The sequence below is a fragment of the Vulpes lagopus genome, chromosome 2 (assembly GCF_018345385.1).
Source record: "Vulpes lagopus strain Blue_001 chromosome 2, ASM1834538v1, whole genome shotgun sequence".
In the NCBI taxonomy this organism is placed as follows: Eukaryota; Metazoa; Chordata; class Mammalia; order Carnivora; family Canidae; genus Vulpes; species Vulpes lagopus.
Window position 1 is genome coordinate 160,813,815 of NC_054825.1, and position 142,582 is coordinate 160,956,396.

Here is a 142,582-nt window from a genome sequence, read left to right on the forward strand (position 1 = left end):
TTTTATTAAAAGATTTTATTTATTTATGTATTCTTGAGAGACACAGAGAGAGGCAGAGACACAGGCAGAGGGAGAAGCAGGTTCCATGCAGGGAGCCCGACGCGGGACTTGATCCTGAGATTCCAGGATCACGCCCTGGGCCAAAGGCAGGCGCTAAACTGCTGAGCCACCTGGGCTGCCCGAAATCCTCATTACTTAATATGACTTTACTGTTGTCTTTTTCAGTTTTGAATAAAATTTATATGCATGCTTTATAACTATTTTAATCAAACTATTTTAAATTTATACAGGAAACTTTATAATGCTTTTACTTTTCAGGTACCTAAAATTCTTCCTGTAAGGCCATGGTCCACTAGGATGTATTTGTCCAGTCACATGCTGGGATGGGATTGAGTTCAGGCCTTAGTTTTTGTCTCTTGAATACCGTTGAGACTGGCAAGAATAAACCCCTCACAACCCAACACTGCTGGTAACAACACCCACTTCGATCTTCCACTTCCAGACAGAACTTTCTCTTGTCTTCAATTTTTGAAAATTTTAATTCCAGTGTAGTTAACATAGAGTGTTTACTAGTTTCGGGTGTACAATGTAGCAATTCAACAATTCAGGCAGAACTTTCTCTTAACTTTAAATATTTGGGGACACCTGGGTGACTCAGCGGTTAAGCGTCTGCCTTCGGCCCAGGCCATGATCACGGGGTTCCAGGATCAAGTCCCGCATCGGGCTCCCTGCATGGAGCCAGCTTCTCCCTCTGCCTATGTCTCTGCCTCTCTCTCTCTCTCATGAATAAATAAAACCTTTTTTAAAAATCACTTTAAATATTTGGAGACTAATACACATAAATGCAAATATCCTCAAAGGGATGCTAGCAAACCACATTCAGCACCCTAAAAGTTTTACACTATTGAAATTGGATTTATCCCTGGGATACAAGAATGTCTCAATTTATGCAAAACAGTAAATGTAATATTCCACATTAAAGGATAAAAACCATATAATCCTCTCAATGCAGAAAAAGCATTTGACAAACTTCAACACCTGTTCATGATAAAAAGTTTGTAACAAATTGAGTATACCTTAACATAATAAAAGGCATATATGAAAAGCACATAGCTAACATCATACTCAATATTGAAAAGCCAAAATATTTTCCTCTAAGATTTTGAACAAGGGTACCCACTCTCTCCACTTTTATTCAACGTAGTACTGGAAGTCCTAGCCAGAGCAATTGGGTAAGAAAAATAATTGAAAGGTATTCAAAATGGAAAGGAAGAAATAATGTCTCTGTTTGCAGATAAACTGTTCTTATATGTAGGAAAGATGACAGGCTGTACCAAAACAAACTGTAAAAACTAATAAATAAATTCAGTAAAGTTTTAGAATACAAAATCAACATATAAAAATCAGTTTTGCATTTCTACACACTATCTGGAAAAGACATTAGTAAAACAATCTTCTTGACAATAGCCACAAAGAGAATAAAATACTTCAGAATAAATTTAACCAAAGAAGTGAAAGATCTAAAGCCTGAAAACTATAAAACATTGATGAAAAAAATCAGAGACACAAATAAATGGTAAGATATCCCATGTTCATTGATTGGAAGAATTAATGATATTAAGATGTCCATTCTACCCAAAGTAATCTACGGATTGAATGCAATCCCTATCAAAATTCCAATGACACCTTTTCACAGAAATAGAAAAAAAAGTCTAAGGTTTATATGGAACCACAAAAGACACTGACTAGCTCAATCTTTTTTTTTTTTTTTTTAGATTTTTTTATTGGGATCCCTGGGTGGCGCAGCGGTTTGGCGCTACCTGCAGCCCGGGGTGTAATCCTGGGGACCCGAGATCGAATCCCACGTCAGGCTCCCGGTGCATGGAGCCTGCTTCTTCCTCTGCCTGTGTCTATGCCTCTCTCTCTCTCTGTGTGTGACTATCATAAAAAAAATTAAAGATTTATTCATTTATTCAGAGAGAGAGAGAGAGAGAGAGAGAGAGGCAGAGGGAGAAGCAGGCTCCATGCACTGGGAGCCTGACGTGGGATTCGATCTGGGGTCCCCAGGATTACACCCCGGGCTGCAGGTAGCGCCAAACCGCTGCGCCACCGGGGCTGCCCTGACTAGCTCAATCTTAAGGAGAACAAAGCTGGAGGCATCAAATGCCCTTTCTTCAAACTACACTACAAAGTTATACTAATGAAACACATACAGTACTGCCATCAAAACAGACACATAGATCAATGGAACAGAAGAGAAAGCCAGGAAATAAACCCACAAATAAAGGCAACTAATTTTTTGGCAAAGGCATCAAGAATATACAATGAGGGAAAGGATAGTCTCTTGAATAAATGGTGTTGGAAAAATGCATAAGACCTGAAACAGTAAAGCTAGAAGAACACAAAAGGAAAGCTCCCTGACATTGACATTAGAAATAATTTTTTTTAAATTAACATCAAAGCACAGGAAACAAAACTAATCAAGTGGGACTATATCAAACTAAAAAGTTTCTTCATAGCCATGGAAACAACACAATGAAAAGGCAAGGAGGTTATGCTGTCTACTTTGTGTGTATATAAAATAGCAAATAACCAAAATGCATGTGTCAATTTTTGTGAGTCTTCTGAAGAGTTGGCATTAAATGATAAAACTTCCCTTCAAAGGTATTTGTATAGGGACACCTGGGTGGCTTAGCGGTTGAGCAGCTGCCTTTGGCTCAGGGCGTGAACCTGGTTGAGCAGCTTTTGGCTCAGGGCGTGATCCCGGAGTCCTGGGATGGAGTCCCGCCCGCATTGGACTTCCTGCATGGAGCCTGCTTCTCCCTCTGCCTATGTCTCTGCCTCTCTCTCTGTCTCTCATGAAGAAATAAAATATTTTTTTAAAAAGTTTGTGTAGTATGCAATTATTCACTCAATATTGACACTGATGGGTAGTCAAGTTCATAATTCTCTCAGTTTTCCCAGGTGTAGTCTAAAAGCAGTTCCTGCACACAGAGGGCAGTCCAGATTGGTAGGTGGTGGTTATAATAAGCAAAGGGAACTTACATACAAGGCTTGTGTTGTATAGCACTAAGATGAATGGATCCCTGCATTGCTTGCCAAATCTTAGAAGTTTATAGAGAGGCCTTACCTGGGCTCAGTCACATAGACTATGCAGGTGTTCCCCACACACCATATCATGATCTCAAGGCTATATCCTCTGAGAGTGAAAAAGGCAAGCGGGACCCACATTCCAAGAACAAGGGAGGAAATAAGGAGCCTCGGAGTGCCTGGAGTCTAGCTCACGGGTCAACTCATGGTCATGTCTTTTTGGTCATGTTTTCCAACAAGTATAGAACAATATATACTAACAATTGAACATGAGAAATAATAGGATTTCCTGTAATAGCAAAGGAAATGACTAAAATAACATTTTATTCTACCTAACTGAAACTTTATGCCTGTTGATTAAAAACTTCTCATTTCTCCCTTCCCCCAACTCCAGATCACCAGTATTCCAGTCTGATTTTATGAATTTGACTATTTTAGATTCCTCATCATCTAATTGGAATCATGAAGTACTTGCCTTTATACTGTGTCTGGATTATCTCACTTAGCATAATGTTCTTAGAGTCTATTGTGTTGTCATGTATTGCAAAATTTCCTTTTTAAAGATTGTATAGGGATGCCTGGGTGGCTCAGTGGTTGGGCGTCTGCCTTTGGCTCAGGGTGTGATCCCAGTTCCGGGATCGAATCCTGAATTGGGCTCCCTGCAAGGAGCCAGCTTCTCCCCTTGTCTGTGTCTCTGCCTCTCTCTGTGTGTCTTTCAAATAAATAAATAAAATCTTTTATAAAAAGATTGAATAATATAATTTGTATATATCATGTTTTCATCATCCATTCATCTGTTGATGAGCATTTGGTTTGTTTCCACATGTTAACTATCATGAACAGGGCTGCAGTGAACATGGAACTGCTAATATCTATTCCAGGTCCTGATTTCATTTCTTTTGGGTATATACCTGGAAATAGTATTACTGGATCAAATGGTAGTTCTATTTTTGGTGTTTTAAAGGAATATCCATGATGTATTCCATAGCAGCTGTACCACTTTGCATTATCACCAAGAGTGTGAAAGGGTTCTAGTTTCTCACATCATTGGCAAGACTTATATTTTGCTTTTCTGATATGGTTGTCCTGTCAGGTGTTTTGATTTGCATTTCACTGATGATTAGTGACCATGAACATTTTCTCATATACCGGTTGGCCATATGTATATCTTGGGAGAAAGGTTTTTGAAGTCATTTGCCCATTTTAAAAGTCAGGTTGATAGGGTTTGCTTTGTTTTGTTTCTAATGGGAGAAAGAGAATACACACAAGCAAGTGGAGAGGGGCAGAAGGAAAAGGAGAGAGAATCTTAAGCAGGCTCCACACGCAGCATGGAGCCTGACTCAGGGCTTGATCTCATGACCCTGAGATCATGACCCCAGCAGACACTGAGAGTTGAATGCTCAACTGACTGAGCCACCCATGCGCCCCTAGTTTTTGCTTTGTTTTTTGTTGTGTGTGTGTCCTTTACTGAGTTGTAGGAGTAAATTATATATTTTATATTTTATATATTTTAGAGATTAAATCTGTAGCAGATATATAGCTTATAAATATTTTTCCCCATTCCTTAGGTTACCTATTCACTCTATAACCACTGATCTTTTTACTATCAGTAGTTTTGGCTTTTCTGGAATGTCCTACAATTGGAATCATCTGCTACATAGCCTTTTCCAGTTGGCTTCTTTCATTTAGTATTATGCACTTGTTTCCTCTGTGTCTTTTCAAAGCATAGCATATTTCTTTTAATCACTGAATAATATTGTTTGTATGAATGTACCAAGATTTGTTTATTCATTCTTCTAGGTAAAGATATCTTGATTGTTTCTAAGTTTTGGGAATTATGCATAAACCTGTTGTACACCCATATAGCAATATTGTGTGGACATAACTTCTCAGCTCATTTGGGCACATGCATGGTTACTGCATTCCATGGTAACAGTATATTTAGTTATGTAAGAAACTTTCCAATTTATTTTAGAAGTGCTATACTATTTTTATTTTCCACAAAATAAGAGTTTTTGTTGCTTAACATCCTTGCCAGTTATTAATATTGTCTTAGTCTTTTTTTTTTAAAGATTTATTTATTTTGGAGAGAGAGAGAGCATAAGTGGGAGAGGCAGAGGGAGTGGGAGAGAGAATTGCAATCAAACTCTGCATTGAGCATAGAGCCCGATGGGGTTTGATCCCAGGACCCTGAGATCACAACCTGAGCTGAAACCAAGAGTCAGGTGCTTAGCCAACTGTGCTACCCAGGTGTCCCTGTCATTATTTTAGATTTTAGCCATTCAAGTAGGTAGTGGTATCTCATTTTTTGAAATCTGTTGTTTTTTATCTAATTTTTCTAATGACATATGTTGTACATTTTTATATTCTCCTAACTTTGTCTTTTGCAGAGAAGATATTTTTTTAAATTCAGCTTCATCTTATCCCATTTTTATTGATAAATTGTGATTTTTGTGTTGTATCTCAAAATTTACCACCAAACATAAGGTCACATAGATTTTCCCCTCTGTTATTTTCTAGGGGTCTTACAATTTTGTATTTTACATTTAGATCTATAATACATTTTGAATGAAATTTTATGAAAAGTGTAAATTCTATATATAGATTCATTTTTTTTTTTACTTGTGGTTTTTCACTTGTAGCACCATACTTTAAAAAGATTGTCCTTTGTCCATTTAATTGCCTTTGCTTCTTTGTCAGAGGTAAGTGGATGATATTTGTGTTGACCTATTTCTGGGCTTTCAGTTTCAATTTCTGTACATCTGTTGGGATGATCCTGTGGTGGGGTTTTAGGGTTTCTTCCTTTTTTTGTCTTTTAAAAAATATTTTATTTATTAATTATTAGAGAGAGAGAGAGTGAGAGTGAGCATGAACAGGTGGAGGGGCAAAGGGAGAGTATATCCAAACAGACTCCCACTGAGCACAGAGCAGGATAGTGGGGCTCAATCCCAGGAACGTGAGGTCATGACCTGAGCTGAAACCAATTTTTTCTTAAGTATTATTTATTCCATTCTCTTGCAATCATATTACCTAAGGTATAAATGGTAATTATATGGCAAGAGAATACAATTTCTTTTAAGGCCTCTGTAGTTTGTTTTTTGTGCAGAAATACATCATATTTTGTACAAATTTTGGAGAACTTACATACTTATTCATTCACGAGAAATACATCTTTGCCTCCTTATCCCTTAATCCCACTCAGCCACTTGCAGTAGAGAGCACATCTAGGTTCACAGCTGCTCTGAAGATCACCTGCTTTGCTGTGGTCTGGCCCAGCACAGTACCAGGGGGCCTTGGTGGGCCACCTACCCCTCAGGCTGTGCTCTCAATGGCAACAGCAATGCCTTGGCCGCCTCCGATACAAACTGATATAGTGGTGTATTTCCTGCCCCAATCCTTAATTCATGAACCAGGTGTGCCATAGTTCTTGTTCCAGATCCTCCCAGAGGATGACCCAAAGCAATGGCTCTGCCATTCATATTGGTTTTACTTGGGTCAAGATCCAAACTCTTCTCAACTGCTAAGTACTGAGGAGCAAAAGCTTCATTCACCTCTACCAAATCCAGTCCTTAAGACTCCATCCTGTTTTCTTCAGTTCCCCCGTTGATAGCAGAGATAGGACCAATACCCATGATAGAGGAACATCCAGACACGAAATAGCCCACAATTCTTGCCAGTGATGTGAAGTTTTGTGTGTGTGTGTGTGTGTGTGTGTGTGTGTGTAACAGCATCTTCACTATCTATGATTAACAGCTCCAGCGCCATCAGATACCCTTGATGCGTTCCCTGCAGTCACAATTTCTTTCTTGAATACCGGGGGAAGTTTATTTAACTGATCCAGGGTTGTTAGAGGCTGAGCATGCTCATATACTGTGTCTTTCCCCTTCTTAGCCTTCACCTCAGTTGGTGCCATCTCATTATTAAAGTAGCCAGCATCATTAGCAGCTTTCCACCCCTACTGGGACTACAAGGCGTACTTGTCACAGTCTTCTCTATCTATGTTTTGTAGCAAGAGTCTCTGCAGCAATTCCCATGGGGAGTTGGATATACTGATCTGTTAATCTTCACCACAAAGCATCTTCCAGCTTGAGATCTGATTCAAACTTGATTCCAAAACATATGTTTCTGACACGGTAGGGAGACTGACTTATATCAGTCTTGTAGTCCTGGGACTAATCCCCTTCCTTATGATGTATTATCCTTCATATGTGTTGAAGAATCAGATTTTCTGATAAATTTAAAAAGGTTTTAAAAAAAGATTATTTATTTATTTATTTATTTATATTTATTTATTTAAAAGAGAGGGAGAGGGAGTGCAAGTGGGAGGAGGGGCAGAAGGAGAGAATTTTCAAGTAGACTCCTTGCTGAGTATGCAGCTGGACAGAGGGCTTGATTTCATGACCCACGAGATCATGACCTGAGCCAAAACCAAGAGTTGTTTGCTCAACTAACAGAGCCACTCAAGTGCCCTAAATTTTCTGGTAATTTGTATGTATTTTATATATATAAGTAAGGGTTAATTGGCTTGTAGGTTTTTTTTTAAAGATTTTATTTTTATTTATTTATGACACACACACAGAGAGAGAGAGAGAGAGAGAGAGAGAGAGAGAGAGAGAGAGAGACGCAGAGACCGCAGGCAGAGGGAGAAGCAGGCTCCATGCAGGGAGCCCGACGCGGGACTTGATCCAGAGTCCCCAGGATCACACCCCGGGCGGAAGGCAGTACCAAACCGCTGGGCCACCGGGGCTGCCCTGGCCTGTAGCTTTTGTGTATTTTCTGTATATCACTTTTTGATCAAAAGAATCTTAACCTCATAGAATGGATGGGGGAATATTCTTTCTATTCTGGAAGATTTTGTGAAAACTAGTGACATTTGTTTTAAACGGTAGGTAGAATTCCTTACTGAAGGCAGCTGGGCTTGGGATTTTCTTCTGGGAAGATGTCCAATTATTATTAGTGTATTTCTCTGTAGATTTTCTTATAAAAAAAAAGGATTTTATTTATTTATTCATGAGAGACAGAGAGAGGCCGAGACACAGGCAGAGGGAGAAGCAGGCGCCACGCAAGGAGCCTTGATGCAGGACTGAATCCTAGGTCTCCAGGATCACGCCCTGGGCTGAAGGCGGCGCTAAACCGCTGAGCCACCAGGACTGCCCTGTAGATTTTCTTCTATCAATTTTAATAATTTGTGTCTTTTAAGGAATTTGTATATTTCATCGAAGTTGTTTAAATTTGGTGGTAAAGTTGCCCGTAATATTTCCTTTTGATACTTAAAAAAAAGGGGGGATTTTATTTAATTATTTGAGAGAGAGAGAGCACAAGCAGAGGGGAGGGGCAGAGGAAGAGGGAGAAGCAGGCTCCCAGCTGAGCAGGGAACCCCACGTGGGGCTCCATCCCAGGACCCTGGGATCATGAGCAGCTGAAGGCAGATGCTTAACTGGCTGAGCCACCCAGGTGCCCCTCCTCATGATACTTTTAATTTCTGTAACGTCAGTAATGATATTTCCTCTTCATTCCCAATTTTCTTAATTTCTCTTATTTTCTTTTTTTAAGCTTTTATTCATTTATTTGAGAGACACAGAGAGAGAGGCAGAGACACAGGCAGAGGGAGAATCAGGCTCCACGCAAGGAGGCCAACGTGGGACTCGATCCTGGGACTCCAGGATCACGCCCTGGGCCGAAGGCAGGTGCTAAACCGCTGAGCCATCCAGGAATCCCCAAGTTATTTATAATAGGAGTTTTGCAAGTCTGTGAAACTGACTTTTAAGAGAGAAGTACACATCTTTGACTATTAGTTTGGCCTTCAGATAAATGAATGTTTAATAGACAAACACAGAACAGTCCTAAATACAGAGAGCAGCTGGCAACCCTATCCCCAATGTGTCCTATGCACCCGCTATTGTGCCTGAAACCCAGTAGGTATACACCACATTATTTAGATCAGTAAATACATACCACAGCACAGTTAGCCTGTTCATTTCACCTTTTAGGCAAGTCTTTCAAAATATTGTCTCTATCCATCCAAGCAGTTACTGGCCACATTGTCAAGTATAAAAAAAGGATCTCATTTTGGAGAAAAAAAACATGAGTGTGGCCCAGATTGAAGCACAGCCACAGGCTTAGCTTCATTCTCTTGCTTTTCAGATTTCATGGTCTGTCAACCTTCACTGAGATCTTAGCCTTAATTTTTTTAATGTACTACATGTATGTTTCCTTAGAAGTATTTCTGCTACACTCTGAATAACTGATCATGTCAGTAATTTCCAATTCACAAATGTTTTTCACAGATAATTTCCACTCCCTGTTATGGCACTGTTGCTAGAATTTTAGTGAAACAATAAACTCCTTCCCAGAAAGGATATGAGATAGGTAGTGGATCCCTAACCTTTGTCTCAAGAACAGGATGCTCCCTTTTTACAGGTGCCCCAACTATGAAAGGAGCACACACCATTCTGGCAGAAGATGGCATGTCTCAGATCACTGTTCTTTTCAGACAGATTTCTAAAAAAGATTTTATTCATTTATTCATGAGAGAAAGAGAGAGAGAGAGAGAGGCAGAGACGCTCCACACAGGGAGCCCGACGTGGGACTCGATCCCGGGTCCTCAGGATCACACCTCGGGCCGGAGGCAGGCGCTAAACCGCTGAGCCACCCAGGGATCCCCAGATTTGAGATTTTTAAAGGAATTGACAAATACCTCAGGTATGTAGTAGTAGCGTTTCAAGAAATACTACTCACTCAGTGGGTTCAAACACAATCACTGTCTGACTCTGAAGGCATGAATGATGTTTTCCTGGGAATCAGCACAGCTTCATCCTGCTTGTTGTTCATCCTACCTACTTCAGTGCCCCATCATATCTTCCCCTCCATGGCTCTGTCTGAAGCATTTCTTTCTTATCCTGTGACAAATATGCTACTCGTTAAAACTAACTCCAGAGATCCAGTCTATATTTGAAAAGTGACAAGGTCGTTGACAGCTATGAGTCAAGGTGGCATCGTGATACGGTGTGTCCCTTTGGATCTGATATCCTTTGGGAACCTATCAAGCTTCGAAGCATATGGAGTAACAGGTCTCTAATCTTTCTGTGACTTCCAGACTGAGCTCCAAGAAATCTGGGTAAGTCCCATTAAAGAACAGGCGAGGCCCCTCACCACCTGTGGAGCCACGGAACTCCATTTCCCAGAGCCCCTGCGGAGGACTGGACTGGTCCTTCACCCGCCACGTAAGGAGGAGGGCCTTCGTCTTCCGGAGACGTTGGTAGCGATAGCGGAAACTACGATACCCATAAGTCTGCGGTGGCGGCGGCGACTGAGCCAATGAAGCCTTGAGAGAAGAATGCTTGCATGGGTGCGCATCGTGTGGGGGCGGGACTTCCGGCGTTCCTTCTCGCCAGTTTGGTGGCTGTCCGGCTCTGGGGTTCAGGGCTTTGTAGGCGCCTGGCGGAGGCGGAGGCGGAGGCGGAGGTGACGAGGCGGAAGAGCGTGAGGAGAGGCGTCGTACCCGCCGCAAAAGCGGCTGCCAGGGCCCTCGTACCCTCCCGGTCGCCCGCCGCTTCTCGTTCCGTCTTCTCACTGGTCGGAGGTGGAGGCCGCGCTGATGAAGCCGGCTCAGGTGGGTTCTGGACCCTCAGACCCTTAGGCCGCTGGCCCCGCCGCCCCGAGCGCCGCAGCCCGGATGGAGGGGCGTCCGCTCAGCTCCCCGCAGCCATGCCCTAGAGGCGGGGATGGGGGAGGTGGGGCCCGGCGTGGGGATCCGGTTCCGCCGGTGCGGGGGGGGGGGGGGGCGGGTGCTCCTGAGTCCGGGCAGGGGGATGAGGGGACTAGTGCCCCCTGTGTATGCGGGAAACAGAGGGCGAGGCGGAGTGTCACCTGCAGCGGCGGCATGGGCAGCCAGGGTCCGCGGGAGGTCGCAGGGAGGCGAGGAGGGGCGGGTCTTGCCTAGAGTCAGAAGTTTAGGGTAGGGGAGAGCTGGACGGGGAATGGCGGGGAGGGGAGACTGCTGAGGAGACACCGCGGGCCTCTCTGGAGGAGTTGTAGTGGAGGCTGGACCCGGGCGCTGGCGGGAGAGGGAGACACGATGAGCTTAGGCGTGGAGTTCGACAGCGGAGCGGACAGTACTTCCTGCTGCATCACATACACATGTGAGCAAAAGTAGGGAGTGAAGGGCCATGTCAAGACTCGAGCATCTGAAAAGATGGAGGTGGGGAAGCGAGCCCAAGGAGCAAGTATTCGGAAATCCTGAGCTTGATTTTGGACGTTTTGTTGCTAAGATAGCTCAGGTGGAGACATGACGTGAGTATATGGACGTAGAGATCTGGAGGGCGGAGAAGGGGGCTGTGTTGTCAGAGTTGTGGAGGGTGGACTGCACCAGAGGTTGGCCTGAGGACCACATCAAAGAGGGAGTCTTCAGATGATTTCTGATGGTAAGGGAGGTGAGGGCTGAGAAATGGCGGGCAGGGTATGGGAACCAGGTGTTGGCATCCCTGATGCTGCTTCAGAAAGGAGCAGATTTGCTGTAAGAGAGATCTTTTGTCTATGTCCTTAGGAAGAGGGGTGTTGTTGGGATGAGGAGCTTCCCTTTGGTGGAACTGGTGTTATGTGCTGGTATTGACTCTCTACTTGGGGACTCAGCTGACCCTCAGGGCCACTCTATGGAACAAGGGAAAAGTCAGCCAGGCTAATGGAGCCTCAGGCTCCATGACAGGGGACTGCTTCCTTACTCCCACCCTGCAGTGCATGAGGTATGAGCGGCTATCCAGTCCGGGGCCTGCAACAAGCTCCCTTTTGAGGGTTCCATAACAGACAGACCCTGTTGCTATATGTGCTAGTAGCTTGTCTGCCTGCTCAACCTTTTCTAGGATCTCGTTCACTTAATGTATAAAAAATTTGTGGTCTTTTTTTTTTTTTTTTTTTTTTTTATGATAGTCACACACAGAGAGAGAGGCAGAGACACAGGCTGAGGGAGAAGCAGGCTCCATGCACCGGGAGCCTGATGTGGGATTCGATCCCGGGTCTCCAGGATCGCGCCCTGGGCCAAAGGCAGGTGCTAAACTGCTGCGCCACCCAGGGATCCCCAAAATTTGTGGTCTTAAATATTAATTAATCAATATCCCTTCTAAAATGTACACAGAGGTAAACAATTAGAAATGAACCTATTCAACAAGTTAAATGTGTGTAAACACTTCATAATTAATTTGACATTAATTTACCTCTTAGTGTTTTTGTTTATATGTAAAGTTTTATGTATGGTATCTTATGAAATCTTAAAGTGGTAAAAATAAAGACCTCAGATTTCAAAATCCCAGCACTTCATTTGCACTGAAAATATACACAAAACTGTCAATCCCATGGAATGAAGCGCTGGGTGACAGCTGATAAGAGGCAGCACTGTTTTCTAGAGGAGCTGAACTTTGTCAGGCTGAGATCACTTTGCTCCAGGGTGGACAGGGTAGGGGTGCTGGTCCAGCTCAGCTCATGGGATCCTTCCATGGTTACCTGTTTCTCATGGTCTCCTTCTGCCCGTAGTATCCCATGGAGGTGGCAGAGATGCTTATGGACCCTGGGCAGGTGAGTGGAGGGTGTCCCACCTTTCAAACATCCCAATTGTCATGCAGGTGGTTTTGGCACCCGATATCTATATCAGGGAGTGGTACTTTCCTGAGACTTCTCTTATCCTTCTCACTCTCTCGAGTCTGAAGACTATGTGCTTTCCCCAGGCCCAGGATCCTACATTTAGATTGTATATGTTTTTAACAACTGATGTTATAAGATGTGGCCCGAAGTCCTGGCCACAGGATTCACAACATTCACATGCTTGTAGGTGAGGCTTGGCTGAAATGTTCAGGAGACTGCTGGTCTCTCATATCTGGTGAGAATGGGGAGCCACCTTGGGGTTAGATAGGAATATGCAGGTATCAGACTTCAAGTGACAGGTTGGGGCTCTGGATCTCTAATCTGAGGTTGGTGGGAAGTAGGGAAGTTTCGAAACAGAAGAGGAAGGTGCTATGACTCAGATTTTAATAGGTTCCCGTTGACTGCAGAGTGAAGGACAGACGGGGTTATCAGTGAAATTCTTGTAGCAGTAAAGGTAAGTGTTGTAGTGGTGGCTACCCAGGAGTGGTGGCTATGGAGGTAGAGGAGTAGTTGGTTTCTGGATGGGTTTTGAACTAGAGCCACTCATACTTTATGATATTGAGACTCAGGGAGAAGAGAGATGGGATGGAGGGAAGAACCGGGGATGCCCCCAGAGTTTTGGCCTTATTCAAGCACCCATCCTTCCTAATAAAAATGGAGGAAGTCAGTGGTATGAGGGATTTGCAGATGGAACATGAAGAGTTAGTTTTTGTCTATGTCACAAATGCCCCAGAGATTCCAAGGAGAGGTATCAAGTAGGCACAAGACAGAGTCCTAGGGTTCCGAGAATAGATTCAAATTGGAGACAGCCACAACATGGTGACTGGGTGTGTGCTAGGATGAAACTATGGAGCAGATTTAGGAGGCAGCATCTCTAGATCATGGTGGCAGTGCCATTAGAGGAGCAGGAATGGGAATGAAGGGCCTGAGTACTGGGGTTTTTTGTTTGTTTGTATTTAAGAGATTTATTTATTTGAGAGAGAGAGCACGCATGTGAGTGGGGAGAGGGGCAGAGGAACATAGAGAATCTCAAGCTGACTCCTGCTGAGCAGAGCCTGTAATGAGGTTGGATCCCACTAGCCATGAGATCATGACCTGAGTTGAAACCAAGAGTTGCATGCTTAAGTGACTGAGTTGCTCAGGTGCCCTGAGTACTCGGTTTCTTAATTGGGCACCTGGGTGATGGTCATGGGCATCACAAGGCTGAGGAAGCCGAGTGTGTGTGTGTGTGTGTGTGTGTGTGTGTGTGTGAGAGAGAGAGAGAGAGAGAGAGAGAGAAAGTCTTCTGAGACTGGAGGGCATATGAGATAGATTTTGAGGGGGAAACTAGTTAGCTTGAAGCATTGCTAGACCTCATGTGTAGTGGGCATGTGGGTGGGGAGGTAAGTGTACCTGGGCTTCAGATGAGAGAGGTAAGTTCTGACTGCTTATGGGACAGTTGGTATGATATAGAAGGGAGAAAGGGCTGAGAGTGTGTGAGGTCCTCACACAGGTAGGTGGCTGGCGGGAGAGAGGGAGCGTCCTACATTGTCAGGCCCACAACCTAGGTGATGTCTTCTGCCCCTCCTTTCCTCATGTTTTATGCTGTGTTCTGGACACAGTGAGCAATGGAAATGAGGAGAAAGTGGGCAGCAGTGCCACTGGCAGCTGGTAACGCTCCCACATTGGGAAGTCAGGGAAGAGGATGAGCAGGGAAGGATGTGTGGAAGGACTGAAGGGCCTCTTGAGAGAGAAGCATATTGATAATTGCACCCACAGGAGGTGGGTGAGTGATGACATGGAGAAACCAATAACACTGAGAAAAGGTTCTTACTCTATTTCTCTAGAGGGTGGGAGCACACCATGTAACACAGGGCCACATGGGGAAGCCCTAGATTTGGTTAGGAGCATATACACCAGCAAGGGGAATCTTTATGTCAGAGCCTTTATTGGACTCTGGGAGAAATGCAGGAAGGGTAGAGTGAAAAGCTTAGTGGTGGCTATTTTATATAATGTTAGTGAACCTGGGGTAGAAGGGATGTGTCTGGTTATCTGTACCTGGCCTGGGTTGATTTAGGAGAGGGAAAGTGTTGACTTGGTGTGTGAGTTAGTAGAGGAAGTGGTTCAGAGTATGGGCACCAGACTGGAAGGGAGAGTTATATAAACAAATTTGGCTGTTAGTTTAGCCCTGTAATTAATGAATGGCAGTTAGATGAATACAGAATCCATAAGACACAGTTAACACAAGAAGCAACTCATGAACCAAATGTTCCAATTTTGGCAGAGCCAGGTGGTCTTTGAAGACGTGGCCATATATTTCTCCCAGGAAGAGTGGGGCCTCCTTGATGAAGCTCAGAGATTTTTGTACCATGCTGTGATGATGGAGAACTTTGCGCTTTTGTCCTCCCTAGGTAAGGCCCTCACACCCATGTCCTAGGTTGGACTCTTGGTTTCTTCCCCCTTTGTCCAAGAGCAGCTCTGTCCTTTCCACAAGACCAAGGGTAATACTTCCTTTCCTGTTTTCCCAGCATATGTGTTACTGATGCCGGGACTGGGCTGTGTGCATTGTGCTGTGTGCACTCTTCCCAAGGAGTCCCATCCCTGCTGCCCTAAATATTTGCAAGATAGGGCTCAGAGTTCAGAAATATTGAAGTTTATCTGAGAGATCCCTCAGACCTGGCTTGTCTCTGGTTGGGTCACTTAGTCAAGATGCTCGGAACCACGGTGCCCCAGGCTTCCCCCCTTCTTCTTGCTGACATTTCTTGGTTCCTGCCTGAGCAGAGCAGGAAGCCTGATGTGGGACTGGATCCCAGGATCATGACCTTAGTTGAAAGCAGATGTTTAACCAATTGAGCCACCCAGGCGCCCCAGGGCCACACTTCATTTCTACCTTTTCTTCTCCATTTTCATGTCTACTCTGAATACTAATCCCTTTTCCGCCACAATCTCACACCCATTGAGCTTCATCCTGTTGTCCTGGTCCCTTTGCAAGGCTCTCCAAGTTTGACCTATACTTAGGATATTGTGAGGCCTGCCTGCATCCTTAAGTAGTTCTTGAGTTGCATTATCACTGTAGTTTGTGGTTAGGGGTTTCTAGGTCTGTTTACAGTTTTCTACACTATGCTCACCAGTCACCAGGAGCAATAGCCCTTTGCATGGGAGTGCCTTGAAAACCCTGCCTCTCCTCCCTACACAGAACCTGCAGTTTTAAATATCTGTGCCCTACCACCCCATCACCATTCATGTTTCAAGTCTCACTCCCAGTATGGTGGTATTAGGAGATGGTGCCTCTGCACTATGGGGGTCATGAGGGCAGAGCTGTCATGAATGGGATTAATGCTCTTATAAAAGAGACCCCACAGAGCCCCTTAGCCCCTTCCATTATGTGAGGACACAGTGAGAAGTCGACATGGCACAGAAGAGGGCCCTCACCCTGTGGCATCTTGCTGGCACCCTGATCTCAGAATTCCGGCCTCCAGGACTGTGAGAAATAAATTTCTGTTGTCTATAAGCTACATGGTCTGTGGTATTTTATTGTGGCAACCCCAGTGAACTAAGACAGTACCTCTTGTTGTTCTTTTTTAAGATTTTATTTACTTATTCATGAGAAACACTGAGAGAGAGGAAGAGACACAGGCAGAGGGAGAAGCAGGCTCCATGCAGGGAGCCCTATGTGGAACTTGATCCTGGGACTCTAGGATCACACCCTGGGTTGAAGGCAGGCACCAAACTGCTGAGCCACCCAGGTGTCCCAGACGGTACCCCTTGTGTCCTTCCCCAGAGTCAGGGCTCTCTCATCATGGAAACTTGCCAGGCTGAGCTCTGCACAGCAGGCCTTCCTCTCACTGTCTCTAGGCCCCCTTGCCCATCAGCAGGCCCATGGCCTCATCCATGGGTGTGTCTGACACAGATTCCTATGAGGCTGCCTCTTCCCCAACAGAGTTAGCATGCACTTTACCAGCATTTCTCTGCTTCCAGGTTGCTGGCATGGAGCCCAGGATGAGGAGGCACCTTCAGAGCAAGGTGTTTCTTCAGGAGCATCACAGGTCAGGACTCCAAAGCTAGGCCCATCCATCCAGGAGGCCCAGCCCTGCGAGGCATGTGGCCCAGGATGGAAAGACCTTTTGCGCTTGGCTGAGCATGATGGACTGTACCCCGATCAAGAGCTATACATTTGTGGGGCAAACCTGCACTGGCACCAGAAGGAGCAGATTGGAGACAAATTTTCTAGAAGGGAAGAGGGGAGCTGTTCCTTTGCAATGAACAACAGTGTTCACAAGGCAGACAGTAGCTTCACATGCAGCAAAGGTGGGAAGGTTTTCCTGGGCAGCACAGGCCTTCTCCAACATCTGGCCTATCACAATGCAGTGAAACCACATGGGGACACTGAGTGTGGGGAGGCCTTTGCAGCTGGACAGAATGACTACAAGTGCGCTCAGTGTGGGAAAGCCTTCAGCCAAAAACAAATACTGCTTGAACACCAGAAAATCCACACTGGAGGAAGACCTTATGAATGCAGCAAATGCGGGATGGGCTTCATTAGAAAGTTTCACCTTGTGCAGCACCAGAAAATTCACACTGGAGAGAGGCCTTTTAAGTGCAATGAATGTGGGAAAGTCTTTAGGTACAATTCCACGCTCATTAGTCACCAGAGAATTCACACTGGATTAAGCCCTTATGAGTGTAACAAATGTGGGGAATTCTTTAAGTATAATGCCAACTTCATGAAACATCAGAGAATCCACACTGGAGAAAGGCCTTATGAATGCAGAGAATGTGGGAAGTTCTTTAGGTACAACTACAGATTGATACGACACAAGAGAGTTCACACTGGAGAAAGGCCTTATAAATGTAGCGAATGTGGGAAATTTTTCAGATACAGCTCCACATTTATTAGACATCAAAGAGTTCACACTGCAGAAAAGCCTTATGAGTGCAGTGAATGTGGAAAATTCTTTAGGTACAATTCCACACTCATTAAACACCAGAGAGTTCACACTGGAGAAAGGCCTTATGAGTGCAGTGAATGTGGGAAATTCTTTAGGTACACCTCTACACTCATTAGACATCAAAGAGTTCACACTGGAGAAAGGCCTTATGAGTGCAGCTTATGTGGAGAATTTTTTAGGTACAAGTCCAAGCTCATTAAACATTGGCAGAATCACACAGGAGAGAGGCCTTATGAATGCAGTGAATGTGGAAAATCCTTTAGGTACCACTGCAGACTCATTAGACATAAGAGAGTTCACACTGGAGAAAGGCCTTATGAGTGCAGTGTATGTGGAAAATTCTTTCGGTATAACTCCAACCTTATTAAACATTGGAGGAATCACACTGGAGAGAGGCCCTATGAGTGCAGTGAATGTGGGAAAGCCTTTAGCCACAAACATATACTTGTTGAGCATCAGAAAATCCACACCGGAGAAAGGCCCTATGAGTGCAGCAAATGTCGGAAGGCCTTCGTTAGAAAGTCCCATCTTGTTCATCACCAGAAAATCCACAATGAAGACAGACCTATGAGTACCATAAATGTGGGGCATTCTTGAGATAAAACTCCAAGCCATTAACCAGAGAATTACACTGGTAAAGAAACTTATGGGTGCAGAGAATATGGCGAAGCCTTTAGGTACCACTCTAAATTCTACACTGGGAAGCACCTTATGAGAAGAGTAAATGTGCAAAATTGTTTTGGCACAGCTTGCCATTCATCAGACATCAAGAGATCACTGGTATAGTCAATATGCAGTCTTAGGTGCAACTCCAGCACCATTACACATCAGAGAATTTGCAATGGAAAAAGACCTTATTTGTGCAACAAATGGCATTTGTTCATCTAAAACTCTAACCTCATTTGGCACCAAAAGTTCATACCACATTAGAGTATTGCAGAGGAGGAAAGACTTCAAATATCTGCTCTTCTTTGTCCCTGGGAAATACTGTAATATAGTTTTTTTTATTTTACATTTATGTTACGGCAAAGTGCATGTAGCACACATTACACTGTCTTTGAATTGTACAGTTTAGTGTTAAAAAATTCACATATTTATGCAACTAATTTCCAGAATTCCTTTCATCTGGCAAAACTGAAACTATACCGATGAAACAGCTCCTTCTAGCCCCTCCCTACCACACCTGGAAACTTTTTATACCCCATCTATGAATTTGACTACTCTGTTTACTATTTGTTAGTGGATTCATACAGTATTTGTCTTTTTGTGACTGGCTTGTTTTGCTTAGCATGATTTCTCCATTTGTCAGCATTTCCTTCTGTTTTGAGAAGGAATCAGTTGACATACCTAAGATACAGGGAAGGGTGATGGTGGAGTCAATACAGCTTTGCCAGATGTTAAATTATTTCTAGAGGAAGAGGAGGTCCAGATTTTATATGGAATCTTTATTTCTTAACAGCTTTATTGATGTATTGATATATATTAAAACTGCATTTATTAAAAGTATAAAATATATTTTTCATATATGTGTCCGCAATGGGAGCATCACCAGAGTCGTGATAATGAATAATTCATAGCCCCTGTAGTTTCCATGTGCCCTTTTTCATATTCTCTCTCCCAGCCCTACCCAACTTGCCATCCCCAAGTGGACACTCCAGTTTGCATTTTCTAGAATTTTCTATAAAGGGAATCCTACAGTTACTCTTGTATGCTGTTTTCACTAAGTGCATATATGTATTTTTAGTATTATCCATGCTGTGTGCATAAAAGCATGGCATCTAACAAGGCTCTGTGTTATGTATTAGAGCTGCAATGTCTATAAACAACAAAGGTGCTAATCACTGAGTGAAAGAGTTGTTTAGAAGGGGAAAGTGAGGGCGCCTGGGTGGGTCAGCAGTTGAATGTCTGCCTTCAGCCCAGGATGTGATCGTGGAGTCCTGGGATCAAGTCCCACATCAGGCTTCCTGCATGGAGCCTGCTTCTCTCTCTGTGTCTCTGCCTCTCTCTCTCTCTTATGAATAAACAAAATATTTAAAAAAGAGATTTAGATAAAGTAAACTTAAGCTCAGTTTCTTGAATTCATTATCAAAAATTTTTGAACCATCTGAACCACAATTCTAAAAAATTCTTGCTTGACTTTTTTCTAGTAGTGTTTTAAAGCTATGTCTTTGTATCATAAAAATTCTTAGGGCTTTTTTTGTGTGTGTAAAATACACAAAGTTTACTATCTTGTTATTTTTAAGTATTCAGTGTGTGATATATTAGAGAACCATTAGGGTGTGTGTATGGGGGTGGGGTGGGGATTTGTGTTTTGCTAATGGCCCAACAAGTTGAAAATCTGCAGAATAGGCCTGTAGGCTGGGGACCAAGGAAGTGTTGCAGTTCAGGCCCAAAGGCAGACTGCTGGGAGGGTTTCTTGCTTGAGATCATCTTTTTGCTGTGTAATCTTCAAACCAGGTGGCTCATTGAGAAAGTTGAAATTTAGAAAGGGCAGAAACAAACATTATATAATAGGAAATGGAAAGAAAACAGTTTGAGAGGGAGACATAGGAAACAATTCTCAATTCCACTCTGTATTTTTCAAATCTCAACATGTGCAAAATATTTAATGAAAAAATTATCTAAATTTATATTTACATTTAAAACTTTATGAATCACTAAATTCTACACCTGAAATCAGTTTTACTGTATATGTTAACTAGAATTTAAATAAATTGAAATTTAAAAACCTTCAAAGCTTCATGACAGCATTAAAGATTTGGGTGATTGAGAAGATATTTAAAATCTCTAAATGAGCCTAGTTTTAGATAATTATAGACATGCACATTTAAATTCTTAGTAAGACACAAGAGACTAGAACAAAACATGAGGAGACAGGGACTTCTGTTTTCTGTTTCAGCCTGTAAGAAGCTGGAAATTGCCATTCCATCCTGACAAAAAGCTGGAAATACTAGAAAATCAACTCTTCTTAGGTCCATAAGAGAAGTGAGTGGCAAGCCAAACGGCTGTTCCTCAAATTAATCCAACAGAGGAACAGAATGAAGGAAACCCAGGAGCTGACCCTCCTTCAGGAGCCCTGGTGCTGTGATAGGAGAACCTAAATCATCACACTTTGGGGGATTTTCCTCACAGTGAACATCAGAGAAAAACACTCATGTGCAGAGAGAGGGACAAAGGAACCAAAGAAAGGACTGCTCTCAGAAGAATCAGCTGGGGATTTTTCAGAGCCTGGAAAATATCCCAATCCCGGCCACTCTAGCCATCTTGTCCCACTTTCATGGGGGGGGGGGGGGATGCATGAAATTCACAGCCTAGAAGCAAAGGCTCACTGAACAACTGAGACCTAATTGTTGTCCTGTAGTATGTTTCCTCTGATAACTTACCACTACTTATGACCACATTGCTAGAGGTCTATTTTCAGTGATTTCTTTTACTACTGCATCATGTCCAAGTATTAATAAAAAATTATAACACATACTAAAAGGCTAAAAACAAATTTTGAAGAAACAGAGCAAGCATCAGAACCAAACACATAAGGCAGGGATGTTGGAATTATCAGGCCAGGAATTTAAAACAACTGTGATTAAGATGATAAAGGCTCTGATAGATAAAAGCAAACAAATACACAAAATACTAAAAGAAACAAAAGAACAAAAAAACAAAACCAAATAGAATATCCAAGGACTATGAAACAACTGAAAAAGTGTAGAAGGTGAATAATGGTAAAACCAGAAAGAAATGAAAGAGAGAAAGGAACAGAAAAAAGGTTTGAAACAATAGTGATTGAGACTTTCTCCCAAATTTATCAAATTTAAATATTCAGCTACTGATCCAGGAATCCCAGAGAACACCGCAGAAAAAATGCTAAAAGAAAAAAAGTACACCTAGGCATATCATTTTCAAACTACAGATAATCAGAGATGAAAATCTGAAAGAAGTCAGAGGAAGGAAACATTTTACCTCTAGAAGAGCAAAGATAACGACATCCAACTTTTCAGAAACCATGCAAGTAAGAAGAGAGGAGTACAATATTTAAATGTTGAGAGAAAAACCCTACCAACCTAGAATTCTATACCCTGTGAAATTATCCTTCAAAAGTGAAGAAGAAATAAAGAATTCTTAGAAAAACAAAAGTGGAGAGAATTTGTTGCTAGTAGACCTGCCTTGTAAGAAATGTAAAAAAAAAAAAAAAAAAAAAAAGTTCTTTAGAGAAAAGGAAAATGATATGGCTCAGAAGCTCAGGTCTACAAAAAAAAAAAAAAGTATCAGAAAAGGAATAAGTGAGGTAAAATAAGAACTTATTGTCTTATTCTTAACTGATCTAGTTTGTCCCAAAAATAAGCATCAACATACTTGAGTATGTATGTGAATATATATATAAGTGATATGAATAACAGCAATGATACAAGAATTGAGACAGAGGAATTAGTATTATTTTGTTATATTAAGGGATGCACACACTACCTGTGAAATGGTAGGGTTATTTGAAAGTGGATTTGGATTAGCTGTAGATATATACTATAATCTCTACAGCAACCACTACACAAAATTAAAAAAAGAAGTTATGTTAAAAAGGAGAGAAAATGGAATCTATAAAATGCACAATTAAAACTACAAAAGGGAGAAAAGGGGTGGAAGACAAAAATAGGAAGTATTAAATACTATCTAAATAAAAATGTTGCTTGCTAGATTGTAACAGTCACTGATTTACCCAGGCCAGAAATACATCCCCCTCCAACTCCCCATTGTGCCCTGTCTAGGGTCTTTTCTTTCTTGTCCCTGTCCTAGCATACTGAAAGTCATAAAGCAGTCTCCAAAACTTCAGTCAACATGTATTTTCCAAGGAACAACATAGAGAGCTGTGAGTGGGTGATGAGTGTTATTGTGTAGTTAAAAAGAAAACCACAGGCCCAAAATGTCAACTCAGGTTGAGTCCCCAAACTAGCACTTAATGTCTAATCTAATTGCAATTTCCACCTGCCCCAGAAATGTAGTCTTAACCAGGCAGGAATTTTCCAGGAATCCGCACCAATGAAGTAATCCGCCACATGGGCCCTCGCCATCCCCTAAAGGAATATGAAGTTGTCTGCATTGCAGGGTGTCACCTGCAGTGGTGACGTGGTCAGCCAGGGTCCGCTCGAGGTTGAAAAGGGGGCAGGGAGGGAGGGGATACGATGCGGTGACTTACAAAAAGTATGTATTTGTTCATTCAGATGGCCAAAATATATTTTTTATATGTATCTGATTTAGTCCATAGTTCCTGGCTCACAGCTTCCAACACCTTCGGAATTTGCTAAGTGTTGACAGTGATAAAGTTGTCTTTTGCTAGCACCTCAGCTGATTGCCGGGAAAACCAACCTTGTGATTAGAGGGTTGGACATTTTAGTTCCTCCTTTCTCATTTCTCCTCAGCTTTGGGGTGGGTGAGATGGGCTGGAGGGCTGAACCAATACCTGATTTAATCTACCAGGTTATGTTATGCAGCTTCCATAAAAATCCTAAAGGATGGAGTTCAGAGAGATTCCAGGTTGGTGAACACTGAGATTTCAGGAGTGTGGTGTACCTGGAGAAGAGCATGGACACTCTGCCCTGTCTTCATACCTGGCCATATGTGTCTCTTCCTGAGTTCTGTCCTTTTGTAATGAACTGGCAATCTAGCAAGAGTTTTGTGAGCTATTCCAGAAGATGAGGTCAACCTGAGAAGATCTTGAGAACCTCTGATTTTTAACCAGTCAGTGAGAAGCACAAGTAACAGCCTGGCTAGCAAATGGCATCTGAAATGGCAGGAGATTGAAGGTGAGGGTACAGTCTTGTAGGACTGAACGCTTAACCTGCGAATCTGATTTATTTTCTGATAGTGTCAGAATTGAATTTATTTCCTGATAGTGTCAGAATTGAAAAGCCATCTTGCTGGCTTTTAAGAATTGCTTGGTGTTGCAGCACCTGGCACTGTCTACTAAGCTTTGGAATCTTGGTTTTGGCTAAGGTCGTGATCTCAGGGTAATGAGATTGAGTCCCGCCTCAGGCTCTGCGCTTAGTACATGGTCTGCTTAAGACTCTCTCCATCTCCTTCCGCTCTCCACCCCCTGCCCAAGTAAATAAATCTTTTTTTTTTTTGCTTGGTATTGTGTGAGGACAGACACAGACACACACATACACACACTTCTTGGAATCCAGCGACCTAATTTAGGGGCATATCCAGATTCGAAATGTTAAGTTGTTGAATAAAGCATGGGATATAGAGGCAAGGAGACCCACGAAAAGGACAGACACTGCAATAGATCTAGGAGAATTTGTGGTAGAGCTAGACCAGAGCAGCACTAGAGGAGAGATGTGATAAGAGCTTGGATAGATCATAGAGTCGATAAGGTTTCCTGCTGCATCCAATGTCTGTGAGTAAAAGGAGGGAGGTAGAAGACCATCTGAAGTTCATTTTTTTAGAAGGGGAGGGGAAGGACAGAGGGAGAGGGCAAGAGAGTATTGGGCAGGCTTCATGCCCAGCATGGCGCTAGACCTGGATTTTGAGCCCCTGATCCTGAGATCATGACCTGAGCCAAAATCAAGAATTGGATACTTAACTGACTGAGCCACTTGAGGCACCCCTAAAGGAGACTCTTAAGATTGTTATTTTAGATGGGCTCTGCAGTGAGGGTTGAGGCTTGAGACCAGAGGGCAGGACACAGGTGTGTGTGTATCCCTGATGCTCCTTCAGAGAGGAGCAGTTCCAGCTTAGGGTGAATTCTGGCATGTGTATGTAGAAAGGAAGGTCCGGGTGAGGTAAGGTGCAGGCCTGGCATGGAGACTGAGGTATGAGTTGCTGTAGGAGTTGGTGTAACTTTTCCACCTTGTAGGCTAAGCAAACCTTTGAGACCACTCCCTGTGGAACAAGGCAAAAGTCAGCTGAGTTAGTGGAGCAGCTGGGTCCCCAACCAGGCCACTGCTGCCTTTCCTCCCATCCACTGTCCAGTCAAGGACTCCCTGGTTGCTGTCTTCAAAGGATTATAGTACAAGGACTAGTAGTGCTCAGTGCCTCCCTTTAACTTAAGAATGTATAAAACAGTTATTAATTTGACACTAATGAAGCAAAATCCCTGCTAATAGGTACACATAGGCAAGCAATTAGAAATGAACCCATTTACTTATTAAATTTATTCAAATACTTAATCATGGTTTATTTAAAAAAATTTTTATTGGAGTTTAATTTGCCAACATATAACACCCAGTGCTCATCCCGCCAAGTGCCCCCCTCAGTGCCCGTCACCCAGTCACCCCAACCCCCCGCCCACCTCCCTTTCGACTACCCCTTGTTCATTTCCCAGAGTTAGGTGTCTCTCATGTTTTGTCACCCTCAGTGATATTTTCAATCATTTTCTCTCCTTTCCCCTTTATTCCCTTTCACTAATTTTTATATTCCCCAAATGAATGAGACCATATAATGTTTGTCCTTTTGCAATTGACTTATTTCACTCAGCATAATACCCTCCAGTTCCATCCACATCGAAGCAAAAGGAGGGTATTTGTCATTTCTAATGGCTGAGTAATATTCCATTGTATACATATACCACATCTTCTTAATCCATTCATCTTTTGATGGACACTGAGGCTCCTTCCACAGTTTGGCTATTGTGGACATTGCTGCTATAAACATTGGGGTGCAGGTGTCATGGCGTTTCACTGCATCTGTATCTTTGGGGTAAATCCCCAGCAGTTCGATTGCTGGGGTGTAGGGCAGTTCTATTTTTAACTCTTTGAGGAACCTCCACACAGTTTTCCACAGTGCCTGCACCAGTTCACATTCCCACCAACAGTGCAAGAGGGCTCCCCTTTCTCCACATCCTCTCCAACATTTGTTGTTTCCTGTCTTGTTAATGTTCACCATTCTTACTAGTGTGAGGTGGTATCTCATTGTTTTGATTTGTATTTCCCTGATGGCCAGTGATGCGGAACATTTTTTCATGTGCTTGTTGGCCATGTCTATGTCTTCCTCTGTGAAATCTCTGTTCATGTCTTTGTCCATTTCATGATTGGATTGTTTGTTTCTTTGCTGTTGAGTTTAATAAGTTCTTTATAGATCTTGGACACTAGCCCTTTATCGGATATGTCATTTGCAAATATCTTCTCCCATTCTGTAGGTTCTGTTAGTTTTGTTGACTGTTTCTTTTGCTGCGCAGAAGCTTTTTATCTTGATGAAGTCCCAATAATTCATTTTTGCTTTTGTTTCCCTTGCCTTCATGGATGTATCTTGCAAGAAGTTGCTGTGGCGAAGTTCAAAAAGGGTGTTGCCTGTATTCTCCTCTAGGATTTTGATGGAATCTTGTCTCACATTTAGATCTTTCATCCATTTTGAGTTTATCTTTATGTATGGTGTAAGAGAATGTATAGTTTCATTCTTCTGCACGTGGCTGTCCAATTTTCCCAGCACCATTTATGGAAGGGACTGTCTTTTTTCCAGTGGATAGTCTTTCCTGCTTTGTCAAATATTAGTTGACCATAGAGTTGAGGGTCCACTTCTGGATTCTCTATTCTGTTACACTGATTTATGTGTCTGTTTTTGTGCCAGTACCACACTGTTTTGATGATCACAGCTTTGTAGTAACAACCTGAAATCTGGTATTGTGATGCCCCCTGCTATGGTTTTCTTTTTTAATATTCCCCTGGCTATTCAGGGTCTTTTCTGATTCCACACAAATCTTAAGACGATTTGTTCCAACTCTGAAGAAACTCCATGGTATTTTGATAGGGATTGCATTAAATGTGTAAATTGCCCTGGGTAGCATTGACATTTTCATAATGTTAATTCTTCCAATCCATGAGCATGGAATATTTCTCCATCTCTTTGTGTCTTTCTCAATTTCTTTCAGAAGGGTTCTGTAGTTTTTAGGGTATAGATTCTTTACCTCTTTTGTTAGGTTTATTCCTAGGTATCTTATGCTTTTGGGTGCAATTATAAATGGGATTGACTCCTTAATTTCTCTTTCTTCATTCTCATTGTTAGTGTATAGAAGTGCCACTGATTTCTGGGCATTGATTTTGTATCCTGCCACACTGCTGAATTGCTGTATGAGTTCTAGCAATCTTCAGGTGGAGTATTTGGGTTTTCTATGTACAGTATCATGTCATCTGCAAAGAGGGAGAGTTTGACTTCTTCTTTGCCAATTTGAATGCATTTTATTTCTTTTTGTTGCCTGATTACTGAGGCTAGGACTTCTAGTACTATGTTGAATAGCAGTGGTGAGAATGGACATCCCTGTGGTGTTCCTGATCTTAGGGGAAAGGCTCCCAGTGTTTCCCCATTGAGAATGATATTTGCTGTGGGCTTTTTGTAGATGGATTTTAAGATGCTGAGGAATGTTCCTTCTCCCTACACTCTGAAGAGTTTTGATCAGGAATGGATGCTGTATTTTGTCAAATGCTTTCTCTGCATCTATTGAGAGGATCACATGGTTCTTGTTTTTTTCTCTTGTTGATATGATCTGTCACATTGATTGCTTTATGAGTGTTGAACCAGCCCTGCATCCCGGGGATAAATCCCACTTGGTCATGGTGAATAATCTTCTGGATGTACTGTTGGATCCTATTGGCTAGTATCTTGTTGAGAATTTTTGCATCCATGTTCATCAGGGATATTGGTCTGTAATTCTCCTTTTTGGTGGGGTCTTTGTCTGGTTTTGGAATTAAGGTGATGCTGGCCTCATAGAACAAGTTTGGAAGTATTCCATCTCTATCTTTCCGAACAGCTTTAGTAGAATAGGTATTGTTTCTTCTTTAAACGTTTTTTTTTATAAATTTTTTTTAAATTTTTATTTATTTATTTATGATAGTCACAGAGAGAGAGGGGGGGGGGCAGAGACACAGGCAGAGGGAGAAGCAGGCTCATGCACCGGGAGCCCGATGTGGGACTTGATCCCGGGTCTCCAGGATCGCGCCCTGGGCCAAAGGCAGGCGCCAAACCGCTGCACCACCCAGGGATCCCTCTTCTTTAAATGTTTGATAGAATTCCCCTGGGAAGCCATCTGGCCCTGAACTTTTGTGTCTTGGGAGGTTTTTGATGACTGCTTCAATTTCCTCCCTGGTTACTAGCCTGTTCAGGTTTTCTGTTTCTTCCTGTCCCAGTTTTGGTAGTTTGTGGTTTTCCAGAAATGCGTCCATTTCTTCTAGATTGCCTAATTTATTGGCATATAGCTGCTCATAGTAAGTTTTTAAAGTCATTTGTATTTCCTTGGTATTGGTGGTGATCTCTCCTTTTTCATTCATGATTTTATTAATTTGAGTCTTTTCTCTTTTTAATAAGGCTGGCTAATAGTTTATCTATCTTATTAATTCTTTCAAAGAACCAACTCCTGGTTTTGTTGATCTGCTCTACAGTTCTTCTGGTCTCTATTTCATTGAGTTCTGCTAGAATATTTATTAACTCTCTTCTTTTGCTGGGTGTAGGATCTATTTGCTGTTCTTTCTCCATCTCCTTTAGGTGCAAGGTTAGCTTTTGTATTTGAGTTCTTTACAGTTTTTTTATGGATGCGTGTATGGCAATATATTTCCCCCTCAGGACTGCTTTTGCTGTATCCCAAAGATTTTGAATGGTTGTACCTTCATTCTCATTAGTTTCCATGCATCTTTTTAATTCTTCTCTAATTTCCTGGTTGACCCTTTCATGTTTTAGCAGGATGGTCTTTAACCTCCACGTGTTTGAGTTTCTTCCAAATTTCTTCTTGTGATTGAGTTCAAGTTTCAAAGCATTATGGTCTGAAAATATGCAGGGGACAATCCCAATCTTTTGGTATCAGTTAAGACCTGATTTGTGACCCAGTATGTGGTCTATTCTGGAGAAAGTTCCATTTGCTCTTAAGAAGAATGTGTATTCAGTTGCGTTTGGATGTAAAGTTCTGTAAATATCTGTGAAATCCATCTGGTCCAATGTATCATTTAAAGCTCTTGTTTCTTTGGAGATGTTGTGCTTAGAAAATCTGTCAATTACAGAAAGTGCTGAGTTCAAGTCTCCCAGTATAAGTGTATTATTATCTAAGTATGTCTTAACTTTGGTTATTAATTGATTGATATACTTGGCAGCTCCCAGATTAGGGGCATAAATATTCATGATTGTTAGGTCCTCTTGTTGGATAGATTCTTTAAGTATGATATAGTGTCCCTCTTCATCTCTTACTACAGTCTTTGGGAAAAACTGTCATTTGTCTGATAAGGGGATGGCTACCCCTGCTTTCTTTTGAGGACCATTTAATGGTAAATGGTTCTCCAACCTTTTATTTTCAGGCTGGAGGTATCCTTAGATCTAAAATGAGTCTGTTATAGACAGAAAATAGATGGGTCTTACTTTTTTATCCAGTCTGAAACTCTTTGCCTTTGATGGGATCATTAAGCCCATTTACGTTCAGAGTTACTATTGAATGATATGAATTTAGTGTCATCATGATACCTATTCAGTCTCTGTTTTTGTGGATTGTTTCCTTGGACTTCCTCTTTCTTTTACAGAATCCCCTTTAATATTTCTTGCAGAGCTGGTTTGGTGGTCACATATTCTTTCAGTTTCTGCCTATCTTGGAAGCTCTTTATCTCTCCTTCCATTCTGAATGAGAGCCTTGCTGTATAAAGCATTCTTGGCTGCATGTTCTTCTCATTTAGGATCCTGAATATATCCTGCCAGCCCTTTCTGGCCTGCTAGGTCTCTGTGGAGAGGTCTGCTGTTAACCTAATACTTCTCTATAAAGGTTAGGGATCTCTTGTTTCTTGCTGCTTTAAGGATCTTCTCTTTATCTTTGGAATTTGCAAGTTTCACTATTAAATGTCAGGGTGTTGAACGGTTTTTATTGATTTTAGGGGGATCTCTATATCTCCTGGATCTGAGTGCCTGTTTCCCTCCCCATGTTAGGGAAGTTCTCAAGTATGATTTGTTCAAATACAGTTTCTGGACCTCTGTCCCTTTCGGCGCCCTCTGAAACCCCAATTAAATGTAGATTTTTCCTTCTGAGGCTGTTATTTATTTCCCTTAATCTTTCCTCATCATCTTTTAATTGTCTTTCTCTTTTTTCCTCCTCTTCCTTCCTTGCCATCAACTTGTCTTCTATGTCACTCATTCTTTCTTCTACCTCATTAACCCTCATCATTAGGTCTTCCAGTTTTGATTGCATCTCATTTAATTGATTTTTAATTTCGGCCTGAGTAGATCTAACATCTGCAGTCATGAAGTCTCCTGAATCCTTTATGCTTTTTTCCAGAGCCACCAGTAGCTTTATAATTGTGCTTCTGAATTGGCTTTCTGACATCTAACTGTAATCCAAATTCTGTAACTGTGGGAGAGAGTACTGTTTCTGATTTTTCCTTTTGTGGTGAGTTTTTCCTTTTAGTCATTTTGCTCAGTACAGAGTGGCTAAAAACAAGTTGTACCGGAAAAAGGAAGGAAAAACGGGGGAAAACAAACAAAAAACAAGGAGGGGTATTTTATATACTCTGATTTTATATACTGTAAGTCCCTTGACTTCCCCTGGAGCTTTCCAGTGCTGCTTGGTTAAGAACTTGCTCTTCCCCTGTCCTTCCACCTGGTCTTCTGGGGGAGGGGTCTGCTGTGCTGATCCTCAGGTGTGTGCACCTGGGGGCGATGCCCCACCCCCTTCCAGGTGCACGGTTCAGTGGGATCTGTTTATCCTGTGAGGCCCCTGCTCTCTGGCAGCCCTGCTCAGTGCCAGGCACAAGGTGACACCAGGAGGAACAACAATAGTGGCTGTGGCCAGCTCTCCAGCCCTGGAGTCAGCTCCTGCAGTAACTACTGCAGTCTCCCAGTCCGCAGGGGCCTGGATGCTCCAGGGGTGGGAGGCGCTGATCTACACAGCTTGGGGCCACGGGGCAGCAAGAGTGTCCTTGCTGTCCTGTGTCCTCCCGGCCTCCGCCTGTCCCAAGGGGAGTGCCAGATCCTGGGCTATGTCCCCTGGGGCCTTGGGCTCTGGGACCTGTGCCGCTGGAATCGCACTCCTAGGGCCCCGCATCCCCCTCTGTGTGGAGCCGCCACCTGAGCTGCTCCCGAGGCCCTCCCCTAAATTTTTTTAAAGAAGATTTTATTTATTTATTCATGAGAGACAAACACAGAGAGAGGCAGAGTCAACATAGACAGAAGGAGAAGCAGGCTCCATGCAGGAAGCCCAAGTCGGGACTCAATCCTGGGACTTCGGGACCATGCCCTGAGTCAAAGGCAGCCGCTTAACTGCTGGGCCACCTGGGCATCCCCTTTAATCACTGGTTTATTATTTTTATTTTTTAAAGATTTTATTTTTTTCATTCAAGAGAGACACACACTGAGAGAGGCAGAGACACAGGCAGAGGGAGAAGCAGGCTCCACGCAGGGAGCCCTATATGGGGCTCGATCCTGCATGCCCTGGGCCAAAGCCGGTGCTAAAGTGCTGAGCCACTGGGGCTGCCCTAACCATTGGTTTAAATGTTAACTTACCTTTGAGTATTGTCTTATGATGTAAGTTTTGTGTATCACATCCTCTTAAAATCTTAAAATGTGGGAAAAATACATAATCAAAAATTTAAAGCCCAACCACTTCACTTGCACTGAGAACTTAGACAAAACCATTGGTGCTGTGGACAGTGATAGTGGCTACATAGTGTGTACTGCATATGTGTGGTATTGATATCAGCCCTACAAGGTGCAAAACAGTCTTATTCACATCTTATGGAATAAGGGCACTGATGCTTAGGAAGGTTCAGTCTTTTCCAGAGTCACACAGCTAGTCAGAGGCAGCACTGAGGCCTGAGGAGCTCAGTTTGGACCATGGTGGGGGTTCAGCTGATAAGATCCTACCCTGGTTACCCAGTTCTCCTGGACTCCCTCCTTCCAGAGGGTCCCATTGTGGTGACAAATGCTTCTGGACCCTGCACCAATGAGATGAGAGTGTCCCAGGCTCTCACCCACCTTAACTTCCACCCCAGTGGTTCAAGTGATCCAATATAGGGAATGGTGATGTTCCAAGAATCTTCATCTGTTCTCTCTCTTTCAGGGCTGACAGTCCTGTGGTTCCACAAAGTCCAGGGTCCTGAACTCAATCTGGGTTCTGCAGGTCAGTTCCATTGCTGACAACCAACCAGGTAAGATGTATTGTGCATCCTGGGAACAGATCCAGTGTTCAAATGCCTGCAGTTGAGACTTAGCTGGCATTGTTTAGGAAGCTTCCCGACTGTTTATATCTGTTGGGATAGGGGGTGAGGTGGCAACTGGTGGGGTGAGAGGTCAGGACACACAGGGATCAGGCCTAGCATGACAGCCTTGGGTTCTAGGCCTCTAATCTGAGGACAGTGGGACCTAGGGAAAGTTTGGAGCTAAGGAGGTAGTGATATGATCAAAACTTTAACAGATTACCATGGCTACAGAGTGGAGGATAGACTGGTGTTTATAGATAGACACTCCAGCAGGTGACTGCTGCTTAGTGGCCAGACAGGAAGGAGGGGGGTTGCTTTCTGGGTGCATTCTGCACAGAGTTGCCACAGAGTGAGGATGCTGGGAGATGACATGGAAAGGTGGAATCAGGGATGGGCCCATGGTTTTTGGCTTTGTTTGGAAGAATGAATATTCTATCAAGTAGGATGTCAAGTCTGTGGTAGAAGGGATTTTCGGAGGAAATGTGAAGAATCAGGCCGCCTAGCCCCCTCCATGTGGAGCCTCTGCCCGAGCGCATTCTGAGCAGTTCCCAGGGCCGCGCAGCCCCCTGCGCGGAGCCCCTGCCTGAGCTGCTTCCGAGCTGGAGCTGCGCCCGGGGCGGCACAGCTAGCTCCCTGCGGAGCCGCTGCCTGAGCCGCCTCCAAGCTGCTCCCGGGCCCCGCCGGATGCCGCAGCCCTTTAGGGAGCTCGGCCGCGGTGTGTGGCGCGCTCTCCCTGGCTCACTGGTGCTCTGTTAGTGTCCCAGGGAGGCTGAGGGCATCCTCACCCCTCCTGGGATCCTGCTCCAACTCCCGGGAAGATTGGTGAAACCCCTGCTTCTCCAGGATGGGGCTTTCCTGTCCTGGGGACACTCGCTGTGGCCTTAGCCCGGGTCCTCGCGGGGGCCCCCCCCACTTGAATGCCTTTTGTTTCTTTCTTTCTTCCCCCGTCCCGTCTTCCTACCGTGATAGAAGCGTGAACTCTTCTCACTGTAGCATTCCAGCTGTTCTCTCTTTAAATCTCAGGCTGAATTTGTAGGTTTTCAGGATGATTTGAAAGTTATTTAGGTAATTTGGTGGGGACAGGTGACTTGGGAACCCTACTCTTCCGCCATCTTGCCCCCTCCTACTCTGTTTTCCGTTTAAAATTGTTTCTAGGCAATGGTTTCAGGAGGGTCAATGAGAAAGCCATCTGACATTGGCCACCTGAGCTGCATGGTGATTGGCCACCTGAACCAGGCCACCCCGAGAGAGTGCTTGTTTGGCCAGGGCATGGCGGTGACGTCACAGAAAGGCATTCTGATGCACCTGGGCTGATATGAAAGCATGACAACCGCGCAGGTCCCCGTGATGACAGAGATGGCACTTTCAGCCACAGATCTCCCTGCTCTCCCTCAGGTTGTCTGCCCTGTTTTCTGCCCATGCCCATGGCAAGCCCCTGGACCACCCTCCTGCCCCAGTCCTCTCGCCAAGACTTTGGGCTCCACCTGCATGTTTGCACATCCATTCATCCCCCTCTGGGGTCCTGAGAGTCCACGAACCCACAGCAGGCGACTCCTGCTCCCATTTCCCACTGAGAGGTTGGCCTGGCTGCTCACGGACATATTCTCATGTGGACTGTGGGAGCAGGACACCGGTAATGGGTACCATGGATACTCAGACAGAGGGGAAATGCCTCCACACCTCTGGGGTCAACCCGGGGCTCAACACAGGAAAGCTGTGAGTCCCCTTCCTGAGGGAACCCAGGGCACTCACTGCTTCTCTGGAGCTCTCCAACCCAGCTCAGTACAGGGCACATGAATGCCCTAAACCTCCACTCCACCCCCATGTGTACAGTGTCTGCAGTGCCTCCAGGCACCAGGCAGAGAAGGCATTGTATGAAACAAGTAAGTCCTGGGAGAAGGAGTCACCACATCACTGGACACAGTGGGGGCCATTGGAACACGGGCCCTCAGGCCACGAGCTGCCTGGCCCAGCTCAGTAGTGGACAAATGGATGCTCCAGATCCCTGGCTGACCAGGCGCCCATACACCACAAACCCTCGAACACAGCAGGACATGGAGAAATTCACTCCCCAGAACAGAGCACCTACCAGGATCCCTCAGACTGGGAACCCTCTTAACCCTCATGCCCCCGGGCATGTGAGTCACCCAGACACTGGATCCCTATCAAAATACCATGGACTTTCTTCAGAGAGTTGGAACTAATTATTTTAAGATTTGTGTGGGGATCCCTGGGTGGCGCAGCGGTTTGGCGCCTGCCTTTGGCCCAGGGCGTGATCCTGGAGACCCGGATCGAATCCCACGTCGGGCTCCCGGTGCATGGAGCCTGCTTCTCCCTCTGCCTGTGTCTCTGCCTCTCTCTCTCTCTCTGTGTGACTATCATAAATAAATAAAAATTAAAATAAGATTTGTGTGGAATCAGAAAAGACCCCGAATAGCCAGGGGAATATTGAAAAAGAAAACCATAGCTGGGGGCATCACAATGCCAGATTTCCTGTGAAGTTTTTGCAAATTTAAAATGTGGGATGTCAGTGTGGCGTAGGTCATTCTGGGTGGGTGTTGGCAACTCCCTTTCCCTGTCTTTCCCCTAGGACTGTCCTTTTCCTGGCCCAGACAGTTGCTCACAGTGAGCAATAGGAGGGCCCCAGGCACCTGATAGGGTAGACATTACTTCTGCAACATCAAGAGAGGCTCAAAAGAATGTGGCTCTCCCATGGAGCATCTCTTCTGCATCTACCATTGTGTGATGGAGACAGTGGACAGTAGCCACATCTCATTTCTACCTTTTTTTCCTCACTAATATTTCTACTCTGACTTTCGGCTCTCATCTTTTCCCTTTCATTGCTTCCTTGGAAGGCTGCACATATCCTTAAGTAGTCTCTGAATACCAGCTACTGTGTTGGAATCACACACTCCTCTGTCTGTACCCAGTCTTGTATCAGTGCTCACCAGTTACCAGCAGCTATGGCCTTGTTGAAAGTCATTGGCAGGGGAGGGGTTTGGGAGCCCACCTCTCATTCCTGCACTTCCCCCTCTCTTGGGTCCTTCCCTAGAACCCCAGGGCTCTCTCATCATGGGAGCTTGCGAGGCTGAGCTCTGCACAGCAGGCCTTCCTCTCACTGTCTCCAGGCCCCGCTGCCCATCAGCAGGCCCATGGCCTCATCCATGGGTGTGTCTGACACACATTCCTGATGGGGCTGTCTCTTCCCCCATAGAGTTAGTATGCACTTTACCAGCATTTCTTTGCTTCCAGGTTGCTGGCATGGAGCCCAGGATGAGGAGGCACCTTCAGAGCAAGGTGTTTCTGCAGGAGCGTCACTAGTCAGGACCCCAAAGCCAGGCCCATCCATCCTGGAGGCCCAGCCCGTGAGATGTGTGGCCTGCTCTTAAAAGACCTTTTGTGCTTGGCTGAGCATAATGGAACACACTCTGAGCAAGGCCTGTGCACTCGTGGGGCAAACCTGCAGCAGCATCAAAAGAAGCAGGCTAGAGATAACTTTCCATAAAGTATGAAGGGAGCCCTTTGTTTGGACCTTGTACCTTATATGGCAGATAAGACCTTGGCATGGAGGGAGAGTAGAGAGGACTTCACAGCCTTACTACCCTGCTAGCCACTCACAGTGGGTTGAAGCCACACAGGAACACCAAGTAGAGAGGTCTTTGAAAGTGGACAGAATGATTGTAAGTAGACTTGGTATGGGAAAGCCTTCAGCCTCAAGATATACATGTAGGGTACCAGAAAGTCTACCCTGGGGAATGGCCTTAGGAGTGTGGTGAAAATGGGATGTTTTTAGGTACAACTCTAACCTCAGTAAACATTTTAGCAATCACTGTGAAGAAGGGTTTTGAAGTGTAGCCAGTGTGGTAAAATCCACACTTACTAGTCACCAGGAAGTTCATACTGTAGAAAGAGTGCAGTGAATGCAGGAAGTCTTTTACATATAACTCCAGTCTCCTTAAACAGTAGTGAGTTCACGCTGGTGAATGGCCTTCTTTGTGCAGTGAATGTGGGAAGGCATTCATCAGTAAGTCCCACCTCCTTCAGCATCAGAAAATGTGGAAACTTCTTCCTTTTTTTTTTTTTTTTTTTGAGACTTCTTTACAGGAAAATTTGGTCTTACTGAACGCCAGAGAATACACCAGGCCAAGGTTTTATAAGGTTTTATGAATTCAGCATATAGCAAGGCCTTTGCTACTAAGTCTTGCATCATTGGTCACCAGAAAATGCACACTGGAGGACACTTTACAAGTACAGCTGATGTGGGGAAGTGTTTCAGTGCAAACCAATCTCATTAAGCATCAGAGAATTCACACTGGGTAAAGGCATTGGGAGTGCAGGGAATGTGGGAAATTCTTGAGCCAAGACTCCCATCTCATTCAGAACCAGAGAAAGAACTTGAACTTGTGAGTAGAGCAAATGGGGAAAGATTTCTGCCAAAAGTATGTTTTAAATTAGCACTGGGGATAAAAAAGCTAATACATAGTTTTATGTATTATGTATTTTATGATGTGTAATTTACCACATCATGTGAAATTTACCATCTTGTTTTTAGGGGGTACAGTTCAGGAATGTTAAGTATGGTCACCTTGTACCATGGATATCCATAACTCTTTTCATCTTGTTAAACCTAATTCCATTACCTAACTAGCCATTTTTGCCTTCCCTGGCCTTTGCACATCATTTTCTTTATTTTCTCTATCCATTCATCTGCCCATGGACCATGAGTTGCTTCTACCTCTTTTGGCTATTTTGAATAATGCTACTATGGACATGAGTATACCAATATTTCTTTTAACACCTTACTTTCCAAAAAAGATTTCTTCAGTACCTTGCTTTCCAATTATTTTTGCATATATACTCAAAAAGAATTGCTGAATCATATGGCAATATGGTCAGTTTTTTGAGGAACTGTTTTTCATAATGTTTGCACCATTTTACAGCCTTCATCCTTTTCTGTTTTTCAGTGTTCAGAAGCCTCCTTTCCCCATGTGGTAAGTCACTCGCTCTTTTCAGATGGGGCTTAGAATCTTAGAATAGAATGGATGGAGTAGGGAATGGAATACATGGAGAAAGGGCTGGACATAATCCCCAGGAAGATTTTACTTATATGAGAGTGAGCACCACTTGAGGTGGGGCAAAAGGAGAGGGTCAAGCAGACTCCCCCAGATCAGGGAGCCAGAGGCAGGCCAATCCCAGGATCCTGAGATCATGACCTGAGCCAAAGTCAGATGCTTCACCAACTGAGCCACCCAGGCGCCTCTCTACCTTTTTTCTAACAGAAAAACTACAGAATCAATTGATTCCGCTCTAACAAGTACTTGAAAAGCATTAAGAATATTTTAGGTCTCAGCTGTGGGTGGATGCACTTTGTGTCTGAGAGACCGTTTGTAGTTTTGGGGAACGTCTGAAAACGTGTCTGTTTTGTGATCAGCACAGGCTACAGGCTATGTTCCACGGAAATCTGGGTGACCCCCTTCCAAGAAGCCAGAGCCCCGCCCCGCTCCGCCCTCAAAACCTGCGGAGATCCTGATCCAGCCCCTTTCTTGGTGTGGCTAGAAAACACCCGGGGGTCAGGAAGAATGGAGACCTGTAGGGGTTCCGTAGCTCCGTCAGAACTACATTACCCGGAAGGCAGTGCGCCGAGCGTACCCTCCACTGGACCAATGAGGGCTCGATGAAAGGCACTTCCGCCCGATGGACAGCGTCGGGGCGAGCTTTCCGGCGTGGGCCTCCAGCGACATCTTGTAAACTTGGTCCTGTCTCCGGTCGGGATCCTTGGCGCGCCTGAGGTGAGGGCTCAGGATGCGCTGCGCCGGCTCCGCTGAGATTCGGCGTAGCTGTCGCCGGGACTGAAGGCTACGCTGCCACGGTGTCCCTCCCCCCCGCACCCGGCCACAGCTGCCGTGGCGATTCCCATTCAGGTAAGCGCTGCGTTTCTCTGGGCCAGCACCCAACTCTTCATTCTGCATTAGAATTTCGTGTTTTTGTCCTCAGGAGGGTCCTATTTACTTTGATCTTCCAAATTTTGAAATAAGACTTGCCTGAAGAGACTTGCACAGAATGTACGTGTGCAATTGAATAACCAACTGTAAAATTAGTACCTGTAATTATTGCTGTTAACCTTAGAAATAAAACGGGCAGTTTTTTTTTACCACCCAAAATGGGTTTATTTGGGTTTAACTCGGGAATACAAGAGTATTGCATCCAGGCAAGTCTGGAAAGGGCTGCTCTGAACAAAGCTCATTGGGCAAAGTGGGCGTCGTGAGTATAGTGGCTTCTCTTTGGCTGGGCTGTTGGCAGGGATAGTCAAGTAGTAGCTCCTGGGAGAGTCCACCTCTTTTCCTGTGAGTCCGCACAAGAAAACAGCATTTGTAGGGTTGAGAGCTTCTCCTGCCGACCTGATCTCTCCGTTCTAATTATGTTCACACTGGCCAAGTGAGGAAATGAGTTATAAATAAGACCGAGAAGCCAGCTGTGCAAGTCTTTCCACAATTATCCCAGTCTCCGAAGTTAGACTGTTGTCTGTTTCAAGTAAGCATATTTTATTGTCTTGACAGTTTGAGCAAATATGTGGGAAATACTCAGCATCATAGTATTAATAGTTTCCATGTGACTTCAAACACTATGAAAGGACTGACATCACAATCACATCACAATAGTATATTGTGACTAACTTTTTACATCTATCCATTTTTCTGTGCCATATTCTATGGTATGGATACTTGGAAAACATGTCTTTGTTTTTGCCCATGGTTTTCTGCATTTATAAAAACATTGCTACTATATCCACATTTTCTAGGATATACAAGCACACAGTTGTCTAGCATATATATATATATTAAATACGGATTTCCACAGTCAGAGGTTTAAATTTACTTTATAATGCCAAATTGGCTTTCCAAAATGTTACCAATCTATATACCAGTAGCAGCTTACAATATTTACGAATTTCTACAGTCTTATTAGTTCTAGGCAGTGTCAGGCTTGTGAGGTCAGCCTTACTGAGTTTTGCTTTTAATGGTTACCATTACATTTGCCTTCTTAGAAAGTGCTTGCCGGAATTCTTGTTTACATACAGAAGATTTCAGTTTATTAAATGTTAACATTTTAAATTTATTTTAACAATTATGGAGGATTCAAGAATTTGTGTAATTTTTACTCAACTGTTTAGCTTGCCATTTCAGTTATTATGACAACAGGAGCCCTTTATTGTAGTGGGATTCTTTACTATGATGCTTCGGTTTAAAAAATCTATTCTATTCATTCATACGAGATGTAATTTTTGTCTTCCCAGCTAAGCATGTCCAGCTGAAATTACTTTTTTGTGTGCATTTGAAGTGGAGGTCTAAATTTGTTTTGCTACACAGCAGTTTTATAAGCTGCTGTTTTAATGCTCTGTACTGCCACTGAAGCATCAAGGCCCATGAGTGTCCTATTTTATGAGCTCTGGTCTTTTCAACCTAATTTCTGTGCGTATAGTTTTCTTACCAGAACAGCCTTATAATGTTATCACCTCTTTAGGAACAATTACTCTTGCATGCTAAAGTGATGTTTAATGTTTATTTTTACTTATGTAGCCTTGTCACTTTAAAAGAAGCTTCTCAAATTCTAAAATATTTGGGACACACAGGTATTTTAACAAAAAGAAAAAGATTTATTTAGGGGATCCCTGGGTGGCTCAGCGGTTTAGTGCCTGTCTTCGGACCTGGGGTGTGATCCTGGAGTCCCGGGATCGAGTCCCACATCAGGCTCCCTGCATGGAGCCTGCTTCTCCCTCTGTCCCTGTGTCTCTGCCTCTCTCTCTCTCATGACTAAATAATGACTAAATAAATAAATCTTTAAATCTTTTTTTTTAAAGATTTATTTATTTTAAGAGAGCACGAAGCTGGGGGAGGGGCAGAGGGAGTATGAGAATCCCAGGCATCTTGGGGAGGGGGGCGCTCCATCTCACAACCCTGAGATCACAACTTGAGCTGAAACCAAGAGTTGGATTTAGTGGACTGATCCATCCAGGTGCCCCCTGGCATCCTTAAGTAACATGCATAATAACATCAAGCTTTTTAGCTTTGGTTGCTCTGAATCTTTTAGTACTGTTGGGTTTGGGTTTTCTGGCTCCAGTTTATGAACTCTAGATGTGTGTTCTCTTCTCCACAGTCTTTTGTTTGTTCGTTTTGTTTGGTACTCTTTCTTACGAATTCTGTCAAGATTTGTTATTTCTTTCTCATTTAATCTTACCCTTTATGTCTATTTGGCTGCATTTTTCTGTGAGATTCTTCTTCTCTAATGATGTAGTTTTCCTAAATTGTTTAGATTTATTAAAATTATTGTAGTTAAACTGTTTTCCCTTTCTGATCTTTATGTCATGTTACAAATTTTATCTGTAAACACTGTAAAGTGTTTATCTGATAAACACTTAATGTTATCGTAAATTTTTATACTCTACACCCACAAGATTTTTGCTTTTTAAGTGATTATCATCCTTTATCATCTTCCTCTGGTACTACTGCTAGAGGAAATGATGATAGGATATTTTGCTAAAATAGGCAAAATTCAATAATTTTAAGGATAAAATGGAGACTGGAACAAAGGTTAGGTCCTAGCTTGTTTCTTTTCCTGTAAGTTGAGAAATGCAATTACTCTGAACTGCAGGAGGCCAAAGCACCTTTCCTGGAGCTCCAGCAACAACCTCTTTATCAGACATTCATTTGGAATGGATAATCAAGTAAATAGTAGTTTGGTTTAGTTCTCTACCACAGGAGAGAATATATTCGCAATATTTTTCTGAACATTTATTGAAAAAATTGAAAAAGAAGTATAAGGAGTCATGTACCTGGCCAGCCATTAGGGCCAACTACAAAGTAGAGAAAGAGAAGAATGTATTTTTGGCACAGGAAGAATCAGAATAATAAGGAATAAAATGGAAGGGTCAGAGGCCCACCCAGACATAAACTTGGACATAATTTATCTCTTTTTCTGGTTACTCATTAACCTGAGGGATGTTACTCAAACACAACACAACCTTAACAGGCTCTGTACTCCTAGAAAGACTTTCCTGAGGATGCGTGCATGCTTTTGGCATAACTCCATAACACCTTATACTTTCCTTTATAAGTGCTTTCTTAATCCCTTTCAGCTTCCTTTACCTAAAATTATTAAATGTTTCACTTTTTTGTCTGTATTCCTGATGGGAATTAAACTAACATGGCCCTGCTCTTCCTGCAGGTTCTGCTTTCAGCAGAAGCACTTATGGACCCTGCACTGGTGAGTGTCAGGTGTCCTGGAACTTTTCCTGTACTCTTCCTGCCCTTGGTGTTTAGAGACTCTAAATAACCCCTTAAGCCCAGGTCAGAGGTTGTATGGAGAGAGATTCTCACTTTGGGCCAGCAACAGGGCAAGCTGTGAAAGATTGTCTTAGGGATCAGTATGTACCAAGCCTTGGGCTTGGAGGCAAGACTGAGATGCGAGTGTTAAGGGGAGTGTTCTAGGTCTCATAGGTCTTTGTTAGGTCTGCTGAGAACAGAAGTCAAGGAGAGCAGAGTCAGGGTTCTGCTCTGATAGTGATGGTAGCGGCCACCCAATTTGGGAGCAGAGGAGAAATCCAAATCTGGCTAAGGTCTTCAGAAGCCACCCCTGATGATAGAATACACCAGAGACTGGGAGAGAGGGAGACAAGGGGGTCATCACTGCGGCTAGTACTGTGGTCTAGATTGGTATTCATTGTAGCTGGGCCAAAGTGGTAGATGAGGTAGGAGAAATATTTGGCTTCTGGATTTGTGTTTAATGTAGGGCTGACCTCAAAGATGACTCCATGGCTTTTGTAGGGATATGTTTGGGTGAGACTATCAAGAAATTAGGTTTGGACTATGTTGAGTCTCATATGTTTCAGAGACTCCCAAGGATGGGTGGCAAATGGATAGCTGGTCATCCAGCTCCCAAGACATCCACACTGTGTATGGTGTGTATCCTGAGATAGGACTCTGGATCTGATAGAGGAGGAGGCATGTTCAGATCATAGTGGCATTGCCATTGGAGGAAAATGGAGGAGAGCTGCAGAGGATAGATGGCACAAAGATGGACAAGCCAGAATAGTCAGAATTAGCAGGAATGTAGCATGAGGTATGGGGAGAGGAAACTCCGACAGGTTGCCAGATTTTCATGGGAGTAATCGTGAGACCACAGCAATAATAGAGGTGAGTTGGTGAAATCACACTGGTCCTTACTCACTCTTCTGTGCACTCACCCAACCAGGCTTTTGTGGTGGTTCTGTCAGGAGGTCATCAGATTAGCTTACATAAAGTGTGTTATTGGGACATAGGTTGTACCTGGTGAACTGGCAAAAAGACATAATGTGCAATATAGAAGTGGAATGTGACCAAGGGTATTTAGATCTGCATGTGGTCTAAGCCAAGAACAAGGTCAGGTGGAGAAGCCCCTTCTGTGCAGGGCTGGAGGCCATTGGAAGTTGGGATCTATTGCACTTGAAGCATTTCCTAGATTCCACACACAGACAAAAGTCAGTATCATGGGCCAAGTAGTGATGGGGATCAGATGTATGCTGTATGATGGAGGTATGATCCAATGAGTAGAAATTTAAGAGAATGCTAGGCCCAACATGGTTGTCTGGGAGGCATGATTCTTGGGACTCTGAGATGTCTTGAGAAAAGGGTTGGGGATCCTGCATCTCAGGCCCAGAGCTCAGAAGGCATCTGTCTGAGCACTTGCCTCTTTGTTGATACTGCTTAAGTTGGAAAGCAAAGGAAGATGATGAGCAGAGAAGTGAGTGAATGTGGGCTGGGGTTCAGCGTAGTTTACAGGGTCCTGCAGAAGAGGCTGCTTATGGACACAACTGTCCTCATCATCACAGGGCTCTTTGACCTTTGAGGATGTGGCTGTGTACTTTTCCCAGGAGGAATGGAGGCTTCTTGATGAGGCTCAGAGACACCTGTACCGTGATGTGATGCTAGAGGTCTTTGCACTTTTTGCATCATTGGGTAAGGTCCCCTCACACCAGCCCCAGTTCCCTGGGCTGTTCTGTCTTTCCTCCTCTTTCTGGGTGCCAAGGCTGGGGCATATATACTACAGCTCTTTTCACAAATAGCTCCAATACTCCCCGTTCTGAAGCTCTTTCAGTAAAGGTTCCATGCTACTTTTGTTTCCTGAGGTTGTTTTGGGGTTGGTTGCCTTGGTGCTGCCCTCTTAGCTGGCCTGTCTTTCCCTTAAAGGCTTGCATCTTCTAAATCCCATGTTGTCCAGTTGGAGCTAGAACACTGCATACATGACAAAGTCGATATGACCCCCCAATGGGGGAAGATGTGATGTATAGCTGGGAATCCTGTCAGGAACATGACGTGGCCTGGGCTCTACACTGTTTGATGCCAAGGTCAGAGGCTCCTCCTCTTTCTTGATACTTTGCCCACTTGTTACTTTTCCATTCAGAAGAGACCTGAGAGTATATATCCCTCCCCTGTCTTCTGTCCTTCTTTGGGGCCTCCACCAATTATCGCTCCTTCTGCTATGCTCTCCAATATTGGCCTACACTAAATGTGTCCATGCCCTTAAAATAATACTTGAACACTGGTAGCCAAAGCCCTGGCAAGAACACATTTCGTAAGAAGTGAGTTGTGGACTCAGCCTCTCCTCCCCATGTCACACTCCATCCATGTGACTTTTGCCTGCTGAGTCCTCCCTGTTCTGTGACCCAGCCTTCTCCTTCAAACTACCCCATTCCGCCAAGCTCCTTTTGTCCCAATCCCCTGGCATTCTTGGGATTTCAGACACACATTTGTGGTCTTCTTCTACCAAAACTCCTGACTCTTCTCTGCTTTCAGGTTGTGGGCAGAGAACAGAGGATGAGGAGGCACTTTCTGGGCAGAATATTTCTGTAGGAGAGTCACAGATAAATTCTACCCAGGAGACATGTGGCCTGGATTCAGAAGGTGACTTACATCCAGCTGAGAGCCTGGAAGCAAACCCTGGCCAGAAACTGTGCAGGACACAGGGGAAGCTTCACCAGCACCAGAAGCAGGACAATGGAGAGAAATCTTTCAGAAGGAACGTGAAGAGCTGCATAGCCCACATGTCGATGAAGCCCTTCCCTGATGGCTCAGGCCTTCTCCAGCACCAGCTCATTCATAGTCAGGGGACACTACCTAAGAACACCAGCTGTGCAGAGCCCTTTCACAACGGACAAAAACACTATAAGTGCAGCGAATGTGGGAAAGCCTTCTGCCGAAAATACAGACTTGCTCAGCATCAGAGAGTCCACACTGGAGAGAGGCCTTATGAGTGCAGTGAGTGTGGGAAAACCTTCAGCTACAAACATATACTTGTTCAGCACCGGAGAGTCCACACTGGAGAAAGGCCTTATGAGTGCAATGAATGTGGTAAAGCCTTCAGTAACAAACCCACACTTGTTCGGCACCAGCGAATTCACACTGGAGAAAGGCCTTATGAATGTAGTGATTGTGGGAAGTTCTTTAGCCAAAGTTCCAGCCTTAGTGAACATCAGAGAATTCACACAGGGGCACGGCCTTATAAATGTAGTGAGTGTGGAAAATTCTTCACCTCCAACTCAAACCTAATTAAACACCGGAGAGTGCACACAGGAACAAGGCCTTATGAGTGCAGTGAATGTGGGAAATTCTTTAATCAAAGTCCTAGCCTCATCAAACACCAGAGAATTCACACAGGTGAAAAGCCTTATGAATGTAGTGAATGTGGGAAACTCTTTAGCCAAAGCTCCACCCTCATCAAGCACCAGAGAGTTCACACTGGAGTGAGGCCTTACAAGTGCAATGAATGTGGGAAACTCTTTAGCCAAAGCTTTGGCCTCACTCAACACCAGAGAGTTCACACTGGAGAAAAACCCTATGAGTGCAGTGAATGTGGAGAATTCTTTAGCCAGAGCACACAACTTACCCAGCACCGGAAAGTTCATGCCACACAAAACCCTCCTGAGTGCAGTCACTGTGGCAAAGCCTTCAGCCAAAGATCTGCTCTGATTGACCACCAGAAACTTCACAGCCCAGCCAGACCTTACAAGTGCACTGAATGTGGGAAAGCCTTTAGCCGTAGGTCTAACCTCATTCGACACCAGAAAGTTCACCCTGGAGAAAGGACTTAGAATGATATGGAGATAGCAGAGAACCAGCTGGGTGTTTAAAACTAACACTACTGCATATCTGAACATGTAGGGAGCTATGTTATATTTTCTAACCTTTCCAGGGCTCTTGCCACATTTGTCACTGCAAGTTTTTTTGTGGGTGTCTCAACTTTGTATGCCACAGTGGGAATATAGTATCATGGCACAGAATAGACAGTTTTGCCGTAATTTACATTGTGGCCCAAGGTTTCCTAGAATGGATTACAGGGCAGTCCTTTTTGTGTGACCAATTCTGTAATCCAGATGTCAGCATTTTCTGTGGGTCTGGAAGTCTCCCTGAGAGGACAGTTGTTAAGAATCATGTATTTTTTTGGATTAGCTTTTCTTTTTTCACATTGGAGGTCACATAATGGACCTCAAAAAAGAGCCATGTTTGGTAGGCCAGTATCTCTGATTCCAGGCAGGAACCATATTCAAGTACAAAAACACTGGGTGAAATAAAGAGTGTGGAAAACCAGCGAACTGGAGGGGCTGTGATGCCTACACAAACATTTCCAGTCATCACAGCTGGCTTACAGTAAGGTCGTTGCAGAAATTCCGGAGCCCTTTATAGCTAACTGTTCCTGTGACCAGGGCTCCTTCGCTCTACAGTTAAAGGTGGGGGGAGAGGGAGTTACAAACAGAATTAGAAGTTCAGACCTATGAAGGCAGCAGGCATATGACTTTTATGAGCAGTGGAGATTTGGCTCACAGTTGACCTGTACTCCAGTGGCATTGCTTGTCAAGCTAGTGCAGCAGAGCTCCCCCTCATGATAGGGGTGGAGCTATAGTACCTAGGGTTGTCAAATTCCTACTTTCCAAAAAGGTTCAGATTTTTATGTGAAAAAATGTATTTTGTAAGGTCACTTAAAATTGGTACGCATTTAAAAAAGTGCAGCAGCTAGTACTGGTCAATTTTAACATACATGTGCTGACATGAAACCATCAGACTTAACCATAAAGTGTGTTAATCTTCTGACCTCTCTGTCTGGACTCCCAGGCAATTACTATTAATATGGTTACTAGTCTTAAGTTGGCTCTTAAAAGGGAACCGAAGTAACAGACCATAACTAATAGTGACAATCGGTATTGAATAGTGGGACCTTTTTTTTTTAACTGCTGAAATGATACACAGTTATTTTGGTTACCCACCCACCTAACAAATGGTTTTTCTGGTTTGTGTCCTGGGGCTATCACAGGTACCCTGTTGTGAACACACAAACTCTCTGAAAATGTGTGTTTAATACACCTAGCAGTGCAGTGCCCGAGTCTTTAAGGTGCTAATGGTTGCTCCAGTTCTTCTGTTGTTCTCGCCAATTGAAATATGGTCAATTGAAATATTTGTTGAAATATTGAAATTGAATATTTGTTGAATAATTGAAATATTTGTTCAAGTCTTTTTGGTGTTAGTGGTTTTAAAAGGTGTGCTTAAAAGGTGTGTAGTGGTATCTTACCATGAATGAATTGTGCATCTCCCCTAACAATTCAGTTTGCTTCCTGTACCTCGTCCTCACATAAATATTTGCCAATTCCAGTTGTTTTGAGTGCTGCTAAAGAAATAAAAAAGGAATCCAATAACTATTCCAGTTGTTTGTGCTGTTAACAGTATGATGGGCCACATACACTTTAAACTTTAGTTCCTGGTGCTAAAAATGAGGAATAATCCAACCATTGTTTTTATCTTAACTAATTTCCAGCATTTGCAGCTGTGAGTATGAAAGTTGCCAACCAAAATGTGCCTTGAGAAGAAAGGACAGTAAATGGTCTATTTTCAGCCAGCTACTGCTACACAAACATAGGGAATAATAAAATGCACTCAATGATGTGAAGGGACGACTTTTAAAAATATTACCCTTTAAGTTCTCCTGACCCCTCCACCTTCCAAAGGAAGGTTTAAGCACTTAACTTGGCCTTAGTCCTGGGAGCTAACCCCTGAGCCTTTGGGAACATTTTACCTGCAGATAAACAAATACCTTTGCTAAACTACTTGGGGTCTTGGGCCACCCATACCCAATAGTGTGTGCTCATTAATATGATTTATGGATAGTGGGGAGCTTAAGGCCTGTCAGCTTGACCTCTGGAGCAGCTGAGGAGACTAAAGCCAAGCCCAGAGGGACTCCTTGCCCACAAGACAACTCCCACACACACAGAGAAAAAACCCAGAGAGATTTTTTTTTTTTTGTGCTGGCCAAACTTCATGGGTATTGTCACTATGGTTTCCTGATTGTGTGAGAGAGACCAGGGAGATCTCTTCCAGCTTCTGCCCTTCTTTCCCTATGCTGAATAGTCCTTATCCAAACAGTTTATCCAGACAGTTTTCTAGTGAATCACTGAACCTGAGGAGTGATCTTGGGTATTCTAGAACAAAATTTATCTGTGTCTTAAAATAGAAGTTTTCCACTAAAATTTAAATAGAAACTGCCCCTGAAATGCGGGTAAGTTTTGGCACATACACTTCTGAAATGAACATTTTCTGTTTTAAAAATCCTTGAGACCTATAGCCTAATTTTCCATTCATAGGTGATTTTCATGTTCTACGTGCAAAATGGAAAGGAATGATTCTGAAACTCCTCCCTTTTTCATCCTTTTTACCTACCATTATTTCTTCTATCTCACATGCACCCAATTTATGTAGTAACATCCTTGAATTCTTTAAAAATGAAGTACATTTTTTTTTCAAAATGCATTTCTCATGTAATTTGACACCAAAAACAAGTATAAACTTTTAACTTCTTTATGGCTACTGAAGCTGAATTACCAGTTTTGTGGTATAAAACAAACACCTGTTCCTCTTAAGTGGTTCTAGAGCTCAGAGGAATGTGGTCATGTAGAGGATAAGATTAAAGTCCAGGCATCCATAGGGGCACAGGTTTTAGGGTCAAATCCTCATCCTTTACACCTTTCCTCCAGAGCTGCCACCTTCCTTCTGGCTCCTTGGCTCAAGATCACTTCCCCTCATGTTCATCAAAGTCAGCAGTTGAGCACCTTCATTTCCAGTCACCACCTTTAAACTCCTTTGTAGAGTAGTCCTCCCCCTCCTTCCTGGGATTTATATTACACTGGGAAAACAGCTAAATATCAACGGTAATCTCAAAAGTCACATTTGCTAAGTCTTCCCCCCCCCCCCCACCTGTAGACAGAAGGGAGAATTTATTTGTAGACATGTTACAATCAGCCATAAATGAAAGCAGAATTTGTCCCAAAAGTCTCAGGTCCACATAGCAAAGGACCAAAAGGGATGGTTTTGGCTTTGAGAGCAAAAAGGCAGGTCTTGCTGCAACCAGACGCCAATGGCTGCTCTAATCAAAGCTCTAGAACATAAGGTCTGCACTCCCAGCAATTGTTACCAATGGCCCTGGCCTGTGGCTTTCCTTGGTTTATGGCCCTGGGGCAGTAGGGGTGTCACCTGCTAGCAACTTAACTTGGCTCTCCCCCTCAATCTTTTATGCTTCAGCCTCTGCATTTCTTCCTCTGCTTGGCTCTCCTAGCGTGGAGTTTTCCAGGAAGATGGCGGTAAAGGCTGAGAGCCACCTTTGCAGAATTTTGCTCCTTAAAGTTATTGACTCTCATATGTGGTCAAGAGACAATGATACACATCTTCAGAGCCGGTGAAACAGCCTGCAACACCATTGGTCTTAGCAGGTTTTTAAAGTCTTAATTCATTCCAAAATCAGGATATAGAAAAAATGTTCCATCACAGCATGTAAGATGTGTCTCAAATCTTAACCTTTCAAAAGGGCTTGGCTACTCTTCTAATTTGAAGTTAACTACAGTCATTGAACCTATTACAATGCCTATTCCACATTCTAAATTTTGCTTATTTCAACTCCCTTGAATAAATGTTCATAGTGCTAAAACCATTGAGGGTACCCCCGCCAATCAAAAACTCAACACTAGTAGTAAAAAGAAAACCACTTTATTATAAACAGTACTGCAACACAACATACACTAGAGATCATAAATGCAGAAAAAGCAAGCTCATTTAACAGCCAACCACCTAACAAAGCCTATCAACCTACAGGTCTATTCTCAAGCAGTAACTTTTTAGTCAACCATCTTGAGGAGGGCCGCCGGGGTCCCAAGGCTTGGAGAGTGGGGAGAGAGCCTTTGGGAGGATCCGGGCAGATGGCTGGAGACCAAGAACTACAGGGGCGAAGGGAGCCCCCCCGCGAGCAGATGCACCACAAAACACCTGCAAGTGGGGACGACCTAGGCGCAGTGACAGAAAACAAATGTGGGACCTTTGATGGGTTTTTTGGGGGGATGCCAGAGGCGTTGGGCACAAAATGGCTGCCGGCTGCAGCACAAGGTGGGGAGGGCAGTGGGGGCAGTGACTTATAGGTGACCCCCGCCTCCCCGTGAACCCTCCAGCATACCCTTCTCAGACCCGTGTCCTCCCACCGCCCTGGGGAGACCTTCAGGTGCTGCCCAGGGCTCGGCTCTGAGATGCCCCCACTACCAACCCTGAGGTTGCCCTACCAGAGCGCCAGCCACATGCTACCTCCTGATGCTGACCCTGCTTCGGGTCCAGCTTTGTAGCCATGCACTCCCCGAAGCGCAGAGAGCTGGTTCTTCCAGCAGGTGCCTGGGTGGGTCACGGGGTCACCGTCGCCTTGTCCCAGGAGATTATCCAGGGCAGAGCGAGGATGGTACTGCCGTTCTCAGCAAACCCTCTCGACCACAGTCGGGTCCCACCGCCTACAAGCACCGGCTGTGAGGTGCAGGGCCGGCCTGGAAAGTGTCTTAGGGAGCTGGGGGTGAGGAGGGCAGCGAGAAACTCGGCCTGGGGGACGCACAGAGGTGAGGGGTGGGGACGGCAGCGGCTCCCTCTGTCCCCGCAAGGCCACCTCGGAGCTGGCCCTCCTCCATCGCAGGCGCGCCCAGGGCGTCATCCCTGCGGCTACTGGCCCCACCCTCACCCGGAGGCTGAAGGAGCTAAAGCGGCCTCGCTCACAGAACAGGGCCCTCCAAATGTCCTGCACGACGTCTCCCCAGGTCTGCGGCAGGGAGCAGCGAACGTAAGCCCCCGCTGCGGCCCTCAGGCGTGGTGGCTGTTTCTGGGGCTCTATCCCCTGGTCCACCATCACCGCCTCCAGAGTCACAAGAACTACCACGACCTGCAATGGGGACAGATGTTCAGATGGGTTACTGCTGCCCAGGGCCGAGCACCCACCCTGAGGTCCCATCACCAAAACCAGAGGAACACAGCTCTTGGGGTGGCTGATCAGGCTGTTCTGATTAGTGTGCACCCCCGGAGGGATCTGCTTCAGCTTAGCCCTAGAAGACGCTCTTTTCCGGGGGAGAAACAAGCAACCAGGGGAACGAGATTGGGGTTTCTCGCGCCTTTACTGAGCACCAGCACCCCCTCCTCCCCCGAAGCTGCCCCGACCGCGGCACAGAAGCCAGACATGGGGTGCCGGGCGATCCCGTCGAGGCCAGAGTCTCGCACGGACGAAGGTCAGCCCACGGCCCAGTCCCGGGAGCGCCGGGCCCTCGGATCAGGACGGGTGGACAGGACTCCACCCTTGTTCCCTCAGCAGGAGCGGTGAGAGAAGCGTCCTTGCCGCCCACACATCGCCGCTGTCGAACTGACAGTAGACGGACGCGGAGGGAGCCTCGGGGGGCAGGGTAAGATGCCCTGGACCGCGGCCTCAGGTGGGCAGCGAGGCGGGAGGGACGGGGCGGTGAGGGGACAAGGGGCCTCGAGCCACACCCGCGGATTGGCAGCACCGCGGCTGTAAGTCGGCCACTGGGCACTCGAGAGTTTCAGAACCTAAAAGGGCTTTGTACGAAGGGGTGGGGGCTCTGGGCACCAAGAACACCCACATTGGCCTTTGTGACCCCTGCACGTCTGGAGGCTCAGCCCTTCCCCCACCCCCAGCCGCCACTGTGCCCTGGAGAGCTCTCCCGACCACGTGCACCTCGCCCGCAGCACGGGGCCCACATCATGCCAACCGCACCCCGGATGCCACCAGCCGGTGGGGGGAGACCAGGGTGACATCCGCGCGCCAGGGCTGGCTGCGGGAGCAGGCGGCGTTCACGCGGGTCCTTTGGCAGACGGAGAGTCAGCGCTGACGGGCAGGACACGCACAGGAAGACTCAGATGGCACAGAGGAACGGGCGCACACACCGAGAAGGCGGAGGAAGAACCTCCAATTCGGTTGCGCTCAGGCCAACGTGGTCTGAACAACAGCCGCTGAAGCAATCCTGGGATACCTGGGGCGCACATCGGCCTCGGCACCCTCGTTCCTTGCCTGGTGGCCCCACTGTGGGGCCGCCCAGAGCTCCGCTCTGGGACTTTGTCCGGGAAGCACCCCCAGCGAGGTGGCCCGAGCCGGGGTCACTAGCCATCCGCCAGGTCAGGGGCCAGGAGCAGCCAAGAGCAGGGGTCAGGGTGCTGGAGACAGCCTCAGGGCCCCGGAAAGGAGACCAGTATGCACGGTCCTTGCTGGTCCAGCTTCGGCAGGCCATGCCCGGCCTTGGAGGCGGCTTCACAGTTCAGGACAGGGAAAGCTGTGCTCGGCCCCCACCGAGGGCCCCGTGGGGTCAACGGCGGGAAGAGGCCTTTGCCCACTCACAACGGCGTGCCCCCAAGTGGTACTCGGCATGGGGGGTGGTGGCCGCAAGGGTGTCAGGGCCCTGAAAGTTGGGGGGAATGGTCTCTGCGCATCCCCACAGGTCAGCGCCGAGCAGGACGGCAGAGATGTCCAGAGGCCCGGGCTCGGGACTCCCTGTTGCCGGTGAGCGCACGGGGCCCTTCAGCGGCTGAGGAACTGTGCTGCCTCGGGAGCTCATCCGTTGGCTGCTCAGACTCTATTCCCAGAAGCGGTAAAGCTCCGGAACAAGGCTGTCGAACCCCCCACCGTCGCCTCTGGCTTGCCACCGGTGCAGCCAAGCGAGGTGCCTACCCCACATGGGAATGGCGCATCTTCCTCGCCCACTTGATTCCCGATTCCCGCTCAGATGCACGGGAGAACAAGTGGTTGAGGGGCCACTGTGAACGGGCACCTGGTAGTGGACCTCGGGGAGCACACAGGGTGGCAGGTTGGTGTCTCCACCACGGAGATAACCAGGAAACGAAGGGAAGTATCTGCTGGTAGGAGGCCCTGACCTGAGTGTGGCCGAGAGCAGAGCGAGGCTGGCTGGGCCCTGCACCAACCCTACCCCTGGGGGGAAAGAGGAAGAGTGCCCCAGGCCGCAGATATTCCAATATTCGCCTCCTGCCTGGAGCTTGGCTTAGTGCAGAAGAGCCGCTCCCCACGGCGGTGGGCTCCAGGAGCCTGAAGGGTGCCCAGCAGGGGCAAGCGTCCTGGGCCTGCTTTGGTCCCCAGCCCTGTGTTGTCGAGAAAAGATCAGTAGTCTGGAGACGGTCACCTGACACAGCCCTGAACCATGAGGGATGGCAGGGCAGGTTTGCGAAGGCAACCAAGTACCTGCAGCAGGACATCACGCCCCAACCTCCTGCACCACGTTTGGGCGGCCTGAGCTCACGGATGACTCAGGCGAACAGCTCAAACAGGAACAAAATCAAGCCTCAAAGCTCCCACACGCGATCTGAGATCTAGCTTCTTTTGCTAGCTGCCGAGACCCCTGACCCGGCTACACAGCCACAAAAAGTGTCAATTTCACGTGAAAAAAAAAAATTACTCTGTTCGGAGATGGCGCTGACTCACGGATTCCATGGGTTTCTTGTAACCGTAGGTCAGCCACTGGTCCCCAGCAGGACCCCATCTTCACAGCTCCAGGGCTCCTGCGGCCATCTGGTTGACCCTGGAGCATAGGCACAGACCCCCAACGCTATAGAGGTTGCAGACCTTCTTCCCAGCTGCCCGTGCAGTTGGGGCCCATCCACTGGGGTCCTGGATCGGAGCGTGAGTCCCACGGAGGTACCGCCGACCTGGAAAGCTTAGGTGATCCCCTTCCCTCGCGGGATGCCTGCGAGTCCCCGCTTCCAGATTGGGGCCTGAGGAGAACCGCAGAGGCACCCCCAACTCCCCGACCCCACGCAGAGCCGCGGGCGGCCCTGGTCCCTCAGCCTGGCCACCCTGCACACCCCGTGACCGTCTTCACTTCTGGATCAAAACAAACCTCGGAAAACCGAGCGTAACCGCCAGGAACCAACGCGGGTAGGTGCACCGCCAAGGCCTGCCCTCTCCCCAGCCGCGTGGGGTGTGGCCGTCCATGCACGTCTACCCGTTGGGACCTGGAAGAACTTCCGCAGAAGCGTCTCCAACCACCGGATCCCACGAGGAACCGCAGCCGGGCCCTTGGCAACTTACCCCGGCCTCCCTGCAGGGTCCCCGCCTGTCTCCACCTCCAGGAGCAGCCGGCCCTGGGTGCAGGGCTCCCTCTCCTGTTGCCCCGCGGTATCGCAGCCAGTTCCTGCGGACGGAGGACCCGCAAGCAGGGGCTGTTCGAGGTCCCTGTGGCCCCACAAGTCCGTTCTTCACCGCAGCTACGGCCCCGTGGAGCTGCGCATCCAATCTCCAGCGAATGGATGGCGACGACGCCCCGGCGAGACCGGGAGGATCCGGCCAGCGCCGCCGGCCTCCTGGAACCCTGCCTCGCGTGTCGCGACCGAATCCCGTCCCTCGTCGATTTCGCCGGCGCTCCAGAGGGAGGAAAGTCTAAGCGCGGGCGGCTCCCACCAGATGGCGCCCGAGAACCGCGCGAACGTCGGCGGGACGGATCATCACCGCCAGACGGCGAGGGAGCACTACCTGAGGCACAGATGTTGGAGCGCCTCCTTTGTGAAACTGTCAGGAGGTTTATTTAGCTTTTCAAAAGGTTTAGCATATGTTTCCCAAGGGAAGTGCTCTAACGAAAGATTGGAGGAAATTCTTTTTTGGCACTGAAGAGAATTCTTTTTTTATTCTTGATTTGCTTTCACACCTACACACCTTCCTCCATATTTCTTCATATCGGTGAGATGGGTGGTGTGGGTCTACTCCAGGTGGACAGTTGTGCGATGGTGACACTCGTGGAGATACAGGAAGTGTGACAAGTGTGAGATTATGACACATCTCAGAGGAACATGCAAACCCCTACACATACATCCTAGGGACACTGTATGATGAGTGAAGCATGCTGACACCCCTCAGCAGGACTATGCACACACATGCATTTTACCATGTCCATGACAGAAAAGATGTGCAATGGACATGAGACACACAACGGGGTACATACAGCTTGCACCAGGGGCTTGTGAGAACAGAGGGAGGTGCTGACCCACCCTAGCACGTCCTAGCATAGAGGACACAGGTGTACAAATACTGCAGGGAGACTTAGGAGACTGGCATGGCATAGGTACACCCAAAAGCCTGGTGTGTGCATACATACACACATCAAACTATCTCCATGGACTGAGTGTGACAAGGTGATTTCAACCTGGCTTGGAGAGAACAACCACACCTCTTCCCCATCCTAGCCCCATTCCTGCAGGTTTGATGATGCATTGATGGTGGTCAGAATGGGGAACTGGGTGCACACCTTGGCACAGTGTGGAGACTCATACAGGTTTAAATACTGAATGTAAGCCTTCAAGGACATGTGATGGGAGCAAATCAACTCAAGCTGCAGTGCCAGAAAACTTAAACTTGGAAATGCCTGCTAAGGAGCACAGTGTGCAGAGGGCAGGGGTGGAGTCAGGGGAAGCTATAGGCTTTATTGGAGGAGGGTTCAGCATGCACTGAGTCAGTTTCAGGGATAGTGGACCACGGGTGGTTGGGGGAGGGGAAGGGCCATTTTGGTGAATTATTAGCCATTGTTCAGGTGATTTGCATTTTCCCTGGAGGGAAATAATCAGGGGAGGGAATGATCAAGTGTGCCATGCCAGCCAAGTCCTAATTCTCTTGTCTTCTGGTGTTCCTCAGGTGCTTTCCTCCTGAGTAGCCAACTGTTTCTAAGTCTACCTCAGAATTTTCTAGGCGTCAAATTACAACAGCTACAACAAACACAATAAAACACATGTAGCTGAGTAAAGTTCCCAGTTCACTCAGGAAAACACATATGGAGAAGAAATCTCATTGCTTAACTTTATGAAAGTTTTTGTGAAGTGTTTTAAAGTGCCTGGAATGTTCACAGGCAAACCATTATGCATGAGCTCTGTATGAGCTCTGTGTGGGTTTCACAGTTACCACCATAGACTTATTCTCAAGATACTTTATCAGTTGGATGTTTTGAAATTCCTCCTTTGCATCGCCTCTGGAGCTAATTTCAAAGCTTTACAAAATAATCAATGTGACCTTTAGTTTAAAAAAGGTATTGTCGGGATCCCTGGGTGGCGCAGCGGTTTGGCGCCTGCCTTTGGCCCAGGGCGCGATCCTGGAGACTCGAGATCGAATCCCACGTCAGGCTCCCGGTGCATGGAGCCTTCTTCTCCCTCTGCCTGTGTCTCTGCCTCTCTCTCTCACTGTGTGCCTATCATAAATAAATAAAATAAAATAAAAATTTAAAAAAGGTATTGTCTAAAAGGATACTAAAACCATACCTTGGGGGTGCCTGGATGATTCAGTTGGTTAAGCGTCTGCCTTCAGCTTGGGTGAGGATCCCAGGTTGTGGAATCAAGCCCTGCATTGGGCTCTCTGCTCACTGGGGAGTCTGCTTCTCCCTTTCTCTCTGCCCCTATTCTTGCTATCCCTCTCTTGTGCTCTCTCTCTAGTGTGCTCTCTCTCCCTAATAAATTAATAGAATATTTTTAAAATTTCAAATAAAATCATATCTTCATTTTGAGCCCTTCTGGGAGCCTTTTATATGATCACATACATAGTTTGTGTTGCTAAGCTTGGCAAGAACCTTTTTTTGTGTGTTTTATCCAGTACTGTTATTGCACACATATCTCTCAGTGAAAAAGTTTCAAAATTTCCTCCAAATTTCTGTTTTTAGGATAGCTTGTACAGTTCTTAATTCTTTAGGAAAGCCAGTGGCCTTCTGAGGACTCTAACCTCTTTTACTTCCTCTCTGGAAGTGTGTTTTGGCGGCAGCTGTGGCTGTGCATTTAGTTGAGCCCTCGAGTCCATGAGAGTCAGAGAATCCACTCTTGGCTCAAAGCACAGGGTTATTCTTTCTGAGGCAGGAAGAATAAGGAAACACTTGGTAATTGTAGATCAAAACATGGGTAACTAAGTCTGACACCTGAGGGTGTTTGTGACTACTGAATAAATCCTGTGATAGCTCTGGTTTCTCAGGGCCGAAGCATCCTGCTGTTACAAAGCCTACATGGCACATACACGCAAAGACCCAGTTAGTCTGCAAATGACCCCAGAATGACCCTTACCCTGCGGGGCGGGGGGGGGGGGGCGCTAGAGGACTCCTAGTAGACCTTCACATAAGGAGTATGCCTAAGAGAAAACTCAGACTGCACATGCGCGGAGTCTGGCCTAGAACAAGTGTGATAATATGCAGAGTTCTTGGAAGTCCCCGCCTATTTCCAGAACCCTACATGAATTTTCCACCCCTCTATTATAACTTTCCATAAAGATCAGAGCCCCACATGTACCTGGTGATCAGATCTTGTGTCTGTGACTGCACTCCCTGCCTCTTCAAGTGTGTACATTTGCTTTGCAATAAAGCTGCTTCTGCTATGCTTTACTGTGACTCATCCTTAAATTCGTTCCCTCAGGGAAGTCACTGAGCCTGGCACTGATGAGTGGCTGAGGTCTTGGGGCCCCAAAACACCCAGTCTCTGGCATCATTTCTAATATCATAGAGACCTGGGCACCAGACTGCCGGAAGCAGGAGTCAGGTGCATCCTGTTGGGGGAATGATGCACTAGGGGTTAGTCCCTCATCATCCAGTTCTTCCAGTCTAGTCTTCATGTATGGGGTCACAGAGAGGGGTCTGCTGTGGCCATGCTGCTATGAGTAAGAGTCTCATAAGATCCCTGTCCTTTCTTCACACACTAAGAACCCTGTTCTGGAGAGTGGGTGGACATGGATGATATAGAGCTATGGGACATATCCTTGCACAGGGAGGGAGCAGATCATTATAAATATACATGACAACACACATAGATGCAATGAAATAATTCTGCTGCTCTCAGCACACCCAGAGTTCACGAGGGAGAGAAGAGTCAGATCTTGGGGTCCCAGCACAGGTGAGCAAAGGTAGTGTTCCGTAATGTCTGAGACCTTTGATTCTGGGGAGAGAGAGAGAGAGGAATTCAGACCCTTCTAAGCTCTGCTGATAATTTGGGGGTGGAGGGTGCCATGAGCTGTTAGTTGTGCTTCAAATAGAAATGTCATTTGGTCACTTCTGCCTAAACCTCAGTATTCTTCAAAGTAAAAGTGGGAAGATAAGCATTTAGGTGTAAGGCATAGAGAAGATAGCCGACAGTAAATAAACGATGAGGCTGTGTTGGTAAACCTAGGGCTGGTGTGTTAAGAATATAGTGATTATGACCTGCTGAATGAGGGGGCACACCCACATGAGTTTGGCAGGTAGCTCCCTCAGCATCAGAGCCTTCATGTTAGGGAAGTGGAAACCTACGGTTATTTTTAAAATGATTTTATTTATTTATTTATTTGATTGATAGAGCACAAGCAGAGGCAGAGGGAGAAGCAGACTCCCCTCTGAGCAGAGAGCCCATGTGGGGCTCCATTCCAGGACCCTGGGATCATGACCTGAGCCAAACGCTAAGGCAGACACTTAACCAACTGAGCAACCCATATGCCCCTCCCCACAGTCATTTTGATTGAAGGTGTAGTTTCAGTGCATTCACATAAAAGAAGTAAAGTCACAAGATTTATTATTTACAAATCCCTCCGTGGGGATACAGTGAGTCAGGGGAAAGGCAGTCCTCTGTCCCAGATCACAATGAGCAGGAGAAAGAAAGCAGGGTAGCAAGCACTTATTACTTAAAGGTGGTTGGGGCAGCAGTCACTAGTTTTTGAGGCTCAACTCTGAGCAGTTATTTTAACAGATGCCCCAGGAAAAGCAAAGCAGGACTTGTGACAGGAATCCTAAGCTCATGTCCTTAGCTACATGTCTACCCTGATTGTAAGCAGAGTTGTGATTCTGTAAACTGCCTGGGCAGCAACTCACAACAACTATTTTCTCATTACAGGGCTGAGTTGTGTTTCCCCACATTCATATGTTGAAACACACCCCAGTGTCTCAGAATTTAAGTGTATTGGGAGATAGGGCCTTTAAAGAGGTAATTAAGTTAAAATAAGGCCACCAGGGTGGGCATTCATCCAATCTAACTGGTACCTTACAAGTGATTAGGACACACACTGACATAAGGGTGTATAAGCACAGAGGGATGACCATGTGAAGAGTAAGCAAGAGGACAGCCAACTATAATTCACAAAGAGAGGCCCCAGGGGAAACTCCCCCTTGCCAGCATCTTGATCTTAGACTTCCAGCCTCCAGAACTATGAGAAAATAAATTTGTCCTTTACGCTACCCAGTCTGTGGTATCTTGTCATGACTGCCATAGCAAACTAATATATTACCCATTTACCTATGAATAGGTACTTGCAGAATTTTGTTGTTGTTATTTTGTTCCTAGCCATTGGCTTTTATCAGTAATATTGCTGTTGCTATGAACATTCAAATACAAGTATTTCTATGGACAGACACTAGGGACATACCCTACAAGTGAGATGGCTGTGTCACATGATAAGCACATGTTTAGTTTCATAGAAATAACCACTGAGTTTTGTAGAGTGGGGTTGTATTAGATTTATTTATTTATTTGAGGGAGAGAGAGAGTGGGTACACAAGCATGGGAAGGAGCAGAGGGAGAAGGAGAGAAAGAATCCAAAGCAGACTTTGTGCTGAGTGCAGAGCCTGACACAGGGCTCAATCTCACAATACTAATATCATGACCCGAGCTGAAAGCAAGAGTTGGATGCTTCATTGACTGAGCCACCCAGGCGTCTCTGTAAATTGGGTTTTAAAACATTCTGCATTCTCACCAGCAATGGATGGGAGTTCTGTCTCACAACTTCACTTGTCAGTCTTTGAATTTAGCCACCTCAATGAGTGTGTACTTGTGTTTCACTATGGTTGTTTTGTTGTTGTTTTTGGGGGTGGTGGTGGTTAATTTCAAATTTTTATTTAAATTCTAGTTAGCTCACTATGGTTTTAATTTGTAATCCTCTGATGGTTAATGATGTTGAACATATTCACACATGCTTATCATTTAGGTATCTTCTTTGGTGAAATATGATTTCAAATTTGTCCTTTTTCTTGTCACATTGGGTTGTTTTTCTAATTACTGTTGTAAAGGTTATTTTACAATTCTGGATACCATTTATTTATCAATATACTTTAAAACATTTTTCACCAGGCTAAAGCTTGCAGTTTTAACTTTATTAAATGTGTCTTTTTAATAGCAAAGTTTTAAAATTTTGATAAATTCCCAACTTATTATCTTCTTTGGGTTTTGATTTTTATGTTTATTGTGAAAAAGTCTTTGTCTAGCCCACATTCAAAGAGTGCTCCTTATATACTATTTTGTATGACATGTATATATTTTATCTTAGACATTCAGGTTTATGATCCATTTCAATTTAATTAGTAAATGGCTTGAGATGTTTTGAGATTTTTATTTTTCATATGCATGTCATAACTTTAGAGCAGTTTTTTGAAAACATCATTTCAGGCTTGAAATACTTCGGCAATTTTGTGGGGAATAAATTGACAACACATGTATGGGTCTATTTTGGATTCTCTATCCTTTCATCAATATTATACGTTTGATTACTATAGCTCTATAGTAACCTTTTTTAAAAAAAAAGATTTTATTTATTTCCTCATGAGAGACACAGAGAGAGAGAGAGAACCAGAGACGCAGGCAGAGGGAGAAGCAGGCTCCACACAGGGAGCTGACATGGGACTCGATCCCAGGTCTCCAGGATCACACCCTTGGCTGAAGGTGGCGCCAAACCACTGAGCCACCAGGCTGCCCCGCTCTATAGTAATCATAAAGTCAGGTAAACTCTTTTAAAATTATTGTTCTTTCCAAATTATTTTGGATATTTTAGGTCCTTTGGGTTTTCATATGAATTTTGTCCAGTTCCATCAAGAAACAAACAGTGAAAATTTGGTAGTTCTGTGAATGTTTAAAATTAGGAGAGAGAAAATTAAAATATTAAATCTTTAGATTCAGAAACATGGTATGCCTCAGTAATGTCTTGTAAATTTGCCTTATAATTCTGGAACGTATTTTGTTAAATGTATTTCTTCCTATATATTTCATATTTTAATGGTATTGGAAGGGGTATAGTTTTTCAATATCTGAACATTCATTGTTTATTGACCTTTTATCCTGGGACTTTGATTAACTCATTGAATTTATTAACTTTTTAAGAATGTATCTAAGGATTTTCTAAATAGATAAGCATTCATCTGTGAATAATGACTCTTCTGGTTCTTCCTTTACAACTTGTGAACCATTTATTTCCTTTAATTTTCTTATGTCATGGGCATAGATCTTCAGTGCAATACCATATAGAAGTTGTGAGAGTGGATATCCCTGCTTATTCCTAATATTAGAGGGAAAGCATTCAGACTTTCATCATGTTAACTTTGGGGTTGGTTTTTATTTTAAGATTTTCTTTATTTTAGAGAGCGAGAGAGCATGAGCATGGGGCATGAGGGGCAGAGGGAGAGAATCTCAAGTAGACTCTATGCTGAGGACAGAGCCTTGTGTGGAGTTTGATTTCACAACCCTCAGATCATGACCTGAGCCAAAATCAAGAGTCAGACACTTAACCGACTGAGCCATCTAGGTGCCCCTAGCTTTAGGCTTTTAATAGATGCTCTAAATCAAGTTAAGGAAATTGATTCTGACACCAATTCTTCTGACACCAACTACCCAGAGTTAGCAACGATCTCCAACATCTTTAAGGGCTTAGTCCTCCACAAGAAAGCCCCCATCTCAGACAAAAGTGGCAAGTGTCAGGGGCCACCTATACATCTGACCTATTGGCTATAATTTCAGGGGTCCCTACAATCCCTTCAAGTTCAATAACTTACTAGAATGACTCATAGAAGTAACTAAAAGTGGTATACCTATGGCCCCAGTTTTGTTGTAAATAATATAACTCTGGAACAGCCAAATAGAAAGGATGCATAGGGCAAAGTCTGGGCAGGTCCTGGATGTGAAGTTGCTATGACCTTTCCCTAGGGAGTCAAGCCACAGCACGCTCCTGCACATCACTGTGTTCACCAACCAGGAGCTCCACCAAGCCTAGGTGTCCAGAGTTCTGACTGGGGTCCTGTTATACAGGCATGATTGATTAGATCATGGCCACATGACTGGACTCATTTCCCTTCCTAGGGGAAGGTCTGTCGGACTCAAAGTTTCAAACTTCTAATCACAGAGTTGGTCTTTCTGGTAACAAGTTTCCATCCTTAAACTTTCTAGTAGCCTACCATTAGTAACCTGTTAGCATAAGAAAGATTCCTATCACTCCAGGAATTACAAGATTTTTAAAGGTCTCTGCCAGGAACCTGGGACAAAATGCAGGTGTGCTTTTTATTATACTACACTTTCTAGCTAATATACATTCATTTAATATAATCTAAATTGTTAAAACAATTTTACATTGCTGGTAAATATCAATAGATTATGACAGTTTCAGGAATCCAATTTCCTAAAATTTTAAGGATTTGTGTGTGTGTGTGTGTGTGTGTGCGTGCACACACATACGCATCTATGTTCATATACTGATCTGGAATTTTCTTTTCATATAATTACCTGGTTTTGCAATCAGAACAAAATTGGCTTTATAAAATTAGTTTATAAAATTAGTGTTCCATATATTATCTTTTAAAAAAAGAGTTTGATAGAATCTTTATTTCTTCATTAAATATTTGGTAGGATTCGTTGGCAAAGCCATCTTGGTCTAAGTTTTTAGTAAGAAGGTTTCTTACATTTATACACAGATTTGCATAACTAGAAGCCTGGATACTAAAATTTTTTTAAAGATTTTATTTATTTATTCATGAGAGACACACACAGAGAGAGGCAGAGACATAGGCAGAGGGAGAAGCAGGCTCCCTTCAGGGAGCCTGATCCAGGACTCAATCCCAGGGGGCCACCACCTGAGCCAAAGGCAGGCGTTCAACCACTGAGCCACCCAAGTGCCCCTAATTAAATATTTTTAATGCACAAGGATTTTCAGATTATCTATTTCTTCTTGAGTGGGACTGGTAAGTTGGTATCTTTCAAGGAACTTTTGTCCTCCAAATTTCCATTTATTGGGAAAGAGCTGTTTAAAATAAGTACCCATTATCCATTATATTTTTCAAAGATATCTAGTGCTATACCTCCTTTCCTTGCTTATATTTGTAATATGCTGTTTGTCTTTTTCCTGTTGTGTCTGGAGGTGTTTCAATTTTACTAATTTATTCAAGCTATCTTCTTTGAGGGTTCAGAAGTTTTTTGAAAAACTTAAAAAAAATTAACAAAGTTTATTAAACTGATTCTCAATACACAGGACATTAGGCAAACAACCTAATGCAAGGATGGGAACTGCAGGCCAACCCCAAAGTCACCCTAAGTTAAGGACACAGAGTTTGGAATCTGGGTCTGCCAAAGTGTCTGGAATCCATAGTGCGCACTGCAGGAGAGAGAAAACTTCAGGGTCATACACTGAGGCATCCTCAAATATTTGGCTGAGTACTAATTTGTATATGCATGTAAGAAACCACCAAAGGCTGGGTAAAAAAAATAAACACCAAAAAGGGTAAGATGAAATAATTTGAAGACTAATATAAAGAATGGAATAGTGGCTGTTCAACTAGAAGAGTCAGATGCTCAACTGACTGAGCCACCAGGCACCCAACAAATCCACTTTTATATTCAGGGATGTCAATAATCTTCAAAGAGAGGTTGATGGACCCCACCCCCACCCCAAAATTAGTAAGGACACAGAAAACAGACATTATCAACAATCTTAACCTAGTTGACAATTGTGGAACCCTTCACTAAACAATACAATAACATTCAAGTTAACATGAAATACAAGACAGCCCATATTCTGAGCCATAAAGAAAATCTCAATAAACATAAATAATTCAAGCCATAAAGTATATAGTCTGAATGCAATAGAATTAAATAAGAAATAAATGACAAGAAAGATAAGGAAAATTCCAAATGTTTGATATAATATACTTCTAAAATGAGCTAGGTGTGAAAGAAGGAATTTGAAAGGAAACTGGAAAGTATTTTAAATTAAAATGAAAAAAACATGACTTCTATGGGAGGCAACTAAAGCAGTTCTTACAGAACCACTTTTGGTATTAAGCATCTATACTAAGGGGAAAAAGGTTTCAAATCAAAGATCAAAGGATCTCAGCTTCCATGTTAAAAAGTAGCAAAATAAATTAAATCCAATAAAAGTAAAAGGCAGAGTGCTTGGCTGGGTCAGTCAGAAGAGTATGGACTTGGTCTCAAAGTTGTGAGCTCCAGTCCCGTGTTGGGTATAGAGATTTAAAAAGAGAGAGAAATAAAGAAAAAGGCAATGGTAGAAAAAAAAAGTCAAATTGGGAAAAAATCAGTGTAACCAATTACTTTAAGAAGATAATAAGGGATCCCTGGGTGGCGCAGCGGTTTGGCGCCTGCCTTTGGCTCAGGGCGCGATCCTGGAGACCCGGGATCGAATCCCACATCAGGCTCCCGGTGCATGGAGCCTGCTTCTTCCTCCGCCTGTGTCTCTGCCTCTCTCTCTCTCTCTGTGACTATCATAAATAAATAAAAAAAAGAAGATAATAAAACTGATAAACTTTTGATCAAGAAAAAGAGGTATAGATATTATCAGTATAAGGTGTGAAAATTCACAAAAAGGAAACCTCATTTAGGATGGAGTCAGGAGCACAGCATGGGGAGCTCTCATGCCTGGTACTAGTTGTCCATTGCAGACCCAATGGGAAGAGAGGACCTTGCAAGCCAATACTACTTCACTATCCCCAGGAAGAAGTTCGACTTCTTCCTCTCCTGGCAACAGCCCGGCCAATGATAGTGACAGCTCAATCACTGAGAAGCCACCATACTTACCCAGTTTTCTCCAGTGGACTTCTAGTCTATAACAGCCTTCTCAAATTCCCTTTTCCTCTATACAAGAGCATTCCTCACCTTTCTTCTCTGGACTTGCCTATGGTTTTGCTGAAGCTTGCTTGCCCTGGATTGCAGTTCTCAGCTATTCCCAAATGACACTCCCCCCACCCCTTTTTTTGGTTAAATAAGTGGCAGTTTTATTTTTAAAGTTAAGGTTAGTTGTTGCACCAAACTGGGATCCAGAGAAGACTCCCAACAACTCTGAGGCTGGTGAACAAATGTGCTGGTACCCACACAGCTGATTGTTCTCATTGCTTTCTCACCAATCCTGGGGTTTGCCAGTAAATTTTCTTCTGGATTTTAAGCTCCATGCTTTGTGTCTGAGCCCTCTGGGACTTATTCAGGATCTGTTTTAAGACCTTGTCTTTTAAAAAATTATCTCTGAGAATACTTGTTTGATCTTTGGTGCAACTCCTTTTTTAGAATTCAACCATTTTTGATGGGACTGTGTTGACTTCAGCCCAAGTCATGTTTGGAATAAGAATGTTACTATAGGAACTAGCTTTTGGTCTCTTTTTTGGAACCAGACTGCTCCTTTAGGAACTGTGCCCTTTTGAACTGTGTAGGACTTCAGTCCCAGTTTTTCTTGTGAATCAGATTATTCTGGTTGAAACAGTGCCAGCCTTCAGTTCAACTCCTGTTCAGGATCGGATTTTACTACTGTACCTGTAGGTACTGTAGCCTTCAATCAGATTCCTTCTAGAACCAGACTGTTCCAGAAGAACCTCTAAGAAGTGGGATCCCAGTCATCAAAATGCTTTTGAGGGCACCCCTCCCAAGTGGGACTCTAGTTTTATGTTTAAAAACTATGATCGTGCATTTATGAGTAAGTAGACTAACTTAATCAAAAGTAATTTGGAGCTTCCATGGCCATTATGAGGAAGTTTTGATCTCCCCAAGCTTACTTATTTTACTCAAAATTCAATTAGAAAGCTGCAGTTCTTAAAGTAAAAAACTCTAAATGGGATGCCTATTTTAAATGGTTATCTCAAGGCTTCCAGTTGTTTTCAGTGTTCTAAGTTTGTCTCTTTGTAAAATACTATTTCTAAATTCACTGAAGCAAACAATTAAAATAAGTCAAAATGGCTTGAGGCCTTTTTTCCCTTCTGTCTCATCTTCTTTGTCTGCAGACATGTGGCAACAAAATTCAGGCTTGCACACAGAAAGCTGATGAAAGATTTGTAATCAAGGATTGTGATCATTACAATTACAATCAACACAAAATTGTCTCAAGAATATTCTGGTTAGGGACACCTGGGTTGCTCAGTGGTTGAGCCTCTGCTTTTGGTTCAGGGCATGATTTGGGGGTCCTGGGATCCAGTCCCACATCAGGCTCCCCGCAGGGGAGCTTCTCCCTCTGCTTATGTCTCTGCCTCTCTCTCTGTTTCCCATGAATGAATGAATGAATGAATACCTTAAAAAAAAAAAAAAGACTATTCTGGTCTATCTTTAGATGTTGAATAATCCACCTGGGTAGCATCTGACTCTGTTTATTAATGGCCTGAACCAGGATCTTTCTCTTTTAGTTAAAAGGACCAGGATGGAATGAGAAACTTCCCACTCCAGATTTAGTTAATATGGCAAACTAGCTCACCCACATCCCAGATGAGTCGCCTAAAAGAAAGACCACTAAATTCTCAATTTTCGACACATGACAAATGACAGTCCGTGAACAAAACAAAAGCCTTTCTAGTTGCTATTTTTGCAAAAAGCCAGGGTACTGGAAAAAAAAAAGATTGTTATAAATTTGAGTGTTCCAGGTGCATTCAGTCCTTTGCCAGCCTTTCTAGTGTCTTCCTAATTCCCAATGACGAAGGTATGAGAAACTTCAGGGGCTCTTCCCAATCCTCCCTCCTAAAACAGCTTAGAGAAACTTTTTTTTTTCTTTCCCCAAAACAGGCTATTTCTTTAATTATTGAGTCTGTGGCTGAGGTGGGGCTTTCAAGGGAATTCAAGAAAATGCGCGTCTGGAGGAACTGAGGGGAGACGCGGATTCGCTCAGGAGCGGCCAGCGCTGCCAGGACGCAGTTCCTGCCCTGACCTGCAAGCTGTCATCCTTGGCTCCCTCTACTGCAGTTTCTGAAGCCCTCTCAGCGTCGTCGTTTCACTGGACAGTCAAGACAGTTGGGAATGAATCTCTGTCTTTGATACCAAAGCTACACTCTGTGTTTAACCCCCCACTGCTATAAAGCTGCCTCTGCTTCAGAGTACTAGAGTAGTTCAAATAGTGGGGGTCTCTAACACACTTCAACAGGTTCCTGTGTCTGTACCTATTCCCTTTTGTCTAGGTCCTTGGAGAGCTACTCTCACCCATTTCTCCTTAGTTATTCCGCCCCTATTCATTTTATTGGGCTGAGTTATCTTATAAAAGTATCATGCCAGGCTTTCTCCCAAAAAGGGGTAATAACTCTAGAATTTTACAGTGGTAATCAAAATAGCCAACCAAGGGAATTTAATGACCATTTGATATCTTTTATTCTGTCTCTAACAGCACTATAGCAGACTCTGGAGATACTGAGCATTTATTCCTATTGTAACAGCTACCATCCTCTCTGGGAAAAATCCTCAACTAATATTGGGAAATCCACAGTGTAGCTCCTATCAAGATTCAAAACCTCTTCCTATAATCAGTGCTCTAGAAATAAAGAAGACTGTCAGGGTATCAAGCCCATAATAGATTAAGGAAGGTCTCATTACGCACCCACCACCCCACCCAACCCCGCCTTATTTCCCATAACACTATTTTAACTGTGAGAAAACCCAAAAACCAACAATGGGAGTTTGTCCAGGATCTCTGAGCAATAAATACCAAATAACCACTGTTACTCCTCAGCACCCTGTTGTCCCCAGTGCCCATCTGCTACTAACATCCATTCCTGTGGTAAACAAAATTTTCACTGTAATTGATTATGCAGTACATTTTTAGTATTCCTGTTGTTAAGGATAGCCAATTTTGTTTTCACTTGGAAAGAAGAGAAATACACCTGGAGAGTCATGCCCCAAGGTATCACAGAGTCCCTCTTTTTTCACAAATCTTAAAACTTCATTTGGATTATAGAAAGTCCTCAGCAGGCTCTACTTTGTTGTACTATATAAACAATTTGCTTCTCTGCTTCCCTTCTCAAATCTCTTCACAGGAAGACAGCACCCACCTGTTAAAATTTTTGGCCTTAAAAGGACATAAAGTCCTCAAAGAAAAAATGCAATTTACTCGGTCTCAGGTTAGATACTTAGGGTGTCTGATCTTGAAACAAGGACTACATTTCGATCCAGATGAAACCCCTCACAACTGCTTAATGTTGACAGGTACCTTTTGAATCCTCATGAGAACTTAACAGGAAACTCCTCTAACCGATGCAGATTTTTCATGGTTTACTGATGGTTCTTATTTAAAGAATGAAAATTGTAAATATCGTGCTGGGTATGCTACTACAACACCCTTTGAAGTCACTGAGGCAGAACTTTTACTTTTGACTATTTCAGCCCAAAAGCTGAGTCCTATGCCCTCACTTGAGCTTGTATCTCACCCTAGAGTAAAACTCCACAAACATTTATACCTATAGCCGGTATGTCTTTGAGGTAGCTTATGACTTTTGGAATATTATAGAAACAACAATGTGTCCTTACCTCCAATTGGAATAATGTTAAAAATGGTTCCTATATCCAAAATTTATTAGATGCCATACTTCTGCCAGCTACTCTGGATATTAGTAAATTTTCTGGGCATTCCAGACTCAACTCCCTGGGGGCCAAAGCAACCCACCTCACTGGTACCTGTGCCACAAATGCTGCTCTCAAGGAAACCAATAGCCAAATCTTTGTCGTGGTTCAAAGGGATGTTTTCCAAAATGATAAATTTTGGGAAAATTGACAGGAGATACCCAGCAATTGGCAACAAAGGGGGAAAGACAATATTGGAAATATAATTGTTCCCTTAATAAAAAGAGATAACTTTGGTTTGGGACACATAACAATTCAGCCATATCAGAAGTTCTAAAATTTCCACTACTTACAAATGCATACACATTACAGGTGCCTGGGTGGCTCAGTAGGTTATTTGGCCAACTCTTGATGTTGGCTCAGGTCATGATCTCGGGGTCCTGTGATTGAGCCTCATGTCTGGCTCTACATTCAGTGGGGAGTCTGCTTGAGGATCCCCATAAATAAGTCTCTTTAAACAAAGATACCATCCCTATATGTGGAATCTCTCTCAAACTTCATAGTGATCAGAGAACCCATTTGAAATAGTGGTCAGGTATTTTGATGATTTTGTGCTGTTTTCCCAGTTTTTGCTTATCATCTTTAATCCTGTTAGCTAAATCCACTTAATGGCACTATTAAAACTCAATTGGCAAAACTCCTAGAGACTCTCAAATACCTTGGCCAAAGGCATGGCTGTTAATTCCTCTAAACCTCAGATCCACCCCCTCGGGAACTCACAGACTTTTACCCTTTGAGGTAGTCAGAGGACATTCAAAGCACTTGGCTCCAGCCTTCTTTGACTCACAGTTGATATTTCTATTACAGAGAAGTATGCTGGACAGCCCGGGTGGCTCAGTGGTTTAGTGCTGCCTTCAGTCCAGGGCCTGATCCTGGAGACCTGGGATCAAGTCCCACGTCAGGGTCCCCGCATGGAGCCTGCTTCTCCCTCTGCCTGTGCCTTTGCCTGTGTTTCTCATGAATAAATAAATATTTTTTAAAAAGTTAACTATGCTTTGGTAGAGCAGTCTTCTCACAGTGCGCTCCCAGGTGTTGTTGGAAAAGACACCTTCAGACTTATCAGCTTCACTGGAAAGGCCCTGGTCAGGAAGTGCTAAGCAATCCTTATGCCATCAAACTCCAGGGAACAGACCCTTGGGTTTCTGTAACACATCTAAAGAAAGCACCAAAACTTTGATTGGATCTGCACATCATTTGGTGACCTGAAAGTAAATTTCTTGGAATTGAAACAGACATCTGAAGACAGCTTTCCCAAGATGTGTAAAACAAACCCGTATACCTTTTTCACTGTAGCTGCTTCTTTTATGGAAAGACAGTACCCTGTCTGCATTTTTCCAAGCCCTTGCAAAAAGGGAAACATTTTTTGATTGTGGCCTTTCAGAAACAGCATCATTATCCTGGGTCAAGATAATTTTCATTTGCTTTTTCTGAGGGGCTAGAAGATTCAGAATTCAGAAGTCTCATCTTAACTATTAACTGACTTTGGATTCATCTCTAAATTCATGGTCTCTGAATTTTCAATGTTATAGGCTGTATTAGCAATAACACATTTGCCTCCAAATAGTTTTTTGAGATAATACTGTTTTAAAACATCTTTGAAGTTTTGTCGTCTTGCAAAAAGTTCATCAGCTGTTGCTTCATGTTTATACCTGCACTGTATCCTCCCAAATGGTTCACTCTATTGTGCTCTTGCAGTATTCACTAGTCTGTTTTCATGGTAACTTTTAACAAACATTTCCAAGAGGAATACATCACTCCAGGTTTGCCTTCATAGGGAGAACCTTTCTCCCCTAAATTGGAGTTAAGTGCCACTAAATATTTCGTTTGGGGATCCCTGGGTGGCGCAGCGGTTTGGCGCCTGCCTTTGGCCCAGGGCGCGATCCTGGAGACCCGGGATCGAATCCCACGTCGGGCTCCCGGTGCATGGAGCCTGCTTCTCCCTCCGCCTGTGTCTCTGCCTCTCTCTCTCTCTCTGTGACTATCATAAATAAAAAAAAATAATAAAAAAATAAATATTTCGTTTGACTTTCAGACTTAGGGTCCTTGTTTAGAACCATCATACAATTTGGAGTTATGTTACTTCTGATGTGTACATAATTGTTTTGTATTTTGTTGACTGTTGAGGGTTTATTATTATTAAATGACCACTCAATAAGGTGATGCTGGCTTGATGCTTCAATATGTTTCTCCCTCGTAACTGTCCTTATTTCTCAAATGTCACCTTAAGTGGTTTCCACTTGCAACACACTTTCCTTCCAATGTGGGGCATGACGACCTTCCCAGTACTGAGGGACTAAACCAGTAATCTTTTTTTCCCCCTAGAGTGAGCATTGGTGGTTTGTGTCATTCAAGGAATTCATTTTATTTAAGTAGTCAAACTATTCTATCCCCTAGAGTGAGCATTGGTGGTTGTGTCATTCAAGAAGTTCATTTTATTTAAATAGTCAAACTATTCTTATATTAGTACCTGTAGAGTCTTTACTGATGCCACCTCTCTTATTCTTGTTAATCTTAAAAATAAAACTGCCAGTTATTTTACCAGCAAAAAATGGGTTTATTTGGGAATAGCTGAGATTTGCAAGCAAGTTTTAGCAAAACCATAGGCAAGTCCAGAAAACAAAGGTGAGGAATGCTCTTTTATAGAGGGAAAAGGAAGTTGAGAAGTCCACTGAAATAACTAGGAGTTGTAACTGTAGTGCTTTCTCATTGGCTGGGTTATTGCTAGAGGAAGAAATCTTCCTTCCTCCTGCTGGGATAAAAAGATAACTCCTAAAGATCTACATCCACAATGAAAATTAAATTTGTAATTATAAATCTTCCCCTAAAATAAAACCTCAGGCCCAATTACTTCACTGGTGATTTCTACAAAACAATAATGAAAAACAATACAAATTCTTCACAAACTGTTTCACAAAATTAAAAATCAGGGAATACTTAACCAACTTATTGTGTAAAGCCAGCATTATGGTGATACCAACTAAACCCAGGAGGGGTTTAAGGAAAATTAGAGATTACATCCCTCATGAGCACAGATGCAAAAAAAAAAAAAAAAAGCAAGTAAGTACAGTACATAAAAAAGAATTCAGGATGACCAAATAGGGCTCACCTTAGAAATGTAAGGTTAACATTTTAAAACTAGTCAATGTCATTCATTAAAAGACCAAAAATGTAAAGAAAAAAAAAAAAAAACCTATGATTGTGGTAACCACTATCCAAGATTCTCTTAGAAATCCCTACCTTCTTGTATTGTCAGTTGTGGAGTCCTCTTCCACTTTATTTTTTTTAAAGATATTATTTATTTATTCATAGAGATGCAGAGAGAGAGAGAGAGAGAGAGAGAGAGAGAGAGAGAGACATAGAGAGAGGCAGAGACACAGGCAGAGGGAGAAGCAGGCTCCATGCAGGGAGCTGGACGTGGGACTCAATCCCGGGACTCCAGGATCACACCGTGGGCTGCAGGCGGCACTAAACCACTGCGCCACCGGGGCTGCCCAGTCCTCTTCCACTTTATACTGGGATTAGTCTGTACTACTCACAGGATAAGTCAGGAATGTTGACACATCACTTCCAGGAAAAGTTTTTAACAGACACCGTGGCTTTGTTTTTTTGTGAGCTCTCTATTGGATCACTTGATTTAGAACTCTTTCTCTAGGGATCCCTGGGTGGCGCAGCGGTTTGGCACCTGCCTTTGACCCAGGACGCGATCCTGGAGACCCGGGATCAACTCCCACGTCGGGGTCCCCGTGCATGGAGCCTGCTTCTCCCTCTGTCTATGTCTCTGCCTCTCTCTCTCTGTGTGTGACTATCATAAAAAACAACAACAACAAAAAAAAACTCTCTAAAATGGAACTTTCAGCAAAAGTATGAATGCAAAGGAATGAACTACTGATACATGTAAAACTGATGAATCACAAGGCAATTATGCAGTTAAAACCAGATATGTAACAGTATATATTAAAGTGTTACCTGTGTACATAAATCCTTCCATATACATAAAATTCTGGGAAATGCAACAAAAATCTACAGTTAAAAAGCAAGATGAGTGGCTGCCTGGGAATGGGTAAGGGGAGGAGGGATTATAAGGCAATTCAGAAAACTTGGCTTCACAGATACAAACATGTATCAAAACTTATCAAACTGTATACTATAAATATGTGCAGTTTATTGCAGAAAATGTTTAAATGCTCGGACAGTGGCTGTAGCCATAAAAGAGACACAAATACGGGAATCCTGAGAATTTCTGTAAACCTGCATACCAAAGCCATAGTGATAGAAACATATGTGCATTTACCTGTATAAAAGTCACATTCTCTACAGTATGTTCCCAACTCCCAATTCATCAGTATCTCTGTGCCTATTATGATTCCTAACTATCTTTTTAGGGGACAGTGACGTCTGCCTACTAAATAATAGATTTCAGGGGCATTGGCAAGTCCTGGGGGCAGGATGTGTGTGTCAAGTTCCCATCAAGAGAATATGGGAATATGAAACATCCCTCTGGAACAAGGGAACCAATTCATACCACTCCCAGATACACCAGAGGTTGTCACAACTGCCCACTGCTCAGGGTGACCTTGATCACACAAAAAACCTTGGCATACAGGCCAAAAGATTAGGCCCGGCAATCTGGGCCTAATTCATAGGAGTCCTTGAGCAGTAATGCAAGTTAGGCTAAAATGAGAGTTGTTCCTTGCCATTCTGCTAATACCACGGAGTATTTGAACTCTCACAAAAGTTGTTCCTTTCTTCATGCTGGCAGCACCCAACTCTGTTCTCAATACAACCCACAGAGCGAACAGAATCCTCCAAATTAAAGGTAGTTTAAAACAAAGGCATTTGTTGCAAAAACAGAAAAAGATGAGATGGCAATTTCCAAGGTAGGGGACTTGGAGGCTGGACGAATCCATCATGAGCATAAAATGAGACCAACAAAGTCCATGAAAAATGGAAATCTTCTCTATAAGTAACCAGCAGAAAGAAAAAAAATTGCAACCTTCCCACCAAAACTGGGTTATGTCCATGCTTAAACCAGTTGGAGAAGGCAGGAAGGAGTGAGGATTTTTAATGGGCTCTAGGTACTGATGATTCCCTCTAGGGAAGGGAGGAGAAGCAGAGGTCTGGCTATTAAAACATGGTGGGATGACTTATGCACAATGCGGGACTCTGCCATTACATACATAGCTTGTGTTTTTTTTTTTTTTTTTTTTCCAGAGACACTGGCAGTGACAGAATTCTGGCAAGGCTCCTGGTGAGGTTACAAAGTGCAACACTGCACCAGAAAGATTCCCACATAGCTGGCATTCAGAAGTCTCAACAGAGTGGATGTTTAAATGCAGGAGGTTCAACTTCTGGCTGATGGCTACTCACCAAGGCTAATCTCACAGCTTCTCTCTGTCAGTCACTATGTTGAACAAGGAAATATGGTATATTCCCGGCCATCCTAAGGCCTTTCTCCAGTGTGAACTTTCCAATGTCGGATGAGAGAAGCTCTTTGCCTGAAGGCCTTCCCACACTCACTGCACTTATATGGCCTTTCTCCAGTGTGAATTCTATGATGCTGAACAAGTACATGTTTGTGGCTAAAGGCTTTTCCACAGTCGCTGCACACATAAGGCTTTTCACCATTGTGAACTCTCTGGTGTGCAATAAGGTCAGAACTCTGGCTAAAGAACTTCCCACATGCAATGCACTCATAGGGCCTTGCCCCAGTATGAACACTCCAGTGTTTAATGAGTCTGTATTTGTGACCAAAGTATTTCCCACATTCACTGCATTCATAAGGCCTTTCTCCAGTGTGGATACTCTCATGCTGAACAAGTGTGGATTTGTGGCTATAGGCTTTCCCACATTCACTGCACTTGTAAGGCCTTGCTCCAGTGTGGACTCTCTGGTGTACAATAAGGTTGGAACTATGATTAAAAACTTTCCCACATATGCCACATTCATATGGCATTTCTCCAGTGTGGATTCTCTGGTGCTGAGCAAGTATGGGTTTGCGGCTGAAGGTTTTCCCACATTCGCTGCACTCATAAGGCCTTTCTCCAGTGTGGACTCTCTGATGCTGGACAAGTGAGTCTTTGCGGCTGAAGGTTTTCCCACATTCGCTGCACTCATAATGCCTCTGTCCACTGTGAAAGGCATCCACACATTTGGCATTACTGTTTGGCTTCCACTTACTATGAGAGGGATGGTGCTGGAAAATGCTTGAGCTAGTTGGCAAGTCCTTATAACCTTTCCCTGGCATAAAAGGCATCTCCAATGGTTTGACAGGGCAGCTGTTCACAAGTAAGGTGCTGCCCTTATCCCCTCTGAAGGGTTCCTCTCCATTGTGCTGCTTCTGGTAGTGAAGGTTTGCATTGAACCAGAATTGTTTCCCACATGCCCCACACATGTACGATTTCTGACCAGGGTGTGCTCCCTGGTGCTCAGCCAAGTACAAAATGTCTTTCAAGACCAGGCCACAGGTCTCACAGGGGTGGGCCTTCTGGGTAGCAGGACCTGTCTTGGGAGTCTTGACCTGTGACATTCCCACAGAAATGTTCTGCTTAAAAGCTATCTCCTCACCCTCTGTTCCATGCCAACAACCTGAAAGCAGACAAATGCTGGTGAAGTACAAATTGACACTGATGGAAGGGGTAGCCTCATTATAAATGTGTGTCTAACAGAAATAAGATCTAGGTCATAGGACTGCTGTCAGAACAAGAGGCCCAAATTCAAGTTGAGTAAAGGGCTGCTATGCAGTAGTTGACATCTAAAGATCACAGAATGTAAGAGTCCTTAAAAAAATTAAAAAATAAAGGAATGGAAGAGGCTTTGACTAGGAGAGGACACAAATGTGGGGTACAGCCCAGAAAGAATATTTCAGGATGTCAGTGAGGCTTTTGCTGCTGGGGACAGTTGAGAGCTGTGTCTACTGAATAGCTACCACTGAACAGTTGGTATTTAAGAACTATTTGGAGTATGTGCACATCTCATAACACACTAAGTATAGGCCAATGTTGAGGAGCACTGCAGCAGGAGCAATGGAGAGGAACAGGTCAGATATGGAGGCAGAGGTGGGGAACATCCAGAGGCCAAAGGTCAGAGCATAAATGACAAGTGTGTACATGGCAAAGTAAAGTGTGGGGAGAGAGATTAGGGAATGACAGGAACCCAGCCCCAACATCACATCCTTCCCCATTCCCATTCCTCAGGTCACACCCACCCTGAGTGTCTCTGGTCCTGGCTGGAGTAACATCTGCCCAGTCAGATCCCCAGGGCTTGCTGCCCAGCTCCAGTGAAGCAAATCCATGGGACATGGAAGATTCATATCCTAAAGATAAGACAAGTAAATGGCCAGTACTAGCCTGGGTAACCCACCCCTCAGAGAAGAAAACTATGTATTATAAAAATAACCTCAAAGAAGGGTCTTGGACGAATAGTTCATGGTCTCAACAAGTAGTAACCAAAATGGTCCCTGCAATTCCTGACCCATGCAGACCACTAGAAACATCAGCTAGAGGAGGGGGCACAAATTAGGGCACAGAGGTACATGGATCTGAACAGAGGCTTCCAGTCCAGGAGAAGACCAGCTCTGATTCAGGAAGGGCTGGACTGCCCTTGGGAAATAGGGGAGAGGAAGAGCCCAGTACAGGACCCTGGGGTGGGTGTGAGGCCTTACCCAAAGAGGCCATAAGTGCCAAGTTCTCCAGCATCACATCATGGTACAGGAGCCTCTGAGCCTCATCAAGGAGCCCCCACTCCTCCGGGGAGAAGTATACAGCCACGTCCTCAAAGTTCACCTGCCCCTGTCACAATGGAGAGATCCTAGTCCATGAGAAGCCTCTCTCCCAAGGACACCCATCCAGGCCTCCACAGATCTCCCCCCCTGCATTCCTTCCTACCTAATTTCTCAATTCAGAGGAAATACAGAGACTAGGTGCCAAAGGTGTCTGCTCTCTCCTAATCGTCCCTTTGATTACTGTGCCCACTAACAGCAACAATAGGCAGGTGGTGGTCAGAGAGGCACCATCTAAGCTCTGGGCCTGGCCTGCAGGGCTGCACTGTACCCCACCTCCACCCCCTCCTGCCAGCCAGTTCTCCTGGGGTTGCTAAGATCATGCTACCAGACAACCGAAGTTGGGCTCATCTTTCTCCTTTAAGTCCCTGATACCAGGACCCAGAAGCCATCAGTCCAAGCTACTTTCCATGTACACAATATTCTTTTGGATCATACTGTGTCTCACAACTCTGGTCCCCCACCCAGTCCTTGGCCTTCCACCATCACCTTCCTAACTCAGTAACTGCACTGTCATTGTGATGTGTATATTCTTCCTCCTAATCCAACCTGTACACCATTTTCTACTTTGTGGTTGTCGTCACCATGAACCCCTCCACAGAAGTCCAGTCCTGTGTCCAGCAGCTCACTTATCACCTCCATTCACTGTTCTCTGGAACAACTTAGACATGAGCAACAAAAAAATCCTGTTATCCAACCTGAGTTACATCTACCACTGACTTCTCTGTCTCAGGTGATGGAGCATCTACCCTTCCAGCTGATAAGGGCTAAAACCTCGGGTTTTTCTCTCTCTCACACATTTAAAAGAAAAAAAAAATCTGACCTAACACTTCTCCATTCTACACATCTCCCCTCTGGCCCATCCATCACTATTAGTCACCTGGAATCTTGAAACAGCCTCTTCCTGGTCTCCTTGTCTATACTATTATTTCCTTTACCCTCACCACACACAGTCCATTCTCCACTTGGCATCCAGAGGGGGCCTGTTAAAACCTGAATCAGGTCACCTCCCTCCTCTGCTTGGTACCCACATGGCTACACAATCCTCAGAACAGAGACACAGCTTGTCAGCTGTCCACTCCAGACCTGACTCCTGTCCACCTGTTCCTGATTCCTATCACACATGGGGGAGAACTGTTGTTTCTTGAAAACTTCCATCTCAGTCTCTCCTCCAAGTATTTGCACATGTTGGTTCCTGTACCTGGAAAAATTGTCCACATCATACTCCAGCAGTTACCCAAAACGGGAATCCTTCCATATAACCCCTGGCCTGAACTCAAAACCCTGGGCTGAGGCTCTCTCCAGGTTCCTCAGAATCAAGAGCTGGGAGAGTATACGTAGAGTGTTGTATGATCCCACAATCCTGGAGACCATTGGGGGTGAGGGTGGGAGTGGGATGGATGAGAGCACAGGTGCCCTTCCCTCACCTGTGCAGGGCCCATAATTACTTCCGAGTTCATCCGAACCTGTAAGAAGAGGAAGATTGTGAGAGACAAGCAACCACGAATGAGATCATGCCTATCCCCTACTCCTGCCCGGCCACAAAGACCCGGGGCTGACTGCCTCACCTCTGTGCCTGGGTCTCTAGGGCCACCTAACAGCTGTGTTACCTTGGACTAGGGCTTTCTGTGCTTCACCGTCTTCATCATCTAACCTCCACCCCAAGTTTGTTCCAGAAGCAGTCCCTCTTCTGTTAGCTGCCGGCACGCACACCACGAAGGCACAACTGCTCAGGCTGACACTGCAGGTGTGACTCCTCTTCACACATCCTCTGACCCTTTCACACACCTATGACTCCGGAGTTCCCAAATGCTCGGTCAGTGTCGCCCTCCCTCCGCCCCCAGCCTTTGCATACGCCCGTCCCTCCCCCTTCCACAACGTCCTTCCACACCCCACCACAACCGCTGTCAGATATGGGACCCAAAAGGAGGGTCCTGCTGCCTGGACACAGAGGCCCGAGCTGTGGGGGCCTGAGGCGGCCCTCATTAGAGACTCTGTGTTCAGAAACGGAGGCCGCGGGGGGACTCGAGGGCGCGGCACCCACCTGCGCCAGGTCTTTCAGAGCCGCCGCCGCCACCGGAACCTGCGGACCGGGGAAGGCGCGCTGATGGGAAGGGGTCATTAACGGCCAGTGGGCCCACCTCTGTTTAGAAGACAACGCCCCCTCTCGCGTTTGCTCTCTCCTATCACTCAGGCCTGACACGGTGATCTGAAGTCTGACCTGGCGGGTTAATCCAAAAGCAAACAAAATGTCCGCTCAAGAAGGGAACGGAAATCCCTCCCTGACGTATCCCGCACCAACGGAAACGCCCCTCTCTCGGGCCTTCATTAACCCAGCATCGCGGAGAATCCTGGGTAATGTAGTTTCCTCAGCAACCACGTTTGGAGTAGGCTCTCTGAGCCACCGCGGGAGGATAGGCCCCCGCGTTAACTGGCTGCGCCTAGAAATTGGGTCTTGAGGATTAGGCGGAGCTTCCCTTTCCCGTAAATCGTCTGTGCCCATATTTCCGACAAGTGTAGTCTGTACCACGTTACAGAAATGTTTAGAGATATTATTTCAGGACTCTTTACGCCGAGAATGCTCACCAAAAATTCGATAGACGCACCATATGCTTATGTAACTCAGATTTTTATAGCTGGAAGCTAATAAATATTGCTATCAAATAAACTTGTGGCAGCTCTAGAGTTAGTTTTGTGAGACTCAGCATTGAGGATCAGGACCAAGAAAGAAAAGACGACAGACACCTAGAAGATGTGGAACATGGAGACGTATGTTAAGCACTGCTAAAGCACGTGGGCGATGTTTGTATCTGTGGTTACCTCAGAAATCATTCCTCCTGCCAGTATAATAAGTGATTGTGTAGAACACAGTGGTAATACTTTCTTACAAGATCATATTACATACTCTCTATACAGCGATGTATTCAATTCCTTATATTCCTTATATTCCTTGTGCATTACAAATGTCTGAGAGAAAGGCGATTTACCAAATGTCATTTGGGAGTCAGGAGGGCAATAAAAACAGTCTCTATGTAGAAGAAACAGACACGAATTTAATTTTCTATGCATAGTGAAAATGTCTCTTAAGAAAGTGTGACATAAGACTATTTGAAGCCCAAAACTATTAATTTAATGGAAAACAAACCCATAGAAAATAAAATTTTAAACAAAATATTCAAGTCCAAAGAAGTCTGATCCCAGATGAAAAGTTGCAATGAGAGAAGGAATGAAGATTGAGAGAGAGGTACAGCTTTTGATTAAAATAAAATAAATAGGGACTCCTGGATGGCTCAGTGGTTGAGCGTCTGCCTTTGGTTCAGGTCGTGATCCCAGGTCCTGGGATGGAGTCCCACATCAGGCTCCCTACGGGGAGCCTGCTTCTCCCTCTGTGTGTGTCTCTGCCTCTCTCTGTGTCTCTCATGAATAAATAAATAAAATCTTAAAAAAATAAAATAAATGTTCAGTATCTATATAATATGTGACTATATCTCTCTATGGAATTAAAATGATGGAATTGATATGCCAATGTTGGGGTTTGGAGTGAAAGGTCAAAAAAAATTATTGAGACATTGCCAGTGCAAAAATGTGATTAAAATTAAAGCATGGGGGCAGAAGCTGTGGGCAGAAAGAGTTACACTGGGGTTGTGAGGAGTGACTGAAAGCCTAAGTCCTTAAGGAAATTGGAAGGAAGATTTCCAGGATCTTGAGGAACTAGTCCCTTGATGGGCTAGCTGTTGTTAGGAAAAGGTTGTTTAGTACCACATAGTAAAACCTTAGTCATGAGACCCTTTAAATGTATATCAGTGGGCCATATGCTTGGAAGATGGGTGCTAACATATATCATGGTGGGGTAGAAATAAAGGAAGTTTCCAAAGGAAATTTTTTTTCAAAGGAATTTTTATATGTTTTTACCTTCAAGTAAATTCTACCTCTAGGAGTGGGGCTCAAACTCACAACCCCGAAGTCAAGAGTCACACATTCTACTGACTGAACTAGCCAGGCATCCCTAGTATTTTTGTATGTTAAAAGAGACTTACAGGATCTTGGAGGTTGAGATAATATTAAGTTAAGATTGTCTTTTGCCCTTAGCAAAGTATTAACATTGAGGCAGTTGAGTTCCTAGAGGAAGGTCACTGCCTGTCCCAAGGACTTGTCAATGAGCTTTAAGTTGTAGGGAAAGTTTTCTTTTTCTTTTTCCTTTGTTCTCTACATCAGAATTTCCAAGCATTTTGTCAGACAACATCCATTGAGAGAAGGCTAGTTGCTTAATGTTCTAAATCCCTTATATTTTGAAATGGGAAGTAAATGTATTTATAACTCTGTTAACTTTAAAAATAGAAGCTGCCAGATATTTTACCAGCAAAAGATGGGTTTATTTGGGAAAAGAGAATTGCAATTCAGGACAAACACGCTACAGCAAAACCATAGGCAAGTCTGGGGAACAAAGGAGAGGCACATTTCTCTATTTTTAAAATATTTTATTTATTTATTCATGAGACACACACACAGAGAGGCAGAGACACAAGCAGAGGGAGAAGCAGGATCCCCGCAGGGAGCCTGATGTGGGACTGGATCCCAGGACCCCGGGATCACAACCTGAACTGGAGGCAGACGCTCAACCACTGAGCCACCCAGGCATCCCGAGGCACAATTCTTTAAGGAGAAAAGGGGAGGAGGGATCCCTTCTCGCCCCGCTGCTCCCGAGGGTGTGCGGGGGGCAGGTGGGCTCAGGCGAGGATCCCGGAGGCGGGGGAAGGAGGGGGAGGGCTGGCCTCCGACTTCAGCAGCGGACGGTTCTCTAGCTTTTATGGAACCAGCTGTGCTCGCAGCTCACTGTCTCCCCGCCCTGCAAAGCGTAAGGCCCCGCTCCTTGGCCTTGCAGCCTCCGGAGTTCAAAGACCAGGCGGAGCAGGTGGGAGGCCTCCGGCAGGTGAACCTTGGTTTTGAGGCTGATGGAGAGCGAGACTGGCCACCGCTGGGGCGGGCCGCTTCTGCAGTGTGGACTTAGGAGTGCAGTGTGGGTGGCCTCGGTGCAAACACAACTTCATGCATCTGAATCTTGTTTGTTCATTGTGCAGTGTTGTTTCCTCGCTCCTGCTGGCTCAGAGCAGGGCGAGCAGGAGTCCTGTCAGCAGCCCAGCCCATCCGTCAGGGGGCCTTCTTCCTAACTAGGAATGTAGTAGCAAACGGGTCAGAGTTGGACCCAAGACAAAAAGCACCAAAAAACCCCCCACAAACTGTAGGTTTGTACACGTCGCTCTATTTACATCAGGAATAGGCTCTCCCCCACATCAGGCACAGCAGCTGCACTTGTCCGATGCGCCCTTGCAGATGCAGCCCTGGGCACACTTGGCACAGCCCATGGGGCAGCAGGAGCAGCAGCTTTTCTTGCAGGAGGTGCATCTGCACTCTTTGCATTTGCAGGAGCCGGCGCACGTGCAGGAGCCCCCCGCGGCGCAGGAGCAGTTGGGATCCATGGCGAGAAGAGGCGGTTGGAGTCCGGGGCAGCCGGCGGAGAGACGGCGGCGCTTCGGCGAGGCGTGTTTTTTTTTTTTTTTTTTTTTTAATTTAAAACTCTTTATCCAAGTCACCATCCAAAGCAGGATTCTTATTCATTAATCCTATGTTTTGCTCACCTTCTTCAACGAACCTGTTATTCTACAATGAGGTACCCGTGTGAGGCACCTTTTGTACCCAACATTGATTGGTTGCCAAGCAGACTGCTGCCACCCTGGGGAAGCTCATGATTCCTCTTGCCCTTTCTGCTAAAAGGAGGGGAATTCATGGTACAGGGTCAAGGGCAAGGCGGGAGAGTAGAGTACAGATCCAGCCTAATAGAGATTTGAGGTGAACAGTAAGTTGTCTCTGTTCCATCCATCAGCAGCAAAAGTACTTAAGTTGAAATGATAAAACTTCACGTGAAGCCTGTTAGGTCCAATGGTCTTGTATCCCTGGCTGCATCTGAGTCAAATTTCCCTATAAGAGAAACACTGCTACTCTGAACAAAATTGTCCTTTATAGTAGCCCCCATCAGAGGTTAGGATAGTTCCTTCAGGGTTCCAAAATTTCAGACTTCTAGAAACTACTTGTTGTTTCTCTTCCAGTACTGTGCCATTGATTCTTGCATAAAATTCTGGAATGCTGGCTCTTCACGGCTTTCCTCTGTAACTCTGTGATCAATATCATCAGTATCACTGTCAGCTTCGTCATCCTCTTCATCCAAAGTTCCCCGAGTCAGGATCAAGTCAGAAGGGTCAAGTGCAGGAGATAAGCTGTCTGTGGCAGTCCCTGTGTCCAAGGCTACGGAGCCCATATCTTTCCGAAGGCGTTCCAGTTGTTCCTTCTGCTGCTGGCTCTGTGCATTGGCCAGTGACTTCTTCAGTAAATTCCATTTTAGTGAGACTTCTCATTACTAATTTTCACAACTTGAATGTATTAAATACATGTTTGTGATTTTTAGTTTAAATATAATAAATAGAATCAGAGTGTATACTTTTCAGACTAGAAGAGGACAAATTTGGAATACAACTTGTTGACCAAGAAAGAATTCACTGAAGGGCAGCCCCGATGGCGCAGCGGTTTAGCGCCGCCTGCAGCCTGGGGTATGATCCTGGAGACCTGGGATCGAGTCCCAAATCAGGCTTCCTGCATGGAGCCTGCTTCTCCCTCTGCCTCTCTCTCTCTCTCTCTCTCTCTCTTTCTCTTTCTGAATAAATAAATAAATAATCTTAAAAAAAAGAAAGAATTCACTGAAAATTAAAGCAAACAGACAGACTCTTACGTGAGCAATTAGAATTGCAATTCAGGAGACACAGATTCAGGTAGAAACCTGAATAGTGTTCTGAGGAAGACAAGGAAGGGGGCAGAGTTATAAAGATAAAAGTTCAAGAGTGCAGTTCCCATTTTTCTGTTGCATACCTGATGTCTCAGTGATTGGCTTTGCTGTGCATCAGGTAGACAGACTTGGGTCAGGTTACACCCTGAAGTCCTGCACAGTCAACATGAAGTAGACTGGGATATGTAGCTTATGCTCTCTGCTATATGGCTTCCCTTCAGGTGAGTGGAGGCCTCTTTCTTCTTTTTGAAGTAAACAAAATACTAACAGCTTTCCAGAATGGAACTGTAGATTTCACCCAGGAGTAGCAGTTGTTGAGTCCTACTGACTATATCCCAGAGTCTGCTAAAATTATTCAAAGTATCTAAGTTTGTTCAATGTACCTACCTGACTTGCTTGTGTCTTCCCATGGGAACCCCAATAAAGACTCTGGACCATGTCAGGTTGTTTCAGCCTGTTGAGATCATCCATTTGTTTATTATTGTGACATAATTAAACTATCTAAATAGCTTTTCCTCTTTCTTTTTTTGTTTTTTTAATTTTTATTTATTTATGACAGTCACACAGAGAGAGAGAGAAAGGGAGAGAGGCAGAGACACAGGCAGAGGGAGAAGCAGGCTCCATGCCGGGAGCCCGACGTGGCACTCGATCCCGGGACTCCAGGATCGCACCCTGGGCCAAAGGCAGGCGCTAAATCGCTGCGCCACCCAGGGTTCACTCCTCTTTCTTTTTAAAAAAACTGTCATACATTCAGTTGAGTGTTAATAAGATGTACAAATCATGTTTTTTCTTTAATAAAGTCCACACCTAGGGATGCCTGGGTAGCTCAGCAGTTGAGTGTCTGCCTTTGGCTCAGGGCCTGATCCCAAGGTCCTGGGATCGAGTCCTGCATTGTGATTCCCATGGGGGAGCCTGCTTCCTCTGCCTATGTCTCTGCCTCTGTCTCTCTCATAAATAAATAAATTAAATTAAAAAAAAAATAATGACCATACCTATAAAACTATCACCCAGTGTAAAACAGAACTCTGGTCCCTAGAGTTCACCTGATATTTTGATAATCATACTCTTAATGTCTTTACAGTTTTACCACTTATGTATATTTCCTTAAATGGTAGTCTATAGTCACATGCTACATTGTGGCCTAATCTAAATAACTAATGCCACTTGGGTCTCTATCATTTCATGTTCTCAACTCCAATACTGATGTACCACCTCCTTTCCAGAATCAGCTAGTACTTAATATCTACTTCCAGAAAAATCCCAGGAAGGAGTGAATGCTTCATCATCTTTTATTCTCATGAGTTGTTCAAAAGCAGTGGTGGATTTAGTCATTACTCAGCCTACAGATAAAAAGGACAGAAGAATTGGGGAACCGGAAGACTGACACGAAAGAAATGAAGCCAGTGGTAAGGGAGGTACTGGGAGAAAACATACTAAAGTGGTGGCATTTCTTTTACCAATGCTTCCTGGTGTCAACAGTCCAGCATCCTTCCTACCTGCAGGGAGTTTGCTTTGTATATGGGAATGAAAGGGCAGTGGGAATACTAAGTAGAAAGGGATGACGGGGAGAAATCTAGGAGTGAGAGGCATGTTGGCTTATAAGCTTGAGGCCCACTGTCCTACTTGAACACCAATGCTGGGCCCTTAGAAGGGAAAGGGCACAGATATGTGGGATGAGGGAGAAAGGTGAACAGTTGGGATCCCTATCTCCCCACCTACATTCAGAACTGCATCATTTTTCCTCACATATCAGACATTGATTCACCACTGCTGTCTGATATTTGGCATCCCCTTAGCAAGGGAAATTTGGTAACGGACAATTAGTTCAATCCAAGGAAACAGCTTTATTGTGGCTCTCAAGACTTTTGAAGTCCTTTGACAGAAGGAAAGACTATAGTACCAGCTGCGTAGGAAAACTGAAATCCAGGCCCATCTGCATTTAGGATGGTCTCTGGAGGAGAGCCTCGTACAGTTTCTGAGCCAGACTTCTCTTGCCTGCCATCTGTGCCTGTGGGCCCACTTGCTCCACGCGGGGCGCGGTGGGAACTACATTACCCGAAAGGCGCTGCGCCCCGCGCCGCCCGCGCTCTGCAAATGAAAGCGAACATTTCTAACGTGCGGAACGCGCTGGGCGGGGCTTCTGGCGCGGCAGCAGGGGCGGGCGTTTTCGGGCCTCTGGGGCCGGTTGGTCTGAACTGAGGTTCGGGAAGGGAGCTGTGGGGTTGGGGTGACGAGAGCGGGAAGCCGCAACAAGAGGTGGGGCTGCGGTACCGCAGCGGCGCGGGATCGGGGCCCCCGGTGCTGGTCCTCCTCCCCCGGCGCCGCTCCGTCCGCAGAGTCCGATGGCGGCGGCCGCGCGGAGGGACCTGGCTCAGGTAGGCGGCCGCGGGTCCCTGGGCCTCCCAGCCCGCGCCCAGCTGGAGAGAGCGGCCGCACTGCTGTCAGCCAGTGTGAGGGGTGCGGGAGGGCTACGGGGACAGGGCCCGCACTCGCGTCCTAAAGCTGCGGTCGGTCACGTGCCCGCAAGGAGCAGGTCTCAGTGGACTGGCGACCCGAGTGGCTGGGCCTGGGCTCCGAGGGCTCGGATGGCCACGGACTGTAGTGAACAGAGGACGGACGCCCACGTGTTGCTTAGAGTTTTCAGAAGCTTCTGAGGGAACACTGCTGGAGAGGGTAGGGTAGGATAGGGTGGAGGAGTCCGCACAGTAGACAGTCGGAGCATGGTGGCGGGAACTGGACGTACTGACGGCTATCGAGGGGGCGGACGGATGAGGTCTCTCAGGGATTTTAAAAACTGGGCAGGATTCCTGGATGCCTAGAAGTGGCTGTGACAGAAAGAAGAGAAGGAAGGACCATCTGTGTTTGTTTGTATGCATGCATGTATGTATGGTTCCTGAAAATACGGGGAAGGATGGAGATGGGGAAGTCGGTACAGGGAGCGGGTTTCAGGGAAAAGAGTAGGAGTTGAATTTGGGACACGATGATTGGAATTACCTTGTCAAGTGCAGGTGTCATTGGCGTAGCTTGCTCGCTCACATGTAAATCCTGGGGATGGGTCTTGGCTGAAGATATCCAAGATGTGGTGGGGATTCCTATTTAGGAGGGAGAATTTTAAATTCTTATTTCAGATGGGCTTGGGGGTGGGGTGTTGGCTACTTTCAGAAGGGTAATCCCAAGTGGTTCTGGTTAGTGTGTGCAGAAGTGCAGGGTTATAGGATCTAAGGACCCAGGACTGGAATGGAGCCTGAGATGTTCAGTGGTTTAGGTTTGCCACTCTGGACTCAGCAAGCCTTCATGTCCAGTCCTTGTGGAGAAAAGGAAGAGTCAGGTGAGTAGGGCAGCCTTTTGGCTCTTACCTTCCCCCAGCCTTTGGAGCAGGAGGGATGAGTAGCTGGAAAGACCCCCAGCAGGACTGCTTTTAGGAGTGTGTGTAGTAAGCAGCCAAGTTGCCACCACACTAGTATCTACTGTTTGCTCAGGCCCAATCCCCATTTTATTAACCTGTGAGTTATATGAATTAAGTTTTACTTAAACATTAACTGATAAAAATACATGTATACATGTATATATACATTTGCACATGTGTGTAGATACATACATACGTAGGCATTAAAATAGCATGGGTTTAACAAGTTAAATTGATGTAAGTACTTCATGTTGGTTGAAGTTTTAAATATACTACTAAGCATCTGATTAAAATCAAGGGTCTTAAATATCACATTCTCTTAATTAAAATGTATGTACAAAACTCATTTTCAATACCTGTCAGTTTATTTGCACTGAAAATGTTGACAAACGTTTTAATTATGAGGTCAGTAAAAGTCACTACTAATTACTTGACACATAGGAATGAATTTGATACACATCATGGCCCCATGAGGTGGGTACCACTATTTATCCCCATTTTACAGATGACAACACTGCGGCACAGGGAGGTTGAGTATCCAGTGTCACACAGCTGGTAAGAGGCATCCCTGAGGACTGAAGACCAGATGGTGTGAGGGGCTTGGGTTGACCTTTGTGGCCCAACACTGTTGCCTGCCTCTCATGGCTTTCCTTTTCTGTAGGTTCCTATTGCTGCAGATTTGCTTCCATACCATGCGGAGGTAAGTGGGGGTTATCTTCAAACCTCACCCTCTTCAGGTCCCACCTGCATGGGCTGCTGGATTCTGTGACTCTTTGCTTGCTATTATCTCTACTCTTCCATCCTAGATCCCTGGAAGGTGATCGCCTAAGATCAGGGGCCTGAGTCCAGGGCAGGAATTCTATGGATTGGTTCCCATTTCTGGCAACCAACGGCGTGATGTTTATAAGATGTTACAGTCATGGTGATAGACATTAGAAAATGCTAGAAGTGAGCTGGGAATACTCATGAAACTTTAGGTCTCTATTGTGTCTGATGGAAACAGTAGGAAACAAATAAGACCTAGAATGGAAGCCAGGAGCTGGGCCCCTATTCTGGAGTGGTGGGAGTCAGGGAAGGTTAGCAGAAGACGGAAGTGACAGGACCAGACTTCATGAGCTGTTCCTGTTGCAGAGCAGACAGTAGACTGTGGGGAGGAAGCAGCTGCGGTAGTCCAGGTGAGTGTTAGTGTGGGCTGTGGAGGTGAGACATGTGTTGGAATCTGGGTCTGTTTCTTCAGTAGGTCCAAGCAGACTTTCTGATGTGGAGGGTGGGAGAAGGAAATGGAAGAGGCAGTGGTCACTCAGGGATGTTTGGCCTTAATAGCTAGAAGCAGGCAAGTACCACCATGTCAGAGTTGGTGGTAAGAGTCATTTTCAGTGGGATTATTAGTCAGGTTTGGGCTATGTTGAACTGTGATGCTTCTTCAGAGACCCACAAGTGGGTGTGTTGAGTGGGCACCAGGACACACAAGTCTGGAGTTGAGGTGAAATAGTCAGATTGGATACCCATAGTATGGATGGTGTGTGGACTAAGATGAGCTGTGGATCAGAGTTGGCAGGAGCATCTTCAGATAACAAGGAGCAGAGTGTGGGGCCAAGGATTGAATCTCTTGTTGGACACCTGGATGGGGGTAGAGGGGTTTCCAAAGACATGTGAGAGAGAGAGTAGTGTCCATGCGACAGGGTGTAGGCATGAAGTGGGTCTAGCTGATGGCCAGTGGACATGAGATGGATGTGGAGACAGTAGTGAGGTTACAGTGAAGCTGGTGCTACTGCTTATTCATTCAGCTCTGGGCTTCACATGCTCTTGTTCTGACCCTTGCTTGGACCAGGGGATTAGCTCAAGATCAGATGGGATCCACTGGGATAATTGTAGGCCTAGCATGAAAGACAAGTGGGCTTGGGCTTCAAATAAGCATCAGAGGAAACTGAGACAGGTGAGGGGACACCTTTGCAACACAAGTGGAAGAAGAAGTGGAAGAGGGCTGAGGGTGTCTGAAATCTGTGTCGTTCCTGGTGGCTGAGGATGAAGCAAGGATATGGGCCAGGCAGGAAGGCCTTGAAAGCAGGCTTGGGGATTGCTTCTAGCAGTCAGGGTCGTTGGAATTCTGGGACAGGATGGGATTCTGATTATGTTTGCCAAGCACCCTCTAGATGGCATGTGCACACTGGCATGTGGTAAGGCCAGGGAGATGCATGATGTGGTGTAGGGGGTACTGGTGGCAGTGAGGGGTTGGAGGGGTGGCAGTGAAGGCAAGTGTGGTACAGTGATATGCATGTTGGGCAGGAGTATAAACTCATGGCTCCAGGCTCTTGTACTGGGGGTTGAAGAACAGTTGCCCAAAGTTAGTTGTGTTTGGTAAGCACGATCTGGGGCACCCCAAGTGAATTGTCTGGCAGAAGGGTGAGGCTCTGCCTCAGGGGCCGAGAGGTCAGATGGCATTTATCTGCCCACCTGTTGTTGCTGAGGACTGAACATAGTGCTTACTGGGACAGTAAGGAACAAGTAGGCAGCAGTGGCACAGCGCTTGGTATCTCCTTTGAGGTGGGGAACTCTGGAGGAGGGTAGACATTTGTGGGGATGCCTAGAGTCCTGGGAAAGGAAGCTACACACATAAATTCAGCTGTCCCTTTTTGACAGGGCCATGTGACCTTTGAGGATGTGGCTGTCTACTTCTCTTGGGAGGAGTGGGGACTCCTTGATGAAGCCCAGAGACTCCTATACCGTGATGTGATGCTGGAGAACTTTTCACTGATGGCCTCTCTGGGTAAGGTCCTTACAACCCACTCCAGTGTCCTGGGCTGGGTTCTGCTCTTCTCCTTACTTTAGGGACAGGTATCACCTTCCCAAAGCTGGACTGTGGGTATTTCTTCCTTTCTCATGCTCTTGAGTAGATATTGTGAGAGCCTGGACTGTATGTACTACCCCTTCTTTTCTAGAGCTGCCTCAGTACTTGCTGCCCCAAAACTGCAGGAAAAGATTTGGGAATTAGGAGTCTTGCAGTCAGCCTGATGGATCACACTCTGTTGGCCTCTCCCTGGCCCTGGAATGCTGTAAAGTTCTTTGGCAGCTCCATGCCCCAGGTTCTGCTCTCTTCCTCTGGCTGCCATGGGATGCGCCTATACCAGCAATTGAGGCACTAAAATGGCCACTGCTTGACTAGGTTGTTCTTGTAAGAGTTTCCTCCAAGATTCTTCTCTAATACTTTTGTTTTATTTCCTGTGGTCTGTTGTGGAGTGGGTCACTTTGACCCACCTGTTGTCTCTCCCTTAGGACTTGCATCTTCCAGGACTCATGAAGTTAGCCGATTGGAGTGGTGGAGAGAACCCTTTTTGCCTCCCTGTGGAGTCATGACTGCAGCTATGCCAGGAGGTACTTGGAGGGCAGAGGTGGGCAAGTATGAACTCAGTGATGGGCTCAGGTCATACCAGGAATCCTTCTACTGAGCCCTGATAATTTGTTACCAAGGCACAGTCCATGGCTGATTCCCATCTTTTCTTTCTCAGTTGCACACGTTTTATGTCTACTATGATTTCTGACCTTGGGCTATCCCCCATCTCTGTCTTCTGTATCTCATGTGGTCCTCCCCACTGCTCCCTCTGCAATGCTCCCCAGCAGTAGCCTTGTTTTGTATTCTTTATGTTCATTATGTTCAACAGGTCTAGAGAGAGTCATGACACACAGTGGGGTCTATGTGTCTTGGGGGGTGGTTCACATGGGAGGGAGCACCCAGGGAGTGGGCTTAATCAAGCAGAGAGAAGCAGAGAGTGAGTGAGGACCTATGGGCAAGTGACTTTCCTGGGGACCAGGAGGGGCGTATAGAGAGTAAGTATAAGCTGATATCATTTGGAACATTTGAATGTCACTAGGTCACGGGAGAGGGCAAGAAGGGGGACATGTGACAGAGACCAGTCTTATCACTTGGTTAAGCTGGTCACCTGAATGGAGTGCTCACAGCCTGTTTGTGGGATGTTGAGTCAACAGGACAACATGAAGTTTAAGAGGTTATAATACAATGAATCCTGTGATGTCTCAACATCATTAATGATACTGTGACGGGTAATGCTTGCCACCTGAGTTGTGGAGATGTTATAGGTAACTGGAATAGCTTGGTCTACCCATCAAAGGCAAGCTTTGACATAGGTGACAACTGAGAGGAGTACTATTAGACATATGATGAGGGTTTGAAACCCAGGCCACAGGTGGGCACTGTGCTTAGTGGGGAAAATCCAAGAGAACAAGTTAGGTACCTCTTGGTTTGAGGGAATCTGCTGGGAGATTTTGGTTATGTTATGGAAGATTTTTACCTCTTGGCCTAATCAGAGCTTTGCTTGTAGCTGTTTAGAATGATTGATTTACATATAGCGGGAGGTACCCTGGATAGCACCAACACCTTCTTTCCTGGCTAGTTAACAGTTAAGCCAGACTGTTATCTATGGCTCTCTGGGCTTAGAGAGACTCATTTGCTTGTTGCATAGGGACAGTGTTGATTTTATTTTTATTTTTTTTAAGTTTTTTATATTGGAGTTCAATTTGCCAACATACAGCATAACACCCAGTGCTCATCCCGCCAAGTGCCCCCCTCAGTGCCCATCACCCAGTCACCCCAACCCCCCACCCACCTCCCCTTCCACTACCCCTTTTTCATTTCCCAGAGTTAAGTGTCTCTCATGTTTTGTCACCCTCAGTGATATTTTCACTCATTTTCTCTCCTTTCCCTTTATTCCCTTTCACTAATTTTTATATTCCTCAAATGAATGAGAACATATAATGTTTGTCCTTTTGCGATTGACTTATTTCACTCAGCATAATACCCTCCAGTTCCATCCACATCAAAGCAAATGGTGGGTATTTGTCGTTTCTAATGGCTGAGTAATATTCCATTGTATATATATACCACATCTTCTTTATCCATTCATCTTTTGATGGACACCGAGGCTCCTTCCACAGTTTGGCTATTGTGGACATTGCTGCTATAAACATTGGGGTGCAGGTGGGGGACAGTGTTTAATGTAGCTTTTGTATGTGATCTTGAGAGGGTCACCAAGAGGTGCTGGTTGGCACTCATGATATAATCTCGTTTGACAAAGGCTGCTGTACTGGGGCCAGCTCTGGTGTCTCTTGTGGCTGTGGCAAATCCTGTTAAGATAGGAGTAAATATTGCCAGTTTTCCCTGGGGTTAATAGCACAAGGGAGATGCCTGGTGGATAAAGAACCATGGGGATCCTCTGTAACCACTGCACATTGGGGTATAGACTCATTGGGAGTCAGTAGGGGAAAGTTTATAAAGTGCTATGCCCATGGGTTTGGCCTGCAGTAGAATCCAGAGATGCTGTTAGTTACTGATTTATTGGAGAGAGAGAGCATGCAAATGGGGGGAGGGGCAGAAGGGGAGAATCCCAAGCAGACTCTGAGCTGAGTGGGGAGCCTGATGCAGGGTTTGATCCCACGACCCTGAGATCATGAGCTGAAACCAGGAGTTGGATGCTTAACCGACTGAGCCACCCAGGTGCCCCTGAGGTGCTGTTATTTAAAGTATATGGGCCTGTGAGGTAGTTAGCATTAAGGAGGGCAAAAAACCTAACGTGGGAAATCGGTCAAGTGCATTTGGCTCCTGAGCACAAGCCGTACGTTTGTGGGGGTGACTTGATTATAAAGTGCAGCCATCTAGGAGAGTATAGTTGGGAACAAAGGCAGATGGTGTAAGCAAACAAGGTTCTTTGGGGGGACCCTGTCTGGGTCCTGACAGTATAGATTGTGGAGTCACTGGGCTGTTTAAATTATTCATGGACAACTCAATAAATGTATGTTGGGTTCCTTGAAAGATAAAGGCAAACAGGGGCTGTGGCTGGTAATAGGCACTGAATAAATTATATTGCCCAGATCTATCACAGCAAAGTTGTCACTGGGCACACTTGGGTATTTTCAGTTAGTTCAATTATGTTAGGTGTTAGAGCCTTGATGGGGAGAACTTAAACTTTAGGGTTTTAATAATCAATAGTAAGTGGCACTGTGGGTAAAAGCCTTGAAGACTGGCCAAATATGATTATTGAAAGGAGATATTATGGGAATAATCACCCTTTCATTTAGTAGATCTTGTACAGCACTCTTGAAGGCCAGCAGTAATTTCAGATGATACTGTTGTGTGTTTTCGACCTTCACCACCAGGAGCAGGCCTGTAGGTTCTCATTTGGTGATTCTTACTGGCAGGACCGAGGACCTTGGCTCATTCAGCTTTGTATGTGGTGTGCACTGGCATCTTTGTCTAGAACAGAAAAACTCAGTGTTAGGGGTCACTGTGACAGGTAGCCATTTAATAAAGACCACTGCAGTATTGACATTGAGAAATTTCTTTGCCATAAGTAATTTTACTGGCATTACCCTGTAGTTTAAAGGGGCACTTCCTTTAAATCTGAATAGGTGGCTTGGAATGGTGGTGACTTGGGCTCCAGTCGTACATAAAGTTAGGAAATGTTTAAGAATTCCAGTGAATTAGCAGAGTTGTATATGGGTGATTGTCCTGGGGACTGTGACAAGGCCTGAGGACTAGCTGAATCCTCACTGGAGGCCTTGACTGTTGCCATTTTTGGAGCTGAAGCATCTTTGGGTGATTCCAGAGGAGTGGTTCCCTGAGCCACCAGACCTGTGGGTAATATGGATGAGGCTCTTTGGCTCTTTTTTTTTTTTTTTTTTTTTTTTTCAGATTAATTTATTTGAGAGAACACAAGCAGGGAGGAGAGGCAGAGGGAAAGGGAGAAGCAGACTTCCTGCTGAGCAGGGAGCCCAATGTGGGGCTCAGCCTCAGGACCCTGAGATCATGACCTGAGCTGAAGGGAGCCACTTAACCGACTAAGCAACCCAGGTGCTCCTGGTGAGGCTTTTAAAAAGATTTTATTTATTCACTCATGAGAGACAGAGAGAGAGAGAGGCAGACACACAGGCAGAGGGAGAAGTAGGCCCCACTCAGGGAGTCTGACATGGGACTCGACCCCGGGTCCCCAGGATCACGCTGTGGAGTGAAGGCAGCACTAAACCACTGAGCCACCCGGGCTGCCCTGATGAGGCTTTTTAAATAATTTGTTTAGTTGTAATTTGGGGATGGTTTGCCTAGTAGTTAGTTCGCGGGGTCTATGTTGTCAGTAAGTCACCTGGGGGCAGTAGGGGTGAGAGGAAGTTGGGAAAGATGCAGACTGAGTGGTATAGATGGGGGTCCTGCATACTAGGAGGCAGAGTATGGTAAGTCAGACTTTGTGAGTCAGAGTAGGTGAGTCAGAGTAGGTGGAGCCCTTACGGCAAATTAGTTCCATCCTGTTTGGTGTGGGACATGTCAATAAAATTAAGCAATGTTGTCCTGTATTGAGAAGGCCACCTACAAGAACAATTCCTAGACTTTGTGACAAAGGAGGCCTCCTCTGGATAAAAACCACTCAGGATTTTTCTTGTCTATGTGTTCAAAGTACTGATAGATCCACTCAACCATTCCAACTTTTGTGGAGGACCATAAGGGCTTCTTGATAGTTCTGTTGGCCATTTCTAGGCCATGAAAATCCAAGTCAGTAAAGGCAGGGCTTCTGAATCCTGAAGGGTAGTAGAAGTTCAGATTCCTCATCTGAGGCTTTTATAATCTCATCAAAAGTTTTGGCCTGTCACTCCTGCTCTGGCATTTGGGTGCCTTCAGCTAAAAATGTCATGTGGGACTTGAACTTGGTGGTCCAGAGGATCTTTAAGTAAGTTAATGTGGGGAACCTGGGTGGCTCAGGTCATGATCCTGGGGTCCTGGGATCAAGTCCTACATCAGGCTCCTCGCAAGGAGCCTGCTTCTCCATCTGCCTATGTCTCTGCCTCGCTCTCTGTGTCTCTCATGAATAAAACCGTTAAAAAAAAAAAAAAAGTAAATTATGCATCTTAGGCTCTTTAGTAATGTCAGCAGCTGCTTCATCTCTGGGGATCTGAGCAGGAGTTGCAAGCCTGTATTGAATGTTCTCAGTAACCAGTGAGCTCCTTTCCCCCTTCTCTTTACATGAAATCTTTCAGAATAATTTGGATTTCCAGTCTTGTGAAGTTATGAATTTTAATTTCTACTTTCTGTATTCTCGACCTGCTGGGTCTGGAAAGACCTTGGATGCTTCTTTCCTATGGGCCTGTCCATCTCTTAGGATGAGCTCAGCTGGATTGGTATCCATTGAGAGCTATGGTGGCCTGATGTCCTTTGGGAATTGGCCCTGGACCTTGGGAGCAGAGTTGGCAAGTTGATAGATAGCGTCACTAAGCAGAAATGTTTCAAAGGTTTTTTACCTTTCTTGAATTATTAGCTAACTTCCTCTGGTTATTGAGAGTGCTGGAATGAAATGTTCCTGCTGAGCTCCTAGGCCATTAGATATTGTGCCACTTATCTCCAGAGGTAAGACCTGGGATTCATACCCATGAGATTGGGAGGCAAAGAGCAACAGCAGCAACACACGCAGTGGAGGAGTTGCCAGCAGTACTGACCCTCACAGGGTGCCATGATAGACTTCCTGTGAAGGTGATGCAGTATATCTGCTTAGGACTGAGGAACAACATGGACTTGAATGGGAACACAAAAAACCTCCCAGTCCTGGTGCCACAAGTCCACAGGAGTCATCTCCCCGGCGTTACCCAGCCCTTCTCGGTTGACAGATCTGCTAATAGCCAACACCTGACATACAGTGTTTCTTTGGTGGGTGCAAGGTTACCCTTTCACTCTCAACCTCGATCCCAGTAGAGACTTCATAATATTTTTATCCAGTTATACCAGTCTATCCCTTAACAGAGAGCACCAGGAGAACACCCCCTCTACCTCACTAGCACCCTGTGGAGTCAAAACTGGCTAGTGAAGTCTCAGGGTATTGTAGGAGAATGAGCTCCACAATTTAGGATGGAAAGCCTTGGCAATGCCTGAGAGAGGCAACACAGAGCAGCACAAGGCAGCACACAGGAATGCCAGCACAACACTCAGCTTTCCCAGATGGTAGGGCCCAACTGGGACAGCTGGTTAGTAAGCCAAGCAGTTAAGGGGCATTTCCTAAATCCTCCCTCATCCATGAGCAAACCATCCTATTTGTGATGCCAGTCATTTTGTATTCACTTATAAGACAGGTGCAGCCATAGGAGGAGACAATAGAGGCTCAGGAATAAACAAAATTTACTGTACTCACAGGTCTGAGAGAGACAGTCACTGAATTCTGGGAGGAGGGTCCCCTGGAAGGGAGTGCCATGGGAGTGGGCTCAACCATGCTGGGGAGTAGAGAGACCTGCAGGCAGGTGCCTTTACTGGGAGTCAGGGTGGGATGCACAAGGAAAGGAATGAGGGGACTGCACTGTTGCATTTGAATGGTGCTAGTTCCCAGTCAGGGGAGGGTAGGAAGGAGGACTTGTGGCAGGAGCCCACCTTATCAGACTAGTGTGCGTGGTTGCAGAGTTCACAGCCTGTTTGTGGGGAGACTGAGGCAACAGAATATGAAGTTTTTAAGGTCAGATACAGGGCTTTCACTGAATATGTTATGAGGTGTGCATGTATCCTTAATAGTCCTTGAACACCAGCTATTCAGTTGCATTTGGTTCTTTCCTGTGCCTGGACACGCCTTTTCACACTGTGTTACTGGGTCATCATCAGCCTTGTGGAAGGCTATTTGCAGAGTGTGTTGGAGACCCAGTCTGCTCCCTGAGCTGCATTCCATCCTTGTGTCCTTGCTGCTCATGAGGCTCCCACCAATCTGCGAGCTTGCTGGGTCTAGCACCACACAGCAGCCCTTCCTCACCGTGAACCTCAGGCCTGATTCTGCCAGTAATGTGATGGACTGTTTATGGGGTGTGTGAGACACAATGTAAGCAGGTTACCTCCTCCCACTGAAGTCCATGTACATTTCAGCATCTCTTTGCTTTCAGGTTGGTGGCATAGAGCAGAGATTGAGGAAGGGCCTCTTGAGCAGAATGTTTACCTAAAAGGAGTGCTCAGAGAAAAACTTCAACACCAGAGGCTGCACTGTGGAGAGAAACCATTAAGGAGAGAAGAGGCAGGAGAGGTTGGAAAGGACTTCCCAATTAGTTCTGGTTTTCTCAGTCATCAGGTGACCCGTGACGAAGGGGAGCCACAAGGAAGCACCAAGAGCAGGGAGGCCTTTCACCCTGGAAAAAGGCGTTACAAATGCAGCGAATGTGGGAAAGCCTTTGGTCAGAAATACTTACTTGTTCAGCACCAGAGACTACACACTGGAGAAAAGCCTTATGAATGCAGTGAATGTGGCAAATTATTTAGCCATAAATCAAATCTTTTTATACATCAAATAGTTCACACTGGAGAAAGGCCTTATGGGTGTAGTGAATGTGGAAAATCCTTTAGCCGCAATGCTGACCTCATTCAACACCAGAGAGTTCACACTGGAGAAAAGCCTTTTACATGCAGTGAATGTGGAAAAGCCTTCAGGCATAATTCCACACTTGTTCAGCATCATAGGATCCACACTGGAGTGAGACCTTATGAGTGCAGTGAATGTGGGAAATTCTTTAGCTTTAACTCGAGCCTCATGAAACATCAGAGAGTTCACACTGGAGAAAGACCTTATAAGTGCAGTGAATGTGGGAAATTTTATAGCCACAAGTCAAGCCTTATTAATCATTGGAGGGTTCACACTGGAGAAAGGCCTTATGAGTGCACCGAATGTGGGAAGTTTTTTAGCCAAAGCTCTAGCCTCATGCAACATCGGAAAGTTCACACTGGAGAAAAGCCTTTTAAGTGCAATGAATGTGGAAGATTCTTTAGTGAGAATTCCAGCCTTGTTAAACATCAGAGGGTTCATACTGGAGCAAGACCTTATGAGTGCAGGGAATGTGGGAAATTTTTTCGCCACAGCTCCAGCCTTGTTAAACATCGGAGGATTCACACTGGAGAAATGCCTTATGAGTGCAGCAGTTGTGGGAAATCATTTAGCCAGCGTTTCAACCTCATTCAACACCAGAAAGTTCACAGTGGAGAAAAGTCTTGAATGCGGGTAATGTGGAAAAGGCTTTAACCAAAAGTCCGCTCTGGTTCAGCAACAGAAACATCACAATCCAGTAGGCCTCATAAATACAGTAAGTGTGAAGAAAGGCTTCAGCCAAAGGCTTATTACCCTTGTTAAGCACCAAAATGTTCAGACTGAAGAGAGGCCTTAGGAGTGCAGCGCACATGCAGTCTCATGGTCAACCTAACTTAAAACAAAGAGGAACTCTAAAGGTAGCCTTTTTGAGGGAGACAGCAATTGAACATCATTGATCCAAATATCCTGACATTCTGTCTCCTGTGAAGATAGGCCTCTGCCTGGGAGCTCCAGGGAGAGGGAATCCTGTGTTCTTGGATATATTAGTCTGGAGTGGAGTTTCCAGCTCTATCACTGGAGTGGGGAGAAAGGGAATGGTCTTAGTTCAAATGTGATTGTCTCTTGCTGTTCTTACAAATAATCAGATGTTCTTAAGGGTTTCCTCATTTGCTCTATATCTGAGGACATTTCCAGAGTTTTAAGTTGTGTTTTTATAATTTTCCCCAGTTTTAATGGGAAGCAGGCCTGCAAAGCTCCTCACACTGTTATGCAGGAAGTTGATCTAAATATTTAACTTTATAAGAACTTGCCAAGTAGTGTAATGCCATTTCATATTTACTCCTACAGTATTAGGTTTCCAGTTTCTTCACCTTATTGCTGATGACTGTATATAAGACATGGGCCATTCATTTCAGCCATTCTAGTAGGTGTGTGGTTTTGACTTGTCTCCCTAATGACTCAGTGTTGAGGATTAGTCTCTGTGTTTATCTGCCACCCATATATCTTCTTTAGTGAATTATCGTTTAATGTTTTTTGCTTACTTTTAGAAAAATTGGTTGGTTTCTGTTTTCTGATTTGATATATATTCTACATATAAGTTCCCTATTTGATATATGCTTTACCAATGTTTTCTCATACTCTATGCCTTTGATTTTCATTTTTCTTTCTTTTTAAAATTTTCATTTCTTAACAGTCTCTTTCCTAGGTTAGAATTTATTAATTTTCAGGAAGTTCAGCTTATGTATTGGTTAGGGACTACATGTTTGGTATTATATTCTTTTTCTCTTATGGTACTCTATCTTTGTTTGTAAATAAAAGCCTTATCTGAGTATGCTGGAGTCTTATAAGTCCTTATCCAATCCTGTTAAGTCTTTGTGGATTTAAATGTACATGAAGATTTCAATGTATGTAGAAATATTTACTTGTGTACATATCCCCTGTCTCTTCTAAGAGAGCCTAGAAAGCAGTGGAATCCAGTAGGCATGAGCATATTTAATGCCCTCTTACTGGTGCAGTTTTTCAGTAAAAAGAACTGGAACTTCTTAGAGGCTAATTCCAGGTTGGTTCAGAAAAGGTACATGAGCCTAGGAAATTTTCTTGGATTAGTCAAGAAATGCTCACAGAATGATGTTGATTTATTAGCTTTTAGTGCTGTCCTAACAAATTACCACAAACCTATGGCTCAAACAACACAAATTACATTATAGTACTGTAGAGCAGAAGTCCCACACAGGATGGGTCTCAATAAGTTAAAATCAAGGTGCTGGCAGGGATGTGTTCTTTTCTGGAGTCTCTAAGACAGATTCTGTTTTCTACTCATTTGAGTTGTTGGACAATTTCAGTTCCTTGTGTTTGTAGGTCTTATGTTCCTGTTTTCTTTGTGGCCGTCAGCTTAGGGTCATCCCTGGAATATGTAAGAATTTTTACAGCATATTTAAAGATAAAACGGGATACCTGGGTGGCTCAGCAGTTTAGCGCCTGCCTTTGGCCCAGGGCGTGATCCTGGAGTCCCGGGATCGAGTCCCACGTCAGACTCCCGGCATGGAGCCTGCTTCCCCCTCTTCCTGTGTCTCTGCCTCTCTCTCTCTCTCTGTCTATCATCAATCCAATCAATCTTAAAAAAAAAAAAAAAAAGATAAAACAGTACCAATTGTATACAAAGTCTTCCAAAACAAAGTTCAAATACTTCCCAAGTAATTAAGTGAACCCAATACTAACATGATACTAAATGTGGATAATATTAAAACAAATTACAGGGCAGCCCGGGTGGCTCAGCAGTTTAGCACCGCCTTCGGCCCAGGGCCTGATCCTGGAGATCCGGGATCGAGTCCCGTGTCAGGCTCCTTGCATGGCGCCTGCTTCTCCCTCTGCCTGTGTCTCTGCTTCTCTCTCTCTCCTCTCTGTGTATTCTCAGAAATAAATAAATAAATAAATCTTAAAAAAAATAAATTACAGAGCAATACTCACATGAACACAGATACAGCAAAACCTTAAAAAAAATTCTGGAGGTGGGGGAATGATGGTGGCAGAGAGGGAGGATCCTAGGGTCACCTCATCCCACAAATACAACTGAATGTGAAAGCATCCTAAATACCCTAGAAATCGACCTGAAGATTGGCAGAACAAACTCCACAACTAAAAGTAGAGAAGAGTCCACATCAAAGAAGGTAGAAAGTGTGGAGCCATGATTTGGGAGAGAACTGGACTGTGGCCAATATGGTGGAGAGAGAGCTGCACTGATGGAAAAGGTCTAGAGACAGACTCCCACAGAGAAGTATGCACAGGGAAAACAAATACCCATATCAATTAGCTTGGAAAGCACGAGGGGCCAAATTTTGTGAGTTCTTGGATCAGGAGAGGCTGAAGGCCTGGAATCCTAAAGGTTAGTGGGCTTAGATCAGATAGAGCCCCGAGGCATTTGAGGTTCCTCTTGGAGGATAGCAGGGCAAACAACTTGGACATACAGCATGGAAACAATGATCTGATGAATTCCAGGGGCCAGGGAATAAGCCAAGGCTATTGGCTTATCTTGGAGTATGTCCCAGAGAGGCAGCATTTATAGAGAGATCCCTCCAGGAACAGAAGAACTGATAGTCACTGTTTCCCTCCCTTGCACCTCAGCATAAACACAGGGCCACCTGTGGGAGCCAGTATAGCATGAATACTTACTACCTAACTTACTTACACCAAACCCAGCAACCCCCTCCCACACTCTGGTGGAACCACCCTTGCTAGTCACGCTTGCCTCAGTGCCAATGCAGCTGCCCCTCCACCAGAAGATTGTTCTGCCAACAATGCATCTCCCAACTCAGGAGTTTTTCAGAGCCTTGGTTCTGGCAATGGTGGTGACAAGTCTCAATTCATAGCAGACCAGAGCACATCCACTACATTTGGGCCAGGGACCAAATGCTGCCCACAACAGGCAAAAAGCCTCTGCAGATGAGTGGCCTTGAAGGAAAAACCATCCAAGACAAAAGAGCAGAGCACACACAGCACACATTAGAGACAACTGCAAGTGTCAGGCCCTGGGAAAAAAGGGACACTACACAGCAGAGCACTACTGGACCTCTTCCTCATAAAACCTTCAAAAACAGGACACATAGCTGACTTTACTAATACACAGAGGCACAGAGACCTAGACAAAATGAGAAGACAAACTTGTCCCAAATGAAAGAACATGACAAGGCCTCAACTGGAGATCTAAATGAGCAGATACTAGCGACATGTCTGATGGAGTATTTAAAGCAACAATCATAAGGAATACTCATTGGACATCAGAAAAGAGTGGACAACATCAGTGAGACCCTTAACACAGAGCTAAAAACCAATCAGAGATGAACAGTGCAATAAACGAGATTAGACACATATTTGATGCCATGAATAGCAGGCTGGAAAAAGCAGAAGAATGAATTAATGACCTAGAAGAGTAATGGAAAGTAATTAAGGTAAACAAAAGAGGGGAAAAAAAGAATTAAGCAAAACAAAAATAGACTTAGGGAACTCAGTAACTCCATCATACATACTAACATTTGCATTATAGGAGGAGGAGGGGAAAAAAAAGGAAGAAGAGAAGAAAAAATTTATTTGAAGAGATGATAGCTGGAAAATGCCCTAATCTGATGATAGAAGCATATCTACATCCAGGAGGAACACAGAACCCTCAACAAAATCAACAAAAGCAGATCTATACCAAGGCATATTGTAATTAAAATGGCAAAATATAGTGATAAAAAAACTTTAAAAGTGGCAAGACAAAAGAAGACAGTTACATGCAAGAGAAACTCCATAGGCTATCTGGGAATTATTCAGCAGAAACTTTCCAAGCTAGAAGGCAGTGGTATGATATATTCAAAGTGCTGAATGGGAAAAATCTGCAGCCAAGAATACTCTCTTCAGCAGGACTATCATTCAGAATAGAAGGAGAGAGTTTCCCAGACAAAAAACAAAGGAGTTCATGACCAGTAAGCCAGTTCTGCAGGAAATATTAAAGGGGACTCTCAGTGGAAAGGAAAGACCAAAAGTGACGGTATGAAGGTAGGAAGCAAAAGTAGTAAATATGACAACATATACCTAAAATGGGGAGGGGGAAGGGACAAGGAGTAAAGAATGGGTTCAGACTTAAATGACAATCAACTTAATATAGATTGCTATATGCAGAAGATGTTATACATAAACTTAATGGTAACTACAAATAAAAAAACAGTAATAAGTGGGGCACCTGGGTGGCTCTGTCAGTTGAGCGTCCCAACTCTTGATCTCACCTCAGGTCTTGATCTCAGGATAGTGAGTTCAAGCTCCCATGGACCCCATGGGCTCCCATGGACCCTACTTAAAAAAAAATTTTTTTTAAGCTAATTTGTTAGGGATGTCTAGGTGGCTTGGTCATTTGGGTAGCCAGTTCTTGATTTCAGCTCCCGATCATGATCTCAGGGTCCTGGGATAGAGCCCCACGTCAGGCTCTTGCACAGCAGGGAATCTGCTTGAGGATTCTTTCTCCCTCTGCCCCTCCCCCAACTCTCACGTGCTCTCCCTCTCTCAAATAAATCTTAAAAAAAAAAAAGTAATATGCAAAGAATAAAGAGAAAGTAACTCTTACTAAATAGGTCCCCTGAGGCAAGGAAAATTTTAAAAACAAACAATTGAGACTACATAAAAATAAAAAGCTTCTGCAGAGAGAAACAATCAACAAAACTAAAAGGCAACCTACAGAATGGGAGAGGATATTTGCAAATGACACAGCTAATAAATGGGTAGTATCCAATATATATAAAAAACATAAAATCCAACACCCAGAAAAATCAATTAAAAGATGGGCAGAAGACATTTCTGTAAAGAAGACATACAAATTGCCAACAGAGACATGAAAAGATGTTTATCATTAGGGAAAAGCAAATCAAAACTACAATAAGGTATCACCTCACATCTGTCAGAATGGCTAAAATAGTACAAGAAACAACAGGTGGTGGAGAGGATGAGGAGGAAAAGGAGCCCTCATGCACCTTTGGTGGGAATACAAACTGTGGGTGGAGCCACTGTGGAAAATAGTATGGAGGCTTCTCAAAAAGTTAAAAAAAGAACTACCCTAAAAAAAAATAGAACTACCTTGCAATAGTATATTGCAAAAAATAATATGCAAACATATTACTGAATATTTACCCAAATAATACAAAAGTATTAATTCAAAGGGATACATGTACCCCAATGTTTATAGCAGCATTGTTTAAAATAGCCAAGATATGGAAGTAGCCCAACTGTCCATGGATTGGCAAATGGATATATATGATGGAATATTATTCAGCCATCAAAAAGAATGAAATCTTGCCATTTGCAACAACACAGGTGGAGCTAGGCAAATAAATCAGTTAGGAAAAAAGACAAATACCACATAATTTCACTCATGAGGAATTTTTTTTTTAAGATTATTTGTTAGAATGCAAGAGAGGGAGACAGCAGAAGCAGGGGGGAGATGGAGAAGCAGACTTCCTGCTGAATAGGGAGCCTAACTCAGGGCTTGATCACAGAACCCTGAGATCATGACCTGAGTTGAAGGCCGTTGCATAACCAACTGAGCCATCCAGGCAGGCACCTCTCATTTTGAGGAATTTAGGAAACAAGCAAAAGGAAAAAGACAAACCAAGAATTAGCTCTTAACTATAAAGAATAAACTAATGGTTACCAGAGGGGAGGTAGGTGAGGGGATAGGGGAAACTGGTGATGGGGATTAAGGAATGTACTGGTCAAAATGAGCACTGGGTGATGTATGGAATTGTTGAATCACTATTTTTTTTTTTTAAGATTTATTTATTCATGAGAGACACAGACTGAGAGAGGCAGAGACACAGGCAGAGGGAGAAGCAGGCTCCCTGCAGGGAACCCCATGTGGGACTCAATCCCGGATCCCAGGATCGTGACCTGAGCTGAAGGCAGGGGCCCAACCACTGAGCCACCCAGGCGTCCCTGTTGAATCACTATTTGAATACCTAAAACTAACATAACTCTGTATGTTAACTAACTGAAGTTCAATAAAAACTTTAAAAAAGCAATCAAGAAATCTTAACAAAATTTTAGCAAATTGAATCTTGCCATATTTGTATATACATGTATAAGCCCCAATAAGTCATAACCTAGCATGGTTTATCAGGTATCCAGGTTTACTTAATAATGGAGTTTATAATGGAGTCTCAACTACCAGGAAAATAAAAATCATCAAAGACATTGTGAAAGCATTTCACAGACTCAAAACCAGTCTATGATAAAATTTCTTAACAAATTAAGAACCTCAACCTGCTGGAGGGTACCTATGAAAAACCAAAAGCTTACGTATTTGATGGCAAAAGCCTGTGTGCTTTCCTCCCCACTATTGGCAGTAATGGGACTATATCTGTGCTTAGCACTTTTACTCAATATTGTACTGTAAGTCGGTGTTAGTGACTTACAAAAAAAAAAAGGTCTAAAGATCGTAAATGTAGAACCAAAACTGTCTATTCATATATGACATGATTATGTTGAAAATTCCAAATTATCCACTAAAAAGCTACTATGTCTAATCACTGAGTTTAGCAAGGTCCCAGGATAAAAAGGAAAATTCAAGCACATTTTGGAGATCCTGTGGATTCACTTCAGCAAGTCAAATGAATTCTTTGGTTTCCCAATCATATAAAAGTTATGTTTATACCATAGTCTATTAAGTATGCTATATAGCATTGTCTAAAAGAAATGTACACACCTTCATTAAGAAGTATTTTATTGCTAAAAAATGCTAACCATCATCTTAGCTTTCAGCAAGTCATAATCACTTATCACAGATCACCATAACAGATATAATAAATTTTAAGGACACCTCAGTGGCTCAGTGGTTGAGTGTGTACCTTTGGGTCAGGGTGTGATTCCAGTCTGGGGATTGAGTCCCACATTGGGGTCTGCAGGGAGCCTGCTTCTCCCTTGCCTATGTTTCTGCCTCTCTGTGTCTCATGAATAAATAAATTTAAAATGTTTTTTAAAAATAAATTTAGAAATATAGGTAGCAAATGTGACACAGATATGAAATGAGCAAATGCCATTGGAAAGATGGCACTGACAGACTTGCTCAAAGGCAGAGTTGCCACAAACCTTTAATTTTGTGAAAAATGCAATTTCTTAAGTGCAATAGAATGAGGTATGCCTGTATACTATAGCTGGTTTCTATATACCAGCTATGAATGTTTGGAAGTTGAAAAAAATCCCTTTACAATAGCATCAAAATATGAGATATTTAGAAATAAATTTTAAAAAATATGTTCAAGAGGTATAAGAAATTATCAAACATTACTGAGACATTAAAGGCCTAACTAGGGATCCCTGGGTGGTGCAGCGGTTTGGCGCCTGCCTTTGGCCCAGGGCGCAATCCTGGAGACGCGGGATCGAATCCCACGTCGGGCTCCCGGTGCATGGAGCCTGCTTCTCCCTCTGCCTGTGTCTCTGCCTCTCTGCCTCTCTCTCTCTCTCTCTCTCTCTCTCTCTATCATAAATAAATAAAAAAATTTTTAAAAAGGCCTAACTAGTTTCACTGGTGAGTTCTAGAGATGTAAAGAATAAATAATACAATAATACATCCTGTCAGAAAGGAGGATCAAATCTTTCTACTCCTTTTAAGAGGCTAGATAAGAAAGAAGCAGTTCAAGATGGCAGCATAGGAAGATCCTAAACTCCTCTCCTCCCATGGACATCACACATCTCCAACTACATATGGAACAATTCCCTCTGAAAACTAGCTGAATAGCTCCTCCACAACAAAGAATACAAGAGACACACTGACAGGCAGAAGAGGCAGAGGACACAGTCTTGCCCAAAACCCTACCCTTGGCATGGTAATGCATAATCGGGAGAATCTCATAAACACTGGCTTCTCCGAGATGTAAGGATTTTGTGCCCCATGTCATGCACTCCAACTCCTGGAATCTACACCAGAGGGATGAAACCCCCAAACATTTGGCTTTGAAAACCAGTAGAGCTTATGTCCATTGTAGGGCTGTAGGGAATGGAGATTCTGGTCTTAAAAGGCTGGCATGAAGAATCATTCACCCCAGGATCTGATACAAAAGCAGCAGTGTGTTTATTTGAGAGAGAGCACTAGAGAAACAGAGCAAGCATGAGTGGGGAGCAGAGGGAGATGGAGAAGCAAGCTCCCCGCTAAGCAGGGAACCCATCATGGGGGTCAACCTCAGGACCCTGGGATCATGACTTGAGACAAAGGCTTAACCAACTAAGCCACCCAGGTCCCCTAAAAGCAGCAGATTTGAAAAATTTTAAGACTACAGGTAAAGGAGATTCCTTTGTTAATCTTAAAAGCATTTGCTGGATGGGCAGTAGCATGCTAGAACTCTCTCTTGGGATGGAGATGCTGGTGGGCACCATTTTTGCATTCTATTTACTAGTACCAGCAATGGTGGGCACCAACTTTATACTCTCCTGTAACCTGCTAGCACCAGTGTGTGAACCTCTCCCCTGCCCCACTTTTAAGGCCCCACCAAAGCAAGGTGTGTGAATGCTGCAAGCACAGCCCACAGAAGGGGCACCCTTGAGCACCTGGCTCTTGTTGCCAGGGAAACAGCATTTCTGGCTCTCACAAAGCCTGACACGATCAGATAAAGTGGCAGGCTACCACCCATAGGACACTGCACAGACAGGAGACTGAAACACACCCCATCTTCCTGTGGAAAAAAACCTATTTACTTATCCTAGAAGTGCAGGCTTCAGGTTTACCACACATCTGGAGGCTATGGAAATGCTTCTAGGGAACATAGGCCAGGGGACAGCATCTTTGTGCTCTTCCTTGGTCTTCCTACAGTGAGCCAGTTACCTCCCAGAAGGGAGCTTAGGCACTTGTCTGGAGCCCCAGCTTTTGCAACTGTCATGAAAGGGACACCTGTAGATCACATGATCATAAGGCCAGCAGGGCTTATGATTGTGATCCAGTGGGACTGTATGTACTTGCGTACCATAAAAACTGCTGCCTTAGGATGTAGCCTCCAGTTAGGCTGAAACTAGGTATAGACTATCCCTCCCTCTGGAAGACTCATGGGCCCTGGCATAGAATAAATCAGGCTATTTAGACAATGACAAATGTTTGAGAGATAATCAAGAGCTAAGGGAAGGCTAAGTGGTAAAGTTCTTCAAGACTGGGAGAAAGAGCTACTATGCCTAATACATAGAAACAAAAAAAGAAACAAAGTCAAGCAAAATGAAAAACTAAAGGAATATGTCCTAAATGAAGAACAAGATAAAGCCCTGGAAAAAACAATGAAACAGAGAAAAGTAATTCAATTGATAAAGAGCTCTTAGTGGTCATAAAATGCTTACTGAACTTGGGAAAAGAATGCATGAATTCAATGAGAACTCTAACAAAGAGAAAATATAAGAAAATACCAAACAGAAGTCAAAAAGTTGGAGAATACAATACATATTCCAGGGATGTAAGGATGATTGAACACCAGCAAAACAACCGATGTGATACACATTGGTAAAATGAAGGATAAAAGTCATACAATTATCTCAATAGACATAAAACAGCACTTGACAAAATTCAACATCTATTTATGATAAAAACTCTCAACAAAGTCGGTATAGGTGGAATATATCTCAACATAATAAAGACCATATATAACAAGCCTATTGCTATCATACTCAACACTGAAAAGGTGAAAGCTTTTCCTTTATTTTTTTAAAGAGTTCTTTAGAGCATGTGGGGAGGGAGGGGGGCAGGCATAGAGGATCTAAAGCAGACACCATGCTGAGCGCAGAGCCTGACTTGGGGCTTGATCTCACAACCCTGAGATCATAACTTGAGCCAAAATCAAGAGTCAGATGTTCAACTGACTGAGCCACCTAGGCACCCTGAAAGGTTTTCCATTAATATTAGGAGGAAGGATGCCCACTCTCGCTTTTATTCAACATAGCATTGGAGGGGATCCCTGGGTGGCTCAGCAGTTTGGTGCCTGCCTTCAGCCTGGGGCGTGATCCTGGGGTCCTGGGATCGAGTTCCGCACTGGGCTCCATGCATGGAGCCTGCTTCTCCCTCTCCTTGTGTCTCTGTCTCTCTCTGTGTCTTTCATGAATAAATAAAAATCTTTAAAAAAAAAAACAAAAACAAAAAACCAAAACATAGCATTGGAACTTCTAGCCAGAGCAGTAATACAGGAAAAAGAAGTAAAAGGCATCCACATTGCAAAGGAAGAAATAAAACTGTCACTGTTTGCACACATGATTTTATATATTAAAAAATCCTTAAGACTCCACTAAAATAACTGTTAAAATAAGCAAATTCAGTTAGGGTTCTGTAAAGTAAAAAATCAATATATAAAAATATGTCTGTTCATACACTAACAAAATAGAAACAGAAATTAAGAAAGCAATCCCATTTACAACTGCATCAAAAATAATTTAAGACCAAGGAACAAACTTAACCAAGGAAGTGAAAGACCTGTATGCTGAATATTATAGAAGACTTTGAGAAAAAAAAATTGAAAAAGACACACAGAAAGATGTTCTGTGCCAATAGATTAGACGAAATAACATTGTTAAACTGCCCATATTACCCAAGGCAATCTACAGATTCAACACAATCCTTATCAACATTTCAAAGGCATTTTCCAGGGACTCCTGGGTGGGTCAGTGGTTGAGGGACTGCCTTCAGGTCAGGCCCTGACCCAGGGTCCTGGTATAGAGGCCTGCATCGGGCTCTTTGCAGGGAGCCTGCTTCTCCCTCTGCCTGTGTCTCTGCCTCTCTTTCTGTGTCTCTCTTGAATAAATTTTTTTTTTGAAAAAAAAAAAAAAGGCATTTTCCACAGAATTACAATTCTAAAATTTGTATAGAACCATTAAAAGAGGGATCCCTGGGTGGCGCAGTGGTTTGGCGCCTGCCTTTGGCGAGGGCGCGATCCTGGAGACCCGGGATCGAATCCCACATCAGGCTCCCGGTGCATGGAGCCTGCCTCTCTCTCTCTCTCTCTCTGTGACTATCATAAATAAATAAAATAAAATAAATTAAAAAAAAGAACCATTAAAAGACACTGCATGGACCTGCATTCTCGAACATCCCCAGTTCAGTACCACTTCCAAGCATATATTCATGCTCGTTCTTGTGACTGGAAAAATCCTCCTTCATCCTACTGGGTTCCAGAAACGGGAAATGTGCCCTACAATTCCTGGTCTCCCTTAAGGGCCCTGAGCCAACAGCAACTCCAGGAGCCCAGTATCAGAGGCGGGAGGAGGGGAGAGCCAGAAGCCCTAAGTCACAGTATCCTATCGGAGCCCTGAGACCAGCAGGGCGAGGGGCCCAGCGGCTGGTTTCCATTCCCCTGCTGCCCACACCCGCCCAGGGGACCCCTGCAGGCCCCTCGAGCTTAGTCCACTTCCCATCTTGCCCAGCCACAGGTGGGCTCGGCTGACCTCGGCTGACCCGCACTCCCAGCTTCAGCTGCTGTCCTGTAAAATTCACTCAAGGCCTAGGGTCCTGCCTCCAGGCACCTGAGGAAGGAGGACTGGTACGGGAGGGGTGTGGGTTAGGCTAGGGTGATGTCTCACACAAAAGCGTAGAAGCGTGCCTACTCTCCTTTCTTCCTCCTTCTTCACCCAACTTGCCCAGACCCACCACAGCCTTTATGACATCATTGGAAGCCCCGCCCCCACTTCTGCAGGAAACACCTCACTCCTGGGTGGTTATTGGATGAGCGCCGGCCGCCTATGCACAGCCTGCTGGGTAATGTAGTTTCTGTCCTGCACGTGGCCAGGCTAGGATGGGCCTTTCTCATTCTCCGCAATCTTGGCCAAACAGCGCTGCAAGGGACCTTGGGAAATAATGCTCTCCAGCTCCAAATATACGACCCTGCCCAGGTTTCTGTGGCCATCTTGAGTGAAGACCCATCCTGGGAAAGCTGTAATAGACTTCTCCTTGTGGCCCTAGGCAAGCCTCCTCAACCTCTGAGGAAAAAAATATATAATTAAAACCATAAAATAAGGGGGATCCCTGGGTGGCTCAGAGGTTTTGCGCCTGCCTTTGGCCCAGGGCGCGATCCTGGAGTCCCGGGATCAAGTCCAGCATCGGGCTCCCGGCATGGAGCCTGCTTCTCCCTCTTCCTGTGTCTTTGCCTCTCTCTATATATGTCTATCATAAATAATAAATAAATAAATAAATAATAATTCTTTAAAAAAAAGTAATCCCAGATGAAACATGTACAATGATAAAAGGAATGAGGACCAAAGAGGGGAATGCATATGTCTATTGATACATCTGCTCATTATTTATATTAAACATGAATAACATTTCCTTGTGAAGTCAGTCTGATGAAATTAACATACATAATCTCAAAATATATACTGAGATAGAACATACTAGTTCATCTTCTAAATCCCTTATATTACCTGGAAAGAAAGAAAAACATTTTAAATCTTTTTAAAAATATTTTTAAAATTTTATTTATTCATGAAAGACAGAGAGAGAGAGAGAGGCAGAGATACAGGCAGAGGGAGAAGCAGGCTCTATGCAGGAAGCCTGCAGTGGGACTCAATCCCAGGACTCCAGGACCACGCCCTGGGCCAAAGGCAGACACTAAACTGCTGAGCCACCCAGGGATCCCCCATAAGTCTGCTGTTTTAAGTGTTTGTAGATTTTAGCTTAAACAATAAACAGAATAAGCTTTTTAAACTAGAATTTTTTAAAAATCTGGATTTTTTTTAACAGTAACAGTTTTTTTTTCCTATTAGAACCTTTTATTCTGAATTTGTTGGTGCTTCAAGAAAACAGCTTTGCCTATAATTCACTGTGCCCTGAACTAATGACACCAACTTATATTTGGCCAATTAGGAACAATGCCAAACCACATTCTTCTTAGGTCTATTCAGTTAATAAATGGCACTTAACTGATAGTTTCTTTCATATAATCTTTAACAAGAACTCATAAGTTGCATCGATTATGCCCCAAGAGATGAGGGATCAATGGTAATGCAGATGAGCACCTCTGAAAAGATTTGTCAGCTTCCTGTCCGGCTCTAGCCAGATTTTCTGGAAAACCTTGGGAAAAGACTGAAATTCCCCACCAATCTGAGACTGCATGTGAGTTTTCACAACATTAACTAGCAAAAACAAGATTCCCAACATGGCACCTGACAGACCTCCACAGATAAAATTACTGACCAAATGGGCGCTGTGAGTTTTGGCGGTAGGCAGATGCTCCTTAATGGGACCTCGAAGGCCAAAGAAAAGGACATTGCTGAATCCATTACGGAAAAGAACAGGTACCAAGCCTCGATAATACTCTCTAATTCCCTGGCATTTGAGTGCCTTGAAAGCCTGGTAAGTGTTTGTAAATTTGTCATGATGCTTATGGTCTTGAAGCAATGTCTGAAATCTTTCCAATGGAGTGAAAATCGCTTCTGTTGTGCCTGCAAGTACTGCCACCACACTACAGGTTGCAAACTCAGGGGTACTGATATGCTTCCGGAGAAGGCAACATAAGCCCTCGTACAGACCAAACATAAGTGCCAGTGTAGTTGTCTTCTGCATCAGTGGGGGAAGGATTCCGCGGTACAAGTTGCGAAAGCCATCCCTCCTCAACTGAAGCACTGCATCCCGGGTTTTGATTCCATACAGCTGCTACCTAAAGAGCACCTTCTGAATGGGAAATGTGATTGCTACATTGTTGAAAGCTGCACAGCAGCTACACAAGTAATGCTTCATTTCACCAACATTTGCAATATGAGGTGACATCTTGTTTTGAAGATGTTAGGATGGGCGGTCTCTTTTCATGAGCTTCTGAATCCACCATGTTGCTTAAGATCTTTCTTCTTCATGAAGGTATTTTTAACTTGTAACACCACCTGGGTCTGGTGTTTTGGGGAATTGTAGCTTTTTGATAACTTTCTCGATTTCTTCCATTGTTACTGGCCTGTTAGGTTCTTTCTTCTGCAGTCAATTTGATACTGGATATCCTGAAATATCCAGGCTCCATAACAGTCTTGCTACAGAAAGAAAAATAAAGTAACCAATGGTAGCCATCTTTTTGCTAGATCATGCCATCCCAGCAGGCGCCCCGTGCCACGCCCGGTACCGCCAGGCAACAGGTCCGCGAGCCGGCAAGCAGCAGCCACAGTTGTTATTTCTTAAAGGACCAGAAAAAGAACAAGTGAGGCAAAGAAAGCCACAAAATTAGAGGATATATTGATACCCAAATATATATAATATTACATTAGGTAAGTAGGAAATAAATTAAATTAGCAGTCAGTATCTTTTGATGATTAAAACCTCCCTTCATAAGATACTTAATCTTCATCAATAAATTTCAGGGGCAGCTTTTGAATTTCCATTCAAAGCAAACCAACATTTTCTGGCATCCTCAGCCACTCTATCTCCAAGAGGGAAAGAAACCAGGGGGCAAGAATGTCCTGGCTTCGGTTGCTGAGGACCCAAGACCTTATGCTGAGGGGTCACCAGAATCTATGATCAAGCTTCTTAAGGCCAAAAATCAGCTAAGATGTCATCAGGACTTTCAGTATATTTTTACAAACAAATCCCATCAGCACATCTCCTAATAAGAAAGGAATAGGATGGCATGAAAATATAACATATTAGTGAAAACAAGTTTAACAACAGCTAACATTTAAGAATATCCACAAAGCTAAAAAAAAAAAAAAAAAGAATATCCACAAAGCTGATACCAGGTACAACACTACCCTTTGACCTGCATAAACGCCTTGTGAGGTGCATCAGTCAACATTCCTGTTTCATAGATAATGAATCTGCAACTCACACAGGATATTAGATCACTCAGTTTACAGAGGAGGAAACTAAGAACCCCAAAAAGTCCCTAAACTGGCCTGTTGCGGCCACTAGTAAGCAGCACAGGTGAGAACAGTGCTCACAGGGATGTAGGGCTCATCACTGCCCTTCATGGCTTCCTGCCCAAATTCAATCTGGACAGGAGTAGGGGCAAGGGCCAGGGCCCCTCAGCATCAGAGAAATAAAGCTATGGCAGATTGACTACCCATGTAACCACTGAGGGGGGGAGGGAGTTCTGCCTTTTTTCTGTTCAAGAAAGGGAGCCTTCAGCTCCACTTGCTCACTCAACACACTAGGTGCTGATTGAAAACCTGGAACACAGGGCAGGCCATGGCACATTCCCATGGATGCAAAAGGCTCTCTTCTGAGGACTGATGAGGGAAATCATTTCCTGGGGCTCACCCATCATCCCAATTATGCACATGTCCTGTGGCTCTGCCTAACATGTCCCAAGTCATCTCCCCACCAATTCCCATACCACTATCATGGGTCAGTCCAATGACAATGCCCTCCTGGACCACACAGTGGCCTCATCTCTTTTTCCCACATAAATTACTCCCTCTTTAATTCACCCTCCACTCAGCAAACAAGGAGAAATTTAGAGACAAGATCATGCCACTGCCCTGCTCAACCACTTTCTCAGCCTCCGAACAGTCAGAATAAAATCCACAAAGCCCTGTGCATCTGGGCCTATTCTGTCCATCTCACTGTTCACTATTCATTTCCTCCAGACACACTGACCTTCAGCTGTTTCCTCTAATAAGCCCAACTCTTGCCTGCCTCAAGGTCTTAGAACATGCTGTTCCCTTTGCCAGAAATGTTCTTCTTCATTTTAAAATGTGGCTGGGGCTCCTCACTACCTCATGGATCTGCATGGTATCACCCTCTGTGTACTGTCTGTTCCTCTGCCCGTGCTTTACAGTTTAAATTTATTTTCCCACTTTTACAAGAGAGGCCTGTGGAGAAATGACATGACCAAGGTCACCCAGAGGTGATGGGCACAGCTCAGAAGTGCTGGAATACCAACTGTCCCCAGGGTCCAAGCCCTTAGCCGCTGGACCACTCTTCCCAGTGCACATTTGTCCTCCACACCTAAGTTTTGACCCTGATACACAGGGTCATAGGCACATTATTATCATAGCAACAGAGCTACTATACCACACCTCTGTGCTACCACGTTTCTCCCCTCTAAAGAGCAAGGCCCATGTCTCAGTCACCCACATATCCATGACGCAAGGCACATGCACGGTAATGGGCATAAAGGATGGGGTTCTTGTGACCCCTGCCCTTCACACCAGCAAGAGCACAGCAGGCTCCTACAAACACAGGAAGTTAGACGGGAGACAGGGACCATGAGGGAAGAGGGCCCTTCATCCACTGCAAAGCGCATCACTTCTGCTTTGGGATACACTGAGGCCCAGGTCTCTTTGCAGGCCATGTGATAGCAAAGCACTTACGGGTATGGAAAGAAGGTCCCTCTGCAGATAATCAAGTTCTGTTTTGGGAGACTGGCTTTCAGTCTCTGCAGTGCCAGGGCTCAGCCACAGGTGAAGGTAATGCCATAGCCACAGTACAAACTGTGCACATGAAGGACACAGTATGCAGGAAAGCCTTGGGTATGAACTCTCAGATGCCAAGTAACATTTTCCCTCCAGTCGAACAATTTGCCACCGTAGTTACTCAGTATGAGTTCTCTGATGCTGACTGAGGGCTGCCTTCTGGTGAAAGGCCTTCCCACATCTCTTACATTTGTAGGATTTTACTCCACTGTGAATCTTTTGATGAGTATTGAGGGTTGAGCTGTAGCTGTAGGTCTTTCCACACTCACTGCACTCATAGAGCTTCTCCCCAGAATGAGACCTCATGTGTCGAGTTACAGAGAAACTGTTACAAAAGGCCTTCCCACACTCTTTGCACTCAAAGGGTTTTTCTCCAGTGTGGGTTCTATTATGCCGAATAAAATCGGAGTGGCGGGCAAAGCCCCTTCCACATTCATTGCACACATAAGGCTTCTCTCCACTGTGAATCCGCTGGTGCTCCGTGAGGTGTGACCTGCGGCTGAAGGCCTTCCTGCATTCGTTGCACTCATAGGGTTTCTCCCCAGTGTGAATCCGGTGGTGTTCTGTGAGGTGTGACCTACGGCTGAAGGCCTTCTCACACTCAATGCACTCATAGAGCTTCTTCTTAATGTGAATGCTGTAGTGTCCAGTGAGATCTGCCTTCCTGAGAAAGACCTTCCCACACTTTTTGCCTTTATAGGATTTTATTCTAGTGTGAATCCACTGATGTTGAAGGAGGAAGTGATTCTTGATAAACTCTTTCCCACATTCCTTGCATTTGTAGGGGTTCTTCCCTCCATGAATCAAGGGGTCTCTTCTTGATCTATGTGGTTCACACTCATGGAGAGCATCTCCTGGAGAGTCTTGCTCCCGTAAATCCTTTGTGGGAAGATTTTTACTTGTTCCCAAATCATCACATTCAGGGTTACCCTTTCTAGGGAGGGATTCCTTGTAGGGGTCTGTCCCTGTCCTTATGTGCCCTCCCTGTTTTTCTGATGGTCCTTCTTGTTCCCTGGCTTCTCCCAATGTGGAAACACTGGAGTCTTCCTCAGTCAGTAACGTGTGGGGTGAGCATCTCTCAAACAAGGCTGGTTGAGAAGCAGAAGGCTCTGTGGTATTGGCTTTTGCTTTGTCATCTGAAGGGAATCCAATACACAAAAGAGGCCCATTAGCAATACCAACAAAGAAGGAGCAAAATTACCAAGCCAGTGGAAAAAGGAAGATGGAAACAAGGCCCCTGACACCTGCTGGATTTTCACATCTCTGAAACTCAGGTGTTTTTTTGTTTTTGCTGGTTCTTGGATTCTTGACATCTTTAAAGGGACAACTTTGGGGAGAATTTAGGGTAGAGGCCAGAATGAAATCCTGTCCTCCCTATCCAGAGCAGAGAGAAATTATTGCACTATGTGCTGTGTTTGTTCTGAGAAAGGATGTCACAGGGGACACAGGATGGGTCATCTAACCCAGCTCAACTGAAAGAAAAAGACAGCTGGGAGGTGTCTTGAGATATGAGTCCCAAGGAAGCAAGAGTTACCAAATACAGGAATTGAGAGGGCACTGCAGTCAAAGGAGGCAAAGTATACAAAGGTACAGATTCTAGAGAGATCTTGGATGCCGAGGGAACTTCAAGGCATGAGAGAAGGGATGGCAGAGATGTGGGTGGAGATGCAGACAGGGTGTAGACTCCAGAGTTTGGAAGAGTAAGAGTAAGTATAGCCATTTCTGCTCCCAGGACAGTGTCTACATGGCTGAGAATGAGCAGGACTGGGGGGGGAGCACATATTAAATCTACTGTGTGTGAGGAACAGCTAGGTGATTAAAACATAGACAAAAGCTAGTAGAGAAATCTGAAATATTTATGTCAAGATATTAAAGAAAAGCTGTACAAATGGGAGAAATTAGTAACAAAGTTGTTAACTCTCCTCAAATCCACATATAAGTTTATCATCACGCCAGAAAACATGATTTTCCACAAAACTCAACAAGCTGATTCTAGAATTTATAGGCAAGAGTTAAGGGCCAAGAATATCACTGGAAAAAAGAATCATAAGGAGATAGGGCTTGCCCTCCCAGGATTAGGGTTAGGATGAAAGTACAGGCATCAAGACAGTGTGATATTGGCACAGATATAAGGAAAACTGGCAACAGGATAGAACAGTGCTCAGACACAGACTCTTGAACACATACAGCTATCACAGAGAACAGAGGTGGCATAGCAGATTAATGGGAAAAGAAGGGACTATATGATAAACGGAGCTAAAAAAACTGGTTTCCCACATGCAGGAAAAAGTTACTGCATTTTTACCGCACATCATACACAAGTTAATTCCAGATTAGTAAGCAACAGAAAATGAATATAATTTCATCCTGGTGTAAAGAAAGATTTCCTAGCAAGATATGAAAAGCAGTAATCATAAAACAAAAGATAAACTAACCTGACTAAATAAAATATGAATTTCTTTTAATCAAAAGATGCTTAAAGAAAATTTCTAAAAAAGCTAATAGAATACAACTGTAGCACACAAAATAAGTAAAAGATGAGTATCAGGAATATACAAAAAAAAAATCTGAGAAATCAAAAAGGGAAGAACAATCATCTTGGTGATTCTTAGTGGAGACAAAGGGAGAGCAGGCTGGAGGAGGTAAGCCCAGAAAATGGCAGGAAGGACTGTGGGAAGGATGGCAGTCTGCTCTGAAGGCCTTCTCCATCAGCCATATCTCAAATGAGAGGAAGAAACCAAGAAGGAGGCTGCCATGTCCCCACATGGAGGCAAGGAGAAGACTTACCCAATGAGACAAGAAGCCTGCGGGTCTCTGTCATCACCTTCCAGTACAGTGTCCTCTGGGGCAGGTCTAATAATTCCCACTCCTCCTGGGTGAAAGTCACAAGCACATCCTTGAAGGTCACCGGTGCCTGGAAAGTCAAACACAATCATATTATGTGCTTCAAGGCTATTGGGTGGGATCAGAGCCTGTAACTCAGTCTCTGGTAAAGGCACAGAGAGACCCAGGCCTGAATCACCAAGGCCTCCACCGAGGCCTCCTGAGGGCCAAGCTATGAGCTGGCCCTAAGGGGGAGGCAGACATGGCTGACCGAGAAGCCCTCCATGGTACACACAACAGAGAAGGACACAGACAATCGCATTCCTGTGAGGACCATGGGAGCAGATGGCAAGTGGTCTGGGATGCCAGAGGAACAGGGAAATGATCGTGATGATAATTCTAACAGTTAGAACAGCAGCAGCTAAAGCTGAGCATCCCTGGTCCTTCCAGTGTGCCCACTGGGGGCTGTGAGCTTCACATGCTGTGGTAAAGGGAATAAATGTCCACAGCTCTGGAAAAGATGCCCACGTTTGAATTCAACCTCTTGAACCAACACTTGCTTGCTGTGTACCTTAGGGAAGCCACTTTATTTCTCTGAGCCTTGAGCTCCTGTCAATAAAATAATTATCTTCTCACTTTATCAGGTTATTTGAGAATTCAAGAAAAAACATTTAGAAAGCCAACATTAGAGTCTCTGGCTTATGATGGTGCTCTGTACGTTTTGTTATTTATATTGATCCTACCATAGCCATGAGCATAAATGCCTCATCAGCTCCACATCACAGTCAGCAAGCTGAGACTCAGGGAGCTCTAGTGAGTCACCCTGCGAGTTCCTAGTCTACACAGCAGAGGTGGGATTTGAACCTAGGTCCTTCTGGCCTGGGTCTATTGTAACCCCCACACTGCTCCATTATTGCAGGTGAAGCACTTCTAACAACTGTTGTTGTTAATCTACTTCTGCCATCTTGGCCATACTTCCATGGACACGGGCAGAGGATTGGAGCCATCCTCACCCACCTCATGAAACAGCCACTGAAGGGGGTGCCACTCATCCTGGGAGTGGCAGTGCCTGGGCCAGCTCCCCATGCCCATGTGGGTCCCCCAGCCTTCTTAGGTCCCCCAGCCTTCTCAGACCCCCCAGGAGATTCCACAGCGAACTATCTGTCAACTTCCCCTTCCTGAGTCCTGAAGCATGGATACCGTAGGAACTCATGGATACCGTAAGAACCAGGGAACCCAAGTGCATGAGAACAATGCCACAGTGGCCATAAGAACACAGGCAGCAGCCTCTGACTGGCTGTGATGTGTGTCCTGGGTGAGGGCAAGGTGAACATCCAGCAAATGACCACCTGTGCTCCCCTTCCCAAGACACATCTCAGCTGACGGTTGGGGGTGTGTGGCAATCACAAGGTCCTCTTGTGACTCCTTAAACAACTCTGTACTCACAGCCTCTGTGACAAGGTTCCCTATCCTGGGTTGGCTCCTCTTGCCCTCCTTGTTCCCAAGCTTACCTAGAGGAGAAAGCCCTGCCCACCTCACAAAGTTTAAAATAGGTGTCACCATCAGGCTTCCCCAGCCCACTGTGGTTGGGAATACAGGCTCTGGAAGCCAATGGGCAATATGTGAGTTTCAACTACTAAAGAGCTGTGTGACCCTGGATAGGTAACTGTATGTCTCTAAGCCTCCAGTTCCTCTTCTGTAAGCAGGGATGACAGAACCTAACTCTGAGGAGATGGGAACTGAATGAAACATAGTAACTGTCCCTCAGAGCAAATCAAGGGCCTGGTGAAATCCAGCTATTATCATTGTTTTGTTATGATTATTTTTCCTCTTTGCTCCTCAAGTACCCTGGCACTCAACTCTGCACAAAAATGCTAGATCCCAAGCCTGTGGGTTCAGGGGGTATTTTAGCTAAAACTAGAAAGACAAAGAAGTGGCATTTGAGCAGAGGCCAGAGGAACACACAGGGATGCCTGCCGGGTTCTGGAGACTGTCCTAGGCAAAGGGAACTGCATGGGCAAAGGCTGGGAAGTGAGCAAGATTTTAGCAAGTGGAGGATGGCAAAGCTGCAGGGCTCTGAGATGGGGAAGAAAGGAAGGGAAGACACATGGGTAGACACAGAGCAGGTACAGGTGTAGCAGGCCATGGTGGGGGTTTGATCGTAGTGTAATGAGAGCCCACTGAGGGGAGTCTCATTCTCCCACCTATCAAGGTCCTGTTACAGCGTTGCCCCCATTATAGACCTGGGGACAGAGCAGCAAACAGGAAATTACAGTCCCTGCTGGAGAAAGATTCCCAACAAGGACATAAATAACTAAACAAGACAATGTAGATGGCCTTAAGAATTCTGAGGCCAAGAAAAAAGTGACAAGATTAGAGAGATGGGGCCATTTGAGAAAGAAAGCCAGGGATGGCCTTGCTGAAGACAGGCTACTGGAATGGCTGGAATGAAGGGAGGGGAGCCACAGGAACAACAGATGGACGTGACAACTCCTAACAGTGATGGGGGCTCTGATGGGAGTAAACAGAGTCACATGCTGGAGAAGAACCTGGGGTCTGTTGTGTGTTTACATCTAAACGCACACCACAGTACTGCATACTGCTACCACTGAATCTCTAATGCATCTACTTTTCACATAAAAGTAAGTATCTTAAACAGAAAAATAATTTTGCCACCATAGGTAGCAAGCCAGCTTACTTGCCATAAACAGATGGCAACTACAAAGATGAATCCAGTGACCTTCGTGGCTCCCAATGTCTGAGAACCCTTTTCATCCCAGCAGGGAAGCAGTAATTCCAAAAATACTGCTGGCACTGTGAGTCTGCCCCTAGGCTCTCTCTTCCCCCTAGTCCTCCGCTGGATACAGCCTGAGCAGGATTCCCCTGAGATAAGTCCCTAAGATCATCACAGGACAAGGGGATCTGCTCCTGGAAAACACTGTCCACAGTGATACTACCTGGGCAGTGTTGGACGTTGGAGGACACACATCACACACATGCCCTCTCTGATCCCCTCAAGCCACAGGAACAAAATGTCAATATTACCCCTGACCCTCAAAAGATGGAAGACAAAGGGACTGAGGAAACTTACTCAAGGTCACAGCCCTGGGAAGGGCATGGCCAGAATGGCTCCTGAAGTCTACAGTTAAATGAGCTCATTCCTGAAACTCAGCTCATTCAGACTGTGAAGGGATGGGGGATCCTGAGAAGCCCCGTGTCTCTCTCACTCACACTGCCACAAGGACAAGACCAGGGCACAGGCCTCCTTGGACCCCAGAGATCACAGAAATGAATGTCTATGAGCAGCATTTACTGGATATTCCCTGTATGTGCTGTGCTACCTTTCACACTGCCTCCCACACCTGCCACCAGGACCCAGAAGGAAGATACTGCGGTTAGCCCATTTTGCAGCCAAGAAAGCCAACTCTCCCATGGCTGTGCGGGGAGAGGTGGGTAGAGCCTGCAGCTGAACCTAGACAGTAGGCGCTGGATGTTGTTTTGCACACCCGTAACATACGCTTCAGCTGGGAGGGTGGCTGAAGGTGACCTGGGGAACAGAATTCCGGGTGCGATGTGGGGGCTGCTATCCCTGCCTCCTCTCACCCTGCTGCTAGAGGAAGCCTATTAAGACACTCCTGTCCTCCAAATCCTCCATGGCTCCCACTGACCTCAAAGAGGCCCGTTCTGCAGCCTGCCATTCCAGACTCGCCTCCCTTCCCGGTGCTGTCTGTTCCCACCCGCACACCAGGTCGGCCTCAACTCCCTGCATGTGCACCCCTGGTGCAGGCCCCTAGATCATTCCTCCACATGGCATTGAGGTGGGAACGCCTCCATATCAAGGCGGCACAGCCAGGAAAAGTGATGAGACCCAGGGCAACACTATCCTCCATACAGAGGTGCTGGGGGGTCCCCCACTTACCTGTGCCGGGTCCATTTGTGCCTCTGCAGCCTCCGCGGGACCCCCCACCCCTCGTGCGTGGACCGGGGGCCGCAGGAGGCTGGGTAAGGTCTCAAGGGCTCCGCTGACCTGCACCACCCACCCTCAGCCCTGCGTCGGCACGAAGGGGACACTTTTTCTCAAGCTTGCCGACGGTCTTATAGCTGCGACCTCGAGACCTGACCCAGGAGCACCCAATACAACCTCCACGAGGACAGCGCCAGTAAGTCTCGCGTGAGGCCAGATCCCAGCCCTGTGCTGTGATTGGCCCAGCGCTACCGCCTCTTGCCGCTGAGCCTGCAGGGCAGTATGGTTCCCACAGCTCCTCCTGTGGCCTCAAGGGGCGCCCTTCCGGGAATCAGCGCATGGAACCTGTGGGGCCCACAAAAGGGCCTTTGGGAAATGACATAATTGGGCTCCGAGGGCGGGGCAAGGCTGCTTCACTGCTTAATCCGCCCTCGCCCCACTTCTGGGGCACTGCTTCTCGGCTTCCGGGACGTGTTGTTTCGTGTGTGCCCAAAGTTTAGGTTCCCAAAGGGACATGGCATACTGCGATAGCGCTCAGAAAATGAGCCCACCCCTCAGAGATTAGACCTCATAAGCGCTGTCCTGCTGCTCTTTAGTTCCAGGGAGACTGAATTTGAGAGCTAATTCTGTGGGATTATAGCGAAAACACGGGGTGCAGGTCGAGGGGGAGAGGGCAGAATGATCAGACAGCCTTAAATCGCGTGGCCAAGGTGCTGGCTCCTTTTCCCTCAGAAAACATTTTTTTCCCCTTTCTGCATACTCACAGATTGTATTCCTATTCAACCCAGCGAGCAGGACCTTCTCATAATGGGGTATTTCTTACTGCACATGCCAAGACATATCCTATTTCTTTCAGTAGTGTGAAATCTGAAATGTATTTGAAAAGGAAAAGTATTTGCCAAATTTCATTTTCTGTTGTGATGGTGACAGTAGTGGTCATGGGCAGAGAATGTGTAGAAAGTGACCATCTGAACCCCCACATAAATGGGTTTTCTTGATCTCCCTCTGCTGTAACTGCAATGATAGCATCTGTCTGGGGAATTGAAATGATCTCTGAAAACCATTTGTGAAAAGTAAATTTACTCCCTACCAGTTTTAATCACTAGCAAAATTATGCACGATGTTACTAATTACCTCATGCTACGCATTAACATTTATTACATAAAAATTCACTTTGAGGGCAGCCCCGGTGGCGCAGCGGTTTGTCGCCGCCTGCAGCCTGGGGTGTGATCCTGGAGATCCGGGGTCGAGTCCCGCATCAGGCTCCCTGCATGGAGCCTGCTTCTCCCTCTGCCTCTCTCTCTCTCTCTCTCTCTCTCTCTCTCTCTCTCTCTGTCTCTATGAATAAATAACTAAAATCTTTGGGAAAAAAATTCACTTTGAGAAGGTACCCTGTGTTCTCATTATCTAGCATCTTTATTACTGAGAAGCTGCACATGATTGTGGTTACACGACTCCATGTCCTCAGATCAGAATGTGACTTCTCTTCCACCAGACTTCTTATGTCATGCTTAGTCAAGTATGACTCAAGGGTTGTGTCCCAACTGGAAGGATATATTTGTTCTTAACAGATGGGAAGGGGTGGTAGTGGTGGAGATAAAAGAGCTTGGAAGCATTGGGATCTCACTTTTGAATGTATTTTGTTTTAGAAACATTAAATATCCAAATGAGGCAGACTGTTGACATTTCAATATAGAACTCTAATTTTTTGGTAAAAATGTCAGCATTTTAATGCACTGATAGAGTGATTTCTTGAATGCTCATACTCTGCAATCCAGACTCAACAGAAGAAATTAATGTTCAGAAATACCACAAAGTAAAATGTCTCATATATGGATTTTTGCAGTTATAGGTAGGTAAGTCCAATATCTTAGAAAAAGTAAACATAGAAGCAATTTAGCTGGGGAGTATTTAAATACTGGTTGACCTGGAGTACAAAAGGAGTGTTCCTATGTCTCAAACCAGGACCACCTGTGGTACCATTTACACTCTAGATCTCTATGTGAGATCAGGCTGGCATAGATTCCAGATGAGATCACATCCCTTGTGTGGCTCCTTTCCTTGCTTCATTCTCCAGCCTTCCATTTTTCCTGATAATTCCTCCTCTGTAAATCACATGTCATTGAATCCTGTGCCAGCTTCTGCTTGCGCAAAACCCAACCTCAGACAGGACACATCTGGCCAAAATGTGAAATAGTAATCATGTGAAGTATATCCAGGATATGAAGGTTTCTTCTCCATAATAAGGTGAGCATAGAAGATCAAGAAAACTTGCTTAAATGTGTCCTGAAATGAACAAAGCTCTGCAATTTTAGAGGAGGGTTAGAATGTGATGGTGAATCTATTCGTGGGGGAGTGCCTGCCTCCTTAGTCAATACCTGATGCACAGGGCACATGATGTTCTCTGCTGTGACTGTGTGAGATGGATCTCAAGTTCTTAGCAAAACAAACTTTTTCATAACAGCAAAAGGACTAAGGAAGAACATTCAATAATTTGTAAAATCTAAATAGAATGGAACATAGATTGCAATGTCAGTAGTACTCTCCCAAATGATACTGAAAGATGATTTTTTTCTTATTATATACACATAAAAATGAGTCATTGTAAAAAAGAAACAACTAAAGTGACACCAAATTATCAGGGTCTCTTCAATTTTTTAGTTTCCTTTTTGCCTCTTTTGAGTCATGCTTTTTCACTGTAATAGTAACTAAGGTGGAATGTGACATACAACTTTTAAAAACTTTAAAGCATATTATCTAATTAAAATTCCTTTGCAGGGTGCTGGGTGGCTCAATTGGTTAAGCATCTGCCTTCAGCTTGGGTCATGACCCCAGGGTCCTGGAACTGAGCCCTGAGTTGGGCTCCCTGCTCAGTGATGAGCCTGATTCTCCCTTTCCCTCCCCCTCTCCCTCTGTGTGCTCACTTGCTCTCTCTCTCTTTCTTAAATAAATAAATAAATAAATAAATCTTAAAAAAAATAAAATAGAAGAGAGAACTCTGCCAAAAAACAAAACAAAACAAATAAACAAAAGAAATAACCTCAGTATCCATCTATAAGTTTCTGGGTGAATGAATGAGGGCATAACTGCACACACTTCTCAATATCTGTAGAAGTAGGGACAGGAAATCTTTGTATACCAAGCCAGTCAGTATTGTTTCAGTCTTTTTTTCAACATGATTGAGGAGTTAGGAAACATCATGAGCATAAAGCAAATTTTATAACTGCTTATGGGTGTTTTTCATCTGTAAGAAAGACTGGATAAATGGCAAAAATTGCCCTCAGATGAAGCATGGTATGCAGGAATTAAAAAATGCTCACCAAGACACAACTAAAACACCTGCCAAGCATGTCAGTTTACTGTGCAGTATAGCCTCATACACCCACATCTAGTGCTACAATTTTCTGCCTGATTTTATTTACGTTTTTAAAATTGAGGTATTATTGTAATACAACATTATATTAGTTTCAGCTGTATAACACAATGATTTTACATTTGTATATATTGCAAAATGATCACATTAAGTCTAGTTAACATTGTCACCATGCATAGTTACAAATTTTTTCCTATGATGAGAACTTGTGAGATCTCACTGTGAGATCTATTCTCTTAGCAACTTTCAAATGCACAATGCAATATTATTAACCATAGTTACCATGCTGCTCATCAGTTCCCCATGACTTATTTATTTTGTAAGTGGAAGTTTGTTCCTTTTGATTCCCTTCACCTGTTTTGTCCATCCCTACTCACCACTTCACAATAACTCAAAAGTCATAATCCTTCTGACACTCTACCTCATGCAAATTTCAGCTCTTTAAAGTAAAATGTCATATTTATTGCAATATTTGAGTATTTCTTAAACACTTAAAATGTGTAAAACCATGTTTCTACATTTAATAGGCTTCTCTCTTCTTTTTTATGTTTCACTGATGATATTTTTTAGCGTCCCAATAAACTCTGTGATTTTATTTTGGATCCTGTGTATCGCAGTGGTTTTCAGGAACATATGCATTGTGTCATAGCAGAACTGATTCTATGGAGTTTTCTCCAGGATATATTCTATTTTTTTAAAGATTTATTTATTTATTCATGAGAGACAGAGAGCGAAAGAGGCAGACGTATGCAGAGGGAGAAGCAAGCTCCTCACAGGGAGCTCAATGCAGGACTCCATCCCAGGACTCCAGGATCATGACCCCAGCCAAAGGTAGATGCTCAACTGCTGAGCCACCCAGGCGTCCCTCCAGGATATATTCTTTTTTTTTTTAAGATTTTATTTATTAATTCATGAGAAATACAGAGAGAGAGAGAGAAGCAGAGACACCGGCAGAGGGAGAAGCAGGCTCCATGCAGGGAGCCTGACATGGGACTCGATCCCAGGTCTTCAGGATCACACCCCAGGCTGCAGGGAGTACTAAACCGCTGTGCCACCAGGGCTGCCCTCCAGGATATATTCTAAAATGAAAAAGGCATAGTCCAAAACAGTGTACACAGTATGTCATATTTTTTTCAACCAAATAGAAAATTTTAAATAAAGGAAACAAATGTAAACTGTAAACAGGTAGAGAGGCAGAAATGAAAACTTTTGAAAGTTTCTTGTGTTTTCTCTTTCGTTTGTAGAAATTTAAATATTTTACATAGTTTTTATACAATGTCAAATCAAAATGACACTTATAAATCCTTAAAATGAAAGGCAAAAATGAAAGAAAAAGTGAGCTTTATTGTGTGTTGGTCTTGTGTCCTATCTAGAAAAAGAAAAAGCCTTCAAATGGCTTTAAATCCCAGACACACACACACACACACACACACACACACACACACAGGAATCAACTGAATAAAAGTAATGAAATCTGAATAGGAGCAGTGTATACTATCATTGTTATGCAAAATGTTACCTTTGGAGGAAACTGAGTAAAGTATTCATGAGCTTTCTCTGTATTATTTCTTATAACTGCATGTGAATCACTAGTTTATCTATAAAAATCTCAACTTATAAAATATCTAAGGGATACATACATTGCAAAAATACCTGCAAAAATATCTTAAAGTGCCATCCATAATAATTTCTTGACAAAATCTGTTGGAATTGATACATTTAAAAAATTGATATGTTAAAATTTGGCACTATTACACCAAAATTAGGGAATTAAAAAAACAGAAACAAAATTTAAAACTCTATTAAAGGGGACCCCTGGGTGGCTTGGCGGTTTAGCACCTGCCTTTGGCCCAGGGCGCGGTCCTGGGATCCCGGGATCGAGTCCCACGTCGGACTCCCTGCATGGAGCCTGCTTCTCCCTCTGCCTGTGTCTCTGCCTCTCTCTCTCTCTGTCTACATCTATCATGAATAAATAAATATAATCTTAAAAAAATATATCTTGCTATCTTAAAAATAAAATAAAATAAAACTCTATTAAAATATGAGGAAATTGGGCAGCCTTGGTGGCTCAGTGGTTTAGCGCCGCCTTCAGCCCAGGGCACCGTCCTGGAGACCCGAGATCAAGTCCCACGTCGGACTCTCCGCATGGAGCCTGCTTCTCCCTTTGCCTGTGTTTTATTTTTTTTTAGAACAATTTATTTTGTTTTATTTTATTTTTTTTTAGAACAATTTATTTTGTTTTATTTTATTTTTTTTTAGAACAATTTATTTTGTTTTATTTTATTTTTTTTTAGAACAATTTATTTTGTTTTATTTTATTTTTTTTTAGAACAATTTATTTTGATCATGGAGATATATGATCTAATTTTTTAACGATTTTATTTCAGTTGCCTTGCTCATAATAAATACATTATGTAATGCAAGTCATTAACTTTGGAGGAATACAACTGAGTTAGCACATACGTCACTGGTAGGGACATGGTGTGAGGACAGAAGTAGTGATCCAATTAGCAGTGATCACATGCATTCCACTGACATTGATTAGGATATTTGACAAGTGAATAAAGAGAAGGAATTGGCACAAGGTCAGTCAGAGGAGCATTCTCAGGAGATTTTACTGGTTATATATATAAATGAAAATCTGGAAGGAGCCATTGCAGCAAAGTTCTTTCTAAGGGTTCATGGGCATGATCCCGGATTCTGGGGATCAGTTCGTGCATCAGGCTTCCTGAGAGGAGCCTGCTTCTCCCTCTACATATGTCTTTGCCTCTTTTTCTGTGTCTCTCATGAATAAATAAATAAAATCTTTAAAAAAATATATACATATATATGAGGAAGTGTCAACCATGACCTCAGTAAAAAAACTAGACTATTGAAACCAAAAACAAATGATAGCAATGTGCAGTACTCAACAGACACCTTATATACTTATGAAATATGTTTGTCTCATATGTGATCATAAAAATGCAATGGAACTGAAAAGGATGTTCTGTTATTTTCAACTCTAGCATCAATTTGCAAAAACGTTATGGCTCATTTTTTTTCTGATACAAAATTTTATTTCTCGTTCCTATCACAAACCATAATTAATTAAATATTATGCCATTAATGTGCCTGAAAATTAGAAGACATTTTGAAACTTTTCATGCTTTCTTTCAACTTGCCAGTTTGACTCACACCCTTTACCTCAATAGCATTTTTTTTTAGAACCTAGAAAGTTATTTTTTCCAGAACAATTTATTTTGTTTTATTTTATTTTTTTTAGAACAATTTATTTTGGATCAAGGAGATATAGATCTAATTTTTTAACGATTTTATTTCAGTTGCCTTGCTCATAATAAATACATTATGTAATGCAAGTCATTAACTTTGGAGGAATACAACTGAGTTAGCACATACGTCACCTGGTAGGGACATGGTGTGAGGACAGAAGTAGTGATCCTATTAGCAGTGATCACATGCATTCCACTGACATTGATTAGGATATTTGACAAGAGAATAAAGAGAAGGAATTGGCACAAGGTCAGTCAGAGGAGCATTCTCAGAGATTTTACTGGTTATATATATAAATGAAAATCTGGAAGGAGCCATTGGCAGCAATGTTCTTTCTAAGAGTTGAAGAATGTGGGAGGGAGGAGGGAGATAGTGTGTCAAAGTGAATATTTACTTTAATTTTATTTATATGTGGATTTGTTAAAATATTCATATGAGGGATGCCTGGGTGGCTCAGCTGTTGGGCATCTGCCTTCCGCTCAGGGCGTGATCCTGGGATGTGGGATCGAGTCCCACATCAGGCTCCTTTTAGGAAGCTTGCTTCTCCCTCTGCCTGCGTCTCTGCCTCTCTCTCTTTGTGTCCCTCATGAATAAATAAATATAATCTTAAAAAAATATTATGCCATTAATGTGCCTGAAAATTAGAAGACATTTTGAAACTTTTCATGCTTTCTTCAACTTGCCAGTTTGACTCACACCCTTTACCTCAATAGCATTTTTTTTAGAACCTAGAAAGTTATTTTTTCCAGAACAATTTATTTTGTTTTATTTTATTTTTTTTTAGAACAATTTATTTTGGTATCAAGGAGAAATAAACGAATTTTTAACGATTTTATTTCAGTTGCCTTGCTCATAATAAATACATTATGTAATGCAAGTCATTAACTTTGGAGGAATACAACTGAGTTAGCACATACGTCACTGGTAGGGACATGGTGTGAGGACAGAAGTAGTGATCCAATTAGCAGTGATCACATGCATTCCACTGACATTGATTAGGATATTTGACAAGTGAATAAAGAGAAGGAATTGGCACAAGGTCAGTCAGAGGAGCATTCTCAGGAGATTTTACTGGTTATATATATAAATGAAAATCTGGAAGGAGCCATTGGCAGCAATGTTCTTTCTAAGAGTTGAAGAATGTGGGAGGGAGGAGGGAGATAGTGTGTCAAAGTGAATATTTACTTTAATTTTATTTATATGTGGATTTGTTAAAATATTCATATGAGGGATGCCTGGGTGGCTCAGCTGTTGGGCATCTGCCTTCCGCTCAGGGCGTGATCCTGGGTTGTGGGGATCGAGTCCCACATCAGGCTCCTTTTAGGAAGCTTGCTTCTCCCTCTGCCTGTGTCTCTGCCTCTCTCTCTCTGTGTCTCTCATGAATAAATAAATAAAATCTTTAAAAAAAATAAAAATAAAAAATTGTTTAAAAAAGAGTGGCAGAAAAAGATGGAATCTACTTTTGAAATAATCTAATCCTAATGGAATGTGAAAGAATACCATTTTATCTAATCAGTGAGAGAAGATGTTGATTGAATGTCTTAGTTTGAGGGCTTTATTTACAGAAAATAATCCCTTTCCATTGCTGAAAGTACTGAAAACACAGAAGTATTGTTTTATCCTTCTCAATGCACTATATTAGGAGGCATACAGTGTCTGTTTTCCCTTTATTGATAATGGTAACTTTTTCACTTTGTCCCTCTGATCTCCCTACACAAAAGTTACTATTTTTTCTGGTATAACTGTAAGTGATTAGGGGAAGGATTCTTTGAAAATGTATAAAAATTCTTTTCCTCATTATTTTGTACTCTTTTAAGAAATGGTCAATCAGGTGTGGCCACAGGGGAGATAAAGGGGGGGCTCAGGAAAACAAAGTTTATGATACTCACATGTTCTAGAAACAGGAGACATGCCACAAAGGACCACATGGGAAAGACACCAGGTTGGTCAGGAGGTAAAATATAGGAGCAAGGGGAAGGTTTAGGGTATCACCTTTATTTGGGTTTCTGGGAGAAAGGCAAGGCAGACCAGGTAAACAGTTTAGGATTGGCTAGTATGAGTAAGTTTAGGCTTTGGCTTTGTAAGTGGTCCCTAGTTGCTTGGCACCTGGCTGTTTCAGCTGACAAGATTCCAGACTATTGTCCTTGATCTACTTCTTCTTCCATCTGGAAAAGCAAATATTTATCTTAGAGAGAGAGAAAATGAGAACTCGAGCAGGGGGAGGGGCAGAGGGAGAAGGAGAGAATCTCAAGCTGATTCCATGCTGAGCTCAAGGCCCAGCAAGGGGTTTGATGATCCCACTATCCTAAGATTATGATATGAGCTGAAACCAAGAGTCTGACCCTTAAGGGACTGAGCCATGCAGGCATCCCTGCCATAGGCTGCTTATTGTTGAGGTGATACCTGAGTACATTTTATGGGCTCCAAAATGCTCAATGTCTCTAGGATATCATATGGGAAGCAGTGACTCCCAATTCTTTAATTTGCACATGCCAGTGAGTTTCTCATAAGTACACACTGTGGCCTCTGGGGCTATTATTACTAAGCATATGAGCCCAAATAGTCTATGACACTTTTTCGCAAATATTGTTTTTCTTGGTTCTTGTCCTCTATCCACAAAACATGGACCATAACCATTAGGGTACATAATATCACAAGCCAGACATACAGAGAATTTTATATCTATGTATCTGAGCAACGTTTTCTTTCTTTCTTTCTTTCTTTCTTTCTTTCTTTCTTTCTTTCTTTCTTTCTTTCTTTCTTCCTTCTTCTTTCTTCTTTCTTTCTTTCTTTCTTTCTTTCTTTCTTTCTTTCTTTCTTTCTTCTTTCCTTTCTCTCTCTCTCTCTCTCTCTTTCTCCTTTCCTTTTCTTTCTTTCTTCTTTCTTTTAAGATTTTATTTATTTATTCATGACAGACACACAGAGAGAGGCAGACACATAGGCAGAGGGAGAAGCAGGCTCCTTGTGGGGAGCCCAATGCGGGACTCAATCCAAGGACCCTAGGATCACAACCTAAGCCAGAGACAGATGCCTCAACCACTGAGCCATCCAGGCATCCTTGGACACCTTTCTCAATGGCTTCTTTCCTTGGTTATAAACTCATAGATCTGTGGCTCTGCTGTAGAACACAGCATTTTGGGTGTAGTTAGGAGGCAACAATCCCTGCATATTACCTCCCAAAAGGGTTTTTTTGAAATAGATATAGCCAGAAAAATGGATATTAAAAACTAAGTAATATTAGAATTATTTCACATTTTAATCTGTTAGTATTAGAAACACATTATATAGATGAATCCAAATTGTATTCATCTTAAATACATTGGGGTCAGTCCTTGACCTTTAGCTTCAAGCAGATGAGAAGGTATCTGAAGACAAATAGTTTCACCATTATGGACATATGTAGATAAAGCAAAGATATGATATCATTCTCTGGCTCTCAGCCTCTCACAAGGCACTAAGTAAATGTTAGAACTTTTTCTTTTTGCAGATTTTCACATCGTCCCTTTCCAAAATAATTTCAGTAAGAGAATTCCTTATTTGGATATTATACTCATTACAATAATACATTTGGGTAAAGGTAAGGCATTCATAAATCCCTGCCTTGTACCATTATTTCATTGCAAACCATCTAGAGTTTCATTACCATATACCTTGTTATGTTGTCTTTTAAACTTTTTTAAGATTATTTTTTTAAGACATGTTAGATTCACAGCACAACTGAGAGGAGGGTAGAGAGATTTCTTTTATTCTCCTTGCCCCTATCCACAGCCTCTTCCATTATCAACATCCTCACCAAAATGGTGCATTTGTGACCATTGTTGAGCTTACACTGATATGTTATTATCACCCACAGCCCATAGTTATATTAGGGGTCATTCTTGGTGTTGTTCATCAGCGGGATTTGGACAAATGTCTAACAACATGTCTCCATCATTATACTCTCATACATAGGATTTTCACTGTTCTAAACTTCCCTGCTCCGTCTATTCATTCATTCAATCCCTTTCCCTATCCCTGGCAATCATTGATCCTTTTACTCTCTCCATGGTTCTGCCCTTTCCAGAATGTCATATAGTTGGAATCATACAGTATGTAGCCTTTTCAGATCGGCTTCTTTCATTTAGTAATGTGATTTTAAGGTTCTTCTATGTCTTTTCAGGGTTGATTGGTTCAGTTATTTTTAGCACTGAATAATATTCCATCGTCTCAGTGGGCCACAGTTTATTTTTCCATTCACCTACTGAAAGACATTTTATTTTTTTTAAGATTTATTTATTTATTCATGACACACACACACACACACACACACACACACGGAGGCAGAGACATAGGCAGAGGGAAAAGCAGGCTCCCTACAGGAGCCAGATGCGGGACTCAATCCAGGATCCCGGGATCATGCCCCAAGCCAAAGGCAGCCCGCTGAGCCACCCAGGTGTCCCTTGAAAGACATTTTCATTGCTTTCAAGTCTTGGCAATTGTGACTAAAGCTGCTATAAACATCCATGTGCCTGGTTTTGTTTATTTGGCATTATTTATCTTGTTTCTTAATCTCCATCACCTTTTTTACCCATACCCCTACTCACCTCCTCTCTGGCAACCACCAGTTTGTTCTCTGTATTTAAAAGTCTGTTTTGGATCAGACCTGGATCAGAGGCATAGTCAGGACAAGCTTTAGTATCATACTGTATCACCACCCATAACTCTTCAGCTATAGTATCTTCTCTGTTGCCTTCACTTTCCCTAGGACAAAGAAAACTAGCCAAGACAGTGTATTCTTTTTTTTTTTTTAAACAGTGTATTCTTGAATGACTTTCCCTAACTTTCAAAATATTTTGACATTCACTTATTTTTATCTCCCCAATCCTATACCTACTGACTACAGGTCCTATATTTATACTTTCCCTCTCAAGACTGTAGTCCTTGAACAACCACAAACCAAAAATGTCCAGAAGCCATCCAGACAGCAACAATGGTTCCTCACCCACTACTCCAGTACTGCCAACTTTCTTTTCCCCCAAAACTGCCTTCTCATTATTATTTAAAGTTGAGGATCATATGAATTATCCTATCTGTATCATAAACTGCAAACATTTCATGAGTCTAGATAATTGAAAAGACTCACACGTCTTCAGAACATCCAGATGTGAGGCTTTTATTAAAAGGTACTGGAGGGGAGGTGGGTGGTAGATGGGTTAAATGGGTGATGGGTACTAATGAGGGCCCTTGTGATGAGCACTGGATGTCCTATGTGATGGAGGAGCAGAGGACTAGCTGAGAACAAAGCACATTGGCAAGTCCATGAAATAGGCAGAGTGACTTTCCTGTATAAGACTCAACTGCCTTGATGTTAATACTTTACTAAGGGCAAAAGGCAATCTTAGCCTGACACTAGGATCCTGTAGATCTACTTTAACATATAAAAATTCCTTTAGAAGTTTCCTTTATCTCTAAACACCTTCCCCCCACAAGATACATGTTGGCAATCATCCGCCAAGCACATGGCCCACCGATGTACATCTGAAGGGCCTCATGACAAATGTTTTATTAGATGGTAATAAATGACCTTTTCCCAACAATAGCTAGCCCCCTCAAGGTTCTGGAAACCTTGCTTCCAAAGTTCTTTAGAGAGTACACTATCCCTAAACCCCTCCCAACTCCCAGGTCTATAATCAGGAACTTCTCACAGGCCTGTGGCAGTAGCTCTTCCTGCCCACGGGTCCTGTCCCTGTGCTTTAATAAAACCACCATTTTTGCACCAAAAATGTCTCAAGAATTCTTTCTTGGTCATAGGCTCTGGATCTCACCTATATTCCAAAACTTCATCACTATGTAAGTGATGAATCACTAAATTCTACACCTGAAACTAAAAAAAGGCAGGGGGACCCTATGCTGGGAGGGAGAAGGGAGTTAAAGGACATACTGTAGTAAAATAAAAGGAGCGTGGGTCACCCAGGCGCAGCTTTGCAGAATTGTTACTTGCACATGGATATGATTAATCTTCAGATCAAGGATAATTTGAGTCAGTGTTCCCAAAAAGGATTTTATGCCCTTCTGCTAAAAGTAAAATCAAGATGCCTCATCAATTATGCAATTTTGAAAACCATCAGTAAACAAACTGGCCTTGGGTGCCCCCATGGGATTTTTGGACTTTAAACAGAACATAATAAGTCCCACTGCCCTATCTCAACAAACACTCAAAGCCAGACATCCAGAGTTCCTAGATATAACACTGAAGTTTTCCAGTCCAAGTGAATTAATTCTACCTTATGCAGAACAAATGCACAACACATTACAATTTGTGAGATGCTGCTAAAGTAATTCTCTTTAAAGGAAGGTATTTTGCTAAAGGTTTTTAGCTACGGCAGTGAAGGAAGAAAAAGGGAATGATGATGTGACCAGTTTAGAAACAAAGAAGTAACACTGCGTCTATTAACAGAGGACGTGATGGTATATGGAGAAAATCCTATGGGACCTACAAAACCCTAGAAACTAAAAATAAAACTACTAGAACTATTAAGTGTTACTCTACATAATAGCAGTAAATAACTGCTAATTTTAAAAATACTGCAGCCTCTAATAGTGTCAGATATATTAACACTTAGAGATAAATAAGATGTTTAACTTCTTGATGAAAGTCAAATAGGATACTGAGGAAAACAAAAAGTAACAAGTCTTTATTCACTTACTTAAGATAGTATAAATGAGAGGCCCAAAAGAGAAAAGGGTGCTGGCTTCCATGAATTTTACTTGCCATAACTGCACTGGGTGAGGGTCAGTTAGGTTAGTGCAAATTAGGGATCTCACTGCCAGGGTAGCCTTGTACAAACGACTCCTGCTGTTTAACAGACCCAGTGTATAGGAGGGGGGAAGGTGGAATGGCTAGGAGTACTGGGAGTTCTGAGTACTAAGTCAAAGTGCGGAAGGTCTTCAAATCCCCCCCATAAGAGGGTCTCGGTAGACGTGCCTGAATACTATTTCAGTGGAGTCCTGCCTTTGTTCCCACCTACGAAAAGGACTCTGAATGGAGTTCCCTAGTCTAGGAATGCAGATAACGCACAAGAGCATGGCTGTGGTGCAGCCTGGGTGGCTCAGTGGTTTAGCGCTACCTTCAGCCCAGGGCCTGATCCTGGAGACCTGGGATAGAGTCCCATGTCAGTCTCCCTGCATGGAGTCTGCTTCTCTCTCTGCCTCTCTCTCTCTGCTCTCTCTGTGTCTCTCTCTGTCTCTCATGAATGAATAAAAAAAAAAAATCTTAAAAAAAAAGCAAAAAAAAAAAGCATGGCTGTGGGCAGAAAGAGAATGATTCATTGGTTGTAACTCCCTGAGTGTGCACCAGGTCTGTTGTGGGGAGGGCAGCTTTCTCCCAGAAGGCTTGCCAGGTGAAGTCTTTCTAATTGCCTATAGTTGGCCTGAAAGTTCACATATAGGATTTTAGCTTGGTGTTAAGCTACTCAAGAACTGAATAAAAGGAGAGATATACCATATTTATGGACCAGAATACTTCCTATTAAGATGTTACTCTCTCAGAGTCAGCCTATAGATAAAATGCAATCTATAACAAAATCCTGGTAGATTTGTTCCGGTAGAAATTAACAAGCAGATTCTAAAATATACATGTAAATATAAAGGGCCAAGGATGGCCAAAATAACTTTGAAAAAGAACAAAGGGGCACCTGGGTGGCTCAGTGGTTGAGTGTCTGCCTCAGGTTGTGATCCTGGGGTCCTGGGATCAAGTCCCACATCAGGCTCCCCACAGGGAGCTTGCTTCTCCCTCTGCCTATGTCTCTGCCTCTTTTTCTGTGTCTCTCAGACACAGAATAAATAAATAAATAAATAAATAAATAAATAAATAAATAAATAAATAAAATCTTTAAAAAGAAAAGAAAAAGAATGGAGTTAGAGACTACACAACCCTGATTTTAAGACTTTTTATAAAAACACATTCATTAGCACATGGAAGTATTGGTGTAAATACAACAAACTGATATGGGAGACAACAGAAAGATTAAACTTTCAGCTCCGTTCACTTAACTAGTCAGTTAAGACTATGGACTGTGGGCCTGAGATCATGCCCCGAGACCACAGTGAAGTTGAAAGAAAAAGGAGAATGGCGTTTTCCAGGATCCCAGCTTCCATCTGAGTAAAGAAGGTAATTCCTGAGCTGGCCAAACCCATGACAGCAATGTCTAGGGGTATGGATTTTAATCACACTCCAGAACATAGGGGAAAATAAAAGTACATGCTTTACCATCTTCACGTTTCCCTCAATGTGGAACAGAACCCACAATGCCCACATAAAATAAAGCATAAAAATATATTATGAAACATGGAAGAGTTTATTAGTTGAAGCAGTAATTCTTAAAAAAATAAAAGAAAAAAGAACTGGAAGCACAAGAAATAACTTGTCAGATAAACAAAGACTCATTGACACAAAGTACTACTTACTGATTGTAAAAAGTTAAGAAGCCGGTTTTTATACACCAGGAATAGTTCCTACAATTTTCTACTTCTATAGGAGAGAAGAAAAGTATATATGTTTATATGTATGTTTGTGTGTGCTTACATAAGGAAACAGTTCAAGGATAAATGAAAAATAAAGGGAGAGATGTGTTAGTGAGGAAGAAAGAACAGTTTGAAGGAATACATTCAAAAGCCAGACTTAGGAATCAACATTAATTACAATTTTCACTGTGCAACAATATTATGTAAAACAATTAACCAAACTATAAAACAATTTAAAAAATTAACCTACAATTAAAAATCATAACATCCATCATATGAAGCAGAATTGAAAAATAACTTGTTTTTTTTAAACCAAATCCATATTACCAAAAGTATTTTCCCTAGACATACAGAGAATTTGTTTTCTTTATTACAGATGCAAAAGAACAATTGTGAATTTTAGCTTCTAATCCAGGACGTGGAGGGAGAGCTTGTAGGGGCATCACTGCTGCACTATAAGGAAAAAGAGCTTTGTTTGCCCCAGATCCATGATGGAGGGCTAAGCTGAGCTTTCCCAGGACTGCAGGGTTACCATTTTGCAGGACTGTGACCTTCAGCCAAGGTCACCCTGCCCCACCCTGCTCAGTCCGCATGGAGCTGGCACAGGCAAGGATCGTGCCCCAAGCCCTCCCACACCCAGACCCCCATCTGCATGGTTCCCTGTTTGAGGGAGAGTGGTTTTTTTTAAGATTATTTTTATTTATTTATGATAGACATATATACATATATAGAGAGAGAGAGAGAGAGAGAGACAGACAGACAGACAGACAGGCAGAGGGAGAAGGACGCTCCATGCCGGGAGGATCCGGGGACTCCAGGATCACGCCCCGGGGCCAGTGGCAGGCGTGAAACCGCTGAGCCACCCAGGGATCCCCGGGAGAGTGGTTTCATGAACTCTTTGCCTTCCTAGCTCCCACTTCTAGGTCTGGGGACTTTGGGGGCTTCCCTTGGCCCAGATTCCTGAATCTTGAATCCAGGCCTGGGCTTGTATGATAAAGTCCACATTTCTGGCAACCAATGAAACATGAGTCCAAAGGTTGTCCCTGGGATGGGAAGAGTCTTCTGCAAATACTTGGAGATGAAATACTTGGAGATGAGGCTGAATTGACAGTGTTCAAGTAACCATACTCTACTTTAGTGGGAATGGGGAGGGCACAGGGAGGAGCAGGATTCAGAACTAGAACTGCTGGCTGAACAGTTGAGCCTCTGTTCTAAGGGTCTGGGGAGCCACAGAAAATTTGGAACAGAAGAGGGAGGTAATCTGACTTATCATGAACAAGTCCTCTGAGGAGTTCAGAGTGGAGAACAGATTGTGGGGATGAGGAAGGAGAAAATTGCAGTAATCTGGAGCACCCTGGAACACCCTTGACGGTGGCTGGACCAGAGGGGTGGCTGTGGAAGTGGAGGAGGTGGTTGGATCTGGATCTCTGGGAGCTGGATGACTGCAGGGTTTTGACTTTAACACCTGCAAGAATGGAAACACCATCAACTGAGACGGGGTCAGGGGTAGGACTCACTTTCTGGGGCAATACTCAACCAGTAGTATGTGATGAAAGGTTACCTGGCCACAGGAACCAGTGAGTTCAGATGCTTAGAGATGACAGTGAGTTGGGTGTTCAGGGAATGAATTGTGGGTCCCTATTCTATTTGCTGGGCCCAGAAAACTGACAGATGGGGGCAGAAGTCAGCCCTGGAATGGCAGCCTGAGGTGGTCAGAGACTCCAGGGGAAGCTATTATAATAGTCCAGGGGAAAGTTGATGGTTCATAGAAATGGCTCTGAAGCTGGTAGAAGAGAGGTTGGTTTCTCAATCTGTTTGGTTAGCAGGGACAATTTTCTGCTATATGGATGAGAGAACAGTCAGTTATGCCCCCAAGATATTTAGCCTTTGCAACTGAAATGTGGAAGCATCGGGTACTGAGATGGAAAGTCAGTAGTGGAGTACTTAACAGAGGCACACTACACAGAGTTAGCTTTTGCCCTTTTGGTCTGAGATATTCCAGGGACCCCTCAGTGGAGATGTCAAGTTGGCAGTTAGAAACAAATGTGGAATTTAAAGGAGGGATTAAGATTGAAGATATCTGAGTAGGTTAACGGCATGTATAATATGTCCTATTTCAGAGGAGGCCTCTTCAAGTTATGGTGGCAGTGCCATTAGGGGGAAGAATGTGGAGGTTATTGTCCAAGGACTGGGTATCTTGTTTGGGCATCTGGGTAGTGGTGGCAGTCTTCATTAACAGAAGCTGGACAGTACTGACCGTCGGGGGTGTGGTGGTGAGAGGGGAGAGTGTTGGCTACTGGCACAGGCTTCCAAGGGGAAGTGGTTATGAGATCTGTTCAGAGACAAGGAAGTAATGGGAGTCAGATGATGCAGAGGTCGGGATTGATACTTTTTCTTCCCTCTCCAAGCTCAGACTTTTCTTTTTCTTTTTTTGATAACTGTTGGTAGAGCCAGAGGAATTTCAGACAAGCTGACAAGTTAGCTTGGAAGCAAATGATTTTTACTGGAAGCAATGATTTTTACATTGGCATGTGATGGGAGCAGATGAGGCTGGACTTTGAATGAGTGTGGGTGGAGAGAAAAGAGGTTATGAGTGTATGTATAGGACATGCAACACTGAAAAGGAAGGGGGGTTTAGGCTACCTGAAGTCCATGGAGGGTCTGGTTGGCTGAAGATGGAACAAGGAGCCAGGCCAGGTGGGGTGGTCCTCAGAGCAGCAGAGGAGCAGGCTGGAACTGCCTCTGGCAGGAGGGTCCATCAGAGGCTTGAGGTGCCTCTGAATCTGGCTGCAGTTGGCAAGCACTCCCTGGATGCCACATGCAGATGTCTTGTAGAGAAGCCAGAGAGGTGCCTGTGACATGGACCAGAATGTGGCAATGGTGTTGGGGATGTAGCAGCCATAGGGTGAAGATAGAGCAGGTGCAGTCCCAAGAGTGTTGTGCAAATGGGAAGGGAGTTTGAATGGATTACTCAGGGTCTTTGTTCTCAGCATTTAAGCAAAGAGGATGAGCACAAGTGGAATGATCTGAGGAACTCCAGGGGAATGGACTCTCAGAAGAGTGGTAGGTACTCTATATGCCAGTTCTAGAAAGTAGATGACACAACTTCTTTTCCCATCAATTCCTACTGATGACTGACAGAGTGAGGAGTTTGACATGAGGAAGAGCAGGTACCTTTGGAGAAGGACCTAGGATCTCCTCTGAGTTGGGGAGCTGAGGAGGAGGGCCATGGCCATGGCCTGGGGGTCTTGGTTAGAGAGGCTGCTTATACACTCCTCTGCCCTCATCACAACAGGGCCATGTGACCTTTGAGGATGGGCTGTGTACTTCTCGAAGGAGGAGTGGAGGCTCCTTGATGAGGCTCAGAGACACCTGTACTGCAACGTGATGCTGGAGAACTTGGCACTTATAGCCTCTCGTGGTAAGGAACCTCATTTCCACACCATTGTCTTATGTGGGGCTGTGCTCTGCTCCTTTTCCCAAGGGTTTCTGTCCCTCCCAGAGCTGGGCCATGGGCACTGCTTCCTTCCCTGGTTTCTTGGCATGGGTGTTGTGTTTGCTGGGCCTGGGCTTTATGAAACTCCCAGGGTGTTCTGCCTTGAAGCCTCTCACAGAAAGGTTTGGTTTCTGAGTCTTGTAGCCTGTCCTGCCAATGCATTTGGCTTTGTACCTTCTTGGTAAGGTGACTGTTCCCACCTGTGTCAGATGTGTCACAATTTCTGCCCTTTCTTTTATTAGATATTGTGTGGACCTTGCCTGTCTCGGGGAGTTACAGGCACTTGAGTGGTCATGATTGCCACACACCACTAGGGTGCTACAGTAAGCCTCTCCTTCAAGGTTCTTTGTATAATAAATTTTTGTTTTAGTAGTCTCATGAGTTGAGATACCCTGGGCTAGTGTTGTCTACTCGACTGCTGTGTTTTTCTCTTCAAACTTACATTTAGTTATGCAACTTGAGCCAGAGGTTGGAGGGGAGCTCTGGGTGCCTAACAGGGTGACAAACTTCCAAAGGTTAATGGAGTCCTGGGTCTGGTGAGCAGGAGCTATAAGAAAGCATGATTTCAGGACTGACTACACATCATATCACGTAAATGTCCTTTTTCATTTTCCTGAGTGCCAATAAAGTTATTTTTTAAAACTATCGTTTGAGTTTTGGAATTCTAAAGTGGTATGCAAGAGTTTTGCAGTCTTTGGCTTTAAATCTCTCTCTTGCTTATTTGTAGGATTTTTAAATGTACTTATATATACATATTAACTCTTTAAAAATTATAGATGACTCAATATCTTCTCATCTGCATTCTTGTTATTTCAATTTTTATGTTTTTTGTAATAGAAGCCTATTATTTTCATATAGTTTGTGTATATGTTTTGATAATTTTTATTTTTTTTTGATAATTTTTATATTTGGCTTGAGAACTCTTGCTCTATCATTTCACAAATACGTTTTATTCCATGACCTTGTATGAGTTATGTATTTTTTATTCCCACTTAAGCCTTTTTATCTGAAATTAATTTTTCTATGATTAAGAGCAGAGATGAAAATTTGAGTTTAAAAGTTGGATACCCTATTTCCCCTGAACAATTTTTTAAGCAGCTATTTTCCAATGTTTTCTAGCACCAACATAGCCCAGTCTTGCAGGAGGAATCTAAATATGTGAGCACCTCTTTATAACCTTTATAATTTACTCTGCTAGTTTTGAACTTGAATTCCATGCTACTATGCCAATAAGACACTGTTTTATTTTAAATTTATGATTTGCATTAATCTTTCATAGAAAAATCACTATGAGGGCAGCCCCGGTGGTGCAGCGGTTTAGCGCCACCTGCAGCCCGGGGTTTGATCCTGGGGACCCTGGATCGAGTCCAACGCCAGGCTCCCTGCATGGAGCCTGCTTCTCCCTCTACCTGTGCCTCTGCCTCTCTCTCTCTGTGTCTCTATGAATAATTAAATAAAATCTTTTTTTGAAAAAAAGAAAAATCACTACGAGCTTTTATATTAAAATAATTTTTGTATCTTCTATACATACTGACTTATGACATTTATGAATAGCTTCTAAAATTCCAAAATAATGTTGGGATTTTTACATTTATAACTGTTATTTTCAACACTTCACCTTACCAGTCACCCCCAAAATAGTATTTTAGCACAATCTCTTAGTGGTTTTGCCTTGCAACACCACCAATCATGGCAAATTAGCAAATAGTGTCAACAGTGGATATGTGATATCTACTTTTATATCTTTACTTTGTAACCAATGATGAAGCATACTAGCAAAACCGTAGGCAACAGAATTTTGTTGTATATAATTCACATTTTTTATTCCAAATCTCAATGCTTTGAGTTTTCTTTTTTCCTTTGAGGTTTTATTTATTTATTTGCTAGAGAGCAAGAGAGAGCATGAGCTGGGTTTAACTGATTAAGCCACCCATGGGCCCCAATGCCTTGATTTTTCTTACTTGAAAATTTCTCCAAGATTTTCTCTTGACAGTCTTTTAGAAAGAAAACATACTTTTTAAAAAAACACAAAAATTAAGGACTGTGTCTTACCTCAGTTTTCTAATACTTTGCATGGTTTGTAATCCTGCATCAATGCTTATGTTGAGAAATCAGGTTAAAGTGGATTCTTTTAATAGGTATATATATTCACACATATACATGAATAGCAATAATCCTGAAACCTCACTAAAATGTAGTGAGGAAGTTTCGGCAAAGGGAGCTCTTATGCATTACCACTGACAGTCAATTGCAGACCCAATAGGAAGAGATACACTTGACCTAGCATATGGATACTACTTCACTATCCCAGCTGAAGAAAGAAAACTTCCCTTATCCTCCAAATCAACAACTCAGCCAATGAAAAGTCCCTCTTCTTCGAACTCCCAGTTTATTCCACGGGACTTGTAGTTTATAACAGCCTTCCCAACTCACTCCTTTTCTCCATAAAACTGGGAACCTCTCCTTTGTCCTTCGACTGCCTACGATTTTGCTGTAGTTTGTTTCTCTTGGATTATAATTCTCTTTTATTCCCAAATAAGACCTTCTATGGCTGGTAAAATAAGTGGCAGTCTTGTTTTAAGGTTAACAGGTTTTGGTGTCTCAAAGACTCTAAGACTCAAGACTCAACTCGACGTGACTTTTCCATTTATTTACTCATGAGACACAGAGAGAGGCAGAGACACAGGCAGAGGGAGAAGCAGGTTCCACAGAGACATAGGCAGAGGGAGAAGGAGAAGCAAGTTCCCCGCAGCAATCCCGATGGAGAGCTCGATCCCAGGACTCCAGGACCATGACCTGAGCCAAAGGCAGACGCCCAACCACTGAGCCACCCAGGAGCCCCACTTGCAATGGTCTTAATTTGTCCTCTCCTAGGGACTATTCGGCCATCAATACGCAGGCGAGGGGGAGTGACTTTTATCCCCACAGCAAGCTGAGGATTAGAGGAACTACATTACCCAGAAGACTGTGCGCCAAGATTCCGGATCACAGTGACCAACAAGGGAGCAGAGTGGGTGTTTCCACGAGGACGAAAGACCAGGGGGTGGGAGTTCCCGCCTGTTTCGCTTGGAGGCAGTGTTTCCGGCCACAGGCTGCTCGTTCGTGCGTTCGGCGGAGGAAACTAGATCCTAGAGGAGCGAAAGACTTGGATGCTCTGCAACGGAGCGGGTGTGAGGTTCCGTGTGAGCGCGGCTGCAGCGACCCACTTCGGGGCCTCCTGCCAGTCTCCGCCATTATCCCGCGTCCCCTGGCCCGGTTGAACCCGCAGGTTACTATGGCGACGGCCAGGCTAAAGTACCTGGCTCAGGTGAGACTGTGTTCTCGGGACTCCTCCCAAGGAGGAGTCTCCTGCTCAGGACACTGCAGTCCAGGTCCCGGGTCCCAGAACCTGGGGCGTTCGAGGAGGGGGCCTCCATTTCTGGCCGCCAGTGGAATGCGTGTGGAAGGAACCGTGGGGGCGCCGGGGAGAGCTGGGGTCCCACTCCCGCTGCAGGGAGCAGCTGGGCGGTCGGAGCGAGGGCTTTAGGGACCTGGGAGGATGTTGAAGTTTCAGTCTTTCAAAGGCTCCGGGGAGCACGGACTTAGGGAGCGGGGGAGAATGCTGCAAAAGACTCGAAACAGTGACGCTAGTTTCTGGACCAGAACGGTGGCTGAAAGAATGGAAGTAATAAGATTCCTGGTAAATCTTAAAATTGGCAGGATCTCCTGCTGCAGCGAGT

General features: G+C 44.2%; 6 protein-coding genes and 2 pseudogenes across 13 annotated transcripts in view; 3 read left to right on the plus strand and 5 right to left on the minus strand.

Annotated features, from left to right (window-relative positions):
- Nucleotides 1-6,402: 6,402 nt before the first annotated feature.
- On the minus strand, nucleotides 6,403-10,436 carry LOC121478779 (annotated as a pseudogene).
- A 151-nt stretch (nucleotides 10,437-10,587) lies between these two features.
- Nucleotides 10,588-20,318, plus strand: LOC121484447 (zinc finger protein 548-like). Its single transcript, XM_041743729.1, has 4 exons — nucleotides 10,588-10,702; nucleotides 12,616-12,657; nucleotides 14,987-15,113; nucleotides 16,681-20,318. The coding sequence occupies exons 1-4, from the start codon at nucleotides 10,688-10,690 to the stop codon at nucleotides 18,246-18,248; spliced, it is 1,752 nt and encodes a 583-aa protein (XP_041599663.1). The 5' UTR covers nucleotides 10,588-10,687; the 3' UTR covers nucleotides 18,249-20,318.
- On the plus strand, nucleotides 14,984-101,137 carry LOC121484461 (zinc finger protein 773-like). 5 transcript variants are annotated; one of them, XM_041743769.1, is made up of 8 exons: nucleotides 14,984-15,113; nucleotides 31,660-31,747; nucleotides 36,763-36,789; nucleotides 37,230-37,719; nucleotides 41,021-41,059; nucleotides 42,663-42,789; nucleotides 43,627-44,897; nucleotides 95,967-101,137. In XM_041743769.1, exons 5-8 carry the CDS (start codon nucleotides 41,045-41,047, stop codon nucleotides 96,747-96,749), a joined length of 2,196 nt encoding a protein of 731 aa, XP_041599703.1. In that variant the 5' UTR covers nucleotides 14,984-15,113; nucleotides 31,660-31,747; nucleotides 36,763-36,789; nucleotides 37,230-37,719; nucleotides 41,021-41,044; the 3' UTR covers nucleotides 96,750-101,137. The 5 variants fall into 5 exon arrangements, with proteins under 5 accessions (XP_041599703.1, XP_041599700.1, XP_041599702.1 ...); XM_041743766.1 differs by lacking the exons at nucleotides 41,021-41,059; nucleotides 95,967-101,137 and having other exon boundaries at nucleotides 43,627-46,520; XM_041743765.1 differs by lacking the exons at nucleotides 14,984-15,113; nucleotides 31,660-31,747; nucleotides 36,763-36,789; ... (2 more) ...; nucleotides 42,663-42,789; nucleotides 43,627-44,897 and adding exons at nucleotides 84,493-84,715; nucleotides 86,408-86,446; nucleotides 88,387-88,513; nucleotides 89,020-89,118 and having other exon boundaries at nucleotides 95,653-101,137.
- ZNF772 (zinc finger protein 772) lies at nucleotides 71,125-77,761 on the minus strand. Of its 2 annotated transcripts, none has more exons than XM_041743761.1 (5): nucleotides 77,647-77,758; nucleotides 76,933-76,971; nucleotides 75,389-75,515; nucleotides 74,933-75,040; nucleotides 71,125-74,313 (listed from the first exon to the last, which is right to left on the minus strand). In XM_041743761.1, the coding sequence occupies exons 2-5, from the start codon at nucleotides 76,963-76,965 to the stop codon at nucleotides 73,169-73,171; spliced, it is 1,413 nt and encodes a 470-aa protein (XP_041599695.1). In that variant the 5' UTR covers nucleotides 76,966-76,971; nucleotides 77,647-77,758; the 3' UTR covers nucleotides 71,125-73,168. The 2 variants fall into 2 exon arrangements, with proteins under 2 accessions (XP_041599695.1, XP_041599694.1); XM_041743760.1 differs by having other exon boundaries at nucleotides 71,126-74,313; nucleotides 77,550-77,761.
- Nucleotides 80,671-81,029, minus strand: LOC121484475 (metallothionein-2-like). The gene has a single exon (XM_041743791.1). The coding sequence runs from the start codon at nucleotides 80,980-80,982 to the stop codon at nucleotides 80,797-80,799; it is 186 nt and encodes a 61-aa protein (XP_041599725.1). The 5' UTR covers nucleotides 80,983-81,029; the 3' UTR covers nucleotides 80,671-80,796.
- An 8,666-nt stretch (nucleotides 101,138-109,803) lies between the features above and the next one.
- LOC121484467 lies at nucleotides 109,804-110,863 on the minus strand (annotated as a pseudogene).
- Nucleotides 110,864-113,549: 2,686 nt separating this feature from the next.
- On the minus strand, nucleotides 113,550-142,097 carry LOC121478787 (zinc finger protein 80-like). Its single transcript, XM_041734093.1, has 5 exons — nucleotides 141,863-142,097; nucleotides 136,721-136,832; nucleotides 120,296-120,371; nucleotides 116,220-116,346; nucleotides 113,550-114,568 (listed from the first exon to the last, which is right to left on the minus strand). Exons 1-5 carry the CDS (start codon nucleotides 142,095-142,097, stop codon nucleotides 113,550-113,552), a joined length of 1,569 nt encoding a protein of 522 aa, XP_041590027.1.
- Nucleotides 141,924-142,582, plus strand: part of LOC121484450 (zinc finger protein 551-like) — a 56,144-nt gene continuing 55,485 nt past the window's right edge. For all 3 annotated transcript variants that reach the window (XR_005986040.1, XR_005986041.1, XM_041743735.1), the window contains exon 1: nucleotides 141,924-142,170. Coding sequence is in view for 1 of the 3 variants with exons in the window: in XM_041743735.1 (XP_041599669.1) it covers nucleotides 142,138-142,170 (33 nt within the window). In the remaining 2 variants the exon portion in view is untranslated. The remainder of the gene's footprint in view (nucleotides 142,171-142,582) is intronic.

What these genes read in the sequence shown, in the direction of transcription:
- LOC121478787 (XM_041734093.1), bottom strand. Translation starts at nt 142,097, where the DNA reads ATGGCGGAGACTGGCAGGAGGCCCCGAAGTGGGTCGCTGCAGCCGCGC. An exon ending in GTGCCGACGCAGGGCTGAGG is followed by an intron (nt 116,347 to 120,295) that starts GTGGGTGGTGCA and finishes TTGACTTTCCAG; the next exon opens with GCACCGGTGACCTTCAAGGA. An exon ending in CAGGCTTCTTGTCTCATTGG is followed by an intron (nt 114,569 to 116,219) that starts GTAAGTCTTCTC and finishes GATTCCCTTCAG; the next exon opens with ATGACAAAGCAAAAGCCAAT.
- ZNF772 (XM_041743760.1), bottom strand. Translation starts at nt 77,627, where the DNA reads ATGACCCCTTCCCATCAGCGCGCCTTCCCCGGTCCGCAGGTTCCGGTG. An exon ending in CTCTGAAAGACCTGGCGCAG is followed by an intron (nt 76,972 to 77,549) that starts GTGGGTGCCGCG and finishes CTCTTCTTACAG; the next exon opens with GTTCGGATGAACTCGGAAGT. An exon ending in TAATTATGGGCCCTGCACAG is followed by an intron (nt 75,516 to 76,932) that starts GTGAGGGAAGGG and finishes CCATTGTGACAG; the next exon opens with GGGCAGGTGAACTTTGAGGA.
- LOC121484475 (XM_041743791.1), bottom strand. Translation starts at nt 80,982, where the DNA reads ATGGATCCCAACTGCTCCTGCGCCGCGGGGGGCTCCTGCACGTGCGCC.
- LOC121484447 (XM_041743729.1), top strand. An exon ending in TGCTTATGGACCCTGGGCAG is followed by an intron (nt 12,658 to 14,986) that starts GTGAGTGGAGGG and finishes CAATTTTGGCAG; the next exon opens with AGCCAGGTGGTCTTTGAAGA. An exon ending in TGCGCTTTTGTCCTCCCTAG is followed by an intron (nt 15,114 to 16,680) that starts GTAAGGCCCTCA and finishes CTCTGCTTCCAG; the next exon opens with GTTGCTGGCATGGAGCCCAG.
- LOC121484461 (XM_041743769.1), top strand. An exon ending in TGCACTTTTTGCATCATTGG is followed by an intron (nt 42,790 to 43,626) that starts GTAAGGTCCCCT and finishes CTCTGCTTTCAG; the next exon opens with GTTGTGGGCAGAGAACAGAG. An exon ending in ACCTCATTCGACACCAGAAA is followed by an intron (nt 44,898 to 95,966) that starts GTTCACCCTGGA and finishes GTTCAGCACCAG; the next exon opens with AGACTACACACTGGAGAAAA.